This window comes from Taudactylus pleione, unplaced genomic scaffold, assembly GCF_031769625.1.
Source record: "Taudactylus pleione unplaced genomic scaffold, aTauple2 ptg000055l, whole genome shotgun sequence".
NCBI classification, from domain to species: Eukaryota; Metazoa; Chordata; class Amphibia; order Anura; family Myobatrachidae; genus Taudactylus; species Taudactylus pleione.
Window position 1 is genome coordinate 13,050,321 of NW_028284457.1, and position 144,179 is coordinate 13,194,499.

At 43.5% G+C, this 144,179-nt stretch overlaps 1 protein-coding gene and 2 pseudogenes across 2 annotated transcripts; 1 reads left to right on the top strand and 2 right to left on the bottom strand.

The window, feature by feature from the left end:
* Window positions 1-15,720: 15,720 nt before the first annotated feature.
* On the bottom strand, window positions 15,721-113,353 carry LOC148535178 (putative E3 ubiquitin-protein ligase HERC3). 2 transcript variants are annotated; one of them, XM_088464442.1, is made up of 26 exons: window positions 113,210-113,353; window positions 108,229-108,327; window positions 97,661-97,936; window positions 96,458-96,617; window positions 89,836-89,912; window positions 87,198-87,419; window positions 86,507-86,598; window positions 86,276-86,406; window positions 81,419-81,579; window positions 78,348-78,424; window positions 75,933-76,057; window positions 65,718-65,777; window positions 65,097-65,208; window positions 64,296-64,485; window positions 62,497-62,660; window positions 62,049-62,162; window positions 49,411-49,434; window positions 41,812-41,901; window positions 40,418-40,588; window positions 33,146-33,289; window positions 30,105-30,271; window positions 28,706-28,772; window positions 24,971-25,053; window positions 22,484-22,667; window positions 21,492-21,594; window positions 15,721-19,050 (listed from the first exon to the last, which is right to left on the bottom strand). In XM_088464442.1, exons 3-26 carry the CDS (start codon window positions 97,884-97,886, stop codon window positions 18,842-18,844), a joined length of 3,153 nt encoding a protein of 1,050 aa, XP_088320568.1. In that variant the 5' UTR covers window positions 97,887-97,936; window positions 108,229-108,327; window positions 113,210-113,353; the 3' UTR covers window positions 15,721-18,841. The 2 variants fall into 2 exon arrangements, with proteins under 2 accessions (XP_088320568.1, XP_088320567.1); XM_088464441.1 differs by lacking the exon at window positions 108,229-108,327.
* An 8,464-nt stretch (window positions 113,354-121,817) lies between these two features.
* On the bottom strand, window positions 121,818-121,936 carry LOC148535179 (5S ribosomal RNA; annotated as a pseudogene).
* A 4,409-nt stretch (window positions 121,937-126,345) lies between these two features.
* LOC148535180 (5S ribosomal RNA) lies at window positions 126,346-126,464 on the top strand (annotated as a pseudogene).
* The last annotated feature ends 17,715 nt before the right edge of the window (window positions 126,465-144,179 follow it).

A 144,179-nucleotide genomic window follows, 5' to 3' on the forward strand; every position in this document is an offset into this window, starting at 1 on the left:
TTGAAGGCTGTGTTTAGCATTTTGGAACAATGATTTGGGCAATTTTATGCTTAGTTCAAAACTTAATACTTAAATTACTTGTTTCTACCATGGCCAGATTAACAATGGGGCGGATGGAGCTGTAGCTCCAGGCCCTCCAGTGTAAATAGGCCCACAGGTTCTCAAACTGACTGGCCGAAGTTCCATCCACCCTACTTTTTGTATGAAATAAAACACTGTCTGCCGGCTCCGCCCCCTGGCCTGTCCAGACTAGTTATTGCTCATCTCAGTCAGACGACTGAGCTGTCAGGTCAATTTCTGATGGCCTCTGCTCTGTAACTCTGCCCACTGACAGCTGCTGAGCTGCGCCCAGTGGGTTGCCCTGCTGTAATGCTGAGGAGATTCCTGATTAGCCAATAGGAGCACACCCTGCTGAGGAGTTCCTGCACTGAGTGACACATCACACACAGTCACTCAGAGCACATACACTCCCATCCACACACACTGACTGTCCGGACAGGAGACTGCTGGATTCAATTTCAGGCAGAAGTTCAACATGAACACAAGAAAAATTGTAAGTCTAATGTCAGTGTGTCACATATAGGGACACACTGACTGTACAGGGAATAAATCACTTTTATAAGTGTGACACCCCTCTCTCCCCTTGAAACCTCCATGTTCCTTATATCTCTACATGTAGCAGCCCCTCCTGTAACCCCTTTCCTGCCAGCTGATGCTGAATATCCCGACAGGGGTTCGGTTCGTATACTTTTTGCAGAACTTGTGAAGTCATTGATGCCAGCCACAAGAGTCCTATAAATTGGTGAAAAAGACATTCCACATAATGATGAGATCTGGAAAAATGCAACAAGTATTCCAGGAATATCCAAGTTACATGGAATTGAATGCACACCAAGTACAGAAGTAGTACAGGTTTATGCAAATGCAAGTTCATCCAATAATGAATTTCAGTTTCAAGTCAATTAAATTGAAAAAGGAAACTGGTTGTTGGTAATTTACAATGGACAGCAGTATCCTGGGGAAGTGACACAGGTTATTGGGTCTGAAGATGAAGGCCCTCATTCAGAGCCGTACGCTCTGAGCAGAGCGCACGCTCTGAATGAGGGCCGTCCTCCATAACTATGGAGCGTCCTCCTGGATGCTCGTATAGCTGTGGGTCACCACCCACAGCCTATACGAGCGTGCAGTTTGATGGCCGCGATGGTCTTGACCATCGCGACCATCGAAACTGCGAGCCGGAGCCTGCGGTTGAGGTTTTCTATATCAGAGCCAAAATCACTCCCACTGACATCACTAGTGATGTCAGTGGGCCGGCTTCTGACGGTAGGCGTTCCCTTAGGAACGCCCCCGTCAGGGAGGCACGCCCACCAAAGGGGGCGTGCTGTCAATCAACATCGACAGCACGCCCCCTTTGATCAGATACAACGAGCGAAGGAAAGTCCTTCGCTCGTCGCGTCTGGCGCATGCGCACGACGGAGCTCCCTCCGTCATGCGCATGCTCAGTGCAGAACATCGACCCACTTGCGAGCGGACAGCCGCTCGCGAGTGGGTCTGAATCAGGCCCGAAGTTTCAGTAATGATTCAGCATGGTAGATCTAAACAGTGGAAATGACCAACACAGGAGGATAAAGTGTGTTACACATAGGACAACATTGTAAGAAAGATACAGCCTCCAGAAGTTGCAAATGCAAGAGGATATTACTACTTCCCAGATTTAGTTTGATTTGTGTGATGCACGGGACCCTTTTGTTTTTCTCTATTTTAGAGCAAATATAAACAATTATCTTAATTTGTTCATGGATTTTAGTTACATATTCAGACTAGGGAGACTAGGGACCTCATTCAGAGTCGGTCGTTGCGGCCGCTAGGGTCGTAAGGGAAAAGGGGCCGGATATGCAAATGAAGCGCTCGCAAGTTGCGTTGTTAAGATGGGATTGTTAGCTGGACGAGCGAGGGGAGGATGTAGCCGTAAGACTAAAAACACTCCCCCTTCTCGTTCGCAATACACGTCATCTCCGGGCATATAAGGATTAATCGAGACCATCGGAGCTGGTCGTAGAGCTTAAGGTTGACCATACCCTCTCTTAAGCACTACGATCAAGTCAGTGTAAAAACCTCCCATGTCACATATGCCATGACGCTACTTAGTTAATTATGCACTCCCATAAAACGCAGGGCTGGGGAAGAGGTTGGAGCTGACGACACAGGGCTGGGGAGGAGGTTGGAGCTGACAACACAGGGCTGGGGGGGGAGGTTGGAGCTGACGAAACAGGGCTGGGGGGGAAGTTGGAGCTGACGACACAGAGATAGGGGAATGAGGTAGAAGCTGATGACACAGGGCTGGGGGGTTGAAGCTGATGACATAGGGATGGGGGGAGGTTGGATCTGACGACACAGGGCTGGGGGTGACACGGGCTGGAGAATGAGGCTGAGACACTGGGGGTGGGGAATGTGGCAGAGAGTCGCACTGGGTCTGGGGAATGGAGGGAAGCACACTGGGTCTGGGGGAATGGACCTGAGAGACGCAGTCTGGGGCAATGGGGCTGAGAGATGCACACTGGGGCAATGGGGCTGAGAGATGCACACTGGGTCTGGGGCAATGGGGCTGAGAGATGCACACTGGGTCTGGGGCAATGGGGCTGAGAGACACACACTGGGTCTGGGGGAATGGGGCTGAGACTCACACTGAGTCTGGCAGAATGTGGCTGAGAGATGCACTGGGGCTGGGGGATGTGGCTGAGAGATGCACTGGGACTGAGAGACGGGCACTGGGTCTGGGGGAATGGGGCTGAGAGTTACACACTGGGTCTGGGGGAGTTGTGCTGACAGATGCACACTGGGTCTGGGGGTGTGGAGCTGAGAGACACACACTGGGTTTTGGGGAGTGAGACTGAGACACACTGGGGCTGGAGAGACACAGGGGGGCCTAGAGAGGCGCAGGGGGTCCTGGAGATGGAGAGATGCAGGGGGTCCTGAAGAGAGACAAGGGGACCTGGAGAACTACAGGGAGTCTGGAGTAACAAGGGGGCCTGGAGAGACACAGAAATTGTTTGATCAGGGAAATTCACATTTTACCCTGCACAAAAACTTCTGTTACTATATATTATTTGGTTATGATGATGACATTGGTTATATTTCGACTTAAACAGGCATCTTCCAGACAATATGATCTCCTATATGAATAGTGAATACTGGCTAAAGACGCTGCGCAGTGAGGCTCAAATTCTTCAGAGGTTCCCCGTTGCAGAGAAACCACCATATAGGTAAGAAAAGACTTTCAAACTGACTGGCCTGTACCTAGGGCAGAGGGTTGGGGGGCCCCAAAAAGAGTGCATCATTCACCAAGATTTATGTTGCCAAACCTGCTTTCCTCAGTGGCTTACATCCCCCATCTGGACTTCAGACTGCTACCCTCCAGCTCCACACACCTGGACTGCAGACTGCTACCCTCCAGCCCCACACACCTGGACTGCAGACTGCTACCCTCCGGCCCCACACACCTGGACTGCAGACTGCTACCCTCCAGCCCCCCCCCCCCCACACACCTGGACTGCAGACTGCTACCCTCCAGCCCCCCACACACACATACACACACCTGGACTGCAGACTGCTACCCTCCAGCCCCACCCCCACCCCCACACACACCTGGACTGCAGGCTGCTACCCTTCAGCCCCCCCCACACACACCTGGACTGCAGACTGCTACCCTCCAGCCCCCCACACACACATACACACACCTGGACTGCAGACTGCTAACATCCAGCCCCCCCCCACACACATACACCTGGGTGCAGACTGCTACCCTCCAGCCCTCACACACATGTGGACTACAGACTGCTGCCCCCCACCCCACCCCCACACACACCTGGACTGCAGACTGCTGCCATCCAGCTCCCGCACACACATACTTGACTGACAGTGACGGGCTGCTGTGTTATGTGTGACGGTCAGTCTGCACATGTGCATTACACTCTCACCTGCCCGGGGTACAGCAGAGCCTGCAAGGCTTAACTAAAGCTGGAAAGACTGTTGCTGGGTCCTTAATGCCTGCTATGGGGACACATCACTATTGCCATGTATAGATGGTGCAAGTGGTACTATGATAAACAGAGATAAGCTAAGCTTACCGCTGTTTGTTAAATACTGAAAAGAGACCACAACCTCTTTAGTGCTAAAGGTATTATGTTTCGTTATTAAATGGGACCCTATATTGTCTCTCTTTCTGAAAAATATCCACCATTTTATTTTCCTCTTATACAGGCTTTCCTACCCTACTGATTTGGCCGGGAGCCTCCCAAATATCGGGTGCTGCTCTCGGTCCCCCCGGAAAGGCAGGCAAGCCTCCCAGCGGCCACCAACCCATCCACCCGTCCACCCCCCCTGAGCAGCGTGAAGGGGGTGCAGTGACGCAATTTGTGTCATCGTGGCACCGCCCCCTGCTTCACACTTGCCGGCGTTCAGCTCCCGGAAGGAGGGAGCTGAATGTCGGCCAGTCTACTCTGTTATGTTTTATTTATGTAAGCGTATGTATTGAAAGTAACATCCCTATTTGAGTCATTGATTAGGACACTCATTGTTCAAATGTGCCGGTCGGTCTGCGCGCGAGATCTCACAATCTCTATTTCAGGATGAGCCGTTGTTTATGGGCCAGTGCTCTGGACTTGCCCCCAGGCTAAAAGTTGCCTGCCAGCCCCTGGGTGTGGGCTTGTTTTTCTAAAACAAAAATGCCATTAGGAGGTTAGAGAGAGTTGGTAGTAGGTATATGGGGAGTAAATGGGAAGGGTGACTGGCTGCAGGCATCGTTCTCACTATGGGCTCTATTTACTACAATCCGCATATTGAATGCGGATTGTAGTGTGATATTACCGAGTGAATTCGCATTGCGAATTCAGGCAATATCACAGGGATTTACTATAAATCCCTTGCAGGGACAGAGCTTGCGATAAAGCTCTGTCCCTGCGGATCCCATCCGCACTGTAGTCGCGGTATTTTCGGAAAAAATACCGCGACTAAGAGCCCGCGCATGCGCCGACCCACCGCCGCTACTACCCCCCACCGGTGCTAAGCCCCGCCCCCCGGCGTTTACTAATTCTACTCCAATTGCCCTGTAATAACTACAGGTGAAACTAAAATAATGTGAAAAGGGTGTGAAAACACCCTTTTTCACTTTATTTTAGTAAAAATAATGTTAATAAATAGAGCCCTATGAGTGTTTATGTGTGTTTGTCAGACATACTAGCTACAGTAGCAACAACTGCAATCCAGTGCACACAGACATAGGGCTGGATTCATTTAGCTGCGCTAAAACTTAACGCTGGAGAAGTTTTCGCACTGTTTGCCAGTTTTGGTGCGACATTTTCACGTCTTTTCGCAATACATGCTCCCTTATTTCGTGCTATCCAATTACAAAAGACGCGAAAACGCATATGTGCGGTAATTGCGCCTGGCGAATCTAGCAAAAAGTACAGCACAATTTGAGGAAATCAGTCTGTATCCCATAATAAAACCTAACTGACACTATAGAAGTGTATTAATAGCCCTAATAAAAGTATTTGGGGTTCTTAAATTGTGTGAAATGGCTGTTATATGCATATTTGCATACATGTGGAAAATTGAGAAAAAGCAATATTTTTTGGAGAAAATAATTGCTGTAGTTAAATTGGGGGTACATAAAAATGGGTACTAGTATATTATTGTGTCTATAAAGTGCACTTTTAAAAAATTTTAAAAATACACATGCTGCAGCCACCTGCAATCCTAACAACACCTGTCCCATCCATACAGCCCCCAAAATACCTGTCCCATCCATACAGCACCCCAAACACCTGTCCTATCCATACAGCCCCCAAACACCTGTCCTATCCATACAGCCCCCAAACACCTGTCCCATACATACAGCCCCCAAATTACCTGTTCCATCCATACAGCACCCCAAATTACCTGTCTTATCCATACAGCCCCCAAATTACCTGTCCTATCCATACAGCACCCCAAATTACCTGTCCTATCCATACAGCACCCCAAATTACCTGACCCGGAAGTTTATACCCATTTTCCAACACTTTTTAAATTTTCACCCCAAAAATTTCACGTCACTATTAAGGGGAATTAAGCTATTGTCCAAAGGGTTCTGAATCGTCTCCAAATTTTTAGCAAAAAATACGGATTTTGCACATTTTTTCACCTGCTCTGAGATTGTGAAAACTTTTCATCGATTTTTGTCTATGGAGTTTTCGTACGTAACTCTGGGAATAGGATTGCACGATTCGTGTCTAATTGAATTCCCCCCATAGTTGCACCTGCAATATAGTGCTGCAAAGCAAACAGGCTGTTGTGTTTGTTTTTTGTATGTCTGATAAAGCGAGCTTGAACTTGATTTTCACAAGGATATATCAGTATCTCAGATCTACACACATGCAGTATTTTATACATATATACAGATGTGTCCACAATTCCACATACATCTATCCTCTGTGCACTAGAAGTCGTGATACACATAACGCAGGTTCTCCGTGACTTTTAGTAGCGTTGAGCGTATTTTCATGCAAGTTTTTACCTTCAAATCCATCTTATTCGCACAGCGATGAAAATATGTCACACAAGCCGCTTCTGTTGATTAAAATGATATGCGGCATGCCTATATTCTGTGGCTCTGTCTGCATGCGAAACGCTATATCACAGTGTCAGCGGCTGTAACACCGTAACGTAGTGTTTACCATGCAGATGCACTCGCACACAGAATATAAGCATGCTGCATATCATTATTATTATTATTATTATTATTATTTTATTTTTTATTACCAGTTATTTATATAGCTCACACATATTCCGCAGCGCTTTACAGAGAGAGTATTTGGCCATTCACATCAGTCCTTGCCCCAGTGGAGCAACCAATCTATATTCCCTACCACATGCGCACACACATGGGTTAATTTTTGTGGGGAACCAATTAACCTACCAGTATATTTTTGGAGTTTTAATAAGCAGGAGCTGATTGTGCATTCCATTCACATTGCTGTGCTAATAAGATGCATTTGAAGGTAAAGAGTTACACAAAAAAAGCGTTCAGCGCTACCGAGTCACACCACGGCATGGCGCGACTAGAAGAGCTGTTTAAAGGGCAAGGATATATGAGGAGGACACATGTATCAGTCACTTATTTGTCCAAAAATGACTGTGCTGTGTCACTCTGAGTGAGCTGCACCCCAAAGAAAGATACTAAAATATAAATGCAGACATTTTTTTTTGCTAGTGTTTAAAAAAATATTTCATCTTTCATAAGTCAATAAAAATGGTATCTGTTCAAGAGTGTGTGTTTCCTAAAGGCACACATGTCCGCCGCCACTCCCTCCCTGTTTCCTGTCTGTAGACCAGCACACGCTGCTGTGGGCTGGGCTGCAGTGGGAGCAGGGAGACTGCTGGCGCTGAGCAGCAGCAGTCTCCTCTGCCTGTGGGGTGGAACGATTACACTGATCGCCCCTCCCCCCTGGATTTGCGCTGCAAATAGTTTTTTTTTTGTCTGAGGGGCGTGGTCACACACCCTCAATAGTACTTGGGCCTGCACAGCAGGGGTGTATCTAGGGATCCCAGCGCCCCTGGTGATGTAATGGACTGATGCCCCTCTACGCTGTGCTCCCAGTAGTAATCCCCCTTATACTGCATTTCCCCCAGTAGTAGTCCCCCCTATGCTGCATTGACCCCAGTAGTAGTCCCCCCTATACAGTGCCCCCAGTAGTAGTCCCCAATATACAGTGCCCCCAGTAGAAATCCTCCCCTATACTGCATTTCCCCCAGTAGTAGTCCCCCCTATACAGTGCCCCCAGTAGTAGTCCCCAATATACAGTGCCCCCTGTAGAAATCCCCCCCTATGCTGCATTGACCCCAGTAGTAGTCCCCCCTATACAGTGCCCCCAGTAGTAGTCCCCAATATACAGTGCCCCCAGTAGAAATCCCCCCTATACTGCATTTCCCCCAGTAGTAGTCCCCCCTATGCTGCATTGACCCCTGTAGTAGTCCCCCCTATACAGTGCTCCCAGTAGTAGTCCCCACTATACAGTGCCCCCAGTAGTAATCCCCCCCTATACTGCATTGCCCCCAGTAGTAGTCCCCCCTATACAGTGCCCCCATTAGTAGTCCCCACTATACAGTACCCCCTGCAGTAATCCCCCTATATACTGCATTGCCCCCAGTAGTAGTCCCCCCCCCTATGCTGCATTGACCCCAGTAGAAGTCCCCACTATACAGTGCCCCCAGTAGTGGCCACCCTCCCTAAATTGCCCCCAGTAGTGGCCACCCCTATACAGTGCCCCCAGTAGTGGCCACCCCCCTAAATTGCTCCCAGTATTGGCCACCCCTGTGCAGTGCCCCCAGTTGTGGGCACCCCCCCTAAATTGCCCCCAGTAGTGGCCACCCCTGTACAGTGCCCCCAGTCACGGGCACTGCCCATAAAGTGCCCCCAGTAGCGTCCACCCACTATTTCATTGCCGCCCCCGAAGTGCCAGGCTTACACATACACAGAAAAAAAATACAACTTACCTGATCCCCGCTCCTGACGCGATCGCCGCTGTCCACTCTGAGTCCCGGGCCGCTCTTCTCCTGCATGACGTCTCTCCCATCACATGCTGCGGGGGGAACCGGAAGACGGAGCTGGCGGCTGTCTGTGTGTAAACTGTGTAGGGCAGACCACACTCACTGCGATCTGCCCTACACTTGTGGGGCCGGGGGACTTGTCCACCCCTTGGCGGCTGGTGGCACTGCCGGACAGCAGGGCCCCTTTGGTCGGCGCCCCTGGCGAGTGCCATCCTGGCCAATGGGTAGATACACCCCTGCTGGGCAGACTCACTACGGCCCTGATTGCGGAAGCCGGGGCTAAACACAGTCAGGCATCTTCCGTAATCTCACATGCAACACCTTTTCGCTCTGAGTCTAGATGTGTCACATACAAACAGGCAAATCTGCATATAACCAGAACACTGAGGCTTAAGAACAAACTGTGTGTTCACAAACTTTACAGATCCTTCAGGAAAGTGCTGTGTGCGAGTCTGACATTTCTGACACTGTAATCAGGGCCAGATTTACAATGGGGTGGATGGAGCTACAGCTCCAGGCCTCTACATAAAGAAAAGTTCATCATCATGGCGATGACCAGCCACAAAGTTGGCCATAAATCATAAGTATTAAAATTGTATTTCTATTTTCCTCACAAAATGATGCACTTTTATATATCTAGGAAGATTTTGGGCCTGATAGTGTAGGGGGGTGTACACGCCTACAGGGCACTTGCGACACTCACACAGCACTGGGCACACCTACGCAGCACTGGTCATAGCTTTTCTGCTTCCCAAAATAGGCTCTTGATCATTTTCAGCCCCAGGCCCATGTGGCCCTTAATCCGGCCCTGACTTTAATTCTAGAGAAGTCTGCAAGTGGAGATACAACTGAGATGTGTACAACTCAGGACTGCCCATAGAGCTGTCCGCTCAGGTCCGGCACTTATGTGGTGCTCAAAATCGCAAGATCTGTCCTTAGATATGAGATGAGAGATTCTGAATATGTTTTAAGGCAAAACATTTTCACCTTCTTATCTAAAGGGGATTCCTTTAAGTTTATATACTTCACAATTTGTAACTATCCCATGTTTAAAATTCAAATAAAAAAAAAAAATCACTGAAAAATCTGCAATTTCAATAAATTGCACTTTAAAACAGGAGTTTGTGAAGACCGAATCATGGCCGTTTCCCATGGGTAAAGCTACTTTATGGCAATACAGTTTTTATTTCTTGTCTTGTGTTTGTGCAAGTAAAGATATTTTCGGGAGGGCACAGTCCCCTGGCATACAACCACTGCAGATCACAAGGGTTCTAAGTCATATGAAAGTTGTTTGGAACATTGAGATAAGATGATTACATGTTTTAGTTCTCAAGAATGTTCCTGTTTCAGACCCTCTTATTAATCAGCACAAATCCTTGTAGTTTATTGAGATAATAAAGTAGAAAAATAACATAACAAGCATTTGGTACACTGTATTGTTTTTGTATGTTTTGCTGTGACAAGTCATTGAGCTTGCTGTAAACAGCGAGGAAATGTGGTAATGGGATATTAGCTTTAGTTGGCTTTCCCAGAATTGCTAAACAGCCTCCTGGAAATGAGAAGTAAGGAGGGAATATTACAAAAGAAAAAAACAATCCAGTAAAAGAAATACACCCACCAATTCACCTGTACAAAAATCCTACAACATAATAAGGGTCTGTATTGTAATCACACAATTACCTCTTTATTTTATTAGAAATGAATAATGGCATTTTTTTTTTATCTTTTTGTAATTTATTTTTCAATGTTTACAACAGACAACTCAAGATCCTTATTAATAAGTAATTAACGAAGGTACAATAAAGAATTGACAGAGATAACCACAACCCTTAAATTGTAATAAAGTGTGTGTAAATGTATATGGCAGTGGTTCCCAAACTAGGTGCTGGGACTGGTTGATGCTCCGGGACCAAAAACAATTATTTGTGGTTAATGTAATTGGCAAAACCAGTGCTGGTAGCTGCCAAACATAAAATATGTGGCTATACAGAAGCGCAACCCTGTCTATCACCATATAACCGACCCTAAGAATGACTCGTAAGTTATATTTTATATTTTGTATGTTGCAATTATGAATGATTTTATTAAATGAAATATATGACTAGTGCAGTGCTTCAAATTTGAATACTGTAAATTGCACAATCAGAAATTAAGGAATAACCAATAGTTGTCATGTGTTTGTTACACTGGATAATAAGAAAGGGGCTTTCTATTGTCACGGGTGACTTTCCATTGGATTCCAATGACTGTCATATAAAGGAGCGCTATGCTTATAAAAATAGTGTGACTAGTATGCTACACCTGATGAACACGGACTTCACACTCCTGAGATTTGGTATAAAAATGATTAGAATAATGCAAAGAAGATATTTATAATTTATAAACAGCTTCTTTGTTTATTGTAATCATTTTTATAGTTAACACGCACCAGCTTTGTGGAGCTCCCTGGGACTGCAGAGAAGAGATGGGGCAGCAACAGCTCAGCCTCACTTCTGTATAGTCAGACACTGCTTGCAGAACTGGCACAACAGGCAGTAAGCTGCACAGAAAGAGAGCTAGTAGAGGCATGCCTTGAGCACTGATGGGCACCTTGGATGTGTCATGTGACCAGGAAGTGCACTGCAGTGTTTAGCGATCGGAGCTCAAGGCCTGATTCAGCTAGGATCGCTATTCTGCTTATACGCTTTCAACGCAGTTGCTAATATCAGCGGCGATAAGTAAATAATTGCATCTGCATTGCGATCGCAGCCTAACATAAGGACGCCCACTTCCCCTTACTCACATCCGTATACTTGGGCAATATAGTGAAATAATCAGTAACATCGGACACATACGCACAGTTAAGGGAGATCAGACGTCACTCAGGAATTGCTTACTTCTGCACACGCTATGAGGCCACAGGCTGCGTTTGGTATCACAGTGGCTAATTTATGCACGCCCATGCCACGCCGTCCCAATGCACTGGCACTCCTGCGTTTGCCTGACCACCCCCCCCATCACCACCCACAAATGGCACTTCCTGTCCATCACTGGACAGGAAGCATGGGTCTGCGTATCCTCTGCGAATGCGGTAGCCAGCTCGCACATGCGTACTGCAATGCATATGTAGTATGCAACAGTCGGTCGATTGCGTGCGTATAAGCAGCTACGATCCTTGCTGAATCAGTCAGCAGAAGCAAGAGAAGACACAGGGAGGAGAATCAATGGATACTGATGCTTAGTGTAGTGAGGGGAGAGTTACAGTGAGTAGGGGGTGAGACAAGATCCCAGCACTCAGACCCATTGTGTGCCTCCCCAGCCATTGACCTAACCGCACGTCAGTGCTGATGAATAATTATTTATTTCACCCATTTGTATATTAAATAGACAAAAGTGCAAAAGAAGTATATCCTGGTGCGCAAATCAATGCTGCCTATACACTCTGAAACAAATGAGTTTCACCAATCCTCATAAAATTACAACATATATATTCCAAATAGTAACAGGTGTAATGGCACTTTGAAATGACAAAATAAGACAAGAAAATAATACTCTCCTATTTAGTGGAGACCTTTTGATTCAGTGGAGATTCTCAAAACATATAAGAGAGGGAAACAAAAAATATAATAGTGTAACCCTGTTTTAAACATAAAATAACCTCCAATATTTTATCCACAGTTCTGCTTAGTCTAAAATGAGATTATATATTGGGGATGCCCCCCACTCATTTCACTCACAACTTTAAACTTGTATTTAGATTTCTTAATAAGTATCTTTATCTGGATCACCCTCTTGATTAATTCATGGTTGCCCCCTATATATCACACTCACGAATTTCTCCTTGAATACTGGGCATGTCTCATTCTGTTTCCCTCTCTTATATGCTTTTAGAATCTCTACTGAATCAAAAGGTCTCCACGAAATAGGGGAGAATTATTTTCTTGTCTTATTTTGTCATTTCAAAGCGCCATTACACCTGTTACTATTTGGAATATATATACTGTATGTATATTACATAGGTCTACAAACTTTCAGTAGCTTCTGTTTATTATTTTTTGCTTTCAGTTACGAGTTGTGTGGATTCATCTAAACATGGAAATGAAAGTACTCAACTGCAACCCGTTGCTAATTATGGTTTTATTTTCCTTATTAAATTACGCAGAATGTTTTATTTTGTAGTTTCATTTAGGTGCATGGTAAAAACTTAAATGGTATTTGAAAGATCCCTTTGTACCTACCACTGTGTCCATATACTTTATATCAAGTGGTGACTAGAGCCTAGTGAAGTATGGGGCTTTTAAAGCTATGCAGAGCAGTGGGGGCTTTTACCTAGGGATTGCAGAGATGCAGCCCCCCCAGTAAAATCCGCCACTTGCAGGGACTGCCTAGCAAAGGTGGTGGCTTCTCATTGGAAGCACTCCCTGCTAATCACAGCTGGACAGGCAGTCCCAGAGGGAGGTGTTTTATCCCCCTGGGAGATCGTGATCTCTCGCATGTGAACAAGTCGCCTGCACAGAGGCCGGCAGATAGCCCAGTGCAGTGACCAGTTGGTGCAGACCCACTGGAAATAACAGGTAGGAGCCACCGCTGGTGCAGAGCCAGATTAAACAAAACGGGTGCAGGTAATTACATAGGTACTAATAGCAGACCTATTGGTCTGTGCAATAATGGCAGTAAAGGTGCCAAATAAACGACCAAACTCTCTCTTCATGGCCCTGAAAACAAAAGGATCCTTGAATCAGCCATCTCAAAACACATTCACTATGAGAGGTCTTTTATGGTGTCAGAGTGGTAAAGGAGAGTTGCGTTCCCAATCACAAATACACAGCTTCATAGGCCATGTTTAGTTGGAATTGAGGAGAGTAATTAGACTAGACCCTAGGCTACTGCCAATGTCAAAGCGACTGATGTTATGTGCATATGGGATTATGTCAAATATAGGGGAGGGTGTAGAAGATGTGACGATCAGTAGGGTGAGTGGGTGGTGTCTGACCAAAGGCAAAGTGAACAAATAAAGAGGCTAATGAATGTATGTATGGAACCAGACCTATTTTTGTTGGGGGAGACACAGTGCTCCCCTAGGTATGGTGATGACGATGGAGGCTAGTGAAATCCTGGCTCGTTGGATTGGTATGTTGTAGTTCAATACTTTTTGTGAACAGTAGTCAGGTCCAATCCTCGGTTGGGAAGTGGGTAGACCCGCACGTAAAGGAGCCCCCTGAAAGGACCTTACTCCTGCACGTTCCCCTGACCACACTACTGCCATAAATTTTATTAAGATCTAAATAATCTGAAAAAACTATCCTTGTTATCTACTGTACTATTAGGATCTGATTTTCTGTATAAGGGCAGGTTATATAAAGTACATGTCAGCACTGTACTATCATAAAAGCTGTCTACCAGTCTCATTTCTCTTATTCATGAAATTTGATTTAACTTTGTATGATAGATACACTGCTCACTTCACCCCAATATAACATTAAGCTACTGGTAATAAGGCAGCACTTTACGTGCAATGCGAGAAGGCATTTTATTAAAACTTCTTTTGATGACGAGCTTTTGATTACATCGTAACTGAAAGAGGTGCGTCTCGTTTAAAAAACAGGAACAATTTTGATAATTTAACTTTTTACCTTTCTGGCATGAGAGGAAAGGTTACCTTTATAAATAGGTTTTACTTAACTAGAAAAAAAAATATTTGTTACTAGTTGAGCACAGATTTCGTCATCATTTATTTGTAAGGTGCAGCAAAATCCAGAAATTCCAGACAGAATTGTTTGAATAAATGTTTAAAGTGTATCAATGTTTTTTATTTTACAGCAGTGTTGTAAACATGTGTGCAAAACACAAAATGTTTGTTACAATGTTATTGATACTGTAACTACAAAATATTTTGTGTGTGGCTCTTGACTTTACTAAAATGTCAACTTAATTTCCCACCCCTATCCTAGATGTTTGTTTTACTTTGAAGTCCCCTTGTGATACCAAATGTTGTGTGGAATGTACAGAGTTCACTGTAATGACCGGTTTATTGTATACACTCACTAGAATGCTGTCTATATTGTATAGAGGTCACCAGAATGCTGCCTGAATAGAGGCCACTAGAACAGGGATGTACTTATATGACCGCCGGTCACAATCCCAACGCCGGAATGCTGGCTAAGGAGTTATGACAGGCATCAAGATACCGACGCCTGTCATAATCCCGACGCCGGAAAGTAGAACGATGTGGGCCCGATCGAGGTAAGTACGGGCGCCAGTTCTACTTAGCCGCGGGGGAAGCGGGTTAGGTTTAGGGCACCCTGGGGGGACTTAGGGTTAGGCACCCCCCTGGGAAGGTTAGGGATAGGCTAGAGGAAGGGGGATTAGGCACTCCTGGGGGGAGATTAGGGTTAGGCCCTAAGGTGGGAGGTTAGAGTTAGGCACCCCTAAAGGCGGGTTAGGGTTAAGGGGGGGGGGGGGGAGAGGAGAGGGTTAGACTGACTTACCTGCGCTGTCTGCATTCTGTCCTGTCGGGACTTGAACCGGCGGGAAACAGCCGGCGGTAAAACAATCCCATTCCTTAGAACGTGTGTGGTATATGTCGACATTCATCATGTAGATAGTGGTGAAATGTCAATATGTTAGAATGATTACATTACATCCCTGGTAGCCCAGCGGTGACTTACCTTCTTCTGACAGCCGCATCTTCCAGGTCCCAGCGATCATGTGATTGTCACTTCTGGATCAGACCTCCGATCCTCCATCGTTTAGGTAAGTATTTTTCGTCCATCCCTAATCCCTACCCCCACCCTGTAGTGCCTAACTCTAACCTCCCCCACCCCCCACAGCCTAACCCTAATAAGCTCAGATAACTGCGGCCCATCTTGCTACAGGCAAGGACTGTTGTCTGTGACATCTGCCACCACTATCATCATGGTACATTGCCCTGGACTGTGACCTCCCTAGTATTCTCATATGTGCACTTGTACTTTTATAGAAGCAAGACATGATGGTTGTTGCGGATAAGGGCTGCCATAGTATTTAACACAAAGGCATGTCATCTGATTCAAATCTCAGTTTCTGTATTAAAAGAAATAAAAAAGATAAGTTTAGGACTTCTAAAAGCTATTCTAAAGGGGGCACACATAAATGAATACCATTACAAGGAAATAGGGGTAAATCATCTTTATTAACATCACTTTCTCAACCAAAGTCCTCCATTAAGACAATAGCAACCTTGCCAGTGATACAGATTTCAATATCAAGCAACCTTGGCATATACTTTAAAACCTTAGTGCATTTCAGTTTGTTTTTCGGTATTTATAGGGAGACTCTTCGCCTTTTATCTTACAGTTAAAATACCTTTAAAGAACATAATTAGAATATAGCCCGAAATTACTACTTTTTATGAGAAGCTAATAATTACTTAAGAGATAGTAATTTAAGCAACAGCTTATTTATAATCTGGTAAAATTTATACCAAGTATACTTGTACGTTACAGTTGAGCCACATCTAAATTGAAATTTTGTGCTATTTTCACTTAATAAAAAGAAATTCACAGCATGCAGAATACTGTATTGGTTTATTTTGTAGCATGGCACAAATAACGCAATGTGTTGTACTCTGCAGCAACCAAACAGAAGTGTGCTCTAATCAGTCCAAGGCAGAGGTTCCCAAACGCCACCATTACAGTCCAGGTTTTAAGGATATCCATGCTTGAGCACAGGTGACTTATTTAGTACCACAGTCAATTTAATTTAACCAGCTGAGCTCAAGCATGGACAACCTTAAAGCCTGGACTGTAATGGCGCAGTTTAAGGCAAATATTTTCTGATTGCTGTAGGTATATTTGCACAATATGTACCATGTTTTAAACACGACTTCAAGCGTATTCAATCCCCATTCTCAGACAGTGATGTTACACATATTGTAGTACTTAAAAAATTAACCATCCACAAAATCTTGTATAGGAAGAATGCATGTATTAAACATAATGCATATGTAGGTTATTACTTGTTATGGCCATGTCTTACTTATTACACCTTGCATATTTTATGTATATATGTGTATATATAAATATATAACCTGAAGAGATATATTTTTCTTGGCTTTTAAAAATCTAAACAAAGAGCTATGAAAGATAATTAGTGAGATATGATAATGTTTGAGGGCATGTTAGAACCTATCTCTTGGAACATATATAAATGCATATATGATTGGAAGGCAGTGGTGATTATGTTGTAGACCTGCATTTCAGAGGTTCTCCCGAGAACTATTGAGAAACAATGGTCTGTAACGTGACCAATTACAATTAGCAAATATTTCTCCAAGAAGAGAGAGAATATCAAATATAAACATTTTGTTTCCCTGCAACTGTCACCATCTTGACTAAGTAACCCATACGTATATCTAATACAGGCAAAAATGAGTAAGAAACAGCACGCACTGTGACACTATTGTCTAGGCATTGACGCTCATTTGTGATCACAGAAAATAAAGGTGATGTGTTCTCAATGCAAACGCCATGTATACCTATTTGTGCAATGATTATAGATTCTGCGTGTGAAAACGGCAGTCTATGCGGTGCAATATTGGGCACCTTTTGATAGAGGGTGCTGGGTGAATCAAGAAGTTCATTGCCCAGTGTGGGCCAGGCACATGAAAATCCCTACTTCTGTAACTAGTTTTCAGGACATTATGAAAATAAGGGAAGATGATGTATTCATAGGGGAATTTACTTTTTCCTTGCAGAAGGACATGTTTTTTTTTTTACCCCGTATGTCCTCGGACCTGGTGGAAACTAATCAGTACCCTATATTTTAATTAAGTGGTTTTGGCACCTTTTAAGGAGCCCTTTATATGGGAAAGCGCATGTCTTGATGTAATTTCCAATTCCATTATCACCACTGTTAAAGAAAAAAAAAGACATTAAAACGTGGTTCATTTAACTAGGAAAGTCCAAATGTCCCCATACTCTAGATTTTATGACATAAATGGGGCTAAACTAAGCAATGTGTGGAAATGAATATAGTAACTATAGACTGGACTTGATATTGACACTCCTTACTATTGGATCTACAATACTGCAAATATAGGCAGAGATTAATTTCCCCATGGTTAGTTATTAATATGGGGAAGTCATCATGCACCTATATCCAGATGTGTCCACATATATCTATTAAACAGCCCTTCTAGTCGCGCCCTGCCGCGGCGTGACTCTGTAGCAATAAGTATCGCTTTGTGTGACTTTTCACCTTCCAGTGCATCTTATTTGCACAGCAATGTGAATAGGACGTACAAGAAGCTTCTGCTGATTAAAATGATATGCAGCATGACTATATTCTGTGTGCAACTGCGGGAGTATCTGCATGCAAAATGCTACGATAGTGTCACAGCTGCGTAGACGCTTGGCGCTACAGTCACAGGGCGCTCATGTGTGTACTGCGACTTGTAGCACACAGAGGATAGATGCAGGATAGATGTACTGTATGCAAGCACACAAATAGTTACTATGAATAGTGCAAATGTGCCTACGTACACCTGCATGCTTTGCTCTAATTGCAAATGCAGAATAATTGTATGCAGCAGGAGTCTTAAAGAGTAGCCATTTGATTAGATGCACATAATATAACAAAGCTTTAGGTTTCCCTGAAAATTCTTTATACATAGATCATTAATTTGTGATATGGGTTTTAATGTTTGGGTCACATGAATGATCATTTCCAGATATAAAAGTAAGCAGACCATAAAAAAAGAAGAAAGCAATCTGGGTTTGAATCATCTGTTATTCTCCTTTATACAAACTAGGTTGTGTGCGTTTTTTATTAAGTCAACTACGTATATGCCTTTGGACCAGATGAGATGAAAAAACAAACAGGACATCACTGATCCAAAACCTTTAATGTTCTGAAAGAAACTTGGTGCCAGGAAAAAGCCTTTGAGAGAACCTGTCCTGCTGGATATTGTTTGCTTGCTCTCACCACACCAAGATATAACACTAACCATAATACAATGAGATAAAAGGGAACACATGTAAAAGAGTAAAACCAAATGGTAAAAACATTAGCGAACTGAACAAATATCAAATACTTTGAGATGCCCATAGCCCACACAGGATTATTATTATTTTTTTTTTTTTACATTTTTTTTAATTTACAAAAATAGAAACTGATGCATTTCTTGTTTTTCTATGTATACAACATTGAGTGTATTTTACATTAATATTAAATAAGCCCAATAGAGATAAAGTGCATGTAGATAGAGGGAAGTATGGAAACACAAGACTATTTCTCATACTAAGCTGAAGCCCTCATAATGGTCTATGGCTTGGTTGAGCCGTGTCCTGAGGATTTCTTTGTTGCTGTACTTGGGCAGGTCCAGAAGGTTGTAGCATGTGTGCGCTACAGGCAGGTGATCTTCCCCAGAGGCGATTGGCTGGATGATGACGTGTAAGCTGGACATTCCGTAGATGGGAATACGGTCACTGCCGGTGAGAAACACTGAAAGGAAAGCAGACTTCTTAGTGTTTTGACAGAAAACCATCTTCACAAATAGTCAGATTGCATCACTCCTACATTACAGATTGATTGACACAAAGATGCTTTCCACTACTGTCCCTGGATATTGCTGCCGGTAAAACACTTTCCATAGAGAACCATTGCAAAGGTGATATAGGCATTAAAAAAACAGGAGCCTGGAGAGTTAACATAAGGGCTGATGTTTCCTCTAGACTCCAGCAGTAATAACAGCAGTGTAACCTGGATCTAACACATGTTGGCCTACTTCGCAGAACAGCTACTAATACTTTCAGTTGGCACACTGACTGATAGCAAAATCCATGACAATCTCCTGCTACTCATTAGGAATTCTGGATTCAAAATAATACCCATACTTGATTACTTTTTACCCCGGCCACTTGGGAGATGCTAGAAGGGGAGGTGCTGATGTTGGCGCGCCATGAATTGTGTCATTGCAGCCTGACCCCCAGTGTACAGTGCTGCCTTTTGGAGCAGTGGACGTCACCACGATGATATGATAATATTTCACCAAGTGTCCAAGAGCGCTCCATGGAATTCGTCAGGCTCAAGGACCATGTATACAGATTTGGCATCTTTATACTCAGGAGAATTAGCCAATTAACTATGGTATATAATTTTGGGGTAAGGAATGTGTATGTATAACTTGCTGCTGGGCAGCCCTCTCCATTGCCAGTTTATCATCCATTGATGGATTGGAGGTGCTTTAGTATATGGCGTTGAGTTGTCCAAGGCTTCAATTCCTCCTGCATGTCTAAATTTCCATTGACTCTCAGGGGTAAATTTACTAAGGTGGGAGTTCTATTTAAGAAGTGATATTGTTCATAGCAACCAATCAGATTCTACTTCTCATTTATCTAGCACCTTCTAGAAGAGAATACCTGGAATCTGATTGGTTGCTATGGCAAACGTCACTTCTTAATAGTACTCCCATCTTAGTAAATTTACCCCTCACTGTTCTGTAGAGCACCGACTGAGAAGAGAGAGTTACTGACTGTTGTGAGACAAATCACTACATGGACTGTCACATACTGGGTACAAAGTAACTTCAAATAACTAAAGCATTATCTTTAAATAAATTAACATGGTTTACATTTTAATAACACAGTACAACTGATGTGGTAATGCAGACTAAAAGTAAGCTAAAAAGAACTGGTAAAACCAAATCGCATGATATGTGCATGGAAAACCTTTTTAAAAATGCATGACATAAACGCAACTAAAACGCGCGTTTAATTATGCAGTAGCACCAATCTTCCCAATGTATAACTGTGGGACTTTTTGAAATCTCTTCCTCTAACATGTAACACCACAATTCTTGCAGTTAACAGAGGAACCAAGCCAAACTTTCTAGTAGAGAAAAATACATGTCTAATTAGTTGCTAAGGGAAACTCCACCATTTCTACTCCATTGTCTTTTATTTTTACTTACTTTTGTAGCTGAAGACGCACACATTCAAAATTAGACTTCAGGCTCATCCATAGTAATGATTCCTCTCACTGTGCTCCAAATGGAACATTTTTAGACTAAACTTTTTGCCATACTTTTTCTGCCACCCACACAAAGTTATGCAATAAAAATGAGGTCTTCCATCAAGCAAATTGGTGGCTTCCTACAATCTAACGTAATTTTTTTTTTTTTTTACCCCTACAGGGGACGAAACTTGTTGGGGACACTTTGGGACTTCCATTCCATCCCATTGACTTTTTTTTATAACCTGTTCATTGTTGTTGAATATTTGAATTTTTTCTTGTCAATACCTTTATGAGCTATACCTGTACCACAAGGACCAGCCAGGTGTGTGGACAGGCAATAAAGCCCTTTTGTTTTTATCCCATACTCTCCATGTGATAGTGTATTATTCAGGTCTAGCCGGATCTATATTAACCCCTCACACTCACACACACTAACCCTGTGGAGCAAGGATGCCAGGTGGACAAGCTGACAAGTGGCAAGATCTGGGTAAGTCTGCATATCTTACCTATTGCACTGCACTTTAGTGCTCACCAGCACCTGATGCCCCGGTTTTCTGTTTCTTCCTTCTATGTTTGACATCTGAGGTGGAGACGCAACCAGGCTAGACCCATACCAGTGGAGAAGGGGAAAGACGTTCTAATAGTGACTTTCACCATACTAACTCAATTTGGGACTTTATAAAGAACACACCGCCCAAAGCTTTTGCATACCAGTCCTTTTAAGCAATTACTGATCAACAGACTCTTTAAGAACACCCATCCCACAGAACTACGAGGTGGATCACACCATAAGTTCACGCACATAGTAATTCTAAGCTATTTGCAGTAAATATACTAACTAAACCTCAAAGCGCTAACGCTAACCCTTGTTATATCACAATCTAACATAATTACTATATCAAGATAGGCAAAAAACCATAGCTACTTACACAAAAACTTCTTTTTCTTCTCCAGTGGGAATTCATGGAAGGTTTCCCAAAACATCCTGACGGTAGGGTGCACAGCTGAGTATTCACCTTTGTAGATCGCATTCTGTAACAGAGCCCAGTAAGCCTTATTGTTAGCACTGCATATCAGCTGTAACTCTGCTTTAAAATTAAAACTGCGGATACCCATAGCCCTTTCCCCCATGCTGCATAATTAAAGGACAACTATGTATAATTTAAGATTAAATATAGAATCAGTAAGAGTGAAATATAGATTTAGTAGATCCTAGCTGTTATCTATTTGGTATAAATAAAATATTGCACCAAGATCTAGATTTTGCTTTGTATTTTATTGTTGGCATAAATTACCCTAATATTGTGGTGCTGCAATGGTTATCAACATATTGAATTATGAACAAAAGGTCACTTTGGTGTAAACACTATGAAGATGTATTATTACTTCTTAGCCGATAGTATTGTTGGAGCAACATTGTGGCACAGTGGTTAGCATTGCTTCCTCACAGTAACGGAGTCTTGGTTCTAGTTAGGACCAGGGTACTATCTGGTACAACGATGTTTGCATGGGTTTCCTTCGGGGGCTCTGGCTTTCTCCCACAATTCAAAGACACAATTCAAAAATTAACTGTAGTAAGTGTGTCCATGTGACTGATTAAACATTTTATGTAATGTGTTGCATAATGTGTTATATAAAAACTGTTATTAGATAATAAATATATATGGTCTGCAATCTAGGAAACCTCAGCCCAGATAATGTATACAGCAAGTTTTAGGACCAGAAAGGGAAGCTAATGCGGAGAATCAGTGACCTGCACACAGTGATCCCAAGTGATTAAAACAGTCAGAAACATTAAAATGTGAAACACAAAAAAATAATACAAAACTCGGTAATAGCTTTCCAAATTTCAAAGAACGTTTTATAGAAACCGGGTCTGAGTATAGTAGTCACTATGCATATGCTTCTCTGTGGTACTCACCTCTTCCAGCTCTTGCCAGTTATAGTTGCTGCTGCCAACCACCATGGCCTTCAGTTCAGACGGCTGAAAAAGTTCAAGGACTTTCCCACCACAAACTTTGAGGAATCCTGTAGAGAAGGCCTCATACCATTCCTGTACTGACTTGTTGAAAACATAGTTTACATAAGCATCGACAAATTCTTGTCTGGAAAGAATCAGAGAAAAATTATTAGTAGTAATATTGGGCACATGTCCCTATTCATATAGAAATTGCAACATATAATTAACTACCATTTCCAGATTTGTAAGAATCCCACTGAGGTCCAGGCATCTAGAGAGGTTTCCGAAGCCCCTGTCTCTGCCTTCTGCCCTGCAGGTGTTCTAGCTCATTGTCCTTGCTTCCTCTGTGCAGTATATCCTTACTATTTGATGGATGCCCTTATAAAGGACTTCTGGTCTGGCTTTATAAACAGTAGTGGCTTTAACAGCACATGCAGCATCAACATCTGAGAATTTCTCACTATTCTCGGGTTAGGGTTCATTGCCTGCTATGTCTGCCCAGCCTACAGGGTTTCATCTCTGTGCTCCTGTACATGAAGAAATCTAGGCTAGTACAGTAATGTGACTTTTGCTTTTCAAATTACCAGGTGTAGCTTGACCCAGTCCCTGACAGACTGTAATTGTGCTTTAATGCTGGGTACACACTAGATGATATGTCGTCCGATCCTCCGGATCGGAGTGACATATCGGGCACATCATCTAGTGTGTACATGGCTTTTACAGAGAGTCCCATAGCTATAGTGCCTTAAGTAAAGAAAAAACAGCCTTATTGTTTTGCTTATCTGTGTCTGATTTATCCATGAAAGCAACAGATAAGAGGCTGTATCTGTCTGACTATAGTAAGATACACTAAAACGGTTCAATAGACATCACTTCAGTTAAAGCAGAACACTGTAGTGTAGACATCCTTCCAGTAGATCTACAACTGGTAGTTACGCAGGTCTCTTTGAATCAATTTATAGATGCAGCCATCTGAAGAAGTGATTCCAACAGGCTCCCCAAGTCCCCGGGCTACCTGCTGTCTTCCACTGAGAAATTTATTTTTAGCACCAATGAAAACTTCACCAACATCTCTATAGTCCAGTCCAGAACAGTCCTCAAGATTATTTAATAAACAAAGTGCCAGATCCAAATATGTAAATGATTATCACAATCAACTGGGACTGTACTACTTGACCAAAGAGTTTCTTTTCATGGTATTTTTTTAGAAACAACGCTCTATTATATCTTATTACATCAAAACTTTTGGACATTGACTAAAGCATTATAAATACTCATTTTGCAATTTAAAGAACCACCATAACCAAAAATTTAGTTTGGATACAGGGCCTGATTCAGACCCGCTCGCAAGCGGGTCGATGGTGCCCTAGTGCGCATGACGGAGGGAGCTCTGTCGTGCGCATGCGCGAGACCCGAACAACGACGGGGTAGCCGTCGTTATGGGTCTCGCACCAAAGGGGCCGTGCTGTCGATGGTGAGTGACAGCTCGCCCCCTTTGGCGGGCGTGCCAGGGGCGTGGCTGCCAGACGGAGGCGCCTACCGTCTGGGTCCGGCCCCACTGACATCACTAGTGGTGACCATCGCGACCAGCATCATGGACGCTCGCATAAGCTGTGGGTGGTAAACCACAGCTATGTGAGCGTCCAAAAGGCCGGATGGAAAAAGAAAAAAAAAAAAAACCCGCCCTGATTCAGAGCGTCCGGCTCTGAATCAGGCCCACATTTCACAACAAATGCAAAGTTAGATTTACCAGTTGTGTGGTGATCCAGTGATTCAGCAAAGGTTCTTGTGCTGCTCTCTGCTGAAGTGACATACATTTACAATTACAGGGCGGGGCAATCATCACCCGTCCATTGGTGTCAGTAACACAATTTTGGTGTATGGAAAGGCTCAACTTCAGAGTGCTAGCCCACTATAGCATTGGTGAGAAATGGGGTGGGGGAGTGACATGCTGGATCACATGACCACCAAAGCACATGTAATTCTAATATTTTTCATACTGTAGTGAACATTTCAGGCTTTGGGTGGACTTCTTTAATGTCAACTAAAGAACCATCACCAATCAGAAAATGTATACCTTTGAATCACCACAGAGTCCTCTCTCTTTTAGTGCAAACACATCTGTACCCAGGACACACAGGTCACTAGAAATAATTTAAAATGCTTTGGCCTGCCTGCCCTCTACACTGTATAGCAACATCCTGTCCTGATAGATGACCAGAGCACTCAGCATTTTGTACAATCCAAAAGGTCGCCACAACACAAGGGCCTATTTATTGAGTTTGGAATATGATTGCACATACAGGTTAAGAATGGTCACCTTCCTACCAGTTTTACTACTGTGTACAATATTGGCATCATCAAGTTCATAGGAATTGGGCACAGACCAATTACCCTATATTGCTGCTAAGAATAGGGGCATCCATATAAATGTCACATGTAACATACCGGTTTTCTTTATTCACAGTTATCTTCTCTCCTCCAGGCACTAAGGGTTTTATTTCAGTGAGCCCATAACTTTCCCTACAGATCTAAAATAAAAAAAACACAAAATATTTCAGTCACAGTAATATAGTTTCATATATTATTTATGTTTTCATTTACTAGGACGACTTTAAGGACAAATATTACAAATCAGTGTGTTCGGTGGCTTCAGTATCTGTTTTGCCAACGTGATAGGACATAAATTATGCCATTCTTTTCTAATGTAAGTTTAGAATAAAAATGACAGGTTCGCCTTCCTATTGCTTTAGGAAGACTAAAGATAAATCCCCCTTGTCAGGCTTCTTTCTAAATTTACTGCCAAAGTATTTTCCAGTATCCCTGTTCCAAAGTGTAGTGCCCTCTCCAACCTGAAGTTGGATCATACCACACGATAGCCACATCCCAAGGAAACGGTGTTCCTGCTGCCACTTTGATCTTCTCAGAGAAACAGTGTGGTCATTTTGCCTGACGGGACTACCAGGATTCAATGTCTCCTGGATTCATTTCATTTCTGGCGGGGCAATCAGAAGTCTCTCCGTACCCCAACTCTGTGCCTACTGGCTGGGGCTCAAGTAAGGTAGAAAACAACCATGAATCTGCCCATGGGACTTGCCAGAAATATACCAGCATTCTGGTTGCCGTTTGCATAACAACAACGGATGAACACCGATTACCACTAGACAACCAGGGCAAGTTATTTGTTTATTTAAATGTATCTTTTCTTTTTTAACATTGGGAAAACATATACATTAATATTCGTTCACTTTTATATTATTATATAGGTCGAGTCTCCCATATCCAAAATGCTTGGGACCAGGGGTGTTTTGGATATTGGAATATTTCGTATTTTGGAATATATGTATACCATACAGAGATATCTTGGGAATAGGACCCAAATCTAAACACAGAATGCATTTATGTATTCTATACACACAGCCTGCATGTCATTTTATACAATATTTTCAATAATTTTGTGGCTCAAACCGTTTGTGCACATACATGAAATGCATTTATGTTTCATATACACCTTATACACAGAGGCTGAAGGTCCTTTTATACAATATTTTTAATAATTTTGTGTCAAAGTTTGTGTACATTGAACCATCAAAACGCAAAGGTTTTACTATCTCAGTCATGCTAACACACAGGGGCACATACTGCAAAACATTTCACACAGCTCAAGCAAGGGGTCATAGACAGCTATCTGTCCTGAAGCTCCCGCCATCTGTAGGGGTTGTCCATAGTGATCCCCACTCAGGACACAGATGCCGTAAACTTCAGGACAGGTAAGCACTATATTTATTGTACTAGAGAATGTATGTAGAAAGCCAGTAAATGACATTAGACAACCATGGAAGTAACAAGACAGTGCTTTTCTGATCAAACCAATACTTGTGACATCCAATATTATCACAGGGATGTATCAGAATAAAGGTGCCAGGACAGAGCTTGAGAGAAAGCCCCTATCCTGGTGATGTGTACGCATCTGGCTTTCACAATGGTGAAAACCTTTACTTCCCGGGGCACACTCTGCCCATACACAGTAACGAAGTGCAGAGTGTGAAAAATGAGCATGCAACCTGTGTCTGATAGGACACAGGCTGTATGCAGAAAGAAGAAAAAGGTTTGGAATAGAAAATAAATAAAAGAAAAAAAAAAAAATGTAACTGCACCCAGGGATCTCTGGGCCTGATTCAGAGCCGAACGCTCTGACCAGAGCGCTCGCTCTGAATCAGGGCCCTCCTCCCTGAAAATGGAGTGGCCTTATGGACGCTCGCATAGCTATAGCGAGCGTCCATGATGATGGTCGCGATGGTCAAGACCATCCCGACCATCGGGCTTGCGATGGAGACCCTGCGGTAGGGTCTCGCTGCCGCAAGCCCTGGAGTGATTTTGGCTCTATCAGAGCCAAAATCACTCCCACTGATATCACTAGTGATGTCAGTGGGGCCGGCTTCAGACGGTAGGCGTTCCCATGGGAACGCCTCCGTCTGGCAGTCACGCCCCCGGCACGCCCACCAAAGGGGGCGTGCTGTCAATCAACATCAACAGCACGCCCCCTTCGGTGCGAGACCCGGAGCGACGGAGAGCCCGTCTCCATCCGGGTTTCGCGCATGCGCACGACGGAGCTCCCTCCGTCGTGCGCATGCGCAGTGGGGCAACATCGGCCCGCTTGCGAGCGGGTCTGAATGACCCCCTCTGACCGGTGGCCTGCTTCTGTAACCCGGTCATCTGACATGCAGTGAATGTCCCAACCAGCATCTCAATTGACCACACAGCACAGCTGACCTGGGTTACAGAGCAGCTCACAGACCAGAGCTCCCTGTGTGCAGGGATAAACATTTATCTTCTTCCTGCATGCTGCCTGTTTCCTATCAGACACAGGCTGATCACAGACCTCGGCTCTGGGCTCAGTGTCCCAATCTGTTGTGTGAGGGATGGGTGAGTTGCTGGACGGATATCAGTGCCGCTCACTCATCGCTCATTGTCAGTGTTATCAGCTCTGCTGTGCCTGCGATTACTGCACGGCAGAGCAGAAGAAAAGGGGAAGGATCTCCAAATATCCCTCTCTCAGCAGAAGTACAGCGGAAAGCCTGTGCCAATACTATCTGAAGATGGCGTCAGTTTAGAAGGGCTGCCTCCGAAAAAAATTAGAGCTTGGTAAATTCGGACTGATCGCATTTTCCATTAGAGGTATAGATAGTGCGATCAGCATTCGGAAGGGATATGCGAATCTTAGGGCATGGAGGAGATTTTTGCAAAATGTCCTTCACAAGCCTTTGATATATTTAAGTGAAACTAAAATAATGTGAAGAGTGAAAACATCAATTTTCACATTATTTTTGTAAAAATAAATAAATAAATAAATATATATATATATATGCTCCTATACCACATCAGTTAATTACCTTTTTGAGCATGCATTTGAGCTGCATTACCTTTTGAGCATGCATTTGAGCTGCATTACCTTTTTGAGCTGCATTACCATGCAAGGATGCTAGCACTGTGTGTAAGGGATTTGTACAATGTAAATGTTTGCATTAATTCAAGTCTAGTGAGAATAGAACATTAAAAGTGGTTATTTTTTGTTTTGTAGGATATTTTGCAACTACTCAAATACAATTCAGTATGACACTGATTGGCAATAACCAGGTGTAGCATTTACAACCTGCTTTATGGCATAGAAACCATTTGCACAGGTAAAAAAGCAGTAAGATGATAAATATCTTATTTACTGACTGCAAAATCTGCTGATATGCCACACACTGACTGCTGTGCATCTATGCAGATTTGTTCCGCAAGCACATAAGTTGCATACCTGCAGTTTGGGAAATACACCATACAATAAGAATACACCAACATGTGCCAGTGCATAACATGAGTATGTTTTGTTTACACTTCCCAGCATGCAGAGAGTCTGGTGTATTTTGACTGTAGGATCACCCCATTCATAACTGTAAACATTTAATTTTCTCTCTCCTAAAATACTGCTAATTTCAGATTCATTTAGGTATTCCATAAACCAAAGAGAGTGAAGACACTATTATGTGTCTCATATGTATTTGAATTTTTTTTATGGCATAGATATTTCACCATATACATGATCTTTTCAACATAAAATGTGCCTCCAGCCATTGTGCTTCTAACATGAACCCAACAATTTACAGAGGTCTAGTACTGTGCAATCCATCTCCTTACTGTGAAATTAAGGCAAAAAGTGTCCTCAACGTCTTCTTCGCTATAGTCTAAGAGCTGCTGTAGGCTCCTATAGGAACAATAGTAAACAAAAGAGCAAAAAAACAGACAATATGAATATGCATCTGGTAATTATCAAAACCTTTTTTTAGGCTCACATAAATCAGCAATCAATTGAGGCAATTCTGCGTTTTGCAGATGATTGTGTAAAAAAAATCAATAAAAAAAAAATCATCAATGTATGATGTTTACAGATCGCAGATTCCGACCAAAACGCGATTGGAATTGGTAAATCAGGTTATTCAACATGTTGGATATCACCGACCAATCTGGGCTGTAGATTGCTAGTGTGTGGTAACAATCAGCAGGTGTGCAGACCGTTACTAGTAAAATGATGACCCTTTCAAAATTGACAGATCTGTCTTTGCAGATATTTTTCAGTGATTTACAGATCATATTCAGTAAAGTATGTGCACAGATTGGTGGTTTGGGGTATCTTTAAATTGAGGGAAAAAAAAAAAATAAAAAAAAATCACAGGATCTGTCAATCGCTGGATTGTGATGGATGATGTATGGGACCCTTAAGTCAATTTCATTTAAATTCAATTAATCCCTGACAGTCACAGGATAAAACACACCGTGGAGTATTATGGGTTAGTTTGTATTTGTGTGTAGCTTTTAAAAGAACTGATTTTTGTAATCGTATTGAGCTACCTGATACTATTCCATCAGTCTAGGGTCCCCACCTTCAAATACTGTGCACACAAACGATTTAGTGATTTTAAATAAGGAACTATTATTGAAAAAAAACAAAGATTTCTGGGATATCAGGATTAAAATTAGAACATGTTGGAAACATAAGAGAAGGCTGGTGGGATTCAAGTTTCAGATGTCCACAGATGAAACAGAAAGATAGTCACAAGGTGCCAGTCAAAAAGAGGTGCATTTCAGCAATACCATAATAATATATTATATATTACACACACCATACTTTTACATTGTATTGTGGGGGTGCTAATCCATTATGTTGTCTGAGCTGGCAAGTAAAATGTTTTACTTATGCCATTATGTAATGTAGCAACAGGACAGAGCTCACATTTTAGCTTTTGGAGCAATATTGGCATTTTTAAACAAATACTTGAAATTGCCCTCAAACCTGTGGCAAGAGAGAGGGGTCTCATCTCGTCTCAGGTTAGGTATATTTCTGCATCAGTGTTAATATGATTGGAGAACAATGAAACCTATATAATCACAACCTGGGCATATATACTGTCAATAAAATTTTTAACTGTTCCATGAAAATAATAAGGCTCCGTTTCTCCTGGCTCTTTGATTGTAATGTTTAGTGTGGGTTATATGAAACAAACAACAGCAAATTCTTGTTTTGCACTGTTGGATATACCTTCCTTCTGTGGGTGACAGCTCCTTCAGATCGTCTAAATTGGCTGGAACATTCAGTAGTTTCTTATATAGCACCAATGGAAAGTGGAGATCAACCACTGTGAAGTTATAAATGGCTAAACCACACATGATGCCAATTAGATGGAACCAGTTGTGCTCTACAAAACACTAGAGGTTAAAGCATAAAGTAAATATACAAGTTTACAAGTGTAGGAGTAATAAATACTAATAAATGTACTTAATCAGAATGTTTCATAATAGTAATCCTATAACATGAAGTCAATGATTCGCCTACTGTACATCATACAAGACACTAAAGAAAAAAATATATTGATTTGAGAGTCCTATTTCCAGATTATAACCTGTTGTCCCTGTCGCAAGGCTGGGCTGGTCTTACAAAATAAACCCAGGGGTAGACATTGCCTTTATTGTAATTATCAAACATCAGTTTTAGCGATAGTATTGTTATTTATTCCTGGTGTTGTTCTGCAAAAACACATCAACTTCAAAGAGACTGCTCTATAAATTGTCCTAAACAGCCTTTAAAAGACCAGTAGCCCTAGTGGCCTGGTTTCTCGTTCCCGTCTCAGGAATGTATAGTCATGGCCATGGCTATTCTCCAAACAGGTGTGTTTCTGCTAAGGTCCAGGATTGCATATCACTCATTTGCGTCAGTCAACACATCCTCACTGAACATTGCCTACGTGATAACATCTCATTATAGAAAGTTTGCTTGTAAGTGTAGATGAGATCAAAATTCACCACTTTTAGAGCATGCACAGTACAAATTCTTACAAAATAAAGCTCCCACAAAAGGGTTGTGTCTGTATTAGCTCCATAGCTAGAACCCATGCAGTATACACTGGCTGTCCTTGGGATTTATACTTCGTAAACAATAAAATGGAGGGGATGGGTTTAATAGTTTTAAACCAGTGGTTCCAAAACTGGGTGCCTCAGGATGGTAGTCCAGCACCAAATAAAATTATTTTTATTCAGTGTGATTGGCAATCATTAGCACTGGGTTTGCCTATCAAAAAATGTGGACCAAAAGTACTGAACCTAAGGGTGACATATATGCACATTTTACTTAACTGAATTTTTGCTGAATTTCTCAGTAAAAAACTTTTTGGCCTAGAGGTGTGTGGAAAAAATGCTGATACTCTAGGGCGCCATGATTCAAAAAAGTTTGGGAACCACTGGTGTAAACTATTAAACTTGAGCCATTCGGAATCAATATGACGTACCGCCGGACGTGAGCCCGGCGGATGCAATACCGACGCCAGAAGACAGAACAGTGAAGATCCCGACAAAGTAAGTAACTAACTATCCCTAACCTTTCCCCCCCTAACCTCCCCACAGGGGTGCTCAACTCTAACCCCCCCCTCCCCGCACCCTAAACCTAACCCTCCCGGTTGTCTGACCCTGACCCCCCTGGGGGGTGCCTAACGCCCCATTCCCCTAGCCTAAACCTAACCCTCCAGGGGGGTGCCTAACCCTAAGTCCCCCCGGGAGCCCCTACACCTAAAAGCCCCCCCCTCCCCCGCGGCTGTCCGCTCCAGATGCCTGGCTCACCTTCGTTCGGTATGCCAGGTGCTGGGATTTCGGCGGGTGGATAATGATAGGCGTCAGGATTTCAACGCCCATCATTAGTCCCATGTCGGGATTTGACAGCTGGGAAGCCGGCGGTGGGCATTTCGACCGACGGCTTCCTGACTGCATACCGAGCCAGTCCTGTGCGCTTCTTACAGTGTTTGATTGTAATGGCACAGAGTAGCACCACATCTCTAGACTGTCACCGATGTGTTGTAGCAAGATTGGCAGCAGCATGGAGACTGACCTCTACCTCGTCTGCCTGCCAGTCAATGATTAGTGTCTGTTTGTCTGCAAGTTAAGTGAGGCAGGTCTGATTCAGAGATGTCAGTGATGTCCCCTGACCATTCAATCTTCATTGCCGAGAGTTCTCAGTCCTGTGTGGAAATGGAGGCATCACATTCCCTTGCTGCTTTGAGATACCGGATTATAGACCACATCCTCATACCAAACAGAGTACGTGATTGGGCACTTCTGCTACTATGATCAGAGTGTATGTAGACTCAACACGTAGCAACACAAAGCAACACTTGGACTTTCCGGTCACATTGAATTACAGTTGTTTTTCTGTGGGATGCTTTATTCTTTAATTTTTGTTTATCGTATCTTTTGAATTTTTTATGTCTTACTTTTTCAATTGTTCTGAGTTTTTTTTACTTGTCTTGGTTTTCCTAGTCATATATGTACCATAATATATTCAGTGCATATTGTTTCTTATAGCATCTATATATATTATATCATTCATTGCTATTGATATATTATTGTTTTTCCAGGTTCAATTAGCCTGCCCTTATTACTAATTTGACTGTCATGATATGAATTTGTAGGTGACAGTATTATCAGGTCTTATGTACCGTTTATTTGCTGATCTTAACTACTGATCCTTATGTCTATTTGCCATTGTAATGGTTTACGTTCATGCACTTTTTATTACTGTATATTTTAGTACTTCTGTGTTTTCCCTCTCTACCCTGTGCTTCCTTATGCTACGGAACTTTGCCTGGTCTCCGCCCAGTTTACTGTATGTGGGTGACTGTGCATCCTATCACCATGGTGATCTCTTGCTTTTCTCCCATACACTGCTCTGGCCACGATGCCACACGTCTAACGAGACCTGTGACGTCAGTTGGTGCGCAGGGTCTGGGAAGCGGTGAGCCGGTGTGAGAGCTCTGGTGAATGGCATTTAAATCGGGTTAAGTTTTGCTTTGTTTTGCACCCTGACGAAAATGTATGCCTAACATGGAAACGTCGTTCCCCACCTTGGACTGGTTTGAGTTATTTCTGCACTGAGTGCTGCCATGTAATGGTATGCACAGTCATCCTTCACAACAGATCAGGTTGGAGGGCACCTGCCTTCTATTTTAATTTTCTATCTTTCACTCAAATACAAGTTTCATGGTTTTCATTGCAGATTGTGCATTTAAGTGTAACAGTTTGTACTCAGCGACTTACTATGTCAGAAAACCAGAGCAGGTTGGAGTCTGGAAAGACCGTGAACATTCCATAGATAGGGTTTAAAAGTTCTTTGAGAAGCAGCAGAAAGAATTCTTTAGTAACACCTCCATCATCCACAGCATCTTCACCATCAAATATCACCTGTAAGGCAAAGTGTGAGTACTGTAAATTATGCTAGAGGGCCAATATTTTTACCTAAAATGTCCCCGAATACGTAGATTTACAAAAATGCAAAATCAAGTTTAAATATTTGTGATATTTAAAAAAACAAAATCTTGGGGATTTTTTTTATTTGAAATTATTTTATAGTTTAAAAAAACAAATAACAACTGTACTGTATTAACTTTAATATATTTACACACTATAATATATATATATATATATATATATATATATATATATATATATATATATATATATATTACACACACACACTCTCTCTATCTACATTATAATTGTGTAAGTAAGGCTGTCCCATCTCTTCAATGCGCAATCTGGGAGACAGAACAGCCTTAGGAGAGGAGGGCCAGCCACCAGGGTAAATAAATATCGAAAGGGAGATGGGGGGTTGGAATGGAACTGAAGGGGCGACAGTAGAGTAGAGTGGTGGGGAGCCGAGCATAAGTGGGGCGGACTAAGGTGACCAGGCATATGCAGGGTGGGTTCAATCAGAATTTACATTCCAATCAGCCATAACATTACAACTAGTAAATAAAAGAAATATGTCTGCATTTAGCTAAGTGGTGTCCCCAATGATGTTCAGTAAGACTATTATGACTAATGGTGAACCTGCGCTTACTTTTTGTGGAGATCGCTAGCTGCAGGTACTAGGAGGTAATACAAATCTCCTAATTTTGATGCTAAAATATAGCGGGTATGTGCCTAGTCTTGGCTATAGACTAGTTGTGCATGTTTGCTGTTTAGAACTGGGTGTTCAATCTAAAGTCCTTTTTATAACCCCCTATTGTAAGAGAAGTGTACACATGTCTTATAGGATGAGAAAAGTGATGTTTATTTAAAAGTATTTAGGGACACAGTTCTTCTCTCTATAAACCATTGTGTATGTAAATGAAAAATAGAAATAACAATATAATATGTTCCAAAAATAAGAGTTATGGTAAAACTTATCTTTGTTAACTCTCTTTCTTCGAAGTCCATATGGTCCACAGGGAGACCTTGGGGGGTGTAGGTGGTAGTTGAGAACAGGGCACCACACAATTAAAGCTATCAGCTCTAAGGATGCACTGGTCCAACCCCCTATACCCCACCCCCGAGCCAGAGGCACCTCAGTTCGTGACAAGCCAAAGGCCGGAAAAGAGAGAAATAGGGCTGGTACACACAAGAATCACACTCTCACGTAGAAGGAGATGGGAAACCGGTAACCAGAAACATAGCCCATATGAAGCCAGGTGCGTCAGGGCAGGTGCCCTGTGGACCCTATGGGCTTCGAAGAAAGAGAGCTAACAAAAGGTAAGTTTTACCATAACTTATTTTCTTCTTCAGGGTCCATAGGGCTCCACAAGGAGACCTTGGGGATGTTCCAAAGTAGTCATTTATGGGAGTGGACGCTCCTGTGCTGAGAGGAGAATCCAGCGCCCAAATGAAGCATCTTGAGAGGCAAATGTATCAAAAGCATAAAACCTCAGAAATGTATGGACAGAGGATCACGTGGCCGCCTTACAAAGCTGTTCAGCTGAGGCCCCATGGTGAGCTGCCCATGAATGACCCAAAGAGTGAGTAGAGTGAGCAGTAACAGTAGCCAGTACAGGAAGGCCTACCTGCGTGTAAGCCTGTGAGATAGTCATGCGAAGCCATCTAGCCAATGTCTGTTTGTTGGCTGGCTATCCCTTCTTGTGAAATCCATAGAGCACAAATAAGGAGTCTGATCTCCGAAGGGAACTGGTACAGTCCACGTATATCCTGAAGGCACGGACCACATCCAAGGAGGCCTCCCCTGGCAATAGGTCTGGTGATTTAAAGGCCGGGACTACAATTTCCTCATTGTGGAAGCTAGTAACTACTTTAGGAAGGAAACCAGGGAGAGTCCGAAGCACAGCCCTGTCCTGATGGAATATCAGAAATGGGTAGAGATAGGAGAGTGCCCCTAAATCTGACATCCTTGTGTCGGAACGCCATAGCCAGAAGAAAAGAGTCTTCACTGTGAGCCACTTGACTTCCACAGAATCCCGGGGTTCAAATGGAGGACCCTGGAGGGCATGAAGCACTACTGTCAAATCCCATGGAGCCATTGGAGGGCCAAAGGGAGGTTGTATACGAAGGACACCCTGGAGGAAGGTGTGGACATCCGGAAGTGGAGCTAGTTTACGCTGGAACCAAATGGATAGAGCAGAGACATGCACTTTCAGCGAGGCCAGGCAGAGTCCAAGGTCCAATCAAGCTTGAAGGAAGGCCAGGACTCTAGAAATCCTAAACACTTGGGGGTCATAGCTTCTGGTACGACACCATTGGAAATATGTTTTGGTAAACACCCGTGGAGCTGTGGATAGTCCGAAGGGCAGAGACTGAAATTGGAAATGCTGTAGTATAGCAAACCAGAGATATCGCTGATGTGAGGGAGCTATAGGTGGTACATGTAGGTACGCGCCCTGAATATCCAGAGACACCATAAAGTCCCCAGGCTCCATAGCTAAGATGATAGAGGGTAGGGTTTCCATCCTGAACCTGGGAACCCTGAGGAATTTGTTCAGGGATTTGAAGTTGAGGATAGGCCGATGAGACCCATTTGGCTTTTGAACCAGAAAAAGTAGAATAGTAACTGGTCCCCCGCTGAGATAGTGGGACCGCTGTATGGCTTTCTGGATGTGTAAGGCCTTGCTTGGGTCTGAAGGAGGGCCTGTGTAGAAAAATTGGTGGGGTGGCCATCAAAGAAATGAGAGGGCGTACCAGTGAGAGACCACTTCTCTTACCCAAGCATCCGTGGTGGTTTCACACCAGCACTGGGCAAACTGAAGAAGTCGGCCTCCCACTTTGGGATCCCCACGAGGGAGGACCATCCCATCAGGTTGAGGGCTTATCCTCGGATTTTGAAGCAGGGCATCTGGTGGTCCAGGCCTGCTTGGTCCTGGGCTTGGCGGCCGTAGTGGAAGCCGACTGCCTAGGAAAGGCCTGACCTTTAGGTTTTCCTTGAGGACGAAAGGACCAAAAAGATGTAGTCCGAGGATTTGTAGTAGTAGTTGAAGGCAGAAATGCAGTTTTTGATGCCGCCAATGTGGTTACAATCTTGTCAAGGTTTTGGCCAAACAAGATCTCCCCATTGTAGGGTAACACTTCTAGGCCTTTCTTGGAGTCCGCCTTCCATGAGCATAGCCACAGGGTAAGGCTGGCAGACACTACCGTGACTGAGACTCTGAAGGTTAGGAGACTGGCATCCAATGTCGCTTCTCCAATATAAGAAGCTGCATTTTGTATGTGAGCAATGAAAGACATCTGATCCCTAAAAGCATCTGAGAGAAAAGAGTCTTCAAGTGCATCAGCCCAGCTCTCTATAGCTTTAGCCACCCACGCAATAGCCATGGTCGGATGGGCAACAGCCCCTGAAAGAGAGTATATTGATTTAAGGGGAGATTCAACCTTTCTATCCGTAGGGTCCTTCAAAGAGGATACTGTAGGGATAGGCAACGAAGCGCTATAATTAAACGCATAACATGCGAATCCACGGCAGGGGGAGTCTCCCATTTTGAACAGTGAGCCGCAGGAAATGGATAACAGCAGTCAGACGTTTTTGGGGCTGAAACCTCTTACCAGGCGACTGCCAGGCTGCCGCCATGTGTTCAGCTAAGTGATCCGGGCCGCTGGATTCCCGCTCCATATGTACCCTGGTGGTCTAGTGGATCACTGTGGACAAAACCTGTGTTCACTCTCAGATCCTCCGGCCTGTCCCAAGACTGGAGGTATGACTGCCAATCCGCAGGTCACCGCGAGCGATGACCCGCCTTACCTGTCCTCTTGTGTCCGGGTTGCAGCCTGAGGCCGTCCGCAGGCAGGCTAGCGAGGACCCCAGGATGCCCGCCGAAATCCCCAGCAGACACTGGCGTTGCGGCACCCGGAACGGGTGACGGAGTGGCAGCGCAGAAAACCTGTGGACGGTCTGCTGCTGCTCACTCAAGAGGAAAAGTATAAAAAAAAAATTGAAAAGAATCATAAAATAAAAGCTTCTTCGGCTGCCTAAGCAGCCCACTTCATAACGGTGACTCAACTCCGGCTGGGCAGCGATGAAACGGAGGTTACTCGGGGGCAAGATATAGGGGATTGGACCTTTGCATCCTGGAAGCTGAAAGCTTTAACTATGTGATGCCCGGTCCTCAACCACCACCTACACCCCCCCAGTAGAGCCCTATGGACCCTGGAGAAGAAATGTCCTTAGTACTGAAGATTATTGATTGAGGGCAAGTCATTTTAAACTGGATATAGTGTGTAATTTATCAAATGGCTGTCTTACGAGAGTTGCGCCCTGGAGGGGCTGTGTTCCGTGCCCTTCGGTCCGTCAACTAACCCTGTATCCCAGTTGTATAGCTCCTCTCACTGTCCTCCGTTGTCCTGGTCCTTAGGTGCTGGTGCCTCTGTTGAAGTGTTTGCCCAGTTACACACTCACTATGATGTCCTCCTTAATTACCAGCCACGGCAAGTAAACAGTGTCCCACGATCCCATCCGGTCACATGGTCCCCGGGCGTCTGCTGACGTGGCCAACCGTTCGACTCCCTTGGCGGTGAGGAGACTAGGGGTGGTTACAGCAAGCAGGTGGAGTGTGTGGCGATGCGTAGCACCTGCACATCCTTCCTCAGGGACACAATGGACTCATAGGGGTCTGTTTACTAAGCAGTGTTAGGAGATAGAGTGAAAACTGATAAGGTACCAGCCAATCAGCTCCCAACTGTCATTTTTCAAACACAGCCTGTGAGATGGCAGTTGGGAGCTGATTGGCTGGCACCTTATCACTTTTCACTCTGCCTCCTAACACTGCTTAGTAAATAGACCCCATATTCTTTTTATCTTCAAGAGGTACTGACATTGGCTCTCCCACCGAGCATCCTGACAATAGGACTACCAACACCTTATCTCACTGGTTCTCGCAAAACTGTACCTGACTAAAGTCAGCAAGAGTGTGTAACCCGGCACTCACTCCACCTGCCTGCTCCGCAAAAGTAAGGGCAGGTTCACCATTAGTCATAATAATAGTTTTACTGAACATCATTGGAGACACCACTTAGCTAAGCGCAGACACATTTCTTTTATTTACGATTTTATAAAGAGATTTGGATAGTCTCAATGTCCGCAGCTAAAGAAACACATCAACAGGAGTAAGCACAGGTTCTACTCCAGACTCTAACAGCATTACAACTACCGGCCTAATATTGTGTAGGTCCCCCTCGTGCCACTACAATAGCGCTGATCCCTCGAGGCATGGACTCCAAAAGATCTCTGAAGGTGACCTGTGGTATGTGGCACTAAGACATTAGCAGCAGATCCTCAAAATCCTGTAAATTGCAAGGTGGGGCTCTTGTTATTCCAGAATTTCCAATAGATGCTCAATTGGATCTGGGGGAATTGGAGGCCAAGTCAACCATGTTTAGGTAGGTGGTCAAAGTAACATCCACATGAATGGCAGGACTCAAGGTTTCCCAGCAGAACCTTGCCCAGATCACCAAACTGCCTCTGCCAGCTTGCCTTCTTCCCATAGTACATCCTCGTGCCAACTCTTCCCCAGGCAAACGACGCACACAAACCCAGCATCTACAATATGTAAAAGAAAACGTGATTCATCATACTAGACCACCTTCCATGGCTCCAGTTTTGACGTTCATGTGCCCATTGTAGGCTCTTTTGGCGGTGGACTGGGGTAAGCATGGGCCCTCTAACCGGTCCTGCAGCCATGTAGAAAGCTGTGATGTACTGTGTGTTATGACACCTTTGTATCAAAGCCAGCATTAACTTTTTCAGCAATTTTTAGCACTTAAGTGGGATACGAGCAGACAAGCTAGCCTTCGCTCCCCACATACATCAATGAGCCTGGGACACCCATGACCCTGTCACCAGTTCACCATTTGTTCTTCATTGACCCACTTTTAGTAGGTACAACACTAACCACTGCATACCGGAAAGACCCCACAAGACCCGCTGTTTTGGAGATGGTCTGACCCACTCATGTAGCCATCACAATTTGGGCCTTGTCAGTCCCTTACACTTGGCCAATTTTCCTGCTTCCAACACATCAACTTTAAGAATTAAGTAATCACTTGGTGCCTATTATATCCTACCCCTTGACAGATGCCATTGTAACGGGATATTCAATGTTATTCACGTCAAATGTCAGTGAGGAGCAGCGAGAAGACGGGTGTGGGACCAGACAGAGCGGGGAGCAGGGTGAACTGAGGTGACAATCTATCTAGAGCCATGGTTGCTTTGTTTATAGTGGAGACTCAACTGCACTGATTCACCAGGAAGGGTTGCTGCTGGGCTGCCCGGTCACTGCTGGCCACAGTGATCGGCACACACCGAGTGTAGAGCCATGGGTGCAGGGGGGACGGGACCTCGATCTGAGATTGGCAGCTGCTGAAAGATTATCTTCCTGCAGAAATCCAGTGGGCGTTTCAGTCCAGGAAAGCCCAACCTGGCGTGGTCGAAACAGGCAAATGGTTAAAGCAAAAGTTATCTTGTATGCATATTTATCTATCCAATTCCTGTGCACTACAATACATGCATATGCTTGCACAGGTAGCGTTCCCGCTAGGCTGTTTTAGCGGAGCACGGCGCCCTGCCCTCCTTCTGGAGGGCAAAAAGCGCCCTGCCCTCCTTCAGAAGGGCAAAAATCGCCCTGCCCTCCTTCAGAAGGGTAAAAAGCGCCCTGCCCTCACAGCCTGCTGGTGCCGTCTTCACCCGCAGGTCGCAGTGTCCCGCGGGTGGGGAAATGTGCGGTGACCAGGTCACCGCCGGTGAATAGATGCCGGGCGCATGTGCCCGGCATCTATTCTCCCTGTCAGCAGCGCTTGAGGGCTACCCGGCGTGTCCGTAAGTGCCGGCCAAGCCCCCAAGAGTGACGAAAGGGGCGACGCATCTTATAGACACGCCTTCTCTAGCTCCGGTGCCCTGCCTGCCTCTGGAGCTAGAGTGAACACTACACAGGAGCTAATGTGTTGAACAAATATGGCTCAAAAAGTAAAAAAAGATGCTATTGTTGTGTACAGAAAAACTAACAGCATCATTAAAATACCACCCCAACAAAAATATACCAATTAGAAAGCCTCTCCTACCTTCAAAGGTTTCTTCAAGTCTATGTCAGAGTAAATACTGAGTTCCCTCAAAGCATCAGCCACCAGGCTTGTCCTCCTCACGTGCAGCACCAAGAAAGGGTTCTTGGCCAGCATGGGCTCCAGAGAGAGGAGCATAAAGACATTTTGCAGATTGGCTCCATTTATCGCCACCTACCAAAAAAAAGAAAAAAAAGAAAAAAACATAATACATGCAGTAATTACATTTTATGTTACCACGTATCGATATTCTGTGTCATTTCAACAGTAAAGCATCCTGAGACCATTTGTGTGTGGAGTTGCTTCTCAGCCAAGGAAGTGTGCTCACTCACAATTTTGCCTAAGAACACAGCCATAAATAAATAATGGTACCAAAACATCCTCCAAGAGCAACTTCTCCCAACCATCCAAGAACAGTTTGGTGACAAACAATGCCTTTTTCAGCATGATGGAGCACCTTGACATAAGGCAAATGTGATAACTGAGTGACTCGGGGACCAAAAAATCTACATTTTGGGTCCATGGCCAGGAAACTACCCAGACCTTAATCCTATTGAGAACTTGTGGTCAATCCTCAAGAGGCGGGTGGACAAACAAAAACCCACAAATTCTGACAAACTCCAAGCATTGATTAGGCAAGAATGGGCAGCCAGTCAGTCAGTATGTGGCCCAGAAGTTGATTGACAGCATGCCAGGGCAAATTGCAGAGGTCTTGAAAAAGAAGGTTCAACACTGCAAATATTGACTCTGCATAAACTTAATGTAGTTGTCAATAAAAGTCTTTGACACTTATGAAATTTTACTTCAGTATACCATAGGAACACATACCTCCCAACATTTCCAAATGGGAAAGAGGGACAGGGCGCTCGCCCGAAAAGGAGGTGTGGCTTCTGGATAAGGGGACGGAGCCAACGGAAACCTGAGCATAGTCTCACGGCTTCTCCCGTCTTCGTCACTTTGGGGGCGTGCCCAGCACTCTCCGAGATGCTGGGCAGCCCCCAGGCTCTCCGTACAGAAGAGAACAGATATCTGTTCTCCTCCTGCACACCCGCTGCAGAGCAGCGGTTTGTGCTCTCCCGACTTCCCCCCCCAACGCGGGACACTGCGGCCCGCGGGCGGGACAGTCCCAGAAAAACGGGAAGGTATGGGAACATCTGACAAAAAGGTCTAAAACCACTGAAACAGCAAACTTTGTGAAAACCAAAACTTTTGGCCATGGCTGCAGTTATAAATCGAGAACCACTATGTAAAAATTCAAAACGCTTCCATGAAACAAAAAAGTGATAGGCAGAAAATCTGATTGGATGACGTCTAAATTGTGAATGTGTGGCTATCATCCACCTGCATCAAATGACCTGGCTGTTTAAGTTCACAATAACCAATCACCTATCAAATACCTGCATCTGTAGCTCAGCATCTGTCTGCAACATTTTGGTCTTGGCTTGAGCATCAAATACAAATGGGTAAGAGCAAAGCGTCACAGAGTCCTGGAGAGAGAATGAGAGGGAAAGAGATAACATACTACTATTGAATTTAAGTGAAAATTCTGAATAAGAGGTGAAACGAAAATAATTAAAATTCATCTGTAAAACTCATGTATATTTAACCCTATAACAAAATCTGTATCATGTTGTGATCAATTCGATTACTGTAACGGTCTGACGGACCAAAATGATACAGAAAATAACCATCTGGGGGAGCTTTTGCCACTGCAAACCACATAGGAGATGATCCTTGGTACTCATTCATGACGACAAGTGGTGACAGATTATAGATTGTGTCAGAGATGCTATTTCTTGCCTATTATGTGACACATTAAATATACTATAATCCTCTTAGTCACTTTAAAATGGGTCTGCCTGACGGCTCTTCCTGCCCAAAATGTGGTTCTCCTGATTGTGATTTTTGGCATATGTTCTGCACTGTGGTCCACAGCTTCTGGTTATGGGAACGTATTAAGCTTACTGCTCCAATGGTCCCTCCTTTGGATACTAAGGGGTAAATTTACTAAAGTGAGAGTTTTTAGGAGTGAGTTTTAGAACAGATGTTGCCCATAGCAACCAATCAAATTCTACTTAACATTTAACTAGCACCGTCTAGAAGATAATAGCTAAAATCTGATTGGTTGCTATGGGCAACATCTCTTTTAAAACTCACTTCTAAAAACTCTCACTTTAGTAAATTTACCCCTAAGACTTGTTTATATGATATTTAGTTGGAGAAAAATATTAATAAATGTTTCTATTAATAAGTGCTTTTTCTATCAACCTTGGTGAAGGTTATAATTGCTAGAACACAGCTGGCACCTGAAAATCCCTCTCCCCACAAATGGAAGGCTCTGCTACACGATACAATTGATCATTATAGCTATTTATATACTAGCAGAAATCATGGGATCTCTGGTGGTGTTCTGGATTTGGCCTAGTCCATGCAGATGACAGTCCCTACCTTCTTCTTGGGGACCCTCTGGGTTGCTCTGTTTTGCACACCTTATTTAGGTGTTACAGAACCATCTGTTGCTTGCAATGTGAGGGACTAACTCCTTCATTGACAGAGTATGCTGTGATACTGCTGAATTTTCTGCCCGTTATATAATCTGTCAAGCTTTACAAGTGTAATACAGAAGCTCTAAACACAGGTCTAAGAGATGTGTTGTATAAATGTAAAAGCATGCAACATTTTGCTCTTTATGATCTAACAAATAAAAGATGGACAGAGTTATTTGTGGAAAAGATTTCATAACTGTCCCCCTATCAGGGCCGAATGAACGATGGGGCGGGTGTAGCTCCAGCTCCAGGCCCACAATGAAAATAGGCCCACGGCATCCAATGCAGACAGTTCTGACAGAAATTTTTTTTTTTTCCCTGTCAGCACCAGCGGAGTGCGGACATCAGGAGAACCCCAGCCTATTCAACCCTGGACAATTCAAAAGCTCTGCCCATCCCGACGGGTGCCCGTAACAACGAACATTTTACCAGTAACCTGAGGCACTCCAACAGAAGCTCTGCCCAATAGCTTTGCCTGCTCAAATCTCCCCCACACCCACCAGAAGCCCACCCATTCCCCTTGGACAGCTGAAGCCATGATCATCAATGTCCCCGCCACCCGAAGATCATCACGCCAGGTGCGCAAAGCTCCGCCCCCACCACCTGAAGCTCCGCCCATTCACCCTCAGCAACTTAGCAAAGTGAGGGGTCTATTTACTAAGCAGTGTAAGGAGACAGAGTGAAAAGTGATAAGGTGCCAGCCAATCAGCTCCTAACTGCCATGTCACAGACTATTTGAAAAATGTCAGTCGGGAGCTGATTGGCTGGCACCTTATCACTTTTCACTCTGCCTCCTAACACTGCTTAGTAAATAGACCCCTGAGAGTGCTTCCTGTAGAGATGCAGAGGCAGCAGGAGGAGGGAACATGCATTACAAAAGAACCTTCGACAGATCAGTGCATACTTACTGACTACTGGGGGCAGCCAGGTCAGCGAGGCAGGGGTCGGTGGGGTGGCAGAAGTGGACAGTGTGGGGGCATGGTGGAGTGATCATGTCTTTATGTCCACACCCCCAGATTTATCAACAGCTCTGTCGGGGCTCAGTACTGGGAGGGAGCATGGGCAACTCTGGGAGGTGTGGCCAGACCCCCTCCCTACGAAAAAATGTCTAATATATTTGAGGCAGCGCGCATCACACATAGGGGCGCCAGTGTAGCAGGCGGGTATATTTATATATCACCCAAAAACAATGCCTTTCTCTTGCACTAAATCTTAATGCTGCACCTCACAGTAGACTCCCTGTTAGTAGGAGCCAAATATTGACACCAATATAGGGTTGTTGTTTTTTTAGAATATTCTGGATTTTCCAGCGACACCTCTGGATAAATAACAGCCACAAGAGTGTCTCCACTACAGATAAATGGTCTTCACAACGGATAAAACTTCCTATCTATGTAGAGGGATATATGCAATTTCTCCTCTTTTATGGACATTTGAGTATTCTATCAATCTTATATTTTATCTAAAAGTTTGATAAATTTTAATAGCATTTTTGGTAACATTCTGCCCTCTGGTATTTTTATATTGGAATAAAAAGAGTTATGGTATAACATACCTTGGTTAACTTTTTTTTTGAGGTCCATAGGATCCACAGGAACTACCTTGGGGTATGTAGTTGGAGTGATCCATTGCACTAAACAACTTACAGCTTTGAAGCGCCCAGCATACATAGGGCCTCCTCCCTATATACCCAACCCTCCCTATATACCCCGCCCCCAGCCACAGGCATTCAGTTTGTAACCAAGCCTTAAGGTGCATACACACTAGACGATATGCTCCCTGAGCGATATCGTCTAGTGTGTCCCCGGCAGGCTGTGCTCAATGTCGTTTATGACATTGAGCACAGCCGCTGAACGATATCATTAACGATATCGGTCAGCGCCGGGCTCTCTCCCCCATTCCCTGACATGCAGCAACCTGACGAGATCGTCAGGTTGGCCTGCATGTCAGCCCGACGAACGATGATGACGAACGGCCCGCGGGAACGCGCGTCGTCGTTATCGTTCATCTTTTTGGGCTTAAAAATGGAGGATAAAGTGGACGACTGAACGATAACGATATCGTTATCGTACAGTCGTCCACTTTATCGCCCAGTGTGTACGCACCTTAACAGCAAGAGATGGGACAGTGGAGAAGGAAGTACAATGTACACAAGAAACACTCTCAAACCGCGAAGAGGGAATCAGTGATACAAAAATAAAGGAACAGATCCCAACTGAGGCCAGGTGTATCAGGGTGGGTGCCCTGTGCACCTTGAAGAAAAAGAGTTAACTGAGGTATGTTCTACCATAACTCTCATTTTCTTCTTCAGGGTCCACAGGAACTACCTTGGGGATGTCTTAAAGCAATTCCCTTAAGGGCGCGGACACTCCTGAGCAGAGAAGAGAATCCGTCGCCCAAAGGAAGCATCCTGGGAGGCAAAAGTAACAAATGCATAGAATTTGATAAAGGTATGGAAGGAAGACCAAGTGGCTGCCTTGTACAGCCGCCATGTCTAACTGCCCACGATGGTCCCACAGACTGAGTAGAATGTGCTGTCACCTTGTTCGGGACAGAGAGATCAGCCTGTTTATAAACCTGAGAAATAGTCATAAGCAACCAGCGAGCCAGTGTCTGTTTGTTAGCTGGCCACCTCGTATGTGAAACCCATAAAACACAAAGAGCGCATCTGATTTCCTGATGGAGTTGGTACGATCCACGTAGATACGAAGGGCTCGAACCACATCCAGGGAAGCTTCACCCTTAGAAAAGTCTGAAGACTGAAGGCTGGGACTACAATGTCCTCATTCATATCAAAACGGGATACCACCTTTGGAAGGTAACCCGCTCTAGTACGGAGGACAGCTCTATTTTGATGAAAAATCAAATATGGGGAGCGACATGACAGTGCTGCCAAATCAGAAACTTTGTAAGCTGTGGAAATAGCGAGGAGAAAAAGTGTCTTCGCTGTCAACCATATAAGGTCCACCTTATCCAAGGGTTCAAAATAGGAATCTTGCAGTGCCCTGAGAATCAAAGATAAATCCCACAGTGCCACCAGAGGGAAAAACGGCAGTTGCAGGCAGAGAACCCCCTGCAAAAATGTTCTAACATCCAGCAGGGAAGCAATTCTGCGCTGGAATTACCCTGACAATGCAGAAACCTGAAGGTAGCCAGGCAAAGACCTAAGTCTAATCCAGCCTGAATTAAAAGCAAGCACTCAGGAGCCCCTGAAAACCTTAGGGTCATATTTTCTGTTGGAACACCAAAAAAAAAAAAAACAAGAAGCCAAATCCTGTGATAGATGCGGGCCGAAGCAGGCTTCCTTGCCCTCAGCATTGCATGATCACAGAAGTAGAGGAAACTTTGGCCTTTAAGACGGAAGCCACAAGAGCCATGCCTTCAAAGTAGGGGTGAGCGGGTTCGGTTTTACCCGGATCTTTTTATTGGCTATCGCCGAACATGTGTTTTGGATAGCGAATAAAATCGAGCCAAATTTGCGGTAAAGTGGCGATAAGAACCGAGTAAAACCAAACCCGCTCACCCCTACTTCAAAGCCAGCCGAGGTAAATCCAGATAAAGGCAGGGACCCTGAACTAGCAAACCCGGTCGTAGAGGCAGTGGAAGTGGACTGTCTATGGATAGACATGTCAGATCGGTGAACCAATGTCTCCTGGGCCAGGCAGGAGCTATCAGCTATTTTATCCTGCTGCCTTCTTGCTTGAACTTTCTGATGACCCTTGGGAGGAAGGAGATTGGAAGAAACAGGTATGCCAACCTGAAGACCGACCTCACTGACAGAGCATCCACAAAGGCTGCTGAGGGGTCCCTTGTTCTGGACCCGTACCTGGGGACCTTGTGGTTGTGGCGTGATGCCATGAGTTCTAAGTCTGGTAGACCCCACTTGTCCACCAGGCGTTGAAAGATGTCCGGATGAAGAGCCCATTCTCCGGCATGTATGTTCTGACGACTTAGGAAGTTCGCTTCCCAGTTGAGGACTCCTGAGATGAATATTGCAGAGATTGCTGGAAGATGGCATTCTGCCCACAGCAGAATGTTCGCCACTTCCTTCATGGCTGTCGGACTTCGTGTGCCTCCCTGATGGTTGACATAGGCCATTGTGGTCGCGTTGTCGGACTGAACTTGGACAGGCCTGCCGTGGTGGAGGTCCTGCGCCAGAATGAGCACTCTGTGCACTGCACAAAGCTCCAAAATATTTATCGGTAGGTGACCTTTCTGAGCAGTTCACTTTCCCTGAAAGGTGTGACGACCTGTCACTGCTCCCCATCCCCGCAGACTTGCATCCGTGGTGAGGAGTACCCAATCTGGGAACCATAACAGATGACCCTTGTTTAAATGAGTCGTTGGCAGCCACCCTGTGAGGGAGAGCCAAACCACTGCCGAGATGATTTGAGACTTTATCAGCTGATATTAATCATCCCAATGAGACAGAATCCATCGTTGCAGGGATGTGGAATGGAACTAGGTATAAGCCACCCTGTCGAAAGTGGATACCATGGGCCCCAGCACCTGCACTGCTAAGTGAACTGACACTCTCTGATTGCTGCTCTACAAATATGGATGCATAGACTGCTCTGCAATCTTGTCCACTGGCAGAAGAATCCTCTGCCCCTGGGAATCCAACAACACCCCCAAATGTACCATCGGCTGAGATGGAGAAAGAAAATACTTTTTCCAATTGATTATCCAGCTGCACTTGTAGACAGGCAATGGTCATTTGGAGATGGTGTTGTAAAACCTCTGGAGGGTGCCAATCTCAGGAGGTCGTCCAAGTATGGTAGTGTCCCGATTCCTTGTCGTCTGAGACGAACCGCCGTGATTGCCATTATCTTAGTCACCGCGCCACTCTGCCCAAACCAACCCGACGGGCTGTGGACAGACTAAAGGGCAAAGGTAATGTTGCTGACTAACAGCAAAACTCAGAAACCCCTGGTGGAACAGTGCCATAGGTACATGCAGATGTGCATCCTGTATGTCCAGGTGCACATATTGCAGCAAGCTTTTATACTTGTATCCTCCACAGTGGCGTAACTAGTGTATTTGTAGCACAGGGCAAATGTAAAAATGGAGCCCTTCACCCCCTATATGCGCGAGCCTTCGGCGCGCACGGTGAAAAATGAGCGTGGTCACAAGGGGCATGGTCACTTAAAAATGGGGCGTGTCAACATGACACCCCCCCTTTCTCGTCACTCTGAACATTCCTTTCCATATGCACCTTAACCCCAGTAGTGCCCCTTATACAGTACCCCCAGTAGTGGTCCCTCTTATTCAGGCCCCTAGTAGTGCCCCTTATACAGTACCCCCAGTAGTGGTCCCCCTTATGCAGCCCCCCATTAGTTCCCCTTATACAGTGCCTCCAGTAGTGGTCCCCCTTAAGCAGTGCCCCTTATATAGTGCCCCCAGTAGTGGTGCCCCTTATGCAGTGCCCTTTATATAGTGCCCCCAGTAGTAGTCCCCTCCTATGCAGTGCCCTTAATATAGTGCCCCCAGTAGTAGTCCCCCCTATGCAGGCCCCCAGTAGTGATCCCCCCTATCCAGTGCCCCCTGTAGTGGTCCCCCCAGTGCAGTGCCCCTAGTAGTAAGCCCCTCATATAGTGCCCCCAGTAGTAGTCCCCCCCCAGTAGTAGTCCCCCCTCCCGATGCAGTGCCCCCAGTAGTAGTTCACCACCACCCCCCCCCCCAGTAGCTCCAGTCCGGCTCTTGCAGTAAATGTGTAGTGCTGATCGCTCTCACTGCGGTCAGCACTGCAATGGCTAACTAGGACGGGCCGGTACCATGGCCGGCAGCAACAAAAAAAAGAAAAAAAACCCTGTGCCGCCAGTCCTACGTCGCCCTGGGCACGGGCCCCGACGGCCCTGCCCTAGTTACGCCACTGATTCTCCACCATCCACTCTCCCCACACAAACTCACTCCGCTGTCAGTGGCTGGTGTGTGTCACATGCTGGCAATCCGACTAATGCCCTGCACAAATGTTGCTATGCAGTTCCACAACAGCTGTGTGTGCAGATGGGGTTTCTAACTTGGACTGATACAGCAAATCCCCTAATAAAGTGACTCCTCTTTTGCAATGTAGCATAATGTGTATCTGGGACTACGTTGTGGCATAATGTGTGTCTCAGACACTACGATGTTGCACAAGGTGTATCAGGAGCACTATGATCTTGCACAATGTGTATCGGGGGCACTATGATGTGACAGCAAGACCACTGTTCCAAATGTGTGCATGTGTTTATTTGTATAGGTCTGTTTTACCATGGCTGACCTGATCAATGTGGCAAGTCAAGTTCACAGAAACACATATAAAGCTGAAACAAGGCTCTCTGTGCAGGGCGGCATTTCGCTAGAGATTTTACGGAATATTTAGAAAATATAGAAAACAAAGTGAAAATACAAGTAAATTATATATTTTGTCTGCAAGTAAAAAAAGAAAGAGAAAATACAATATATTACCTGCATAATTGAAGGTCGAACTTTCTATTAAAAACAAGAAAGAAAAAAGAAAAATGAGAAGGAAAACCCTTGGGTTATTTTTCCTGTAAAACATCGGATTTCATGTGTATCATACATGTGTCACATTTAGCCCAGTTCTTGGCAGTACATGACTAAATTCTGTGAGATGAAAATATTGGGAAACTGGGTATATCCATCATTATGAATAGAAAACCGATATGTCTGTGCTCCAGTCATTGTCAGAAGCCCCATTCCACAATTAAACAAAAAGATGGATAAATTAAGAACTCAAAGTAAAATCGTATGCTATTTAATGTGCAACAGTCCTGCTCTATCTAACCTGAATTTTTATGAAGTGCTTGTGGAAAAGGGAGGAAAGTTGACATATATTAATTAAAATTTTGTCTTTATGTTGATCACTTTAATCTTTTTGAGGTCTTGTTTACAGCCAGTTAGTCTACAGCAGGGGTGGGGATCCTTTTTTCTGCCAAGGGTCATTTTGAGATTATATATATTTTGTCGAAGCTGGATTAGTGGCGGAGACGGAATCAGCGTAAAAATTAGCGTGCGCGACGCCATCTTGCGAATGGCAGCTAGACTCCATTTTAGAAACAACAATCTGCAAGACGCCATTTTGCGAATGGCCGCCCAGCGCCATTTTAGCTAAACTCACACTTAAGTACATATGGCGATGCTACTATTAGCATCATGGGACCGCATATTTTACCATACCTCATACGCACATTAATACACACAGTTGCGCTGTTAATATGTCGCACATTAGTGAATACATAATAGCCTACTTGCGAACACTCTTTAGTAACTGCATGCGTGCGCAATCACATAGCAAACTAGCGCCTTTTCTCATATCCCTAATTCTTACATAATGCACACTTACACAAAAGGTTCCATAGCTATAAAGTAAAAGATCCAAGTTTTATTCATTTATTACAAATGCTGTGAAATAAAGACTATTTGGTATCTAAGGTTTAATACGTGATAAGTAAGCCGTGTTTGTTATTACACTGATCCGCACTTTATCCACAGCTTTCCGGTATCATCGGTGTGAAGATCGCAACATGCGTTCGCAACTTATGGACCATAAAGAACCAAAATGTACTTTGTAACACCAACAGTCTAGATTTGCATGAGGCGGGAAAACGAAGGCAACCAGCTGTTAGAGGCTGGACTGTGGCCATTTGAATCAACCTGTTAAGTGCCTTGTAACAAACGCACCGTCAAAGAGAGCCAATGGAATCGCAACAAGACCTCTCTTTTGTCCAGCTTATTTCTGGAGGGGTATAAATATGTGTGCTCTGACCCTGGGTTTCTAGTCTATTCTGCCGATTGCTGATTGACGGAGATCTCTTGCTGATCCTGGAATCTGGTCCCAGAGCGCTTGCGTAGGTATAACTGTATCTTGGGTCTGTATAATTTCTTTGCACTAAATTGTACTTAGATCACAGCGTGTATTATCTGTACTTTGGTTGAATAATACTTTGTGCTTTGGAAACACATGTTCAAGGTCTAAAGTCTTTATTTTACTGTATGACTGCGTACGCAAATAGCGTACATCTTTGAGGTTATAGGCAGGTTTAGAAGGTATAGGTAGGAAGGTACCTCATCAGTATCCTTAGTTGGGGGCTCGTAGTGAAGTCACGTACCTAATCACACGATATATACATGGATATCTATATCTCAGCAAAGGGTGGATAGTGGCCACAAGCAGTCTTACCTGCACCCATTCGATGCTGAGAGATCGCTACCCGTTATCGTGTGACCAAGAGACGCTGACTAGAATCCAGGGACAAGAAAGGAAGAAGTTTGTTTTCCTTTGTTGATAGTATTTTGCGTTTAAAAGGGGTGTCGCAGTATTGCGCACGCGGCTAGGTCGCATTTTTTCGCGCAATAGGGACGCACTTTTGCATACGCAGCGAAGGGTACGTCATACGGTTGTGTGGTGGTCGCATCATTGTGTATGCGACTAGTCGCACAATAGCGTATACGCATTTCCGGTTGTGCTGTCACGTGTCACGTCAAAGCCATTGAGTTTACATTATCAATTGTTGCTAATATCTGGGTTAACGTGTATTTTTCTGCACAGGAAAAAAGTGTGTATCAATGAGTATTTATTTAGGGTGTAACACGGGACCTAAATGTTAATGGTATCGTAGGACCCTTAAGTGCTAGGTGCAGGAGTTGGCCTAGTGACTCGGTAGCAGCTTACCGTTTACTTTACACAAAGCAGGTGTATGGGTTGTTATTTTTGTTAGGGTTCAGCCCCCAGCGTGATTCTAGCATTCAGTAATCAATGTGTGTGATCTGTTAGGCTTATTTGAACACTATAATTGAACCGCATAATTTTGGTTAGATTATGATTGTGAGCTGAGGGGAGGGTGGACGAAATCAACTGGAACACAAAAGGGTACTTTGCTGCCCCCTAGCAGTTGAAAGGTAGTCAAAAAGGGATTGCTGAGCAGAAGCGGCCTTTACTTCCGTAGGTGAGTGGAAGTGTCTAAAAGTCCACCATAGGGTTTGCGGATACACCCTTTTTCCAAGGCGTCCGCAGGTAAGTGAAAGTATCTTAATTGTCTTTCACCAGTTTAAATTTTTATTGAAAAACGTAGGAGTTGTCCCTAGATAGGAGCCACGCAAACAGAAGAAATGTTAGACAATGATATGCTGCTAATGGAAGCGCCGCTTGGGTCGGCTCGTCGTATTATGCATACTAAGTACGGTACTTATGCAAAAAGGTATTGTGATGTATGGTTTAAAATAATGATGAAGAGTGTTAGACCGTTTCCCAGAATTGGTAGTTTTGATAAAGATGTATTGGATAATGTCCGGGATCACTTCAGTCTGATGAGCTCTCGAGAGAAAAAGGTAAAGTACTATGAATGTTTAAAATTGTGGCAGCATGAAGGGGATGCGTGGCTTAAAAATGTGCAAGAAACACAAACTAGCGTTTTGAGCGCATTGCCAGTAAATACACACACGGCGCAATGCATGCGAGCCGCAAAATGGCGTGCACGTGCGGCAAGGTATCGTTGCGGAAGGCATTGCCAGTAGTTCACGCGCACCACCGCCACCTTATGTGGATGGAGGTGCAGATACAGTTATTAAAAAAACTCATAAAAATGTAACAAGCAACTTGTACCCTCTCTTAAGTAACCATAAAGAAAATGTTTATGATGTGAATGATGAGCCTATTGTTATGTCTGCCGTTTCCCATGCTGTGCACATGTTAGATGCGACACCGCGACAAGCTCAAGAGGTGCCACCATCTTTATCTGTAACAGCACGGGAAGTGTTAAACTACTCTGCGCCCGTGGAGGAAGTTGTTAATACTATACGTTGCAGCAACAGACTAAACCCCCAGCCAGGTAATAAGGTCAAAGGTAGCACTGCGGCCGGTCTGCATCCCATTCGGACAATCACTGTTCCGAATGGGAATGCGGACGCAAACGGAGTTGTACCTACAAGGGATGTGGTAATGCATTGTCCTTGGACAAGAGCAGAACTAAATTTCATTATAAATGATTTCCCCGATCCAAAAAAGGAATTAACCAAATGTCAAAGATTTTTGAGAAATTTGGGTAGTTCTCATGAGCCCACCAATAAAGATTGGCGGGTGGTGTTAAGGGCCTGTCTACCACGCAATATCGACGAGACAAATTTTATCACGGATTGTGTATTGGATGGTGACGTTCCCTTAACAGACCAAGTAAACCAAGGTAACATTACCCGTATTATAACTCAATTGGGTGTATATTTTCCAGTAGTAGTTAACTGGAACAAAATTTTCACCATAAAGCAAAAGGAGAGTGAATCTGCAGAAGATTATTGCGACCGGGCTCTGTAGGCTATCACCCAGTACACTGGGTTAGAGGATATTAAAGATAGCATTCACCACAGGGGAATGATTGTCACCATACTCATGGATGGCCTTAAAGAGAACCTAAAAACCCGGGTTCAGACCTCACAGCCTGGCTGTAGGGGAGTCACAATAGATACCCTCATAGAATCCGCCATAGAACATGATAAAAACATCTCAAAGAAGAGAGAGACCCAGAGCGAAAAACTAATGGCTGTCAGTATTCAAGCTCTGGAAGGAATGACGGTAACATCACAGCCAGCAGACACACCTGCACCCACACACACCTGCACAGTTACACTCCCTCACTAGTCCCACAACACTGCAAACACAACCCTATCCCACTTACCCTGCACAACCACAAGTCCCATACTATCCACAAACTACATATCCCCCACCATATCCTTTCCATCAATATTCTTACCATGCCCATCACCTCTCCCTCCAGCACAACTCGCACAACAACCCTTTCTTCATACAATCCGTGAACATGTTTTAGTTGTAACCAGCCAGGACATGTAAGTAGAAACTGTACGGCAAAAAGGGTAGGACCCCCCAAGAAAGGGAAAACCTGGATATCCCCATAAGGGATATGCACAGAGACCAGCAACTGTCCAACAGGCACCAGCTCCAATCGTAGCCATTAATGCTTTATTGGAGAGTGGGAGCCAACGCTAGGGGTCAGGTCATACGTAGTCTACAGATAGTCAGGTTAACGGGAGGTACTAGGGAAGAGCCAGTCATGGTGGTTAATGTAGCTGGTACTAAATACCCTTTTCTTGTAGACACAGGGGCGACCAGGTCAGTGATAAAATCTCCCGTTAATTTACAGGTAACCAACGAGACAGTACCAGCAATGGGCGTAACGGGTAAAGTGCAACATTATCCTTTAACAAAATCCACAGAGGTTACTATCGGGCCGTTGCTGCGGCTCCTACTAACCTCCTGGGAAGAGATTTGTTATGTAAAATGGGATGTGTCATATACTGCACCCCTGATGGTGTATTTCTAGATATTCCAGAGAGAGTTGCGCACGAGGTGAGGGATATGTTGGACACTCCCCAAAGGATAATGTATCACTCTACCAGTGTAAATGGAAATCCATCTCAGGTAGATCAAATGTTGTCCCAAATTCCAGATTCATTTTGGACCAAGGACGGACAGGACACTGGATTAATGGCAAACGTAAGCCCCGTAATGGTAAACTTAAAAAGTGGTAGGCAAGCTCCAAAAATTCCTCAATACCCACTAAAACAGGAGGTAGAATTAGGAGTTTATCCAATAATTGAACGATTATTACAACAGGGAATTTTAGTTCGTACAGCTAGTGTAGCCAACAGTCCCATCTTCCCGGTGAAAAAGAGTGGTGGGAGGGGTTACAGGCTGGTACAAGACCTTAGAGGTGTTAATAAGGTAGTAGAAAACCAGTTTCCCGTAGTGCCAAATCCATTTGTCATTCTTATGCAGATCCCACCAAATGCAACCCATTTCACTTTCATTGACCTCTGTTCTGCTTTCTTCTCTGTACCTCTTCATCCTGACTGTCAGTACCTTTTCGCTTTTACATATAGGGGTGTACAATCTTTTCAACCTGCCAATGGGTCTGTTCTAATCCAATATGTGGACGATTTATTACTATGTTCTGATTCGTTTATGTCATGTTTAAATGCTACTAAACTTTGTTGCTTCACCTCTCGCACACAGGACATAAGGTTGCTAAGGACAAACTACAGCCGTGCCAATCCAGAGTAAAGTATTTGGAACACTGCCTAACCCAGAGGTTACGACATCTCACAAATGACAGTATCCAGGCCATACAGAACATGACACTGCCGCAGATCAACAGCAAATTTGTACCTTCTTGGGAATGTTTGGATATTGTAGAATGTGGATCCCAGGTTTTTCTATTCTGGCCTTGCCTTTACAGGACTTAGGACCTCATTCAGAGTCGATCGTTGCGGCCGCACGATCGTAAGGGAAAAGGGGACAGATATGCAAATGATGCACTCGCAAGTTGCTTCCTTAAGATCGGATCGTTAGCTGGCCGACCAAGGGGAGGATGCGGCCGTAAGACAAAAAATACGCCCCCTTCTCGTACGCATTACACGTCATCTCCGGCCATATCAGGATTAATCGAGACCATCGGTAACCATCGGAACTGGTCGTAGAGCTTAAGGTTGACCATACCCTCTCTTAAGCACTACGTCAGTGTACAAACCACCCATGTCACATGTGCCATGACACTACTTTGTTAATTATGCACTCCCATAAAACGCCATTCGCATAATTAGGCACGCCTGCGTTCGGATCTCCACTCCCCCGTTTTCAAGCACCTTCCCGTTACCACCCACAAAGGCCTCATTCTGTCCCTCAAACTACCGACCTGGCTGTGTTCAAGGAGAGAGAAATTTCTGATCGTAGCAGCTAGTTTGCGCACGCGCATTGCGAACTTTACGCATGCGCAGTTTAGCAAACATCGGTGGCGTACGACCACAACGACCGACTCTGAATGAGGTCCTTAGTCTCTTCCTCAAAGCCCGACCATGTCATACACACGGAGGAATCAGAGCAGGCTTTCCTTAATCTTAAGGATAGTCTGACAAAAGCACCTGCATTGGGAATACCTGATTATGAAAAACCCTTTGATTTGTATTGTACGGAAGCCGATGGTTGTGTTGCAGGTGTCCTCACACAAAAACATGGTGATGCCAGTAGGCCCGTAGCATACTACAGTGCCCAATAGGACACTGTAGCAAGATCACTCCCAACATATTTAAGAAGTGTAGCAGCAACAGCTCTATTGGTGAGTAAAAGTGAGGACGTAGTATTGGGCCATGATATGATTGTCTACACTCCCCACGCTGTATCTGCTCTGCTGACCTCTGCCCAAACTAGACATGTCTCTTCAGCTAGGTTTACCAAATGGGAACTAGCTCTAATTGCACCTGCAAACATCACTGTTAAACGATGCAGTACGCTGAATCCAGCAACGTATTTACCATATATACAACATGATGTACAAAGGGTGGAAGGAGACGGGTTGCTGGCGGGAAGTGAGTTCAGCGGACATAATGATACACACGATTGTATGGAATATCTGAATCAGACCTTTACTGCTAGACCTGACATACGTGACACCTTTAGAGAATGTGGATGTGACATTTTACACGGACGGGAATTGTCATAGACAAACAAACAGACACAGGTGAGTTATGTACAGGTTGTAAATGACACAGACATCATAGAAGCTGAACCTCTTGGTCCTCCTCACTCAGCCCAGGTGGCAGAGTTAGTGGCACTATGAAGAGCGTGTGAATTGGCAGCAGGCAAATCTGCTAACATTTACACTGACTCTAGGTACGCGTTCGGAGTCATGCACGATTTTGGAGCTCTATGGCGTTTGAGAAATTTTATGATAGCAGCAGGCACACCAGTGGCACATTCCAGACACATAAAACATCTTTTAAAAGCAATCCAACTGCTCAAAACGGTGGCAGTAATTAAGTGCAAAGCCCATACATATGAGAGTGACCCGGTGTCACTAGGCAACAACAGAGCCGATGAAGCTGCAAAATGGGCAGCAGGGTTAAAAATGGTTTTACCAACAGAACAAATTATGTCTTTCCAAACAATTGATATGCTGAAACTAATTGAGATGCAAAATTTTTGTGTTCAATCCAGGAAAAGTCCATCTGGAAGTCCAAGGGATATGGACAAGAGTCCTCCGGGCTCTGGAGGGACGGACAAGGTAAGCCAGTACCCCCCAAAGCATATTAGCCCAGCCTGGCTGAGGCAGCACACGGTCTGACTCATCTGGGAAAGCAAGGTATGTGCAACTTGGTGAGAGCATACTGGTGCGCACCGGGTTTTTCTTCACAAGCAGAAAAGAGAGCAATGTCCTGTCTGACCTGCTTGAGGAAGAACATAGGGAAAGCGATCCCTACCGAACCATCCCACATTCCACCGACTGACGGACCTTTCCAGGTGATACAAATTGATTTCATCCAATTACCACCCTGCAGGAATCTCAAGTATGTGTTAGTGTGCACTGACGTGTTCTCCAATTGGATTGAGGCCTACCCAGTGGCCACTAATACTGCTGTGTTTACTGCCAAGAAAATAGTACAGGAGTTTGTATGCAGATACGGTATCCCTAAAATTATTGAGAGTGACAGGGGTACCCATTTCACAGGTGATGTTTTTCAAAATATGTGTAAACTGATGGGTATTAATAGTTGACTTCACACCCCCTACCGACCGCAGGCCAGCGCCAAGGTAGAGAGGATGAACGGGACTATTAAAAATAAGTTAAGTAAAATCATGGCAGAGACTGGACTAGGATGGCCAGAAGGATTACCGTTGGTCCTACATAGTATAAGAACCACTCCTAGACCCCGTCTAAATCTGTCCCCCTTTGAAACACTGTTTGGTAGACAATCTCATTTGATTATAAGTCCACAGGAAGACTTGAAGGGTAACAACGAGGTAACTGTAAGGTATCTTATATCAATGAGTAAACAGTTAAAACAGCAACAGCAGAAACTGAAATTGTTGTCCCATGATATGCCTGAAACTAACTGTCATGATGTTGAACCTGGAGAATATGTTATGATCAGAAATTTCTTGCGTTCAGGTTGTTTGACTGATCGGTTGGAGGGCCCGTACCAGGTATTACTGACAAGTACCACATCCTTGAAGGTGGCTGAGAGAGATACCTGGGTCCATTCCACTCACTGCAAAAAGTTCAACCAACCGGTGGAGAAACAAGGCGGAGACAAGGCTGATAACGTGGACCTGTCGATCGTGAGCTTGTTTCCGGGAGGATTGAAAGGTTGTAGTGAGATACCTGAACTAAAAGAAATTTGCAGGTCTTTGTTGTGGCAATGGACTTGCCTGCTATGTTCATTTTCAAATTCTTTTCCAGAGTTTTCACCATTCTGGTTGGTTCGGGAATGTCCGGTTTCTGTGACAGGGGACCGATAGAGGAGATGGTAGCTGATGGCAGTGCTGATGGAGTAGAGTCAGAAGGAGGAGTGCTATGCCAATCAGGGGAGTGTCTGACTAATCTTAGTACTGTAATTGTTAAAAGAGCTGTTATTTCGGATACTCGGGTACGGTGTGAAGGTTTATCGTCTGAAGATTCCTGTGTTTGTGAGTTTTGTGGTCCTTAGTTGATGAGAACTGTATCCAAAAGATGCCAACCTAAATATAACCTGTACTGGGGCGGGTATCCTTTAGAGGATTATCATAGCATGGTAGGCAAAGTTTTAAATCAAACTGATTGTTGGGTGTGCTCACATGTGCCACAGGGTCAACATAATGTAGAGTTGGTGCCATTTCCGCTGAATATCACGGAAATTTTAGGATTGCAAAAAGGGAAAACCTTGGATGGAACATTCCTCTCATCCAAACCAACTCAATTCAAACTATATCAATTCCAAGCAGAAAGATCACTTTTGTGTTTAAACATAACCAACCCCAATAAACCAGGGAATTGGGAAGTGACGGGGAATAATCAGACGATGACCTTCTGAGAGCTGATAATGAATCTATGAATCATGATCTGTTACGCTCAATTAAATCTAATGGGAGAAGCTTTAGGTATCGTTACACATTGAGTTCCACCAAAGAAATTATTGGTAAGGTACCAGATGGATACGGTGCTAAGATAATACAACCAGAAACTTGCATGTACCAGATGGAAGAGCCTGAAATAGGACTGTTTGCAAGGGAAATGTGTTTAATGATAATGATGCATTCTATCCCTTATGTTCTCCCCGATAATGTATATTTTATATGTGGAAGAAAAGCATATAAATGGCTCTCCCAGAGTTCCGAAGGTTTGTGTTACTTGGGAAGAGTAGTCCCAGAAGTTATGACCCTCAGACATGTTGAAATGCTTGGTATCCATAAAAACACACCATCACCATATCTTCACACACAGTATGAACACAGAGGCAAAATAAATATGATACCTGGTGACTTGCATAAAGCCACTCAGTTAAGTAGTGAGACAACTGGCTTTCAAGTTGTAGTAGCATTGGATCCCACCAGGATCGCTCGGGGTACACTAAATTTTAGATATATTCAGGATCTTGCTAAATTGATAGATAATATCACCGAGATGTATGAAGACACTTTCAGGTAATACAGGTAGAGAATTGCAAGCGTACAAGAAAGAACTGGTGCAACACAGGCTAGTGTTAAATTATTTAACCGCTGTCACTGGAGGATATTGCGTAACTTTGGCCACCCAATTTGGAGTGAAGTGTTGCACCTATGTCACCAATGATACCAGCGATCCCAAAGAGGTAATAGATCAAAAGATGGATGAAATTCTGCAGCTGAAATGGGAATTTTGGAAAAACCATAATGCTTCAGTGACTGAAGTAGAGGAAAAGGTAGAGGAATGGGTGTCATGGTTGAACCCTGTAAAATGGTTCTCAGGCCTAGGGAAATGGGCCCAGGAAATGATCGCAAGCGTAGGCAACTTCCTGATCCTTATACTGGTCATCATCATAGTAATTGGCATATGTGTCTGGTGTGCTCCTATTGTGTCGAAGTGTAAATGTAAGAATAAGGTAAAACGAAGGAACGAAATCATGATGGTGGTCAGTAATGACAATATGAATACTGAGGTAAATATAGAACTGCATTACAACCCTGAACTTGGGAATACCATCATATAATGTATTATGTTTAGACGTGCATGAAATGTATAATTATTAAAATATTATTTTCAAACATCTCAAATAATGTAAGTCCTTATTCCTCCTCAAGACTGCCTTTATAGGATTGATGCATCCCCACATCATTCCCATGATCTTCCAAGATCCGCGGTGTGTGTATAATGGTAGTTTGATGTCCCCTCCCAGAGACACATTATTGATGGATTAAGAACCACCTTATGCCATCCCATAATAACATTAAATAATATGTGTATTTATGCCTAAAATGAATTTTAACATTAGAATGTGATAGCATGTTGTTCGCTATCAAAGGGTGGACTGTCGAAGCTGGATTAGTGGCTGAGACGGAATCAGCGTAAAAATTAGCGTGCGCAACGCCATCTTGCGAATGGCAGCTAGACTCCATTTTAGAGACAAGAATCTGCAAGACGCCATTTTGCGAATGACCGCACAGCGCCATTTTAGCTAAAATCACACTTAAGTACATATTAGCATTATGCGATCGCATATTTTACCATACCTCATACGCACATTAATACACACAGTTGCGCTGTTAATATGCCACACATTAGTGAATACATAATAGCCTACATGCGAACTGTTTAGTAGCTGCATGCGTGCGCAATCACATAGCAAACTAGCGTCTTTTCTCATATCCCTAATTGTTACATAATGTACACTTACACAAAAGGTTCCATAGCTATCAAGTAAAAGATCCAAGTTTTATTAATTTGTTACAAATGCTGTGAAATAAAGACTATTTGGTATCTAAGGTTTAATACGTAATAAGTAAGCAGTGTTTGATATTATACTGATCCGCACTTTATCCACAGCTTTCTGGTATCATCGGTGTGAAGAACGGAACATGCGTTCGCAACTTATGGACCGTAAAGACATAAAGAACCAAAATGTACTTTGTAACACCAACAGTCTAGATTTGCATGAGGCGGGGAAATGAAGGCAACCAGCTGTTAGAGGCTGGACTGTGGCCATTTGAATCAACCTGTTAAGTGCCTTGTAACAAACGCACCGTGAAGGAGAGCCAATGGAATTGCAACAAGACTTCTCTTTTGTCCAGCTTATTTCTGGGGGGGTATAAATATGTGTGCTCTGACCCTGGGTTTCTAGTCTATTCTGCCGATTGCTGATTGACGGAGATCTCTTGCTGATGCCTTGGTATAACTGTATCTTGGGTCTGTATAATTTCTTTGCACTAAATTGTACTTAGATCACAGCGTGTATTATCTGTACTTTGGTTGAATAATACTTTGTGCTTCGGAAACACATGTTCAAGGTCTAAAGTCTTTATTTTACTGTATGACTGCGTACGCAAATAGCTTAAATCTTAGAGGTTATAGGAAAGTACCTCAGCAGTATCTATATCTATCTATATATATCTATATATATATCTATATATATATATATATATAATAACATTATTTTCGGGCCCGGTGCAGGCCACGCCCCCTCCATGTGATGTCACATGGGGACGGGGCCACAAACGCCAGGGATTACAGCAATGCCTGGAGCATCCTAACGATGCTCCGGGGAGCTGTAAGGGCAGCGGTGTGACACTCCAGGCGGCACTGCTACATAGATTCTGGCTGCAGGGTGCCATTATAGGTACCCTGCTATCCAGATGAGGCTACCAGTAAAAAGCTCTGAGGGCCAGACCAAATTATTTCAGGTGCCTTATATGGCTCCCGGGCTTGAGGTTCCCCATACCTGGTCTACAGCTTTACCAGGTAAAGTTGCGTAGTTTAATTAACAGGAATACTGTACATATCTGTTCACATGCCGCAATCACAAAAATAACCACCACTGTGAGTTGCACTGAACACACTATTTCTATGTACAGCTATGGCAATGGGCACCATCATAGAAGGAAACACATGTCATTTACCAACAATCACAATTGCTGAGTGTGGAAAGGTTTGTTTTATAACTAAATGGCCCTGAATATTATGTGACTAAGGAAAATAAATTTTGCATCAAATTCCAATACATTGATAACACCATGGAATGCATGAAGAGCGGTGATGTATGCAGACTGTTACTGAAGGCCACACACATACCAGTCCTGCCTGGTTCAGGAACCACGTGAGATAATCTTCTTGAATGTCCACCAAGCTGGATATCTCAGGGATGTAGAATTTATCGTGCTCTACATGTTGTACCTTTACATTTACCTAGGTTATAAATCATTACAACGTTAACATGTTGGACAAGTAACAAATAATATAAAAAAAACAAGTACAAATGAGAAAAAGTGGATTCAAATATTACTAGATTGTTAGGTTCTGTAAAGACTCTGCCAGACAGTAAGTATCTTCAAAATAACAGGAAGCTTAATGTGCACATAAAAAGGACTTCCCCAGTTAAACAAGTGGCTAACACTTATACATGATGCTGAGGGGGAATACTAATAGCTCTGTGCACTGTACTCCATAATCTATAAATCACAGAACCATTTAGTTGTTGGTCTAAACCCGGATTCCCGTAAATTAAGCTTTTTATAATCACCTTGTGCAGCTTTTCAAGGAGTCTGAGAGCAGCGGTGATGTAGCTGGTAAACAGTACGGGGATCAGCAAGGTTTTGTGTCCAGTCAGCAGATAAACCACTGCTCCTTTATACAGGTCAATCAGCTTGAAGAAGTAGTTTGGGCAAACTTGAGACCACCAGTTATCTGCAGGGACAAAAACTTTATTGAAATGTTTGGTTTGTACTGATCTGCTCAAGGTGTCATTAACTTCAAATAGTCATTCTGATAAGATTTAAAAAGTGTCAAATTCTATTTTTGAAATCATAATTAAAGTGGCTTTATGTCCTTCACTAAAGGCCTAGCAATCTGTAATTCCAATTTTGCCCAAAATTTTAAAAGCATATCCTAAGCACAATTTAGCTCTGAACTTTAAGGATGAGTGCCAGTGCCAGAGATATAGATAACATTGAAAACAGAATGGATTTTATATCACTACTGAAAAAACGAGAGCGCTGCCACCGTTGTTCAAAAGTTATCACCTAGTAGGCTGCCATTTACAAAATAGTCTAGCCATAGATGCAACAGTCATTTGCAGTTGATTGGAAGGAATATCAGCTACTTACTAATAAAAATAAAAATGTGGATCTTAACCTCTTATAGTCTAGTTTTAGTGCAAAAAGCATAAACTCAAAGCCTGTTTAGTTTGGGCTGTGGGGTCGGTGACAATTTTGGTTGGAGTCCGACTCCAGCTTTAAAATAAAAACTTATATTATTATATAAATATCAGTGATAACATTAAAGTATGTACAATCATTTAGGACTCATAATTCCAATTTTGCAGGCACTCCTCCAGATCAGTATCATAAGTTTCTGAACACATGAGCCGGATCATCATCTTGCAGAAATGAACCGCTAAATAGCAGGAAGAAAAAGCTAATAAAGTGTTGTTGCCCAAGAAAGGGGAAAAAACAGCACAGCAGTGTTTGTTCTTTGCTCTGAAAACAAAGTTTTGTTCAAAACAGGAAAAAAACTAGCTGCAAAGTGAAGTGACGTTGAAGTGTATCTTGTCCAGACTGATCTGTGTGAGTTTAAGTAGGAAACATGTTCGTAGTGGTACAATACATGTCAGGGATAGGCGAGGAGTACTAAACAAATGTTGGTACAGCAGGGGCAGTGGTGTAGCCATAATGGGCACAGGGTGTGCCTTGCCCATGGAAACTTTGTGCTGCACACCGCGAAATCCCTCACCCATTCTAGCTCATAGCGCTGTGACCATCTTTCCGTCTATGTACTTGGAATGATGAAGTTACACAACACTTTGCTCTCATCATCGCATGCACCATCTTTCCAAATACATAGCAGGAAGTACGACCACGCCGTCGTGAGTTACAATAAGGTAGGTGTAGCTGCATGGACACACCCACCCCCTGCCACCACCAATGCAGGTATGAGGAGGGGGGCCTTGTTCCATGTAAGGGGGCCTGCTGCAAATGGACCCTCCTCTTATCTTAAAATACATTTGAGCAGGGGTGAAGATTAGCAGCATTGTGAATTAATTACAGTAACCAATAAGTAAGTAATCAATAAACTTTTTGGTACAAGTGGCCACTAAATTTTTTTAAAGAATTCAACTATTCATCTATTTTTAAGGACAATTTTTCTTTTAGCATGTTACCAATGATAGCTGTATTAAATTGGAGAATTTTGGCACTACACTTCAGGACTTTTACTGATTTTATTCATTCAGCTGGTAAGAAGAGTCAAATTGGTAAACCCAGACATAAAATAATGAGCTACCACATTTCTCATGTCAGGATCATCTGGTAAAGTTAAGCTCACCCAGCACTTTGCTTGGGTTGGTATCCAGTCTTAAGATAGCCATGGCTAATGGTAGAGTCAATGTTATGTAATACTTGGAGTCCTGGAGCAGAGGGAATTCTGGGAGGATGAGGTAAATCCGCATTGCCTCTACATCCGGTGGAGAGCTTGACAGCTGTGGTATCAAAAAACTTTCAAAGCCCTTAAGGATCTAACAAAAACAAAGTGTACTTGAGTCAGGATCTATTTTGTACAACACAGGCAAAGTGTTTTTTCCAACAATAAAAGGGTAAATTTACTAAAGTGAGTTTTTAGAAATTAGTTTTAAAAGTGATGTGGCCTATAGCAACCAATCAGATTCTAGCTATTATCTTCTAGAAGGTGCTAATTAAATGTTAAGTGGAATCTGATTGGTTGCTATGGGCAAAATCACTTTTAAAACTAATTTCTAAAAACGTTCACTTTAGTAAATTTACCTCACAAGGTGCATACACACACAACGATTTTTTGAACGATTATCGTTAACGATATTCAATCGTTGAAAAAAATCGCTCACTTTCTGAGTTAAAACGATGAACGATTATCGTTCATGCGCGTTCACGTTTGTAGTTTAGTTAGACTGACCAACTCAACGATTTTCAGTAAGGGAATATGCAAAAATCGTTTGTAGTTCAAAAAAATCGTTCATTACATTTAGTAAATGAACGATTTTCGTTCAGGTTTCCCTTGAATATTTTGTGAAATAAAAACTCTAAAACATACAGATGCTCAAAACTTTGTGTTCTTCAAATCTAAATGTGCACACCAGGAATCGGATTTTACCTGCTCTAGTAACCTGGAATGATGTGCATTCATTAGCGTCTCAAACAGAACTTTGATGGAGAACATGTCAATTCCTGGGATCTTGGGACTTGTCTTAAAATGCTCGTCATTTCTGTAAGTATTGAACAGCACACGTTGCTCCACAAAGCAGAGATGAGGACATTTCTTAAGTAAAGACATTTTCATGACATACACAGACAAGAGAATAATTGCACAGTATTACTATAGGCAGAGTACAGAAATGCTAGAAACATAAAATAAGCTTGAAAACCAACTGTTGCTTCATACATACACCTTACAAAAATTGAGGATGTCAGGTGCTCCATTCTTTATGTGTATGAATATACATTATATATTTGAAGGGACATTGCTTCAAAGTCCTTGCTAATATAAGGACATATGTGCAGATGGAGAAAGACTTAATGGATGTTATAGCACCCGCTACCCCTGACCAGTCACTCTCACATGAAAGGTTTATTTAATTAGCAAGATTAGTATTTTAAAAATGTTGTGTACTATCCAAGCTGCATTATTACTGTAACATGTGTCTGTACCACAGCAATTATTTCTGATAAAATCTACGTCATAACAGGTGATAAGTGAAGTGATTTTAATACTTACTTCTCCTCCAGGAAACTCCCATTCCAGCATGCTGATGAGGACAGTGTTTGCACAATGCCACTATCACATAAAATACAGAGGAGAAACACACAATGCATAAATAACAGTAACATACACTTCCACACCTTTATGTTTGCTTTTATCATGCACATTTCAGTATCGTATTGTGGAGCAAAATGTACATCGTTATGACACTTCTGATACAGTTAACACTAGGTTTAGGATGTTGCAATGTCAGCTTTATACTATGAGGACTACGTATAGCACGCTAGGAAGTGCTACACACTAATAAACTTGAGCACCATTAATGCTCATCTTACACTGTACTATTTTTAGTCACTCTGTATGTTTCCATGTAAACTCCTTTACAATTAAAAAGTCAGATGCGAAATTTTGTATAATGGGCCTGATTTATTACCGATCGCAACTGGCTAAACGCAGGCGTGCCAGTGTGTTTGAACGCCGTTGCAGGGGCATGCAAAAATTAGCCACTGCGATGCCATACGTAGCTTGGGCTTTCATTGCGTGCGATGAGGTTAGCAATTTCTGAGCAAGGTCAGATCAAGTGTGCGTGAGGCTCTGATGGTACTCGATGTTACCGATGGCTTTGCAGACTTGCTAAGTATTATGGATGTGTGTAAGGTGAAGTGGGCGTCCTTATATTACGCTGCGATGGCATTGTGATAGCAATCATTAGCATATTTTCACAGTGGGACTGCGTGCATAATCGCAGCTGCGATTGCAAGAGCAATCCGTAATGAATCAGGCCCAATGTCAATAAATAATTTTATTATACTAGGGGAGATGTATCAAACCTTGGAGAGAGATAAAGTGAAAAAAGATAAAGTACCAACCAATCAGCTCCTGTCATTTTTCAACCACAGCCTGTAAAATGACAGGAGCAGATTGGTTGATACTTTGTCTCTCTCTCAGGCTTGATACATCTCCCCTTAAAACAGTAGTATTTTCTGTAGCAGAGATATATAACTATTATATTCATGCTGATTTGCATGAATTAAAACTCCAAATATGCTATTTTCAACAAATATTACAAATTAATGTTTGCTTCATTTGTTCAATTTAGCGAGTCACAATTAACCTCAACAGTGTAGGTCTGAGGCATAAAGGGCCCACCGGGGAGTCCAGTGATAGGGGCCCATGCCTAAAGGGTGTGGTCATCCACCAGAGGGGGTGTGGCCAGCCACCACAGTGGCTTGGGTAACTATTAGGCAAATCTTGGTGTAGTTTCTATAGCAACAGACCAAGAAACAATGTTTATCAGTGGTCCTGCTCCACAAGGTAACTGACCCTCTAACACAGTGACAACGTGCAATTCAGTGCTGAAACCTAGAGGAGTGGGTGGGGCCCACCGGGGATTTCCCCCTGTACCCCTGTGGGCACTTCTGCCTAAGTGATCGCTGAGCGATTGCAATGCTAACTCACGCACACATGCGCAGTAAGCACCATCGACCGATCTGCGTATGCTGTTGCAGTTGCGATCCATGATGAATCAGGCCCAGAGAATGTCTAACAGACATTTTCCCCATGGAGAATGCAGGAAGGAGGAGTCCCTGATGGGCTGTAAAATCCTCCTATTATCCTGTAGACAAGGGTTAATGCTTGGTGTTTGGCTATATTACATTTCATACAGCATAGTTGCCAACCCAGGTCGGCAGAGCAGGAGGGAGTGGCGCTGTCAGATGGGTTTTGTGGTGGTGGGTGAATGACTCCACTACCTATTACAAAATGAGGTAATTACAGTCATTGTGAAGCGGGGGTTGGGCAAACAATGACACCATTCAGTGCAAATCACATAAGCAAGCTGTCCGTACTACCCACTTCACTCGGGAAGTGGACGGCTGTGCAGCCGACTGGTGTACACGGGCAGAGTTGCCCAACTTTATGGTTGTCCAGGATAGCCACCCAAGATTCGTGAGTCTCCTGGACACTCTGGGGGAGTAGACAAGTATGATGCATGGTAACTGACCAGATTCTCTAAAAGACAATTATTAAGTGAACTTGAACACACATCACTAATGGGTCACAACTTAATTTCTAGACCGAATATTTACTCTAATTTACCAATTTTTTCACCATTCTAAATAGCAATGCAATAAAGCCAACAGTGGAATCAGTTACAATACAAAACAATATGGCAGTACAGCCCATTCTTTAATGCCTACATGCAGGTATATTATGAAGAACGGTCTACTTTTTTCACATTTCCATTATCCATGACATAGTAAGGAATGGTTGTCGACTTTTTTTTTTGCAGTAACCGAAATATACAGTCAGGTGCATAAATATTGGGACATTGACAGAATTTTCATATTTTGGCCTCTATTCACCACCACAATGGCTTTGAAATGAAACAAACAAGATGTGCTTTAACTGCAGACTTTCAGAATTAATTTGAGGGTAATTACATCCAAATCAGGTGAACTGTGTAGGAATTACAACAGTTTCTATATGTGCCTCCCACTTTTTAAGGGGCCAAAAGTAATGGGACAAACTAAACAATCCTAAATCTAACTTTCACTTTTTAATACTTTGTTGCAAATTCTTTGCAGGCAATTACAGCCTGAAGTCTGGAACGCATAGACATCACCAGACGCTGGGTTTCATCCCTGGTGATGCTCTGCCAGGCATCTACTGCAAATGTCGTCAGTTCCTGCTTGTTCTTGGGGCATTTTCCCTTCAGTTTTCTCTTCATCAAGTGAAATGCATGCTCAATAGGATTCAGGTCAGTGGATTGACTTGGCCATTGCATAAACATTCCACTTTTTAGCCTTAAAAAAAACTCTTTGGTTGCTTTTGCAGTATGCTTCGGGTCATTGTCCATCTGCACTGTGAAGCGCCGTCCAATGAGTTCTGAAGCATTTGACTGAATATGAGCATATAATATTGCCCGAAACACTTCAGAATTCATTCTGCTACTTTTGTCAGCAGTCACATCATCAATAAATACAAGGGAATCAGTTCCATTGGCAGCCATACATGCCCACGCCATGACACTACCACCACCATGCTTCACTGATGAGGTGGTATGTTTTGGATCATGAGCAGTTCCTTTCCTTCTCCATACTCTTCTCTTCCCATCACTCTGGTACAAGTTGATCTTTGTCTCATCTGTCCATAGGATGTTGTTCCAGAACTGTAATGGCTTTTTTAGATGTTGTTTGGCAAACTCTAATCTGGTCTTCCTGTTTTTGTGGCTCACCAATGGTTTACATCTTGTGGTGAACCATCTATATTCACTCTTGTGAAGTCTTCTCTTGATTGTTGACTTTGACACATATACACCTACCTCCTGGAGAATATTCTTGATTTGGTCAACTGTTTCTTCACCAGGGAAATAATTCTTCTGTCATCCACCACAGTTGTTTTCCGTGGTCTTCCGAGTCTTTTGGTGTTGCTGAGCTCTCCGGTGCGTTCTTTCTTTTTAAGAATGTTCCAAACAGTTGATTTGGCCACACCTAATGTTTTTGCTATCTCTCTGATGGGTTTGTTTTGATTTTTCAGCCTAATGATGGCTTGCTTCACTGATAGTGACAGCTCTTTGGATCTCATATTGAGAGTCGACAACTGATTCCAAATGCAAATGTCACACCTAGAATCAACTCCAGACCTTTTACCTGCTTAATTGATTATGAAATAATGAGGGAATAGCCCACACCTGTCCATGAAATAGCTTTTGAGTTGATAGTCCCATTACTTTTGGCCCCTTAAAAAGTGGGAGTCACATATAGAAACCGTTGTAATTCCTACACCGTTCACCTGATTTGGATGTAATTACCCTCAAATTAAATCTGAAAGTCTGCAGTTAAAGCACATCTTGTTTGTTTCATTTCAAAGCTATTGTGGTGGTGAATAGAGGCCAAAATATGAAAATTCTGTAAATGTCCCAATATTTATGCACCTGACTGTATGTTTATAATAAGCATAAATATAATTCACTTCACGCTGGGGGTGAGCACATCGCTTCCCCAGCTGTTGCGCTGCCCCTACCATCACGCACACAGGTGGGAGTGTTCCATCCCTACCTTTCCTCCAGCCCACATGTGGGACAGCACCCAAAAAACAGGGCTGTCCCAACATGATTATGATGGTTGGAGGGATAAGCATGCATACACAGACACACACAAACATACAGTCACACTTACATACACACACCAGTGTTCTCCCCAGAAAATATTGGTAGCCGGGTGGCATCAAGTAGCAGCTGGGTGGCAGCCTTCATGCAAAAAGGGGCGTAGCTTTACATGGAGGGGGCGTGGCCACACAATAGTACCAATTCACATTGCACCCACACAATATGGCCCCTTTTTTGCTCATTATGTACACAGCATGTCCCCTTCTTGCACATTATGCCAACACAGTATTGCCCATTATTGCACGCTATGCCTGGCCTGGCTGTTGGGAGGGGGCAAGGGTAGATAGCTAGGGCAGTATTGGGGGCAAGAAGGAGGTTAGGGACAGGCAGTGCTACGGGTAAGGAGGGGGGTGCACACAGCAGTCAGGGTAAATGGGAATTAATACCAGGCGAAGGGGCCACACAGCTGGGGAGTGACAGGGGCCACAAAGCCAGCCAGTAACACCAAGGACAGGGGTCCTCACCTTTCAGGGGGCTCCTCTACCAGAACAGTTTACACCTGAGCAGCTGTGGCACCAGATTCTGGAACTGTTTCTGCAGCATCAACGGGTCTGCACACCTCCCTAGCCCAGGTCCGACATCCCCACTGAGGTACAGTGAATGGAGAGTGGCTGTGGCGGGAGCAGTGTGTGATGCAGAGGGACCGGAGTGTGGCTATGTGGGCCGGGAACATGGGGCACAGAAAGAGTAATGGAGTCTGTGTCTGAGCGACGAGCGGGCAGCAGCTGCAGAAGACAGACACAGAGGGAGGAGGAGCCGCAAGCGCCAGGGTAATTCTGGGAGCTGTAGTGAAGAGAATCTGCCGGCGGCGATTGGTCGAGAAGACGCTGCCAGCTGTGACTGGTTTCTACGGCACAGTACACAGGACAAACAGCGCTTCCAGCAGGTCCCGGGTGGCAAGATAATTTTGCCGAGCGGACCGCCCTTTAAATAAAGCCTGGGGAGAACACTGCACACATGCATATGTACAGTCACACACGTCACACTTTCATACACATATACATATACATATAAAGGGCCTGATTCAGAGCCGGACGGAATCAGGGCGTTTTTCTTATTTATTTGTGCGGCCTCCTGGCCGCTCGCATAGCTGTGGGTGACCACCCACTGCTATTGCGAGCAGCCAGATGATGGTCGTGATGGTCTCGACGATCGGGGCTTGCAACGAGACCCTTGTAGTAGAGTCTTGTTCCCGCAGTGAGCTTCAGGTTCTTAATAGAGTAGGAAGCTCACCACTGACATCCCCCGTGACGTCAGTGGGGCCACCCCCAAACGGCAGGCGTTAAGCCTCCGTTTGACCAGCCATCCCCCCTGCCCGCCTCCAAAACGGTGCGAGTAGTCGATCAAAAATAGACAGCCGCCCCCTATTGGTGCGAGACCCGGAGCGAACGCCCATCGCTAGCATGCACACGTCGTAGCCGGCTCCGGCGTGCGCAGTAGCCAAACATCGACCCGCTCGAGAGCGCATAGCGCTTGCGAGCGGGTCTGAATCAGGCCCACAGTCAAAGATGTATACACATATACATAGTGTCCCCCCTTCTCCCTCTTACCTTAAAATCATCACTTGGCACACTGTCTGCAGCTGCTCCTGCCTCCTCTCTCCCATGCAGACCTAACACTGTCTGGCTGTACACAGTGCCGGGTTTCCCTGCCCCCTGATCGATCTCCACTCTCCCTCTCCTCTTCAATTTCTACAGCTTGCGGTGCACTTTTGCACAGCAGCTGCAGACATAACTGGGTGGCCCATAAGAGACAGGGGCCTGGGGAAACTTGCCCCCTGTGCCCCACCCTTAATCTGGCTCTGCTGCTATGGTTGTATCTAGATCCCCTTCAGCTAATGAACCTGGACGTGATGTTGAGTGAGGCCGGAAGTACGGTTCCATGCCCTTAAAGCACTGTTATTTTGTCCCAAATGTAGTATCTGACCACCAACAGTAGAAACATGTACGCTCACCACGCTTCGGCCATGGTGGCTTGCTCCGCTTCGCACGCCACGGGATTCTATTCTCAATAGATGTCCATGTGAATAGTAAATTACAACATCAGGGTCCATTAAATGTAGGGATCTAGCAGCAACCCTGTTGCTACATCATGTGCGAATGTCATCCTGCCGCTTGCTAGGAAATCCTGTTCTCCAAAATATTATAATTTTGTTGTGTGCGCACATACTGTAGTTAGGGAAATGATGGCAGATAACTCCAGTTCCATATGGAGTGTTGCAATTGTTTTCTGTAACTCAATTTAATGTATATCTTTCAAATACCACATCCTCCTGCTGATCTAAAACAACCTAATATACACCCTTACTAGCTACTGTATGTGTTTTAATTGTTGTGCCTCCCCACTGTCATTAGCTGCTATAATTATGTGCACTTAATTTCCTATCCTATTTTATTATTACTTCAGTAAAAACTCATTGTAAAATTCATGAGCCTTGTATAAATTGCTGTGTCAATATATTCAAGATTTTTTTTAGATTATATACATTATATAATAATTACACATTCATACATACACACACAATACAGTGCAAACATTTTTTTAAGTTTTAGGCAGGTGTGGGAAAAAAGCTGCAAAATAAGAATGCTTTAAAAAAAATAGAAGTGTTAATAATTTATTTTCATCAACTAAGAAAATGTTGAGCAAGCCTACAACTCCCTACGGAGTTCCTTCAAGTGTACCTAGAAGAATTGATGCTGTTTTGAGGGCAAAGGGTGGTTACACCAAATATTTATTTGATTAAGATTTCTCTTCTCTTCATTCACTTTGCATTTTGTTAATAAAAATAAACTATTAACACTTCTACTTTTGAAAGCATTCTTACAGCATTTTTTCCCACACCTGCCTAAAACTTCTGCAGCGTACTGTATTTATTCACAGTAACGAGTACTGTAAAAGACATTTGTCAAGTAGGTATTGTTACGGGCATACATTCAGTCCTTATCATATTGTGAGTTATTTTCTTTAGATAATCTTAGCTATATAGCTATCGTGTTTCAACTGTTGGCTTCTAACAGCCCGGTTAGAGCAGTTTCAAAACGACTGTATGTCTCCAAGTGTCTAAAATAACTGCGGGTGTACAAAACACCCCTTATTAAGCAGTAATTAAATAGTTACGTTTGCTTAGACATGTATCATTTTAAAGGTTGCTGTGGGTATGTATATCATCCTAGCTGATTAAATAGTGATACCTGCTAATGTAGATGTGTGCCCCTTTAAACCATATTGCAAGGGTTACATATATTCAGCTATATACCTGACAATATCTAAACAAACTCATAATATAATAAGGACTGAATGTATGCCCATAACAATACCTACTTGACAAATGTCTTCTCCAGTACATCTCTAATGTTTCCCAAGGAATATGAGTTTACAGACATAATAATAATAAAACAGCATAAGAAATAAAGTGCATACAAATATAGAGGCTAATGACAGTGGGGAGAAACAAAAATGAAAACACAGACAGTAGCTAATAAGGGTGTATAGCAGGGGTTCCCAACCACGGTCCTCAAGGCACACTAAAGGTGCATACACACGTAAAGATTACCTGTCCAACCAGCCAACTAGTTGATTGATTAGAATGAAAATCTGGTAATGTATGGGAGTAAATGATGATCAGCAATTTGCTCCTAAATGCCAGAAAACAGATGGAAATGGTCGTCAGGCAAGTTTGTTAAATGTTTGACCTAAACAGTTATTGTCAATTTTCCGGTGTTTGGGAGCAAATTGTTGATTGTCATTTGCTTTCATACCTTAGCAGATTTTTATTCCAACCAATCAACTAGTTGGACAGATAATCTTTACATGTGTATGCAGCTTAACAGTCCAGGTTTTAAGGAGAACCATACTTGAGCACAGGTGACTTAATTATACCTCAGTTATTTTGATTTAACCATCTGTGCTCAACCATGGATATCACTACAATCAGGACTGTTAAGTGTGCCTTGAGGACAGAGGTTGGGAATCACTGGTGTATAGTTTTGTGTTTGGGATGCTGATGCTCAGGATCCCGGCATTCAGTATACCAAAGCCGGTATCCGACAGGGTCACAATTCTGGCAGAAAAAGGTAATTATACTCCCCTTCCCCTACTCCTCCCTCCCCGCAGCCTAACCCTTACCCTCCCCCTAATGACTAATGCTGGGTACACACTGACAGATACATTGGCCGATCAATTGATCGGCCAATATATCTGTTACCTGTCGGCCAGTGTGTACCCGCGATATGTCGGTGACCGTTGTTGTTCACTGACATATCGCATTGGCTGTGCTGCACAGCCGATGGAGATATGTCTGCAGACATATCTCCATCGGCAGGTGTGTACAGGTGGTCGGCACACCACCCGTACACACACAGCGGCAGCCGCGAGGAGGGGGCGGACACGCCCCTTGACCCGCCCACCGTCCATCGGGTCTCGACCCCGGCTGCCGGGACCCGAGGGCACAAGCGGATGATGGCCGTTCAGTGTCTATGAATGACCATCATCTGCAGATATATCTGTCAGGTGTGTACCCACCTTAAGACTAACCCTCATGCTTACTGTCGGGATTCCAGCACCAGCATTCTGAGCGCCGGATTCCCGACAGCCGGGATACTAACATCCCGGGTGTATTTAATGTTGTTTTAGATCAGCAGGAGGATGTGGTGTTTGAAAGAGATACAGTGAATCCATTCGGTTACAGAAAACAATTGCAATACTGCAGAATTTTGACACATTATCCTGGTACAGCTGCCATCAGTGCAGCTAATGTTTTGAGATTTTACTAAAATTATTGGTATCACGTAATATAAACTTTTGTGTATATACACCCTAATGAATAATAATATTGTTTAACCTCCCCCTTTTCTGTCTGTATAGACATTTCCCGTGAAATGTCTGAAATAATTTATTAATTTTTGCATTTTTTTTGTTGTAATTTTGTAATTAAGGTTATGTGTGACCAGTGCTCCGTATCACTATCCTTGCCTTTCAACATCTGATATTCTTCCATAGTGGGTAGCACATCTTCAGTAAATATCAGATAAATTAAATCAAAAGCAATATTTGAAGAAGTCATAGACTGGTGCGGTTGTTTCCTTTTGCTATTGCATGATACTCCCAGTTTGCAATAATTATCCAACGTTTTATAGATGGGGACACTGCTAAATAGCATCTGCATGTCCACACTGGCTCCATTCCCAAACTTCAAATATTAGGAGACATGGAATGCACATTTTAGAAGGACTCCTTTGTAGGATAATCATGCCCACAAGATGGGCTGTTGACATACACATTTACGAGTATCGAGACCAGACGGAACTCTCAGGACCCTGCGGTCATAATGGGTACGGGATCAGCATATTATATAACAGTGTATACTGTACGTAGCATCAAGCAAGAAAGGGCAACATGTCTATGATTTTATAACCTAAAAAGCATATTCCCCTTAGGCAGGTTGATTCTGCAGTAGCTGCATGTCCTTATTACATTGTAGCAATGCATTAGTCATACAAGCACATACTATATGGCTACAGTGGCTACATGAACAGTGGGTCTAATTCCGAGGAATTCACAATTGCAATCTCTCCCGGATTGCAAATGCAAAAATATGCTAATGTCTTCCAAAGCTTACCGGAGCATAGGAGCGCCCACTGCTGCCTTCTCATATCTGTCTGACGACATGCATCACGTAAACATTGGGAACACTGACTTAGAACGGACAGCCATGCAGCTTCTGAGTGAAGTCTGACCTGTCTCAAACACTGCGCCTCTACTGAGCGCTCATGCTGCGAAGGAGATCGTAATGGCTAATTTATGAAACAGCATTTTAGCGCCCCCACCCGGTTACCTCCCCCAAAAGCATATTCCCTGTCACTCACTTTGCGAGTAAATCCCCCTGTACGAGTGAAATCGCAAACCAGTCACTGCGCGAGCACAGTACGTTTACACGCTTGCGCAATGGCTAAAACTCGCTCAATCGCCATAAATATCAGCATCGTGTAAATCTCGGAATCAGGCCCAGTGTCCATTTATTTATTATACTATGTAGAAGAAAGAAACTTTGCTTGGATACATACTTGATTGTATTAGAATTACTATTGTCCAACACCTTCTGCCTCCACACATCAATGGTCTCATTGTTTATCAGGCTGGTGTAATTGCTGTTTTTGCAGAAGCGGAAATCATCAGTTGGTTTGGGGTTCTAAAAAAGGACAAAGGTCATCAATGGAAGCGGAAAGAAGACTACCTATAGAAAAATCTAAAACTTGGGTAGGATGTAATGTAAATCCACCAATAATGCTAAAAAGATATACAAAATAGCTATGGCTTACCTTCACACATTATAGTTATATACATTTATATTTTAGGAACTTACCACAGGTAAAGATACTTGTGGTAAGGTGATGAGACTGTGGAGAAGTATGGAAGGAGATATTTTACCTTGCAACTACTTCAGACTTTCAATGCATAGGTCTAATAAAAGAACAATGCAGTCAGGTAGCTAAACAAATATAGAAGATATATTTAAAATACTCTTCTTGCATGGCGAACATTAATATTTTGTACATTATATATGTGACAGGAGGTCTTTTCCTGTGTGGTCTGTTTTTTAGGTTTATTGCTCTTTAAAAAAAAAAAAAAGAAGAAGAGAATACATTACTCCTAAATAACAACTCTATTTAACCATATAGAATAGCAATATAATCAAGAATACGACACCTGGGAAGTAGGGAATTTTCTATTAGTGTGGTCATGTGAGGACTGCACAACATGCAAGCACTGACACAGAATTCCAGGCATGACTCACACTAGGTAACGGGAGCACAGGCAGATTAGTGTCTTATTCAATCACTTCATCATTTCACAGTTCCTGCAATCAGAGCCTTATTTAGCAGTGCTCTGTACTTGGACAATATAAGGAAAAATAACCTGAATGACTAATCATGGCAAGTGCTTATTCTGCACTGATCAGCACATAGAGACAAGTAGTTAACCAAGCCCACTATTTCTACTTTTAAAAAGTACGTACTTTTAAAGTTTATAACATTGACAAAGTAATTTCCATTGCTGCTGTAGGCTTGTCCCTGCCAGAAGTAAACATCCCATGCTGTTACCTTGAAATTTTTCCTTGCTCTCAACGTCTACTACAAAATCCTGGATGTTCTAATAATCATCCTTGTACGAGCCTCCGGTCAGAAAAAAAACAGATGATTTTACAAACTGCGCTGGATGAGCAGGTCAATAAGCCTTGGTTTTGGACTGGTGCACCTAGATGGTCTGCCCCGCACAAATCAAACCAAACGCTGACTCTCTGCAAAACTAGACGTGTGCTAGTCCCACTTCCTACTCTTTTGGAACCAAGTTTTTTATTAAATAAAACATTTCAGCTTTCTCTTAAAATATTGCTCAATTCAGTCTCATTTAGAGCTTCAATTAATTTGAATATTTGAAATTTTTGTTTAAAAATGGGTAAACTGCGCTTAGAAATTAATGTCACTGCTGAAATGGAATGCGCAATATGTGCCCCTTTAGTATGGGATGAGTCACGACTTGTCTGATAAGAGCTGATGCAAAAAAATACATCAATATGTGGAGTGGTATTAAAAAAACAAAGAGAACAATCTACCCTCAACAGAAGTCACACACACCTTGATAGATTGTATATACATATATATATATACACACATACACGCACACATAGACACACCCATACTGTATACAGTTCTTTTACACACTTTAATACTTACATTTTTATAGATTTTTTGTGACGTTCTACAACACATTTATAAATATGTGTTTATATGGCATTCCTCTGTATTGGATTTATAAATGTCATACTAAAGAAGGTGGATACAGAGAGGCACGTGTGTGTCTTCTCTCACAGATCCCCGCTCTCCATAAGTGGTTCCCCAACCTCTCTTTGCTGCATAAACTGTTTGAATCTTAATGCAAATCTTTTGCATGTGTAATAGCCAAGCTCCTTCCCATTTGTAAGGGTCAGTCCCATCACTAAAGGGCAACCTAGGTGACCATTGGATTCCTTACTGGCAGGTAGGCCCATGCATAGTTATGAGAGAGCTCAGTTAGGTCTATTATTATGAAAGGTATTATGTACATGCTAAACTATATTTGATAGTTGCGGCTATATAGATCTATATTGCTTTCATTATAAACACAAATTATGCAATGATTTGCTCAGTTTTGAAAACAAAAAACAAAGTACAGGGATTTCCGCCATGGAACATATACACACACAAAAATAAAGTCACTGATAAACACCTGCCACTGAGTCATTGCTCTGGCTGGAAAATGACAAAAAGCCCCAGACTTACTTAAAATACATCCTAGTAATTATAAAATACATGGTTATTTCAAGGTTACACGTAAAAGAATGGTCTCTCTGAATACATGATCACTGAAGTTCTCACGCAAAGGTCTCAGGTTGAAGATAGAAATCGGATTAAAGAATAAATAAAAATCTTGACTCTCACCTCTGGCTTTGAACACAGCACAATTGTTTTATCCCATCCAGAGAAGACGTGTCTGATAATGTTGTATGACGACGTATCTGTGTAGCGAGGGGGAAGCATCACACAAGTAATATAAGTTAGGATAATGGCAATTACGGGAAGAAATAAATAAATATAAACAAGTACATTGTTAAACTATAAAGTGAAATGTACTGAAAGGGCAGGGAGCAGTAAGCTGCAGCTGGCACTGTAGTACTATAGTTTTAGTGGAAAGATGGCACTTTAGGATTTTGAATATGAATAAAATTACTTTTTTTAATTTAACATATGTCAAGCAAGAAACGCTTAAGTATTTGAACAGTGGGAGGATAATGAGAACTATTGAGCGCTACTGAAATCTGCTGAGACTTATTGGAAATATATTGAGAGATATCTGAATGTTCAGACAACATGAGACATACCATGTTTGAGAGAGAGGATGCCGTTTTGTGAGAGAATCATTGACACTGTTAAGAGCTAAAGATAATTGCGTATTAAAAGTGGAACTGTGTTTATTGTGCCTTATCGGAAAACCAAAGCTATTGTTTCTCTGGAATCAGGAAACACCAGCATTAAATGCTAATCCTACTACTTGTGCTGTTGTGGATTATAAATAAAAGCATGATACGGGACAGTGACCATCCAAAAGAGTACTCCAACGACATAGCTTTGTGTGCACCTTTAAAATAAATAACTGAACAGTTTGAGGTTTTGTCAAAATCTGCTGAGTAATACTCTGTGTTGTATTACCTCATATCTGTGTTTTGTCAAGGTTATTTTGTGTTTTGAGTATAGTATATTTAGACAATAGAGAAACTGTATTTTCACTATTTACAGCTAAAAGGAGGTACTGCAGCAGGTAAGATACAGCAGGCAGTTTCACTATTAGAAAGAGTTATTGCCCATTGCTTATTAACTACCATATTGCAAACTATTGTGTTCAATTTCCTAAATTTCTTTTGTGCTGTAATATGGTGATTGTTATTTTTGTCATACTGTGACCCTCACTGTACCTGTATCCTTACTCAGATTTAATAATCTACGTGATTATTCTATTTATCAAGACTGTCACGTTAAGTCATGTTACTGTGCGTATGGTGCTAGTCTCTCTGCTACAGCCTAAGGTGGATGAAGATTGTGGAGTCATTGTCAGATAAGAAAGAAGATCTGCTGGAGCTGCCGTCTCAGCTAAAAGGTACCATCTACACCTAACTTATCTGTGCCCATACCAGCAGCCCAGTGTATAGAGTACCACGCATATATACATTTGACTTACTCAACACAACATGGAATTAACAAGGTGTAAAACTGCAACTTTGACTGTATTTAATGTAATGCAATGATACACACACTGCGTGATCTGGTGTACAATGACGTGATGTGTTGTTACAAGCTACATGTAAACAGCACTACATTGTTCATTGCATTGTCCTATTTGCCGTGCAGGGGCGTAGAGAGCGCCACCGGGCCCTGGTATAGAGGGGACGTGGCCACACCCCCTTGAAAATAAAATTTAAAATAAAATATACTTTTACAGCGCCTCTCCGTGCCGGGGAGGGAGCGCTGAGACCCTCAGCCCGGCACAAAGCCAGGGAAGGGGGGTGTGATCAGTGTGATCGCTCCCCCCCTCAGGCATAGGAGATTGCTGTGGCTGCTGCTTAGCAGCCGAGAGCAATCTCACACTGCAGCTCAGCACACGCTGTGTGCTGGGCTGCTACGAGGGAGGGAGGAGGTAGGGAGGAAGGGTGGGGGCGGGGGGTGTTGGCGCTGTACCCGGGCCCCCGCCGGGCCCCTCTGGAAGCCCGGGTAAATAGTACCCGCTCCCCTCCCCTCTCGGCACCCCTGTTGCCGTGCAAAACAGCAGATGTGGCAATAGAATGAACGATGGATCGGGCATACACACTATACGATGTATATGATCCACGTTGGACCAATATATTGTGCGATACATTATGTAGTGTGTACCCAGCTTAACTGATGTTCGATATACTGTGTCCGTTTAACAGAATCCATTTATGGTCACTACAGTCTCCATAGCTAATACTGGCTCTTTTACTCAAATGTCTACTATGGTCAGTTTTTGTTATAAGTACATTAGATGATCAATGTAACAGAGGGCCTGATTCAGACCCGGTCGCAAGCGCTGAGTGCTCGCAACAGAGTCGATAGTGTCCCAGAGCGCATGCGCACGACAGAGCCGGCTCAGTTGTGCGCATGCGCGAGACCCAGATAGCAACGTCCAAACCGTCGCTCCGGGCCTCGCACCAAAGGGGGCGTGTTGTCGATGTTGAGTGACAGCACGCCCCCTTTGGTGGGCGGGCTGGGGGGGTGGCTGCCCAAACGGAGGCGTTCCCATGAGAACGCCTACAGTTTGGGGCCGGCCCCACTGACATCACAAGTGATGTCAGTGGAGAGATTCCGGCTCTGTTAGAGCCGAAATCTCTCTGGGGCTTGCGGTAACGAGACCCTACCACAAGGGTCTCGTCGCAAGCCCAATGGTCGCAATGGTCTTGACCATCGCGACCATCTTCCTGGCCGCTCGCTATAGCTGTGGGTGGTCACCCACAGCTATGCGAGCGGCCAGGAGGCCGTTCTACATAAAAAAAAAAAAAAAAAAACTGGCCCTGATTCAGAGCGAGCGCTCTGTCAGAGTGACCGGATCTGAATCAGGGCCAGAGTCACCAAGGCATACCTCCCCAATGACCTGATTTCAGCAGGACAGCAGCAATTTACGGAGTTCGTCTCTTGTTTCTACAGTCGTCGCATTTCACCTGACTTGCAGAAAGATTGGGAGGTATTTCCTGCACCAGTTGCAAATCAGGGGTGGTTTTAGCACTTTGGAAGCTCTAGACATGCCCCGTTAAAATGGCAACACCCACAAGGAAATGAACATGACCCCTAGTGGACGCAGCAAGGCCCACTTTGGTCATGCCCATGATTTGGAGATATCCATTGCTGGGAAGTGTGCCAAGGTGTAATCTTTGACAGGATAGATTAAAGAATTAATAATTCAGAACATACAAAGGCGATACCGCTAAATAAAATATACTAACCAACTGTAGGTGGGATCTCTAGGTGGTGCGTGGCCCACCTCCCTTCCACTACTGTCGGACAGATCACATTATCTGTGTGTCCAGTGCCAAGCTGGCCTTGTGCACCACATCCGAATGCATAGAGGACACTTGAAGCAGGCACAAAAGCGATGGTGTGCAGTCTGGAGGAGTGAGATATGCATGTTAATGTGCTGAAGACAGAAATAATATTACTAATTTCTAATGTAACTGAGCTATGGAACAATTTATCATCTATCTCAGGGAAGGTGCTGCCCCACGGGAAAGGGGGATGGAGGCTGCCCATGGAGTCAAGAGGGCATGTGCCAGGCCTGCATATGACAGCAGGCATACAGAGTCCAGCAGGTAAGTTCAATAGCCTTGCTACTAGCTTTATTGATAGATCAATTCTCCTGCAGAGATAATAAGCAGAAAACAAAATCCTTGTTTGTCAAGATCATATGAAGCAAACAGTTGTCCAACAATGAGTGGACCTAGCTCACAAAACAGTGACCTCTGCAAGTAAATTAGTCTTTAATTCAAGTTTTTTTTTTAGTAGCAAAGTGTTTTCTGACAGACACAACCATAGCAGACCTGAACACCGCTGCAGCAATGTGTTGGCTTGGTAGGTCAAAAACCTGGAATGCCCTACTGTGCATCTGTTCCACCCATCAAACAGCCACTCACTCCTAGGTGTACTGTATAGTTACTAAAGTGTGGGTTTTCAGAAGTGGAGATGTTGCCAATAGCAACCAATCAGAATCTACTTAACATTTATCTAGCACATTCTAGAAGATATTAGCTAGAATCTGATTGGTTGCTATGGCCAATGTCTCCACTTCTAAAAACCCGCACTTTAGTAAATATACCCCAGGACTAATTTTTCAGCTACTGTGATAGTCAAAAGTAACAAAGACAACATATCCATCACAAAATAGGTCTACTGAAGCTCTATAAACAAAAAGGAGTTTGGGAGTAATGTTTACTTTGACCACTTTTCCAGTATTCCAAAGCCCCTTTTGTTAGTTTTTTTTAAATACAAATCTTTATAAAACTCAGTTTCAGTTACCTTTATATAAATGTCATACTTGGTTACAAAAATTGTTAAATTGACAAATTTATGAAATGAAGTTCTCAGAACAGTGCACAAGGAATACATAACCTTCACATCACATCAGAAGTTGTTTATATGACTTAGGCCAGAGGTTCCCAAACTTTTTTGAACCACGGCACCCTAGAGTATCAGTATTGTTTTCACGGCACCCCTAAGCCAAACGTCTGTTATTGAGAAATTCATAAAAAATTTAGTAAAGTAGTAAAGTGAAGTAAATTGTGCTTACCTGTCATCCTTAGGGTCAGTTATGTGGGGATGGACAGGTTTGAGCTTCTGTTTGTCCACATATTTACATTACATTGACCATAAATAATTTGATTTGGTGCTGGACCACCAACCTGAGGCACCCCTGCAAGTGTCCTGAGGAACCCCAGTTTGGGAACCACTGTCTTATGTTGGGTACACACTGGCCGATCAATTGATCGGCCAATATATCGTGCCCCCGTCGGCCCGTGTGTACAGACGATATATGTCTGTGAACAACATCGTTCACAGACATATCGCTTTGGCTGTGCACTAGACATATCTGTCCATCGGCAAGTGGGTATGGGTGATCAGCCGATCGACCGTACACAGGGGTGCAGAGAGGATGGGGGGGGGTAGCCTACTTACCCAGGTCCGGCACAGCTCCCCATAGACAGCAGCCCAGCACACGCTGCTGTGTGCTGGGCTGCACTGGGAGGCTGTCGGAGGCTGCTAAGGCAGCAGCCTGAGCAGTCTCCTATGCCAAAGGGGGGGAGCGATCAGCGTGATCGCTCCCCGCATTGGCTGCGCGCCGGACTGAGGGGCACACAGTGCCCCCCCTCCTCAGCACCGCGACCCGAATGTTTCGAGGTTTTTTTTCGGAAGAGGCATGGCCACGCATTCCGCAATTAGGCCACGCCCCCTACCCGCTGCAGCTTGCTGAAGATGGTCGTTCAGTGTGTATGAACGACCATCATCTGCAGATATATCTGTCAGGTGTGTACACACCTTTAGACACTTCCAGCCATTATGTTTTTCAGCCACCAATGCCATATGAAAGATGCAACCTGGGTGAAGTACCAATAGAATGCATATGTGTCCCGTGGCTCTAGCAGGACAGGAGTACTAGCTAGTCACATGTAAATTCCTATATGTCTCAGATATATAATAGGTTCACATGGACATTTCTGGTCATTGGGCGGAATTCAATTGTTTACGCGGTCCGGATTTCTCGTCTAAAGTGACAGGAGATCGCGGGGCGCTATTCAATTGCTGCCGTTTTTCGCGCCCAAAGTGGTCGGGTTTAGCCGCGTAAAGTAGCTACCCCCAACCAAAGTGGTGGGCGGGACCGCGAAAAGTGATGTTTGGGGCGCCCAAACAGGTCACTTTTCGCACATTTCAGCTCACACCCCGCTGGGGCTGCGAGATGAAATGGAGCGCTGGCAGCTGATCGCGCCCGACAGGAGCAACAATTGAATAGCTCCGTCGGGTGCGAAGGGGGGTAGAAACAATTTAATTCCGCCCATTATGTTGAGTTGCAGGACTTACTGTATGTTTAATTTTGTTACATTGGGGACCCAATTAGTGCACTTATATGATGATCACGCACACACACACAGACAGTGATTGTATAACCAATTCATCCACATCGATCAAAACTGATGTTCCATTGGCCCCATTACAAGGAGTGATTTGCTAAATTTGGACATTAGAGCTGGTGCAAATATGAGAACATTTAATGTACAATACATTTCATAGTAATATCAAAAGTTTAAAAATGTCCCTCTGCACAATTATTTCTACTTAAAAGTAACAAAGCTATAAATTATAGCAGTGGTTTCCAAACTGGGTCGCTGTGGCACCCTGGGGTATCGCATGGCACCTGCAAGGGTGCCACGATTTGGTTGTAAAGTACCTATTCAAATTTTTTATGGTCCTTGTGACAGTGCTGACGGCTGTCGACCATAACATTTGTGCACATACATTAGCGCAACCCTGTCCATCACCAAATAACTGAACCTAAAGGAATACGGGCAAGCACAATTTACTTAATTTGAGAATTTCAGTAAAATATATTAACTTTTAGCTGATGGCACCCATGACTCAAGTAAGTTTGGGAATCACTGAATTATAGTTTTCTTCTGCATGCAATAAGCAGGGATTGCCTTACTGATCAAAAAGAAAGAAAGAAATATTGATAGGATGGAAGATCTCTCCTCCCGCTAAAATGTCAGGTGACAGCTCAACAGCTAAAGAGAAAAGTATACAGAGCTTGCTCACTGCATGCTGCCACTGCTCTGTGACAGTCTGTCAAGATCCCTTACTTAAGTGAATAACTAAATTAGCAGCAATATATAAAACTATACAGCTACAGTCTCATCAGGGTGAGCCTGCATGTAAGACTAGTCTGTGTGTGCTAAATAAATCGTGATATCACTCAAGCGGAGGTGCTGAGAGGAGGAAGCGGGTACAAATTACATGGGCCCAGGCTTGTTGGAGGGGCCCGGTGGGGGCTTGGGTCTGACGCCGCCCTTCCTTCCTCTTATCTATCAGCAGCCCAGCACACGCTGCTGTGTGCTGGGCTGCATTGGAAGACCAGGGAGGTAAGCAGCAGCAGTATCATCGCCCCTGCCTGTGAAGGGTAGCAATCACACTGATTGCACATCGGGCTGAGGGGCTCACGGCGCCCCCCTCCTTAGTGAAGCCGCGCTGCAAATAGTGCTTTTTCTAAGGGGGCAAGGTCATGCCTCCCGCGATTAGGCCACCCCCCCCAGATAGTAATGGGGCTCCGTGCTGGCTGTCTACAGCCCTGCACTAAAGTTTTCACACAACACCACTGCAACCTTTTCATGCAAAGAAAATGTCAAATATTTAGCATTTTTAATTATTGTTCTTTAAAAAAAACTGGGCATACTTGCTGGATTCACTCTGATGCCTGCATGTAGCAGCCAGGCTATTACACTTTCCTCCTAATGTTTCCCAAAGTAGCATTTACACAACTCGGCTTGATATAAGAAAACTTTAAAATGTTCCCATTGTGCCTGCTACAGTATAATTTCAACAACAATTTAATCATCCTTAACCTTGAGAATCGTTAACAAAATGAAGACAGTATAAAACAGTAGGCCTGTCTAACAGTAATCACATTTAAGCTTTGTAACTTTATGTAGTCAGCAGTCTGCTGTCTTATAAGAAATGGGGGCCCTTCACTGTCATGTAGAGGCGATTTTATGGAGTAGCAGCAATTCTGAAATATTAGGTAAATGTACTGTAAAAACGAGTGACCAAATCATTCTGACCAGTAATTTACCTCACAAGTTTACAAAGTTGAACACTACCATATAACAAATCCAATTTAACATTATGGCAAAATTAATGTAGATATTTTGCAAATGCGTAAATGTAATAACTGCTAGAACGGCAGCCGCAATAAAATTCAACAAAATAATCCTATCATGTGCTTTCCTGGGATGTACAGCTTTCCATGGCTCGCCGCAAAATGTACCCAAACCATAAAATGGCTGGTGTTTGAGTGCATGTGGATAGGCCAAACTGAAAAATAAGTTTTATGCATTTGCCAAAACAAGCCAAAAAAACAACAACCTGTATTTCACACAAAGGTACATACTATGATTCAGAGCTATATCAATCACTCTAATACATTACTCTGTTAAATACTGCATTAAGTGAGCAAGTAATGCGTATTTACCTAGATCTAATTATATTTATCATTGCTAAAGACTTTCCTGTCAAAGGATTGTGATTGAATTTTGTAATCTCACCTTCCACACGCAATCTGAGAGACTTCACTGCCCATTAGTTCCAGTACCCGCCTAGGATTTATCTCATTATGAAGTGAATCATGTCCCAGCTGCCCGCAGGCCCCAGCTCCAAATGTAAAAAGTCCTCCATTCTGTAAGAAGCAACTGGGGCATTAAAATGTTATTCAGAACAACTGGTCAGCCAGGTTAGATTGGATTCTGCAGAGTAGATGGTCGGCTTCCATTAATTACCTTTGTCAGGACAGCTGTATGCTCTTCCCCACAGCTGATGTACACAACTTTCTGGCTGCGTAATGGTTTCACATGACATGGAGAAACTCGGACTGCGAAAGTAATAGAGTAAGGTATTTAGTGCACATGATGTACCTGCGTCACTCCATACTTAGGGCATCGCTTACAATGGGTAAGGGTGTAAACTGTCTCCTGGGACACCAGTTTTTAGATAGATCAGGTAATTAATAAAAGGATGTTGGGCAATTAGTGTCGTCAGCAGTGCACAATCACTGTGTACATGTTATCCAGTGGCTTACTGCATCACAACCCATAGCAGCAGTCACATATCAAATCTAAGTTTTATAGGAAGAAATGGTCAAGTACAAATATCCTATTGTGGGTTGCTATAACCACGCATTCCTTCCCATAATTGCCTGTTAATGTAAGCAAATGGAGCAACAAAGAAGTGCTTACCGCCAGCCTACACTATCCACAATCTGCCCTGTGGAATGCAATGTCAAACCCAGCATTTATGACACAGGGTAAGGATTTCTAAGTTACTAACTTTGCGTGTATGTATGTATGTAAACTAGATAATAAACAAATGCTCAGAAGTGATCTATTTATTAATATATACTGAGGAGTTACAAGCATGGCCTATAACAAGAATCTAGTTCTTCCCAGTAACAGCCATCACACTATACTCTACCTTGTTCGTCATTCAAGCCAAGCTGTCCCGAGCTGTTCTTTCCCCAGCCAAATACAGCCCCTGAGAGGGACAAGACAAAGCTGTGGTAACCTCCTGCAGTGACCTGAGCCAGTGGTATCCCCTCCAAGGCTTTCACCCGCTGGGGGCCAGACTGACAGGGTAATCCTTGGCCAAGACCCAACTGTCCATGACTATTCTGTCCCCATGTAAACAACTGGCCATCTGAAATTAGGACAATGAAATAAAGTGGTCAGACACGAACAGTCATCAAATCCAATATAACCAAATTGTCAAAGAGACCATTTCTCTAGCAGGAATATAAAGTGAAAGAATTCATCATTCCTTGAATAACGATTGTAAAGGTCACCTAAAGGTAACACCAGCCCTGGAACTAGCAGCAAGACATCAGAAGTGTTTTGATTGCTTAGCAAACGGTGAATTCAGCTACCAATCTCACCTTCTTTAAACAATCTGAGACCTCATAATATGTAGCACATATTGGTTAATTGCACCTTTAAGTCAATAGTCACATAAAATTCTCTCTCTTTAAGGGCCTATCCACTAGGCGACCTGAAAAACTGAACATCTAGCGTTCAGACCTTCAGGTCGTCGAGGTTGCGGTGCCCGCATTGAACGGCGTTCACTGAACGTCATTCACTGCATGAGCCCGACCTCCTATCTCGGAACAGGAGTCAGCATAATTCCACATGAAGTAAATGTGGAATATCCAGAACTCCAAAGGCATTAGGATTGTGTTATGTCCAGTTCAGGTGTTGCCTCAATCAGTGCCTGGTAAGGCAGCTGATTACAGACACCTGTGGGAAGCTGGTTTAAGAACTGCAGAGACACTGGGGAAACTGAGCCGGACGGTGAAATAGTCGCCCAGCTTATAGGCCCAGGGCTGACTAGTGTTAGGATTCCTGGGCCGAGTCCACTGAAGAAATATTGCTGTATTGGAATAGTTTATTTTTAACAATTAACAAAATGCAAAGTGAATGAACAGAAGAGAAATCTAAATCAAATCAATATTTGGTGTAACCACCCTTTGCCTTCAAAAACAGCATCAATTCTAGGTACACTTGCACACAGTTTTTGAAGGAACTCAGCAGGGAGGTTGTTCCAAATATCTTGGGAGAACTAACCACAGAATGCTCAAATCCTTCTGTCTCTTCATGTAATCCCAGATAGACACGATGATGTTGAGATCAGGGCTCTAAGGGGGCCATATCATCACTTCCAAGACTCCTTGTTCTTCTTTACATTGATAGTTCTTAATGACATTGGCTGTATGTTTGGGGTCGTTATCCTGCTGCAGAATAAATTTGGAGCTAATCCGATGCCTCCCTGATTGTATTGCATGATGGATAAGTACCTGGTGGAATTTCTCAGCATTGAGGACACCATTAATCCTGACCAATTCACCAACTCCATTTGCTGAAATTCAGCCCCAAACTTGCAAGGAACCTCCATCAAATTCACTGTTGCCTGCAGACACTCATTATTGTACCACTCTCCAGCCCTTCGGCGAACAAGCTGCCTTCCATTACAGCCAAATATTTAAAAGTTCCTATGTTTTCGTGCATTGTCGAGTCGAGTTTCCACGTCGAAGGTAATGCTTTTTGGCCACAATTCTTCCATGAATACCACTTCTGGCCAAACTTCTCCGAACAGTAGGGATGTGCATTTCATCTGAAGTTTCCTTTGGGCGACCACTGCGTCTACGGTCTTCAACACTGCCCGTTTCTTTGTGCATCTTCAAGAGAGCTTGAACAGCACATCTTGAAATCCCAGTCTGCTTTGAAATCTTTGCCTCGGAGAGACCTTGTTGATGCAGTATAACCACCTTGTGTATTGTTGCTGTGCTCAGTCTTGCCATGGTGTTTGACCTATGGCATGAAACCTCAACTCTGTAGCAGAGTTTGGCTGTTCCTCACCCAGTTTTAAGGCCTACACAGCTTTCTCAGTTGCAGTTAATGACTGTTTCAACCTACATATGAAAATGATGATCTTTATCACCTGTTTGGCATGATTGTCTATAATCTTACAAAATCAATGACTTTGTGCAAGTGTACCTAGAAGAATAGATGCTGTTTAGAAAGCAAAGGGTGGTCACACCAAATATTGATTCGATTTAGATTTCTCTTCTGTTCATTCACTTTGCATTTTGCTATTTGATAAAAATAAACTATTAGAAATATTTCTATTTTTGAAAACATTCTTACTTTATAAAAGTTTCCGCTCCAGCCTAATACTTTTGCACAGATATATATATATATATACATATATATACATATATATACACATACATACATACACACACACAATGCAGGTGAGCAGCACTCCCTTCCAAATATAATACCAATAGCCGGTGCCCTCCTAGGTATCCATAGTCCGGATCCAACATATAGTAAAGGGTCGCAGGCGGCACTCGGAAATAAATGCCAGTACACAGCTGGTTACTTGATGTTTAAGTAACCAGCTGTGTACTGGCATTTATTTCCGAGTGCGGCCTGCGACCCTTTACTATATATATATATATATATATATATATATATATATATATATATATATATATATATATATATATATATATATATTTTACACATACATACACACACAATATTGCTTGTATTCCTACCATCTGAAAGAGCCAAACAGTGTTGGTTGCCACAGGCAATCTGCAATATTTTCTGTTGATTTAACTTCTTAATTAACCTGTGAAAAGAATAATGGTATTATACTGTAGCACAAACATTAAGCTACAACATTCTAGAACAGCTAAAAGTGACATGTAAGAATTTCACAGACCAAATTACCCTGTGGATAAATTTTGAAAGGGATTTATCAACAGGAATTTACAGAAAGTAGATCAAAATTGTAGATGCCAGCCATTAAGAAACGGAATGAGCTTTGTCCCAATTTCAGCATGAACACCAAATGAAATGGTGTCAGTCAGTGTTCTGTGTCCATGCTCGCTCTCAGTCCCCCCTTAGCCCAGCATTGGGGGCAGCGACCAGGAACGTTGTACAAAACCGGTATGCCAAGCCCGCAGACTTCCCGGACCTGGCAGAGGGGTTTCAACTGCCAGGCGGAGTAAGCTTCAGCTTACACAGACTGGCCAAGGGCAACATCCATCCATCCTGAGCAGCATCTATGGACGCTGCACTAGGATCACAGATGCATGCAGGAGTTGTCTATTTCCTACAGGCACCTCCTGCTGCATTTGCATTTTACTTGGACAGGATTACACAGCCGCTTCCCTGTGGCTGTGCAATAACATCGGAATCAGGCCCAACATTTTTTCCTACATTAACATTGATTTAGTCTTTTCCTCCAACTAAAGTAACGACAGCTTCATTACCACTGTCACATTTAACCATTGGTCACTATGCTCATAATCTGGTTTTCAGACATAGGTTTTTCCTTTAGTTGTGACTTCTGCATCCCACTGTGTCCCCCTCTTCTGTACCTGTGTCACTGAGAACATAGGCCCTCATTCAGAGCCGTCCGCTCTGAGCAGAGCGCACGCTCTGAATGAGGGCCGCCCTCCATAAAAATGGAGCGTCCTCCTGGACGCTCGTATAGCTGTGGGTCACCACCCACAGCCTATACGAGCGTGCAGTTTGATGGCCGCGATGGTCGTGACCATCGCGACCATCGAAACTGCGAGCCGAAGCCTGCGGTTGAGGTTTTCAACCGCAAGCCCCGGAGTGATTTTGGCTCTATCAGAGCCAAAATCACTCCCACTGACATCACTAGTGATGTCAGTGGGCCGGCTTCTGACGGGAGGCGTTCCCGTGGGAACGCCCCCGTCAGGGAGGCACGCCCCCGGCACGCCCACCAAACGGGGCGTGCTGTCAATCAACATCGACAGCACGCCCCCTTTGATCAGACACAACGAGCGAAGGAAAGTCCTTCGCTCGTCGCGTCTGGCGCATGCGCACGACGGAGCTCCCGCCGTCGTGCGCATGCGCAGAGCACAACATCGACCCACTTGCGAGCGGACAGCCGCTTGCGAGTGGGTCTGAATCAGGCCCATAGACAGCATTTTCTCTCCCCATTACGGATTAACAGCCTGCAGTAATTATAGGCCCATGTTTATCTCTTCTACTCACTTCTAGCATTTCTTATTCTTCAGCGCTCAGACTTATCCCCCCCCCCCCAAAGTATATCCCCTCAGGCCACAGTGGCTCACCCTAAAATAGCCACTTTTAACGCATTCTCTTTAAACACTATGTAAACATGAGAAAAATGAAGCACTCTACTTACAGCCCTGCAGAGACAGAGCCCAGAACGCTCTTCTTTTTTTTTTTTTAAACAGTAGAACAACATCAGGGCAGATGCCAAAAAAATGAACTTCCACAGTTTCCAACTATTCACACCAGTCGCTCACTGAAGGACTAGGGAACAGATAGACTATACTATAAGCCAGCTCTTATCCTTTCATGCTAACGTGGTTTTTTTGAGGGTGTGGAAGGAATGGTAAAAATAGGATTTTGGTATTTACCAGTAAAATCCCTTTCTCCCATTCCACAGGGGACACTGCAGAACAAGACACTGGTGTATAGACGGGTGGAGCTGGCACTTTACATCTTTAAGTGTGAGTGACTCCTCCCCCTCCATCCCCCAGAAGCCCCAGTTCCCCTGTGGAATCGGAGAAAGGGATTTTACTGGTAATTACTAAAATCCTATTTTTACCACTCCTTTCACACCCTCCCAAAACCACATTAGCATGAAGTGTTAGTACAAGATTAAAGCATGGCATTAGGAGAGCATGCTGGTTCTTGTAGTGCCATTAGGAGGACTTAGGGGTGACTCCAAGATAAGCTGGCTCTCAATTCAGGTATATTTGTATGTGCCATTATCATGTGGCCTTATATTGGGCAATTATTACCCAAATTGGATATAGTTATCAGTTTTGGGGATGAGTTTGGTGTGCGGTGCCCCTTGGGGTTGGTGTGGCTGGGCTGCTCTGGTGAGGCAAACATTAACACCTTATTTAGCACTTTCACACTTTCTAATATATTTTTTTCTATTTTATTGTGTATATATATTTTTCTTAGCATTTTAATTACACCTTTCACTTATTAACACATAGTTTTTGCTTTAATCTTGTACTAACACTTTAGTCTCTCACTGGTGTGCTTCGCTGGGGTGGCTGGCTATCGCCGGCTTTTTTGGGGTTCTGCACCCCAGATTCTGACCATGTGATAGGGACCTCCGGTATCAGAGACGCCGTGACGCGGCCCGGAGGCTTAGCCATATATTTGCAAATATAAGCAACTGAGATCTCTGAATTATCTACCACTATGTAGTTTTTCAAATCTTATTGTTGATTTCAATCAGTGTGCTGGGGGATTACTTTTTGTTGTTTCCTGTGTTCAACATTGCCCATATCCTCATGCAGGTAGAGTACCAATAGGTTCCGTAGGTCGACTGAGACCGTACGTCTTACAACCTGTAGACTGGAGCAGCATCAGTAAAACCCTCGCCCTTTGTTAAAAACTAGGAGAGTTGTTAGTGGAGACATATCAAGGTACCGCAGTCTGAAGCGTAAAGCTAGAATTCTTCATGTGCTCTCATGGGAGGCGGAGAAGATCTTAGTCTAAAGCAACTGGCTCAGGGGGGAGACCAGACCATACAGCGTGGTATTGGGATGGATACACACATACTCCACACTGCATAATGGAGACCCTCCCCGAAGGATGGACAGAGATATACTATAATAAATGTGTGGAGAGGACAGAGCAAGCTATCACAATGTGGAAAACTTCATTTAACACATGGCCCCCCCGACAGGGGCTGTGCGGTCACTCTAAGAGACCACAATCTTAAAAACACAAAGAATTCTCCCAATACTCACGAGGGAAGAGAAGGAAACCATAGGAAAAACTGAACTGGGTCAGGGGAGTGACCTGACTAGATACATCAAGTAACTGAAGTGTGCTCCAGTGGAGATGTACATATCTATATATATATATATATATATATATATATATATATATATATATATATATATATATATAATTATATATATATAATACACATATACCAAACAACATCGAACAATCTATGTGTTAGGGGAAAGAGTCCAATCATTCCAGTAGAAACATAATGCTGTATTTTACTCACTAAAGGTATAAGCATTGTTATACCAACAGTAAATATAGTCAAACCTTTGGAATAACATGTAGAGTACTAGTCTGCGACTAGGCATGGGGTAGCACAGACGCAGCTTCTATAGTAAGCTGTGGCGTGTTCCTCTCTGAGCTACTGCCAGGGTGCCTGGGACCCGGGCACCCACTCTAGAACAGCGGAGGCAGGTCTCTCCTGATGCCTCCGTGAAAAAGACTAACAGATGAAGCACTCTGTCAGCCTGTCCTCAATGCTGTGGGAAGCTATGAAAATAAAGTTAAAATAAAAATGACTAAGAGTGGGCTGAGCTCAGCCCCAAGTGACCGACTCTCTCAGGCACAATTCTAAAACTGGAGCTGCTGGGGAAGGAGTCACTCACACTTAAAGATCTCAAGTGCCAGCTCCACTCGTCCACCAGTCTATACCCCTGTATCTCATTCTCCAGTGTTCCCTGGTGGATGAAGGAGAAATTTGCACCATCTACTCACATATTTATGCTTTCTACCATCTATTTCCCCAATACTGATCACATGAGCTCCTAGAAAACTTCCTGTTTTTCTGGGGAGATCAGGGAAAGCATCCTGATAGAGGGAAAAGACTAAGGCCCTCATTCAGAGCCGTACGCTCTGAGCAGAGCGCACGCTCTGAATGAGGGCCGCCCTCCATAAAAATGGAGCGTCCTCCTGGACGCTCGTATAGCTGTGGGTCACCACCCACAGCCTATACGAGCGTGCAGTTTGAAAGGAAAGTCCTTTGCTCAGCCGCTTGCGAGTGGGTCTGAATCAGGCCCAAACTTGGCAAACAGATTATTGGACACCAATAGTGGTCCTCTTAGCTTTCCTACATAGTACTGTGGCTCAAGTGCACCTTGTATGAATGGCAAACAATGGACATTTTGTGTGTTCAACATCCAGTTTAAAAAAAAAAAAAAAAAAATTGTACTGCTTTCTATGACCTAATACACCCTCCTCAGTCATTTCAATGCTGCTCTTGTAAGGAAGGACCTTCTGGAAAGGGAACTACTTATTCGGGCCATACCATCTTCTAATTGACACTGGAACTGCAAAGAGTATCCACTAAATTATGGACAGTGACCACATGGGAAGCACATACAGATAGAACAGTGGGTGACATCACATAGCCAGGCAGCACAATTTCTCCATGCACAATGCTTACATTACAACACTGAACCATTGATATGTTTTATTTGCAATATCATGATTGTGATTATTATGCCATGTGCAATATCCAACTGCAATTATATGTTCTCATATCTTTGTGCTCAACCTTGTTTAAAATACAAAATCTAAAATAAAATGTTAAAGGAGTATATAAATAACACAATTATACACAGGTTGGTTGTTGTGGATTTATGAATCCCATTTGCTCCAAATTTTCAAAGACAGCTTTTGTAACATTGGAAAACCTTAGGCTACACCAGGCATGTCAAACTCAAAATACCAGCCGGGCCGAATATTCAAGGTCAAATGGAGCGTACACACGGTCAGATTTGTCAGACTTGTCAGATTTGTCAGATGAACGATTAAACGATCTGAACGATTTGAACGATTTTACCAAAGTTTTGAACGATTTGAACGATTTGAACGATTGAACGATTTTTGACTGCATTAAAATGAATGGAATCGTCCAAGTCTGACTGCAAACCCATCAGATGTCAGATATCGTTATCTGACAAACGGGAACGCGCATCGTTGATCGTCCATCGTTCAGGCATGTCAGATATGAACGATTTTCCTTCAGATATGAACGACTGAACGATTTTTAAATCGTTATCGTCCATATCTGAAGAAAAAATCTGATCGTGTGTATGCACCATTAATGGTGCATACACACGATCAGATTTTTTCTTCAGATATGGACGATAACGATTTAAAAATCGTTCAGTCGTTCATATCTGATGAAAAATCGTTCATATCTGACATGCCTGAACGATGGACGATCAACGATGCGCGTTCCCGTTTGTCAGATAACGATATCTGACATCTGATGGGTTTGCAGTCAGACTTGGACGATTCCATTCATTTTAATGCAGGTAAAAATCGTTCAATCGTTCAAATCGTCCAAATCGTTCAAAACTTTGGTCAAATCGTCCAAATCGTTTAGTCGTTCATCTGACAAATCTGACAAGTCTGACAAATCTGACCGTGTGTACGCTCCATAAGAGTGCGTGAGTCGCAACAAAAAAAAAAAAAAAAGAAAAAAAAAGTCTTATATGCAATTTTGAAAGGTTTGTTGTTAATAAAAACCATTTCAGTGCCCCCTTTAGTAGTGCCCCTTATGCAATTCCCCCCTGTATTAGAGCCCCTTATGCAATGTCCCCTGAATTTGTGCCCATTATGCAGTGCTCCAGCAATGCCCCTTATGTTATGCCCCCAGTAATGTCCCTAGTAGTGTCCCTTATGCAGTGCCCCCAGTAATGCCCTTTATGCAGAGCCTGTAGTAATGCCCCTAGAAATGCCCCTTATGCAGTGCCCCCAGTAATGCCCCTGATGTAGAGCCCCCAGTAATGCCCCTAATGCAGAGCCCCCAGTAATGCCCCTAATGCAGAGCCCGTTATGTTGTGCCCCCTCCCAGTATAGAACTGACCCCACTCACCTGTGCACTACTTACACTTCTTCACAATGGCTGCTGGGCACTGCTCCAGCCCACGCAGTCATCGCTCCCACCATCCTTTGTAGACGATGCCGCTGACTGGATCAGCGGCAGGCTACTCTCATCGCAGGAGACGTGAGTGATGTCACAACGTCACCTGCATCACTGGAAACACTGGCCTCTGAAGCGATCAGTGTTGCCAGCTTTAAGAGAGGTAAACACTGCCCGAACAGAGCGGAGCTCTGATCTTGGCATGGGTGTGGGACGCATAATATATATAAGTGGGCCCACACTGTCGGGCCTCAAAAAAAAATGTTTATGCAGGCCGCATGTTTGACATGCCTGGGCTAGAAGGTTTATTTTCCCAGAATTCACGCTATTAAGAGACATGCATATACAGAATTAGGCATTATATGGTATTGGTAACTATGGATCCAGAGTTTCCCCTTAGGAACCTTTGTTATAAATTGCTAATTAATATGTTTTATAACCCTTCTTTCTTCTGTTCATACCTTGGTACTGGAATGGACTGTTCGGTGGTGGACAGGCCCAGCTGTCCTTCACTCCCAGCGCCCCATGAGAAGAGCTGACCTTGGTTATTGAGTGCCACACTATGGGACTGTCCACATGCCACATGAATGATGTGTTGATCAGACAAAGCATTTACAGGACCTGAAAAAATACAATGGCTATTTCAGTCTGTGCAGAACAGAGAGTCTTCATCTTTTTTCTCCATCCTGCATTTAACATCTTAAGTAATGTCAATAAAAGCAAAATACTGCTATGAGAACAATCATTATTAGGTGCTGCCTGCAACAATTCATAAACCTGGTAGTAGAAATACAGAAGTTTGTATCTCTGCACTCTATTCATATGTAATATTTACAACCCTGTATCACAAACTTGTTAGTAAACTGACACATATGGCATGATGAAGAGATAGAGGCTAATGCATGTGCGACTGCAATTCTTTTGTATTCGGAGCTATGATAATACGCAAATGCTAGTCTCAGCCTTCTACTTTAGTGAGCACTGGACAGTGCAAGCCCCGAGATGACCACTTTCAATGTCTGAACAGTGCAAATCAGTCAGTGGACTCAAAGATTCCATGATCAGTGCACCAATGCTATGACCAGCGACATTGATAACACCCTATGGCTGACGCAGGGTCTCCTTCTGAACTTCCTATAACCATGGCCTTTGTGGCTGCGGCTATGCACACCCGTGATACTCGCAACTGACATACCCATAGGTGCCCTTTTTTGTGAGCACTTCAAGCCGTTTCCCAGTCACCTCCCAGGAACAACCATGGTTTTGTGCCAGCAGCTCAAATGGAAGCGATCGTGTACGCAACAGCGATCTCTGCATACACTCCGTTGTATGCGTGCTCCGTAGGGATTTCCAGAACTTCTTGCACATGCGCAGTAGCAGATAATCGCTCAACTGCACAAACATCGACAATGGGTCTACCTCTGAATCAGTCACCTGGTTAACAGAGGACCAGGACCTGTAATATGTAACTAAATGGTAAGCAACTAGGTCCATTACCTACCCACACGATTTGTAAAATTTAATCCAGATAGAGTTTTAATCCCCTATTTATCACCCAAACTACTCTTACAATGACTATAGAAATGATAATTATACTATACATACATGTGGGCAAAGTGAAACTATTAACATCTTGAGAGCATAAACGGAATAACTGAGAATACCTGGCGCCCCATTCTCACGTTCATGGCCGAGTTGTCCTGCACTGTTGTAGCCACAGCTATAAACCTGGCCGTCTTCCAGCAGGAACACAGAATGGTTCTCCCCGCAGGCCACCTCCTTGATACACTTAGCCAGGCAGAATGTAGATGTGCTGGGTTTGGGGATAATGGTTATGGATCCATGATTGAAGCCAAGTTGTCCAAAAGCAGAGTATCCCCAGCATAACATGGCTTAGCCCCTCAGCAAGTCATATAGCTCCAGTATACCTGAAATATACACTAAACAGAATGGAGGGTTATCATTATTTCATGTTATCAATGACTGTACATAGTCACACCACACAACTGAAAGGACAGATATAACATGAGAAACAAAGAAAACATTATCTGGCTGATAAGTAGCATATAGGAGGTTTACAGTAAGTAGTAGTAGTGTCAAAACATCAACACAAATGGTTCTGAAGAGCAATAGGCTAATTGAAAAAAATGTTTATTGTTAGTAAATTATTCACTGGAAGAAAAATGTGTAAACAAAAAAAAAAAAAGTAATGTGAACAAACTGAAGGTATCGATCTGCATTTTGTGTGCATGGATAAAGAGGTACAGGGGTGGAAGCTCTACAGTGTCTAGATAGATAGCAAATAAGTGGACTCCAGATGGTCGACATGCAAATGGTCGACAGGGTCTAAAGGTCAAAGCGTAGTTATTCATAATTTTTCATTATTTTTAGGGTTAAGGTTGGATATAGACATGCTGCAAATAATTTTAATCAACTGAAGCTGCTTGTGCATCTATTCGCATTTCTTAGCAAATAATACGCATTTGAAGGTAAAAAGTTGCATGAAAAGACGCTCAGCGCTATGGTGTGACCAGAAGGACTGTTTAACGCAGAAGGAAGTAAGATGTATGTGGACACATCTGTACTGCATCTAAATACTGTAGATCTTTTAATCAACACCTGAATAAAGCACATACAGGATTTAACATTGTATGAACAAATATGGACAACCCTAGTTAAATTGCAAGTTTCACTGAATTTGTCAGCTAACAAACCCTCTGCAGGGTACATAGTCAGATATGACCTAGTTCTGCATATCTTAATGCACCTAGATGTGTCCTCATACACTACTACCACAGTCACGCCAAACAGCCCTTCTCAGCGCTCCAGGTCCCGTGCGACTCGTCTCGCGTCGAGCATCTTTTTCGCTAGCATGCGCATCTTAGCTATAAACTAATGCCAGAAAACCGCTTTAATGAATGCACTAATTGATTTCATATCCTCCACTTGTATATCTGTGTGTGACTGAGTCTGAATCTGTACAACGGAACTTGGCAGGGATGGACTGAGGCTGCTAAGCAGCCCTTGCAGGCCACCTGCATTGCCTCTGCACATGCGCTAAATGGAGCGTGGACATGCCTCACGGGACATGACGTGGGTCACGGAGGTGTGGCCCCACTGCACGCCCCCAGCGAGCAGAGTGCCGGTAGGTGGAACTGCTCGGCCGGGGTTTGCAGCCGCACCGGCCCATCTGGCTATTGGCATTTGCCAGAAGTGCAGTCCGGCCCTGGAACTTGGTGTGGAACAAAGCGGGCAATGCATCGTAGCACTTCGTGCACTGCCACAATAAGCGTTTCTCATCTGCCGAGAGATATATAGTATGTCATAATACACAGAGACACTCCTTCCATTTGTCATAATACAGAGACATTGCTTTTACACTGTATATTTATGTTTATTGCAGTTCCTCATTTAAACAAGACTTTAAGCAAAATTATCTAGAAAGACAGATTTGCAGAAAGCATCATAGTTGGCATTAGCACATAGCAGATGCAGTAGGCACAGGGAGTTATTGGGAGAGCAGCTTAGGAATGTATTATTACCATGAATGGCATACCTACTGTACTGGGTAAAAACATTTTACTCTTTTTTTTTTTACCAAAATCCATGATGAACCTAATGGAATCACTTTGATATCCTTAGGACAAATTTACAGAAAAAGAATCTCTCACTATTACAATCTACAGGAAGGACTACACAAAAGTGCTGTCTGCTCAGGGCACCTGAGAACAGAAGGTAGCCGTCACTGCAAGGGAAATCCCAACTAGGAACTTGCTGTTTGGCAGATGCATGTGGGTGTTTCTAATGGGTAGAGCTCACCATATATGGTGACAAATGATGCAGCCACTTGTGTTCTCTAGGTAGTTAGTTATCTACAGATACAGGGAAAGATGCAGATACTGTAACTAAGGTTGTCATTTTAGAATGATTTATATGAACACTAAAACCTTTTAAATCACAGGCGAATAGTTCTAAAGGGCCACTTCAATTAGTGTTGCTCTACGGCTGAACATCTTGCAATATTTTCTATTACTGTAGGCAGAACGTCGCTAGTTTTCCTGCAAACCTCTATGGAGTGTAAGGAAAAAACTAGCGATGTTGCTGGCCACTGTGTAGTCCTGGAACGGCGCATCACGCCCAAGCCGCTAACCGAATCTTACGTTTTTGTAAGTCAGTTAAAAATTGGATTTAGAAACCATAATTAGATGCATTTATAAACAGGGAAAAAGTTTGAGATATGTATACTTTTTATATTTGGTCACCAGCATTAACACATAACAGTAGTAAGATTCACATCATGTGCATAACGGCAGAGATCCTTAATGCTCCGAGCTACATACCTGTATGTATATTTATATATGAAGAAACATACATGTTTATGAGAAAGAGTGCACCACAAAAGCACATTATATACACTCAGGCACTGAAAAGAAAAGGGAGTATTTCCATGTTATGTTTTTGCAGGACTGTTTGTTTATGGGTAGAAAAAAATAATAATAATGAAAGTAAAAGCACCTGAAGTAAGGACTATAATTTAGCCCTTCCAAACAGAATGCATTGTGTACATCTCCTACGTGATTACAGTATATATATATAGCTTTCTATGCAGTTATACACTTGACTGTCCGAAAGAACTGGCATGATTTAATTACCATGTTACTTTACAAAGAGAAACGAAAAAAAATCAATGCGTAAATTTGCATTACTGCACTGATTACCTTCTAGCCATTAACCTTCATTATGATGTGATTGCTATGATATTCTTAAAAGCACAATATAAATAAAAACAGGTAAAAGTAAAAAAAAAAAATGTCCATTCACTATTGGACTATAAATATATCCAATCCCCTTTCCCAATGTAGTTATTAGGGGAAAGTCGCCCTAAGGGTCCACTGCCGTCACCTGCATTATATTCACAAACAAGGTGCCTTGTCAGCATGGCTAGGCAAGAGAATCAAATTCCATAATCTATAGTGGCCAGCTGACTGGACAGGAAACAAGGTCTATCCAATCAGTTGCCACATACACGCACAGCTCATTTCCGCTACTTGAATAACAGACGCACAAACACACGGGGGATGCAGTTTATAGACCGTCGGACTAAATGCCGCTGGTCTATATCCCGACACAAGGAGCCTGATGGGGGACTTCAGATAGGCGTCAAAATACCGACACTTATCTGAATCCCAACGCCGTCACGCTGAAGGACGACATCCCGAACAAGGTAAGTCCGGGGCATCTTTAGCGTTAGCCGCGGGGGTAGGGTTAGGTTTAGGTTAGGGGGGGGGGGGGAAGCTAGGGTTAGGCACCCATAGGGGGGTTGGGTTAAGGCATCCCCCCCTGGGAGGGTTAAGGTGCCTACATGCTTAGAAATATTTTACATGATTTGTCCAATCCGACGCATCGTGACGACAAATCGTGTAAAATATGCCCAAACCGTGAGTGTCCACTCATGATGCAAGTCAGGATCTGACAATCTCAGTCACGATGCACTGGAATAGTTAGGAGGCACTATAGATTGTTTGTCACATTGGACAGTTTTTAACACCAAATCGTGCCCACGACTGCCGGGGAGAGTTCAAGGGGAAATCGGACACAATGTCAGGTCGTGACCACATCACCAAGTGTGTAAGCACCTTCAGGCTAAACAGCCGACGTTATTACACACACACACACACTTCCTGAACAGCCCCAATTAAAAAAAGGTTCAGAATGGAGAAATTAAAAGGTGGAGAGAATTAAAAGGCCCCCCATACCGAACACGTTCTGTCTAGAAAAAGGCCATAGTAGCAACGAGGTGTAATGTCCAGCACTACGGCGCCATGTACAGATGTGTCCTCACTTGTCTTTGCTGCAGTCGCATCAAACATCCCCTCTTGAAAAAGCCTGGTCCAGTAAGACTCTGCTAGCACCGGGTGTCTCTTTTACATCTTTTTAGCAGAAAATGGGTCTAAGTCACAATGTGATGCAACTAAGACGCACCAGGAGAACGTGCTGATTAATTTGATATGTGTCACGTGTATATCCATGCGAAACGCTACGGTGCAGCGGCCACAGATTTTTTTCCACGCCAAATTCAGTTTACAGTCTCGGTAGCACACAGATACATAAGTGTCACATATAAAATTAATCATCACAGTCAACTGGTGCGTCCTAGTCACAACGCTTTTGGGTCGTTCCATGCCAAATCATCACAAAAAAAGTAACTTTTCAACCCGACCATCTCAGATTTTCATGAAATTTGGTGGGATGGTAAATGGTATAAAGTAACTTTCACATGTAAAATTTTATCCCTCAGTAATACACGGTGTTCATGCAACAGTGTTGCAAACATGACAAAAGTGTAAAATTTATGCTTGCAAGGTCAACTAAAACAAATCATAACTTTGGCCCTCATTCAGAGCCGTATGCTCTGAGCAGAGCGCACACTCTGAATGAGGGCCGGCCTCCATGAAAATGGAGCGTCCTTCTCTATCAGAGCCAAAATCACTCCCACTGACATCACTAGTGATGTCAGTGGGCCGGCTTCTGACGGGAGGCGTTCCCGTGGGAACTCCCCCGTCAGGGAGGCACGCCCCCGGCACGCCTACCAAAGGGGGCGTGCTGTCAATCAACATTGACAGCACGCCCCCTTTGATCGGACACAACGAGCGAAGGACTTTCCTTCGCTCGTCGCGTCTGGTGCATGCGCACGACGGAGCTCCCTCCGTCGTGCGCATGCTCAGTCCAGAACATCGACCCACTTGCGAGCGGACAGCCGCTCGCGAGTGGGTCTGAATCAGGCCCTTTGTTTCTAATTGTGGTAGAACTTTCTTGTTTTGAAGCTAAGGGACCATAGTTTTCATAAAAAAATAGTTTTATATTTAAATATTGACTTCTACATTTCAATGTCACATGTGACATTTGACATTGAATAGCTAAAACATTTTTTGTACATAGAGTATGTTATACACTTAAATACAATCTCTCTTTGGGATAAGTTTAATTTTGGGAAGCCTTTGGAAACTGGAGTAAAAAAAAATATATATTAATTACAGATGTTGAACCCTTCTTGCACTAACCATGCAACTGGCAAGTTCAGACTTGTCTTGTAATGACTCTCTCTAGGGATGGCCATCGGTGGTTTTCCATCAATGGTCACCATCGATAGTGCAATACCAATCTATGGTGAACCATCTATGGTTTGCACCACTCGTTGGCCACTGCTGCTGGGCGCCTAGCAAGCTGCAGGCTAATAAAAAAAACAGGGGGCAAGGCTTTGGGGTGGGGATTAGTGTCCAGCTAAGCTCTGTGTCGTGATCAGAAAAAAAAACCATCGGGTTCCACTTTGCCATCGATGGCAGAAAACAATTGGCTCTCTGCCATCGATGGCAAAACCATTGACAATCGGTACTAAACCATTGATATTTGTAAACTATTGATGGTCGATGGCCATCCCTACTGTGTTCTTCTCAGTCTGGCTGCAGCTTCTGCATCGAGAATTAGTGATACATGGGACTAATGCTGCATACATCCTGGGTGATTTTTCGGAACGATATATACGATAACGATATCCTTCAACGATAAATAGTTCATTTTTAAGCAGTGAACGACCAACGATGCGTGTTCCCACATGAACGATAACTATATCTATGGTCGACCGTACATGCAGGCCAATGGACGATTTTGTCAAGATTTGCCTGTAAAGAGATGACTTCACTGAAATATCTATCATAGATATCTATCAGTGTGTACACCCAAAATCGTTTGACCTGCACAACAGAAAGTTGGAGAGAAATCTATCAGCGATATCTTTGGTTGTGCAGGTTGTACCGTGTGGTTGCATCGTAAGCGTTTATCTAATACAGTTTATCAGTGAATAGTGGTAGTTTGGTCAAGAGCATGACAAATGGATAAAAGGGGGTATCCACTTAGCGATTTTTTTGAACGATCAAATGATCATTATCGTTCGATTGTTTGCAAAAGTGTCTAAAAGGACCAGCGATGCGTGTGCCCACTGGTCGTTTAGACATCTATGATGTCTCCAACATGCTGGTCAACCTGACGATATCGTCAGGTTCAGCATGTTTCCAGATGATTGATGACCCTGCACTGAACGTCTGCTCGTTCGGTGCAGGCTCATCACACAACTGACAAACGACTGCACAATTACAATGTCGTAATCGTACAGTCGTTTTCAGATCTGGTAGTGGATACCCCCCTTAAGAAGTACATTAGGACTCAGTGCTGCAACCCATTTGATATTAAAGGACACAGCAGCAGTAGAAAACAATTATCAGGCACAGGTTAGAACATATCCTTTTTTTTTTAGAACTTCTGCAATTTTACAGCTTTTCTTTTGCAATAGTTTTCTTCTTTCATTATTTTCCTCTTGATAGGTGATGCTCCCACACTGCTTAAACTTTCATTTAATGACTACAAAGGCGATTTAGTCCTGTATGTTGCCACTTCTGTGTCACTTTCCTCATCAATTCATATGATCACTATTGACATGTGGCAGTATTTTAATCATCCATGGTAGCACTTTCCTTAATTGTTTTCTACTGCTATGTCTTTTAATATCAAATGGCTTGCAGCACTGTCCTAATGTACTTCTTATCCATTTGTCATGCTCCTTGTCAAACTACCACTATTCACTGATAAACTGTATTAGATAAACCAGAGGTTCCCAAATGCGGTCCCCAAGGCACCCCAACAGATCAGGTTTTAGAGATATCCATGGATGAGCACAAGTGGTTAAATCAAACTGACTGAGGTACTATTTAAGTCACCTATGGACTGAGGCCCTGATTCAGAGCCGGACACTCTGACAGAGCGCTCGCTCTGAATCAGGGCCGTCCCTCCTCCTTTTTGGAGCGGCCTCCTGACCGCTCACATAGCTGTGGGTGACCACCCACAGCAATAGCGAGCGGCCAAAATGATGGTCGCGATGGTCAAGACCATTGCGACCATCGGGCTTGCGACGAGACCCTTGCGGTAGGGTCTCACTGCCGCAAGCCCTGGAGTACTTTTGGCTCTATCAGAGCCAAAAGCACTCCCACTGACATCACTAGTGATGTCAGTGGGGCCGGCCCCAGACGGTAGGCGTTCCCATGGGAACGCCTCCGTCTGGGCAGCCACGCCCACCAAAGGGGGCGTGCTGTCAATCACCATCGACAGCACGCCCCCTTTGGTGCAAGACCCATAACGACAGCTTGGCCGTCGTTATTCGGGTCTCGCGCATGCACACGACGGAGCCGCCTCCGTCGTGCGCATGCGCACTTGGGCAACATCGACCCGCTTGCGAGCGCTCAGCGCTCGCGAGCGGGTCTGAATCAGGCCCTGAGTTTGGGAACCTCTGAGATAAAAACTGTCTTAAGACACACTGCACGATACCCATGAACAATATTAACAATATCGTTGAACGATATATCGCTCATATCGTCCAGTGTGTATGTACTCACCGATGAATGATAAACGCTCCCGCAGGTCGTTAACGGTATCCCCAGCCGGCTGTACATGCAGCTCAATCTGGGGATATCATTTGCGATGCCATGCTGCCGAATGCAGCATGGCCCCGCTCCCCTCGCCGTCATTTCCAGCACACTTACTGATACTGGCACCCCCACCGGGACCGCCGCTGCCAATGGCACACACTGCACACATCGTAGAGTGTGTATGCTGCTCCAGTCCCTTGTATCATACATACCCACTCTCCCGAAACAGCCTGGAGCCTCCCGAAAATCAGATGGCATTCCCGGCCCTTTGGAAAAGCAAAAAAATTTCCCGGCTAGCTGCCTATCCCCACGGAACACCCCCCCCCCCCCCACAAACCCCCACAGCGGGGAGAGCGATGACGCGACTTGCGCTGTATTGTGCCATGCGCCCCTCCCGCGCTATGCCGACCTGGCTGCCATCTCCCGGATGCAAGCAAGTGTCTTGTATCAATAGTTCTCAATGCAGAAGCTGCAGCCACACTGAGCATTGCAAACCATCAACGGTTCACCATAGATCATTCTTGCCGACATTCTGGCTGCCTATTCCAGGAGGGAGCAGCCAGGTCGACATAGCAGGGGGGCGTCCCCCATCCCTGGTGATCGAGTGGAGAAGGTGCAGGAGCTGCCCTTGGAACAAGGTGTGGAATGCTTAAAAGCCTTAAAATATGAATCTAGGAGATATAGTGCTTCCTGGGAATTGCAATAGGAAAAGGGCCACAGTACCTACACCACTGACACTACCCACAAGCATACACTATGGTACATTTAGTCTACCAGTCTGTCTTTGGAGTGTGGGAGTAAACCCACACAAACAAAGGAAAACACACAAACTCCACATAGATAAGGCCCTGGTAGAGAATCAAATTTATGACCCCAGTGCTGTGAAGCAGCACTGCTAACTATGGTGTAATAAACAACATTCTGCTTACAAGGTACTGCATGACGCATATTACTATCTGTAATCCTGTGATCTACAGACAAGAGCTAAAACTCTAATCCACTTCTTAGCTGTCCTGTGTTGAACCTTGTGTCCTAAATTAATGTTCTACCTACTATCTTACAGTCCTGATCTAAAGGAAGTGGTCAGGAGGGACCAGTCACAAGTCACCAACAAAGAGGTGCTGCAGAAGCTATATACAACACCCAGAATTAAGCAGTTCCAGGTACCGGTGTAGGAGCCTGGTGGTGGCACTGGTTTCAACTCTTACAACTGGTGTACAGATGGGACTTAAGGTGCATACACACACACAACAATTTTTTTACAATTATCGATAACGATATTGTTCAAAGAATCGTTCACTTTCTGAGTTAAAACGATGAACGATTATCGTTCATGCGCATTCACATTTGTAGTTTGTAGTTCAGTCAGACTGACCAACTGAACGATTTTCATTAAGGGAATATGCAAAAATCGTTTGTAGTTCAAAAAAATCGTTCATTACACTTTAAAATATCTGACAGAAAATCGTTCATAAAATCGTTAGTAACAAAATCGTTGTGTGTGTGTGTGTATGCAGCTTTATAGATAGATTGTCTGTAGTAACATCAGTAGGGGTGGTCAGTAACAGCAGCTTACCATCAGTAAAAGGGAACCCCAAGATAAATCTGTAAAATAACAGATAAATTGGAGAGAAAGACGGGGAGGGAGATTAAGCCGATCCTGCCACAGTGTCAAATAACCACTGGCACTCTAGGCCAGAGGTTCCCAAACGCAGGCCGCAAGGCTCCCCAACAGTTCAGGTTTAGAGCTGCATACACACACAACGATTGTTACCAACGATTTTATGAACGATTTTCTGTCAGATTATCTGTCAGATTTTTTAAAGTGTAATGAACGATTTTTTTGAACTACAAAGGATTTTTGCATATTCCCTTAATGAAAATCGTTCAGTTGACAAGTCTGACTGAACTACAAACGTGAACACGCATGAACGATAATCGTTCGTTTGACTCAGAAAGTGAACGATTTTTTCAAACGATTATCGTTAAACGATATTGTTTAACGATAATCGTTCAAAAAATCGTTGTGTGTGTATGCAGCTTTAGAGATATCCATGGTTTAGCACAGGTGACTTAATTAGTACCTCAGTCAATTGGATTTAACCGCCTGTGCACATCTCCAAAACCTGAACTGTTGGGTTGCCTTGAGGACTGCGTTTGGGAACCTCTGCTCTAGGCAACTGTTTAGGTTCACCTGAAGTCGGGGAGGTGTCCAGGACTGTTAGGGTAGGGGGGTTAAAAGTAGTGATATCCACATCATTTGAGATGTCAATTATCAATATGCACAAAGGGCATCTAATGGAACATGAATAGCAACCAATCAGAAAATAGCAGCATAGCCTGCAGAGATTACTGGTAATTTAGGAGAAGGATGAGAAGCAAGTGGGCATCAACAATGGATTGTGAGCACTGATTATTGCTGGTGCTATTGCCCATAATTGCTACTGTTGACCCTATTACCCATTGCTGATACTAGTGACATAATTGGGTATTACTGGTGCCCCTATTGGCCATCAATGCTATTAGTGACATTATTGGGCAATACTGCAACAGCCATCTTAATACTGGGTATTATTATTTTTATACAGCAGAGATTGATACTAGTAGTGAAAGTGGCTTCTATTAGTGACTATGGCAGAATCTGTAGACACCAAATCAACTTATGGTGTGTACACGGTACGACTTTTATGAGTGATTTGAACGAGATCGTTCATATTGTTATCGTTCATATCATTCACTTTTTTGCAGTCACCAACCTGACAAAGACCAACGGTGCACATTCCCGCATAAACGATAACGATATCTATGGTCATTCATGCATGCAGGCCAACTTGTACGATTTTGTAAAGATTTGCCTGTAAAAAGATAGATATCTATGATAGATATTTCAGTGAAGATATCAGTGTATACAACCAAAATCGTTTGCCCTGCACTACAGAAAGTTGGAGGGAAAGCTATCAATGATATCTATGGTTGTTCAAGTTGTTCCGTGTGTATGCAGCCCATCCACTAGGAGATTTTGGCAGGTGATTTCACGATAACGACAACGTTATCGTGCAATCGCTTGCAAATCGTCCGCAAATCGGGCACTTGACAATCGAAAAACGACCAGCGATGCGCATGCCCGCTGATTGTTTCCGACATCAATCATCGGGCAAACATGCTGGTCAATCTGACGATAACGTCAGGTTCAGCATTTTGCCAGATGATTGGTGAGTGTAGGCTTATCACAGACATAGAAACGACAGCAAGATTACAATGTCGTGATCGTGCTGTCGTTTCTATGGTCTGCTAGTGGATGGGCAGCATAAGAAAACACCAGTGTTGGCTAACCTTGACACTCCAGCTGTTATGGAACTACATAACCCAGCATGCACTGGTACAGTTTTGCTATTAGGGCATGCTAAAACTGTGGCAGGGCATGCTGGGATATATAGTTCCACAACAGCTGGAGTGTCAAGGTTAGCCAACACTGGAATACACACTTGTGGGAAGTAAGAGTACATGCGCCCTAGAATCTTATCCTGTGTATATAGGTCCTGGTTTGTCACAGTGCCTGTACACTCCGTATGACAAGATTCTATATGCAACCAAATACAGATATTGTCATTTGCGACCTTATGCAGGAGTTGTGGGCTGCTTGTGGAGCCCCAAAATGTTGCAGGTTGCTTATCACTGTAAAATATTGTTGGTATGCTGGCGCAGATATCAAATAAAAAACCTCTTAAGTGTAAACACAGGATACTACCCCGAAACACTGAATATGATCAGAATACAATAATACTTTGGTTTGTGCGTATATATATATATATTTTATATATATATATATACACACACACACACACACATATATATATATACACACCAATATATATATATATATATATACACACCAATATATATATATATATATATATATATATATATATATACACACACACACACACCAATATATATATATATATATATATATATATATATATATATATATATTCTGCATAGGGCTGTTACGTCTGTGATATTCATGTGTCATTTGTCTCTTGTTGTTCTACCTGACCCAAGAAATTAAGAACTGGTTATGCTGCATGACGTGTAAACGCCACCATCACCAACAACTGTGTTATATACTTACCACCTACATCTTGGCCAAACACATTGTACCCTGGTTTAACTATTGTCTGGAGGACTACTGCTCCCAGCACATTATAGTGACAAACTTCTCTGCGATCAGGTCATACCCAGCCTGCTGTCACCCCAATACTATGCTAATATGTTAAAACAAACACATTGTAATATGTTCATTCGATTTGTCATGGGTAAAAACAGGAACATTAATGGGTGGTATTTACCAACACCTCTCAGAGGTATGAATGTAAACTTAAAGTGTATCCGGAAAGTATTCACAACGCTTCACTTTTTCATGTTACAACCTTATTCCAAAATGGAATCATTTTATTTTTGTCCTCAAAATTCTACACACAATACCCCATAAATGACAACGTGTAAAAAAATTAGCAAAAAATCTCCAAAACACTTTTTTTTTTTTATTACCACTAAGACATCACATGTACATAAGTATTCACAGCTTTTGCCATGAAGCTCAAAATTTAGCTCAAGTGCATCCTGTTTCCACTGATCATCCTTGAGATGTTCCTACAGCTTAATTGGAGTCCACCTGTGGTAAATTCAGTTGATTGGACATGATTTTGAAAGGCATACACCTGTCTATATAAGGTCCCACACTTGACAGTGCATGTTAGAGCACAAACCAAGCAATTGTCTGTAGATCTCCGAGACAGGATTGTCTCGAGGCACAAATCTGGGGAAGGGTTCAGAAAAATATCTGCTGCTTTGAAGGTCCCAATGAGCACAGTGACCTCCATCATCCATAAATGGAAGAAGTTCGGAACCACCAGGACTCTTCCTAGAGTTGGCTGGCCATCTAAACTGAGCGATCGGGGGAGAAGGGCCCTAGTCAGGGAGGTGACCAAGAACCCAATGGTCACTCTGTCAGAGCTACAGAATTCCTCTGTGGAGAGAAGAGAAACTTCCAGAAGGATAACCATCTCTGCAGCAATCCACCAATCAGGCCTGTATGGTAAAGTGGCCAGACGGAAGCCACTCCTTAGTAAAAAGCACATGGCAGCCAGCCTGGAGTTTGCCAAAATGCACCTGAAGGACTCTCATACCATGAGAGACAAAAGATTGAACTATTTGGCGTGAAGGCCAGGCGTTATGTTTGTAGGAAACCAGGCACCGCTCATCGCCAGGCCAATACCATCCCTACAGTGAAGCATGGTGGTGGCAGCATCATGCTGTGGGAATGTTTTTCAGCGGCAGGAACTGGGAGACTAGTCAGGATAGAGGGAAAGCAATGTACAGAGAATGCAGCAATGTACAGAGACATCCTGGACGAAAACCTGCTCCAGAGCGCTCTTGACCTCAGACTGGGACGACTGTTCATCTTGCAGCAGCACAACGACCCTAAGCACACAGCCAAGATATCAAAAGGAGTGGCTTCAGGAAAACTCTGTGAATGTCCTTGAGTGGCCCAGCCAGAGTCCTGAATTGAATCCAATTGAACATCTCAGGAGAGATCTGAAAATGGCTGTGCACTGACGCTTCCCATCCAACCTGATGGAGCTTGAGAGGTGCTGCAAAGAGGAATGGGCGAAACTGCCCAAAGATAGGTGTGCCAAGCTTGTGGCATCATATTCAAAAAGACTTGAGGCTGTAATTGCTGCCAAAGGTGCATCAACAGAGTATTGAGCAAAGGTTGTGAATACTTATGTACATGTGATTTCTTCTTCTTTTTTTTTTGTTTTTTTTATTAAATTTGCAAAAATCGTAAAAAAAAACAACTTTTTATATGTTGTCATGATGGGGTATTGTGTGTAGAATTTTGAGGACAAAAATGAATTTATTCCATTTTGGAATAAGGCAGTAACATAACAAAATGTGGAAAAAGTGAAGCGTTATGAATACTTTCCGGATGCACTGTATATACAAAACAATCAGACATTTGCTTTCATTGTCTGAATTGCAGCAACAAGAATTGCTATTGTTTGCATCTTGAAAAATAGAAGGCATTGGGGCAGATGTATTAGCCGCTTAAGCGGCATCAGCGCACGTTATGTGCGCTAATACTGCTTCTCCACCATGTATGAGATTGGGGGGCTGGGCAGTCAATGACAGGGGTGCTATGCGCCCCTGTCATTATCGGCGCTGCGATCTACAAGATAGCAGTGCCGATCGGCAGGGAAATCTATGAACGGTCAATTCGCCTGACCGGTCCACCAGCTGCAGATATATATCGACAATGCAGCTTGGCGATGCCCTATCCCCACAGCAGGGACAGCGCTGTCCCTGCTGAGGCGGCTGCCGGCTCCAGGTCTGCACGCGGGATCTCTCAAAGCTTGCAAGATCTCGCACATGCTCAGTGGAGCCAGCCGGGAGTGAGAGACAGCGCATCAGCCGCTCTAGCAGGGATCGCTGGAGGGGGAGTTTTCACTCCCCTGCTTCGGCCAATGAGATGTAAATGCATCTCATTGTTAGTGCTTCCTGCTTCGCCTCAGTAAAGAGGAGAAGCAGGAAGCATTATAGTGGCAAGATAACTGCTGCTATAATACATCACCCCTTCTATTACTATCATTACTGTAGGTATGTAAGGCTAAGCAGCCCTAGATAGTACATGAAACAGGGCAGACAAAGTAAATGCACACATAAAAACAAATGAGCTTTAAAACATGTTTTACTAGATCACTATTAAAAGTGAAGAAAATGTTCCCTCATCAGTAAAAATAAACTTTCTTCCTGACACTATAAATTACACACAGGAGAATCACATCAATGATTCTAGTTTTATTTATGGATGTGAACATGTCGCTTGGAATATCTGTGACCCATTTGCTGTATTTTGATATACCACAATAATATTATATTATTAAATTATATATTCTAGATGTCTGTTTTTTTGGGGGGGGTTTGGGGAGGGGGGGTTTATAAGATGTTCATGTGATAGGGAACATAGATTGTAAGCTCCACTGGGGCAGGGACTGATGTGAATGGCCAACTATTCTCTCTGTAAAGCGCTGCGGAATATGTGTGCGCTATATAAATAACTGGTAATAATAATAATAATAATGTTCAGTAAAATACCTTTGTCAGGTTGACACATGAATTTAGGATGTACACTATGCTATACAGCCATGGTGTTGTCATGACTACAAATGAGCAGCTGTTTACCAGATTTATAGCAACTCAAGAGTCCTGGTCACAGCTTAAAACAAATAAATCCCTGTTAACAACAGCCTGCCACTTCGCTAAAGCTCTGCCCATTGCAAACTTCCCTGATCTGGGCAATCCTGCCTGCACGTTGCCACCTAGACCCTACCCAGGCACACATGTCAGCTATCACTACCACATATTTCCTGAACTCTTCTTTTGAGAGAACAGATTTAGCCAAGAAGAAACCATGAAGGCCTGGTAAGTGTATTCCCCCTGAGCACACTAGATGAGATGGGAAAGCAGAACATACAGTACATTGTGGTCTCCTGTGAGGATAGGGCACAGTGCTAATTCCAAGATAATCAGCCATTACTACCCTGCTAGTAAGAGGGATCTACCGCCCGTGCAGCTATGACAGGCATTGCCAAGCGACCGGCGGCTCAGTGCTAAGCGGTCCAGTAGAACACTGAGGACAATGGGCTGCTATTGCTGTATGGAACGCTGTCTTACCTGCGTTCTGGTCACACAGATCTCCCCCAGCCCTTCTTCTCTGCTGCTGGTCACATAATAACAAGGAAGTTTAGGAAACGACTCCCACACAGGCACCTCCCTCCTGTGACAGACAGCGCGCATACACCAATGACAGGAGGCTGACACATACGCTATGTGCATTGTAGATGTCTCTCTCTCTGCTCCCTTCATAATATTAATTGAGTTGCACTTTGTGACCTGGGGTTCAGAAAACATTCTTGCAGTGTTTCTACTTCTAATTCCCTGGTAAAACCTGTATGTTCATAGTTTTCCTGGTTATAATTTTAAAATTCAGGTTTTATTCCTATACATTCCTTTTGGTTAAATAAAACACTGCAATAAATGCTTTAAACGCCAGAGTTTACAAAATGAAAGTCCCTGTATGAGTTGCTTTGTTTGTGCAGTCTGCAAAAAAAATAAAATACTAGTGACTAGATTAATGCTGCTGCTTCTTGCACCGTTCAACTACTCCACCCCTCCCCTCTCCATTCCCTTCCCCTTTCATCACTCTCCACCAATCTCTGCTAAATGTCCATATAATATAGATAAGCGAAGATTCCAACCCTCTTAAAATACCAGAATACATGAAATTAAAATCAAATACAGATTCTGATGTACAACTGAGTTTCATTTTTTTATATAGACCTGCAATTGCAAATCTATGCCTAATCAAGAAAACTGGGGCAGTAAATCGTCACTGTCAGTACAATTCTGTTACCGGTTTATCATCTAATTGCATGGTAAACTGAATTGCTTTAGCATAAAAGTTTATAGTTTAAGTACTTGAAAATACAGTTAAAACAGTTTACTATTACGGGCATAGAAAGCAACTTACAGGGGCGTAACCAGAGGTATGGGGGCCCCATAGCAATATTTCCTTGGGCCCCCATAGGTCTACCTATACAGTGCCTCTATAGTTGTGCTCATTATGCAATATCCGCTGTAGTTGTGCCCCTTATGCAGTGCCCATTATACAATGTCCCCTATTGTTGTGCCCATTATGCAATGCCTCCTGTAGTTGGGCCCATTATGCAATGCCCCCTGTATTAGGTCCCCTTATGCAGTGCCCCCTGTATTAAAGGCCCTTATGCAGTGTCCCCAGTAGTGCCCATTATGCAGTGCCCCCATTAGTGCCCCTTATGTTGTGCCCACAGTAATGCCCCTAATGCAGTGCCCCAGTAATGCCCCTAGTACTGCCCCTTATGCTGTGGCCCCCCTCCCCCGTGCAGTACTTCTCTTCACGCTCCAGTCCACGGCATCAGCTCCCCGAGTAGATGCTGCAGCTGACTGGATCTGACTAGATTCAGCAGCAGACGCAGGCTCCTCTCATCGCGGGTGACGTCACCCGCTCCCTGCATCACTGGGAATGCTGTCCTCTGAAGCGATCAGAGGTGTCTTTAGTCTCTGGTCACTTTAGAGACCAGCGATCCCAGTTGCACCAGCAAATTGGCCGGCCATGCTACAAAAGGTGCAGGGGGACGCTTACCGGGCCCTACAGCAAGCGCACCCCCTGCACACTCTATAGTTACGCCTCTGTCAACTTAACATACTGTAGCATTATGTAGGGGTCTATAATCAGGGCCGGATTAAGGTCTGTGGGGGCCCCTGGGCAACAAACGTGTGGGGGCCTACATATATATACAGCTAAATTCCTTACCCAGGAATTTCCCAGAATTGCTTTACTATACATACTGCCCAAGATCCACAAACGACTGACCTATCTGCCAGGGAGACCCATAATTTCCTCAATGGGGTCTCTTAGCCGTTATCCCAATTTGTGGACTACTATCTGCAGCCAATAGTTCAAAATACGCCATATTTTATCAAAGATACTGCTGATTTCTTGAACAAACTTATGAAAATTGGTTCTCCTCCTAAGGGATGCATACTGGTGACACCAGATGTCACCAGTTTATATACCAGCATTGTCCATGAAGAGGGACTACAGGCTGTTATGAATGCTTTAACAGCCAGTACATAGTATGCAGGTCCCCCCATTGAATTTTTGTTATTATTAATGAATATTATTTTACACAAAAATTTACAGCTGATCGGCACTGCGATGGGGTCGAACATGGCCCCACCGTATGCTAATTTCTACATGTATGAGTTTGAAAAAGTTCATATTATGGCAGATTATGATATTTCTAAGTTTATAATTTTTTTATGTTTGTTTCATTGACGATTTATTTTTCTTGTGAACTGGTGGAGAGATGGCATTATTAGAGTTTGTTGAAAGGCTTAATGGTCTCTCAGGGTCAATTAAGTTTAGTAGCAATCACAGCACTACCAAAATTGAGTTTCTTGATGTGTCAATTGAGCTTGACAATGATGCTTTCACTACTAATTTATATAAAAAACCTACGGATAAATATACATTGCTTTTGGCATCCATTCAAGACCCTTGAAGAAGGAGCTACTCTACTCACAATTGATAAGGGTGGCATGAATAGCCTCTGTCGCTGACAAACTTCCAGGGGCTCTTGAGAAAATGGACCAGTGTTTCATTGAACGTGGTTATGATCCAGGTGAGGTTCAAGTGGTCATTAATCGATGTCTTAGCTGTAAACGGGACGAGTTATTAAATCCAAGTGTTCGAGAAGATGAAGTTGAACGTTTAGTATTTGCCAGCACTTTCTCCATTACTTCTGGTATAGTGAGAAAAGCCTTCTTACCGTACCGGCACATTATCCAGATCGATCCAACCATGAGCAAATTTTGCGAACAAACACCTGTTTTGCTACAAACGAAGTCGAAACTTGAAAGAAAAAATTACGTACTCTGATATTAGTCCAAGAGTGACCTCAAGTTCTAATTGGTTGATGCTACAGTCTGGAGCTTACAAATATGGCAATTGCATTAATTGCAAATACATGAACACTGGAAAAATCTTCGAGCATCCAACTCTTGGAATAAAACACCAGCTAAAACACAGATTGACCTGTGAGACGAAATTTGTGACCTATATTATTATTTGCCCATGCAAAAAACTTTATGTGGGCAAAACCATCCGTATGGTCAAAGAGAGGATCGCATTACATCATTCCTCCATTAAGAAAGCCAGCATGGTATTAGAGGCCAGCACTACTCCAGTGGCAAGACACTTTGCCCAAATGGGCCATTCTATAAAGGATTTTAGGTTTATGCCACTTGACCATGTACCCCCATTGAGACGGGGAGGGGACAGAAATAAAACACTACTCAAACAAGAAAGTAGTTGGATTTACCAATTGAAAACATTGGCACCTGGTGGATTGAATGAGAATTTTCCTTATCTCCTTGTTTGTAATAATTACTAGCTGTGATCAGGGGTGTCAAGAGGGGGGGGAACGGGTACAAATTACTAGGCCCGGGCTTCCTGAGGGGCCCAGCGGGGGCCCGGGTCCAACGCTGCCCCCCCCCGTCCCTCACAGCAGCCCAGCACACAACGTGTGCTGAGCTGCAGTGGGAGACTGCTCGTGGTTGCTGAGCAGCAGCCACAGCAGTCTCCTATGCCTGTGGGGGGGAGCGATCACACTGATCACACCCCCCAGGCTTTGCGCCGGGCTGAGGGGGCTCGGAGCACCCCCTCGACAGCACGCAGCAACGCTTTGCGGCGCTGAAAAACTTTTTTTTTCCCCTGAAGGGTGCGTGGCCATGCCTCCCACAATTAGACCACGCCCCCTGTTACCCGGGCCCGCCGCGGCTCTTCGCGGGCCTGGCTGTGATTGCCATTGGATGACCCTCGTTCGTTCATTTATTATATTTTTCAGAATGTCTTCTTCATTAACCTTTAGTGTTTTTCTATTTAAGTTTCTATATATATTTTTTTATATATTATGTTTCCGATGAGAATTTCCATCTGTACATTGTGTGCACACAAAAATTCTATATGACAGGTTTTTTATGATGTTTCATATGCTCTACCTTGATTGGTTCTGTATTTAGAACGGGATTCCACAGATTGTGAGCTATGGGCCTGATTCAGACCCGCTTGTGAGCGCATAGCGCTCGCAAGTGAGCCGATGGTGGGGTACTGCGGGGCTCCGGGGCTCACTACAAACGGGCCGACAGCTGTTGATTGTTTTGTAAGCGAGGAGGGAGGGTGGCTACACAAACGGAGGATTTCCCGAAGGAATGCCTGCCATTTGTGGGAGGCACCACTGACATCACCAGTGATGTCAGTGGAGAGCTTCCTGCACTGTTAGAGCAGGAAGCTCTCTGGGGCTTGCGACGGACGAGACCCGACCACAAGGGTCTCGTCGCAAACCCCGATGGTCGCGACCATCGCAACCATCAACTGGCCGCTCGCAAAAGCTATGGGTGGTCACCCACAGCTTAGCGAGCGGCCAGGAGGCCGCAACAAAAAAAAAAAAAGGCCCTGATTCAGAGCGAGCGCTCTTCAAGAGCACCCGGCTCTGAATCAGGCCCTATGTTTCATGTAATTATAGTTATGGGCTTCACTCCGTTTATTTATAATAAGTTGGTGCCTTGTATTAGCGGAGTGATTAGTGCCTATGTGACCATTGTTATATTGTTGTTTGTGGGCAACGATATTGGATCAGAACCTCTATACACTCCTTCCTATACTTCTGATAACCTGCCTATACCTTCTGAGGATGATGCTAATTTGCGTACGCAGTCATACAGTAAATAAAGACTTAGACCTGGAATCTGTGGTTCCAAAGCACAAGTATTATTCAAGTAAAAGTTCAGACAGTTACATGCAATAGATCCAGACACAATTTAGGCGCAAAAGGAATTATACAGACCCAAGTACAGTATACATACGCAACGCTTCCGGACCCGAAGATAGGCATCAGCAAGAGACCCCTCGTCATTCAGCATTCAGCACGAAGACTAAAAACCCAGCGTTTGAGCACACGTATTTATACCCCCCCAGAATAGACAGGACAATAGAGAAGTTTGTTGCTGATGTCATTGGTTCCCAGGGGAGAAGCATCTGTTACAGAGCATTTAACAGGCTGGTTCAAATAGACTCTCCCTGCCTCTAACAGCCGGGGGTCTTTCCCTTCCCGCCCCCTGTAATATCCTAACAGTTGTTCATGAAATATACATTTTGTTGCTTGTAGTCTCTGCGATCCATAACTCGAGAATGCATGATACGATCTCCCCACCGATAACACCGGAATACTGTGGAAAGAGTACGCATTAGTACGAAGCCAAACACGACTTGTTTAGCATGTATAAAACCTTAGTTATCAAATATCTTTATTTCTCAGCATTTAAACTAACTGAACCAACTTAAATCATATACTTTAAAGCTTATTAAACCTTATGTGTGAATATGTAATGTGTGAGTATTCGGGGTTTGATATAAGGACGGTAGTTAACTTGGGGCAGATGCGTGCGCATAAAGCTAATAAAACAGCGGTTTCATACAAAGTCCCATGCATTCGCTAATATGCGACTAGTTAACAGCGCAATTGTGCGTATTAATGTGTGTATGAGAAATTGTGAAAGATGCAATCGTTTAATAGTATTATCGCCACATGTACTAAAATGTGAGTTTATCTAAAATGGCGCTTAGGCGGCCATTCACAAAATGGCATCTTGCGATCTCAATTTCAAGATGGCGTCTTGCGGCCAGTCTCAAGATGGCGTCGCCGCGATTAAATTTTAAACTGAACTTGTCTCGGACAATTATTCAGCTTCGACAGTGGTGTCATGTTGTGCACTTTGTGCATGTGACGGCAGACGTGTGCGCGACCACTATCGCCGTGATTGTTGTGGTGACCGCCCAGTTGCTTGGCAGCGCGGGTGCTATGGACACACTGCCGATGTTACTTCCGGCGGATGCAGTTCCTTGCACCCTGCGCGGTCTGCGGCTGGCGTGGTCTGCATGACATTCTGGCGGTAGATGGAGGCTTACAGGTCGCGTCACGGGTGGGTATCATTAGATTGATTTGATTATGTATTTAGGGCTGCACTTGCACTTTACCACTGTTTTCCCCTGAAGACGGTTGATACCGAAACGGCCGTTGGGAATAGGTGATGGGTATGAATGCTGAGCCCCAGCCATGACGGGATAAGCTATATATAAGATACAATATGCTGCTGGTACATGTTCTGCTTTAAAAGATGTTTTGCACTATGGATATTAAATATTTATGATATCTATACCTGAGCCCCTGATTGGATCTCTTGGATGGATGATTAATTTATGTAATAAGAGGACCTTGCACCAATTATATTGACTACATCAAGTGTAGTGCGTTTTTTTCATTGTGAACTTATATATATATATATATATATATATATATATATATATATATATATATATATATATATAGATAGATAGATAGATATATAGGAGATTGTAGCGCCACAGAGAGTCAAAGTCCCTTCACAATTTAAAATGTTATTCTGATAATTCTGATAATTAATATTTCAGAAGAAAAACAAACAATATGTTGAAACACAGCACTCCCCAATTTGATGGGTGTCAGCTTATCAATAAAAATATTAACAATGGTAATTTGTTAAAGGTAAATGTGTAAATAGCAAAACTAATATAAAGCGCACAATGTGCTGTGTGGGTGCAAAAAATTTGCAGAAATACAGATATGTATATATATATATATACGTATATATACACTTATATATATACAAGTAACACCAATGTGCAAAAATACAATATAAAGTGTGAACCGTGCATATGCAATAATGCAAATAAATATCAAATATAAAAATCACAATAACTTAATAGATAGTGATATCATAAAAATATATAGTTTTAATTACAAGTAATGCCTCAGACACATGGGGCAACAAACATACAATAGTAACTATGCCACTGACATATGTTTAAAACAGTTTAGCTTAAAAACAGGGTAATAATAAATATATAAAAAAGGGGAAGGGGATAAAACGGGAATGGCTTATCAGGAAATGGAAAGGTAAGTTCATGGAAGGCGGAGTCAGGAGTTTCCAACGCGTTCGTCCGGTTACTGGACTTCTTCACGGGATGTGTTTCTCCTGTGGGGTATCTGGTATAAATACCCACTTACTGGGACAAACTAGGCAGGAAGTGACATCACTTCCAGTTTCGTGGATGAAATATTTGTTCTATTACATGAAAATGAGTTATTCAATGTCCATGTGTTATTTTAGATGTTAAATAGCGGAACCGCTGTTAGTTAGATCGAATCTCAGTCATAAGTTTTAATGTTATTTTATCGATCTAGGTTGTCATGAAGTATTCCCGGAAGTCACGTGATTACAGTGTCTTCCGCTGCTTCCGCCCATTCGGGCGCTGTTTAGAAAGTCTAGTGAGTAGCTTCCGCCCTGAGTTGGTGATCATGTGACTGATGTCGGCCATCTTGGTACTCCTGTTTTGGAGCTGCGGTAGTTGTCTTATTTCTCCCAGCCGGGATCGGCGGTGGCCATCTTTGTTGTCACATAGTCATCAGTGTCCATCTTGGTACTCCCGATCTGAGGGTCCATCTTGGTGCTCCCGATCTGAGGGTTGACGGAGGCCATTTTAAGCAATTGATAAGGAATGATTTTAGTGCGGTGGCCATCTTGGTGCTCTCTTTTTAGTTAGCAATTGTAGCCATCTTGGTATACCTTGATTAGAGTAAATCATCATAGGATGAGTGATGGATGTCTCGATATAAAGGGAATCTGTTTATTTCTCACAGGAATAATTCCTATAAATAAAAGATAATATTAATAATCATAGATAACAGGTTATAGGTACCCTTTGTTATATGTATATTATTGACATAAATATAACGAGGAACAAGGCCAAATCTAAAAAATGTGGGCCAATTATGTTTAGTAACCAATATAGTTATTTGCCAACAGAGGGTCTCATTCAGACCCGCTCGCGAGCGCAAGACGCTCGCAAGCGGGTCGATGGTACCCAAATGCGCATGTGCACGACGGAGGGAGCTCCGTCGTGCGAATGCGCGAGACCCGAATAACGACGGCCAAGCTGTCGTTATGGGTCTCGCACCAAAGGGGGCGTGCTGTCGATGGTGACTGACAGCACGCCCCCTTTGGTGGGCGTGCCGGGGGCGTGGCTGCCAGATGGAGGCGTTCCCATGGGAACGCCTACCGTCTGGGTCCGGCCCCACTGACATCACTAGTGATGTCAGTGGGAGTGATTTTGGCTCTGATAGAGCCAAAATCACTCCAGTGCTTGCGGCAGCGAGACCCTACAGCAGGGTCTCGTCGCAAGCCCGATGGTCGCGATGGTCAAGACCATCGCGACCATCATCATGGTCACGACCATCATCATGGTCACCCACAGCTGTGCGAGCGTCCAAGAGGCCGCTCCATTTTCAGGTAGGAGGGCCCTGATTCAGAGCGAGCCCTCTGGTCAGAGCATCCGGCTCTGAATCAGGCCCAGAGGCAGTTAGAACAACCAGAAAAAATGGAAAAAATCTAAATTGGAAAAAATCTCTTCATATAATTTGTCTTTTAAGGTCAGGGGCGGAGTGTGCATTCCAATCTTGATAGGTGTAATCGAGAGAGACTGATGTTTCTTCTCACGGTGTATTCATAACTCAGTATTTTTGTTTGATGGTGTTTCCTGCTCAGTAGCTGCAGGCTGATGATATAAAAAGGTGAATCTCATATATTACTACAGTTCCTAGTCTTCCCTGGTGGTCTCTCATCCAAGTACTAGCCAGGCCCATCTCTGCTTAGCTTCCAAGATCTGCTGGGATTGGGCACTTATAGTGAGGTATGACTGTAGAAATGAGATTCACAAAAATATCATCTAATAATGTCTACAGGAACGGGCTATCTCGTAGCTGTCATTGAATCCTCGCATTGTCATGGTGTTGAGTTCAAAGATCCAGTACATCTCTCTTTTCGATAACTTGTTTGCCAGATCTCCGCCCCTTTCTCCAAGTTGTACATGTTCAATAGATTTGAAGGTCAGGTCTTCTGGATTGGAGTTGTGGTACTGGGTGAAATGTTGGGATACCAAATGTCCTTCTACTTTATTCTTTATGTTCCGCATATGTTCTTGTATTCTCAATTTGATTGGACGTTTAGTTTTGCCCACAGAGAATAAAAAATCGGAATGATGGGTTTAGTGATTAAAAGGTATTGGAATTCTTCCTTGGTGATGATGTTGTTGCGAAGTCCATACACCAGGAGAGTTCTCAGTTCATCAATGTAGTTAACTGTAGGGTCATTTTCTAGTAGAGTGTAGGAGTTCAAATCTGCCAGAAATCTATATGATTTTTTGACATAGTATGACCGATCCATAACCACTAACCCCCCTCCTTTGTCAGCCTGTTTGATGACAATATAATTTTTTTTTTTAAGGTTTTTGAGTGCTTCTTTTTCTCTATTCTTTAAATTGTACTTGGTAATTGGTTTCATTTCTCCTTCACATAAATCCTTTTTAACCAATTCATAGAAGACATTTAAATGACTCCCCATAGATTCCACTGGATAGTACTTGGATTTCCCTTTAAGTCCTGATTTTGATTCATTTGCATTAAAATTTCTTATCACAGCATCTTCTTTTCTCAGAAAATGTCTTTTTAGGGTAAGATTCCTTATAAATTTATTGAGATCGATGAAAGTCTCAAATTTATTCATATTATTCAAGGGTGCAAATGTTAATCCCTTATATAATAAAGAAATTTCTGGTTCTGTTAGCACATGTTTAGAGATGTTGAATATTCCTTTCTCTTTGGGGTCAGCTAAAGGTTTCTTCTCTTATAGATTCTTCCTCCTGCCTCCTCGTGTTTCTCGTCTTCTCTAAAGCTGGCCACACACTAGACCAACTTACATCCAATCATCCAACTAGTTGATTGGTTGGAATGAAAATCTGGTAAGGGATGAAAGCAAATGACAATCAACAATTTGCTCCCTAATGCCGGAAAATGGACAAAAACTGTTGTTTGAACAAATTGTTTTGATCAAACATTTAACAAACTTGTCTGACGACCATTTTCATCCGTTTTATGGCATTTAGGAGCAAATTGCTGATCATCAGTTACTCCCATACGTTACCAGATTTTCATTCCAAACCAATCAACTAGTTGGCTGGTTGGATGAAAGTTGGTCTAGTGTGTGGCCAGCTTTAGTCTTCATTTCATTGGAGACACCAGTCTCGTGGCTTCTTTGAAGAATGACTTTCTCGTGCTTGTTGGCATATGTTCTGGACCCGGGGATAAAAAGTGATCCGTGTCACTGTTGGAATCATATCATTGTAATGTCAAGAATCTATTTTTCGTTTGGTATGTTCTATAGTGTTGAGGTTCAGTAATATTTTCATCTCTTCTAAAATTGTGTTTCCTTTTATATGATACTGGCGTCCAAGTTTTTTCTTTGTTGGGGTTATTCCACTGTTGTTTAGTAGGATTCTAAGGGAATCTACTCCAATTCTTAATCCTATTAAGGTCGTAGTCTTGTTTGTCCCTAGTGAATTTCTTTTCCTTTCCTTTCATGACATCCTCCTCTATACGATCCAATTTGCGAGTAAGTACTGCATCATTTGCTCTATAGTCCTCTTTATCTTTTAAGCCTTCCATATGTACCTCTTTCTCCTTTATATCTGATTCAAGTTCTGTGAGTATAGGTTTTTTTCTCACTAATAATAAGTTTCAGCAGGTTTAGGGAGCATTTGTGTAATATGTTATCCCATTTGTCCATAAAACCTGTTTTTTCTGTGCCAAAGGTCAGATTTTTCACTAGTCTTAAACCTGTTGGGATTCACAGAGATATAATGTTCCAACCCTTTGCTGTCCCACCAGGTTTTAATTTCCTTAGTGATCAATGAAACGAAGACTAAGAGAAGACGAGGAATACGAGGAGGCAGGAGGAAGAATCTACAAGAGAAGAAACCTCTAGCTGACCCCAAAGAGAAAGGAATATTCAACATCTCTAAACAGAACCTAAAATTTCTTTATTAAAAAAGGGATTAATATTTGCACCCTCGAATAATATGAATAAATTTGATACTTTCATCGACCTCAATAAATTTGTAAGGAATCTTACCCTAAAAAGACATTTTCTGAGAAAAGAAGATGCTGTGATCAGAAATTTTAATACGAATGAATCAAAATCAGGACTTAAAGGGAAATCCAAGTACTATCCAGTGGAATCTAAGGGGAGCCATTTAAATGTCTTCTATGAATTGGTTAAAAAGGATTTATGTGAAGGAGAGATGAAACCAATTACCAAGTACAATTTAAAGAATAGAGAAGAAGAAGCACTTGATAACTTTCAAAAAAACAATGATATTGTCATCAAACAGGCTGACAAAGGAGGGGGGTTAGTGGTTATGGATCGGTCATACTATGTCAAAGAATCATATAGACTTCTGGGAGATTTGAACTCCTACACTCTACTAGAAAATGACCCTATGGTTAACTACATTGACGAACTGAGAACTCTCCTGGTTTATGGACTTCGCAACAACATCATCACCAAGGAAGAATTCCAATACCTTTTAATCACTAGCCCCATCATTCCTATTTTTTATTTTCTCCCCAAAATTCATAAATCCATACAAGACCCACCAGGAAGACCTATCATCGCAGGTATAGATTCATTGACCTCACATTTATCCAAATACGTGGATTTCTTTTTGCATAAACATGTTATTAAGTTGCAATCTTACCTCAAAGACACCACTAGTGTACTACAAACCGTAGATAATTTGGAATGGAAGGATTCGTATTTGTGGGTAACAGTGGATGTACAATCTTTATACACGTGTATTGAACATCAGAAAGGGATCGACGAATGCAGGGACTTTCTTGAAGGAGATCTAACAATAACTGATACACATCAGGATTTTATATGTGATATAATGACTTTTATATTAAATCATAATTATTTTACATTTTTAGACAAGTTTTATAAACAGATCTGTGGAACGGCAATGGGGACTATTTTTGCGTCGAGTTTCGCGAACCTCTTTATGGGATAATGGGAAAAGAAGTATATTTACAACAACAACCCATTTGAAAAGAATATAATTCTGTACAAACGTTATATAGATGATATTTTAATTATATGGGACGGTTCGAAAGAGGATTTTAACTTGTTTTTAGATTACCTGACAAGCAACAGTTTGAATTTGAAATTCACATCTAATACTAATGAAACTGCCATCGAGTTTTTGGATTTAATCCCAATTAGGGAAGGAAATAAGATCTCTACAAAAAATTATATCAAAACGGTAGATACCAACAGTTACCTTCACTACAAAAGTTGCCACCTGAAAAGGTGGAAAGAAAATATACCATACTCAACCTTCCACAGAATAAAAAGGAATTGCAGTGAGGCCACCGTTTGTGAAGAACAAATACAGTTATATTGCAACAGATTCCTCGAAAAAGAATATCCAGAAAAAGTTTTGATCGAAGCAGCAGAAATAACCAAATCCATAAATAGATGTGAACTACTTAAGTACAAGGATCCACCCAAAAAGGACGATACTACCATTATCCCATTCATCACTACTTTTAATGCACAAGAAAGAAAAATTATGTATGTTTTTAATAAACATTGGAATATTTTATTAATGGACTCAGTTTTAAAAGAGGTTCTCCCCAAAAAAGCTCCAATAGTTTTTAGGAAAGCAAAAAATCTCAAAGATACACTAGCACCCAGCATGCTAAGAAATCCCAGCATCCTAAAACCAACGGCCTTTCATAACTGCCCTGGCTGCTACAAATGTGGCAAATGTAATATTTGCAAATTTGTACACAGAGAAAGAAGGACTTTTCATAACTCCACACACAGTAAGCAATATAAAATCAAAACCCACTTGAATTGTAACTCCACATCAGTCATATACCTGCTAGAATGTACCTGTGGGACAAAATATGTGGGCAAAACTAAACGTCCAATCAAATTGAAAATACAAGAACATATCCGGAACATAAAGAATAAAGTAGAAGGACATTTGGTATCCCAACATTTCACCCAGTACCACAACTCCAATCCAGAAGACCTGACCTTCAAATCTATTGAACATGTACAACCCGAAAGGGGCGGATATCTGGCAAACAAGTTATCGAAAAGAGAGATGTACTGGATCTTTGAACTCGACACCATGACACCGCGGGATTCAATGACAGACTACGAGCCCCGTTCCTGTAGACATTATCTGATGATATTTTTGTGAATCTCATTTCTACAGTCATACCTCACTATAAGCGCCCAATCCCATCAGATCTTGGAAGCTAAGCAGTAATGGGCCTGACTAGTACTTGGATTAGAGACCACCAGGGAAGACTAGGAACTGTAGTAATATATGAGATTCATCTTTTTATATCATCAGCCTGCAGCTACTTGAGAGCAGGAAACACCATCAAAGAAAAATACTGAGTTATGAATATACAGTGAGAAGAAACATCAGTCTCTTTGGATTACACCTATCAAGATTGGAATGCACACTCCACCCCTGATCTTAAAAGACAAATTATATGAAGAGATTTTTTCCCATTTAGATTTTTTCCATTTTTCTGGTTGTTCTAACTGCCTCTGTTGGCAAATAACTATATTGGTTACTAAACATAATTGTCCCACATTTTTTAGATTTGGCCCTATTCCTCGTTATATTTATGTCAATAATATACATATAATAAAGGGTACCTATAACCTGTTATCTATGATTATTAATATTATCTTTTATTTATAGGAATTATTCCTGTGAGAAATAAACAGATTCCCTTTATATTGAGACATCCATCACTCATCCTATGATGATTTACTCTAATCAAGGTGTACCAAGATGGCTACAATTGCTAACTAAAAAGAGAGCACCAAGATATCCACCGCACTAAAATCATTCCTTAACAATTGCTTAAAAAGGCCGCCGTCAACCCTCAGATCAGGAGTACCAAGATGGACCCTCAGATTGGGAGTACCAAGATGGACACTGATGACTCTATACAGTATATATGACAACAAAGATGGCCACCGCCGATCCCGGCTGGGAAAAATAAGACAACTACCGCAGCTCCAAAACAGGAGTGCCAAGATGGCCGACATCAGTCACATGATCACCAACTCAGGGCGGAAGCTACTCACTAGACTTTCTAAACAGCGCCTGAATGGACGGAAGCAGCGGAAGACACTGTAATCACGTGACTTCCGGGAATACTTCATGACAACCTAGATCGATAAAATAACATTAAAACTTATGACTGAGATTCGACCTAACTAACAGCGGTTCCGCTATTTAACATCTAAAATAACACATGGACAATGAATAACCCATTTTCATATAATAGAACTAATATTTAATCCGTGAAACCGGAAGTGACAGTGGCGGAACTCCTGGAGACAATGGAGTTATTTGCCGCCGGGCGCCAGCCCTGAAGGGGGCACCTGGCTCCATTGTCCCCGGGAGCTGCATGGAGAAGGAGCACCGCTGATTGGCGCTCCACCTCCATTGGCGTAACTACGGAGAGTGCAAGGGGTAAGGTCGCACCCCTGCACTCTCCATTTGCCGGGCGCCCGCTGAGTGTGTTACCAGCGGGCGCCCGGCTCCTATTCAACCCCCCGGTGGTAGCCGGAGGACGGAGCTCCTTCCGTCTTCCGGGTCCCGCAGTGTACTATGGGAGTGACGTCATAACGTCACTCCCATAGTGCCGAGGAGCGGACGCCGGGGACGGAGCTCAGGAGTGAGCTCCGTCTTCCGGGTCCTGCAGTGCACTATGGGAGTGACATAATGATGTCACTCCCATAGTGCCGAGGAGCGGATGCCGGGGATGGACGGCAGCAGCACTGGAGCGGGGATAAAGGTAAGTGTTTGTTTGTTTTTTTGTGTGTGTGCGCGCGCGGTGGGGGCCATCACTACTGGGGGCAACTACAGGGGCCTCACTACTGGGGGTAACTACAGGGGCCTCACTACTGGGGGCAACTACAGGGGCTCACTACTGTGGGCAACTACAGGGTGCTCGCTACTGGGGCAACTACAGGGGCCTCACTACTGGGGGCAACTACAGGGGCCTCACTACTGGGGGTAACTACAAGGGCCTCACTACTGAGGGTAACTAAAGGGGCCTACTACTGGGGGTAACTACAGGGGCTCACTACTGGGGGGCAACTACAGGGTGCTCACTACTGGGGGCAACTACAGGGGCCTCACTACTGGGGGTAACTACAGGGGCCTCACTACTGGGGGCAACTACAGGGGCTCACTACTGGGGGCAACTACAGGGGCCTCACTACTGGGGGCAACTACAGGGGGCAACTACAGGTGTCTCACTAATGGGGGCAACTACAGGGGTCTCACTACTGGGGGCAACTACTGGGGGCTCACTACTGGGGGCAACTACAGGGGCCTCACTACTGGGGGCAACTACAGGGGCCTCACTACTGGGGGCAACTACAGGGGGCTCACTACTGGGGCAACTACAAGGGGCTCACTACTGGGGCAACTACCAGGGGCTCACTACTGGGTGTACTGCATAGGGGGACCATTACTGGGGAGCACTACATAGGCGGACCACTACTGGGGGCATTATATAAAAGGAACTGCATGGCGGTGGCAGCTGGGGCTGGCATAGGTGCTTGGGGGTGGTACATTTTAGTTTGGGGGGTGGCACCAACATTTATCTTGCCTCCGGGCACCTGGGATGAAGTTACGCCACTGGGAAGTGATGTCACTTCCTGCCTAGTTTGTCCCAGTAAGTGGGTATTTATACCAGATACCCCACAGGAGAAACACATCCCGTGAAGAAGTCCAGTAACCTGACGAACGCGTTGGAAACTCCTGACTCCGCCTTCCATGAACTTACCTTTCCATCTCCTGATAAGCCATTCCCGTTTTATCCCCTTCCCCTTTTTTATATATTTATTATTACCCTGTTTTTATGCTAAAGTGTTTTAAACATCTGTCAGTGGCATAGTTACTATTGTATGTTGGTTGCCCCATGAGTCTGAGGCATTACTTGTAATTAAAACTATATATTTTTATGATATCACTATCTATTAAGTTATCGTGATTTTTATATTTGATATTTATTTGCATTATTGCACATGTATGGTTCACACTTTATATTGTATTTTTACACATTGGTGTTACTTGTATATATATTTATATACGTGTATATATACGTATATATATACATATACATATCTGTATTTCTGCAAATTTTTAGCACTCACACAGCACATTGTGCACTTTATATTAGTTTTGCTATTTACATATACCGTATATATAGTCCAATTGGTCCGGCATTCAAGCTCTTCTTTGAATAATATGACCTGGGTGCTCACTCAATAAGATGCATAAAATAGCAAGGTGAATAGCCACAAATTGTGGCAACGCACAGGAATATACAACAAATATATTCCTGATGACGGGGCTGCAATAGCCTTGAAATGTTGAAGTAAAAATTTACCTTTTGCAAAACCCTGGAGTGACACTCTGTGCCTTGCCACAATTTGTGGCTATTCACCTTGCTATTTTATATATATATGTGATACTTGGGGTAATTAGCTTGGTAAACTAGTGTCAGTGGTGCAGTGACTAGGTGCAGAATCAGACTCCACACATGGCATTCCAGTAAAACATGAAACACAAGGAAGGGGAAAATGGAATGACGGGTCGCACCAAGGCTATTATATTTGCAGAATTACCCTGTTAATGGTCTGTCTATCTCTCAATTATTTATTATCATCAGGGGTGCAACTCTGGGATATGACCATATTACATAAACCACGACAGAAAAAAGAATCCCCATATGAGTGCACTGATTCTTGCCATTAATCAACATAAAATATAACCTTTATTAGAATAATTAATAACCACTTGGTGGTAAGAGTAAAAACACAACAAAATATACAACAAAAAACAGATTTTAAAATAGTATGTAAAATACTAATAGGTGCTCAGTCATGTGTGCTCTAATTGTAGGTACTCAATGGTATGCTAAATATGTTGACTATAATCAGTATGTATTGGTGCCTAATAATAAGTATAAAAGTAAATAATAATAATGAATAAATAGGTCACCAAATACTTATATGTCCCTCAATATCGCATATATATTAGCTACCTGTATGGAGTGCAAAATACATGAGCTGACAAGCTCTCTTATTATATTTGTTAGAGTCTAATATACAGATCTCCACCGGACATAGAATATAATAGGTATAATATATACCACGATCTTCCCACAGTATCAATATATTATATCAATCCATAGTATGGAAATGCATAAAATACTGCACGGCTACCTATTATTAAATATCCGGGACTCATGTAATGAGTCTGTTATAATAAAGGGCTGCCGCGTGTACTGGCAGCACGAGCGGCTTTACAGCTGGATCCCGCACTCCCTCTGCCGCGTATACTGGCAGGGTGAGCGGCTAGTCAGCTAGAGCCCTTGTTCCCTCTGCCACGTGTACTGGCAGGGAAAGCGGCTTGTCAGCTGGAGCCCGCACTGACTCTGCAGCGTAGTGCGGCTTACAGCTCCACTGCTGACCAACTAGTATAGTGCACAACGTGGGACATATAATAACAATATTTAACTACGGATCCAGCTGTAAAGCCGCTCGTGCTGCCAGTACACGCGGCAGCCCTTTATTATAACAGACTCGTTACATGAGTCCCGGATATTTAATAATAGGTAACCGTGCAGTATTTTATGCATTTCCATACTATGGATTGATATAATATATTGATACTGTGGGAAGATCGTGGTATATATTTATACCTATTATATTCTATGTCCGGTGGAGATCTGTATATTAGACTCTAACAAATATAATAAGAGAGCTTGTCAGCTCATGTATTTTGCACTCCATACAGGTAGCTAATATATATGCGATATTGAGGGACATATAAGTATTTGGTGACCTATTTATTCATTATTATTATTTACTTTTATACTTATTATTAGGCACCAATACATACTGATTATAGTCAACATATTTAGCATACCATTGAGTATCTATAATTAGAGCACACATGACTGAGCACCTATTAGTATTTTACATACTATTTTAAAATCTGTTTTTTGTTGTATATTTTGTTGTGTTTTTACTCTTACCACCAAGTGGTTATTAATTATTCTAATAAAGGTTATATTTTAAGTTGATTAATGGCAAGAATCAGTGCACTCATATGGGGATTCTTTTTTCTCTCGTGGTTTATGTAGTATTCCAGTAAAACAAATGAACGTGGTGCTTTACTTCCAGCATAGTCAAGAACAAACAGAAAATAATAAACGCCTAGCCCTTTCTTAGGGCACTAGCTCACTTCTTGAACCCTCTCTACAGAAGCAGCTACTCTGCATGAAAGTCTCTCACAGTCTCTGAGATTGGTGGTCCTTCCTGCCACATGCAGGACTGGACACTGGCCTCCTGGCCTGGTATAGCTTCCTTAGCTTGTTGGTTGCCGCCTCTCACAGTCTGGCCTGCTTCCTTGCAGGTGCCATAGCTCAGTCCCAGAGTTAGATAGCCTTCCCTGTATCTCACAGGTCTAGGCTCAGGCCTCCTGGCCCTCACTGGCTTGCTAGCACAGTGAGCTCTGTCTGACTGGTCTGCCTCAGTCCTCCCTGGACTGAGTTCACTTTGCAGCCCTTACACCTCCTCCCAGAAACCTTTTCTTCTCTTTGTGGGCAGAACTCTCCTGCCCCACACAGAATCTGCTGCTCACCAGTGCCATCTCTGGTGATACTGCCACAATATATATATATATATATATATATATATATATATATATATACACACACACACACACATATATATATATATATTTATATATATATATATATATATATATATATACACACCGAGACATAGACACACACACAGAGACATAGGGCTCTATTTATAAATAGGGCTCTATTTATTAACATTATTTTTACTAAAATAAAGTGAAAAGGGGGTTTTTCACACCCTTTTCACATTATTTTAGTATCACCTATAGTTATTATTGTAATGGGAAATGTGATCCGACCAAAGTTACTAAAAATAAATTGTAAAAAAATACTGGGGAAAGCCCTGTGATAATAACGCCACCTGGAGGTGGCGTTATCCAGGGTCGCCCCCGGTTACCGGACTCCTACTCTGCTCTAAAAGCCCAGAGCCGGTCCCAGTGATCAGCTGTGCGGTCTAAACAGACAGCAAGCTGATACACCGCAAAAAAAAAATGGTCAAAAAAAGAATTCACTTACCTGACTCCAGGGACGGGTGGTCGGGGCTCCGGTGATGACTCCCCTCCGGTCAGTTGGTCTCCCATGCTGCACTGCGGCCCGGTCATCAGGTGATCGGGTCCCAGGGCAGTATGGGATATCAGCTGACCGGAGACATGGAAGACACCACCGGAGCACCGATGACTATAGATAAGTGGTATTAAGGGAGGGGGGGTTGTGGGGGGGGGTCACAGGGGGAGTCGCAGGGGGAAGGGCTTAGTGATGGGGTGGGGCTTAGTGCCAGGGGGTGGCAGCAGTGACCGGTCAGCGCATGCGCGAGGCACTAGTCACGGTATTTTCTCACAAGCTCTGTCCCTGCAAGGGATTTGTAGTAAATCCCTGTGATATTGCCTGAATTCGCAATGCGAATTCAGTCGATAATATCACACTACAATCTGCATTACTAATGCGGATTGTAGTAAATAGAGCCCGTAGACACAGTACACATATACATTACTTACTGCTTCAGAGTCAGGGAAAGGCATATTGGCCAGCAGCAGCAGCAGAAGTAGGTGCAGCCAAATATCAAGGGCGGGGCTTAATAGCGGACCGTGGCAGGCAGCTCCGAATGAAGAAAAAAAAAAAAACAGTTCATCTTGGGGTTTGGGGCCGGGGACATTGTGTGGGGACCCTGTCGCCCTCCATATAATCCGACCCTATCTATAATGTTTGTGTGTCCCTGTGCCGACCACACCCCCTGAGCACATGACGTCTTACAGAGGGGGCAGGGTCATCTTCGTCGGGATTGACAGCAATGCCTGGAGCTTTCTGAGGCTGTAAGGGCAGCGGTATACACCAGTGACATGCGGTGAGGTCAATGGCTGGGGAAGCACACATGGAGATAAGACTGAGTGCTGGGAGCCTGTCTCACCCCCTACTCACTGTAACTCTCCCCTCACTACACTAAGCTTCAGTGTCTATTGATTCACCTACCTACATCACTGTGTCTACTTTTTCTGCTGAGCTCCGATCTTTAAACACTGCAGTTCACTTCCTGGTCACATGACACTCTCCTACCTGCATTACTGTGTCTTCTCTTGCTGCTGAGCTCTGATCTCTAAACACTGCAGTGCACTTCCTGGTCAAATGACACATCCAAGGTGTCCATCAGTGCTCAAAGCATGCCCCCATACTCAGAGTCATGGCTCTATTAGCTCTCTTTCTGTGCAATTTACTGAACGTGGTGTGGCCCCACCCCCAGCTCTTCAAGCAGTGTCTGACTATACAGAAGCGAGGCCGAGCTGTTGCTGCCTCATCACTCTGCAGTCACAGGGAGCTCCAGAAAGCTGGTGAGTGTTAACTATAAAAAATAATTACAATAAACAAAGAAGATGTTTCTAAGTTATAAATATCTTCTTTGTATTATTCTAATTTCTAATCATTTTGATGTCAAATCTCACAAGTATGACAGGGAAGGCTCTTCTGACTACACATCCATGGTATACACATCTGAAGCATCCTAAGCACTGTCTGCAGCAGAGATTCTGACTGCAGGATGTCATTCCAGGCATCCTGCTAGCCAGATGCAGGGATCGTGGGGCAGTGGTTGTGCTCTGGGCCTTATTCACGTGCACTGCTGATTGCAGATTCCCGATGTTTGGGAATCTGCACAGACGCATGACCCGTTCGGAGCATGTGCAGAATGGGTATGCGATCCTGCCTGCAGACCGTCAGTGACTGACAGTCTGCTGCTGTTTGTGGGTGGGGAGGGGGCGGCGATGGCCTCCATTTCCAGAAGGGAAAGAAGAAGCCAGGATCTCCGTTGGCTGACAGAGATTTCCTGGCTTCTTCCTCTCCTCTGCGGCGTCTGGTTTGTGTGACCCCATGGGTCACCTTAGCCGGCCGTTGGTCTGCAGAGTATCCGATACTGCGTTGGACATCGCAGCTCGGTTACGCAATGCAGCACAGATGTCAGCACAGACGGAATTGCAAAGCTGCTTGCTGAATTAGGCCCTCTGTACGGCAGCACCAATTGCACACCCATAGTTATGGCCCTGAATATACTTTACCTATATATAGTTCATACCTCCTGACCATCCCGATCAGGGCTGGGCTGCCATCATAAATTGTGTGGCCCAGGGCTCAGAAAATAGGCAGGGGCGCCCTCCCCCCTCTCTCCTACCCTTAGATTGTCTTGAAGGCTTGTCATGAAGGCTCCTTCTGGCTTCTTTTCCTGGTCTGGCTGGCTGGTGCTGCTCCTCACGTGCCGGGGCTCCTCTGACCTTTACCTTCCAGTGGTGTAGCGTATCATGACGGAAACAGTGGGCACCCCTTCCACTCAAGGGGGTAGTGAGGCAGGCAGTAGGAGTGGGCAGTAGGAGCAGGCAGTACCCCCCCCCTATCTACCGAGTGTCTTGGCTCGGGACTCCAGCCTCTGCAGTCCCCCCCTGATGGCGGTCCTATTCCCAATTACAGCGGGACAGTCCCACAGTCACACCCCCATGTAATACAAGGGGCATGGCCTATCGGGCACTAGGCGATGCCCCCTTTTGCGTGCATATCCCACTTCAGGATATTCCTATGTTGGGAGGTATGATATAGCAGATTTTAGTGTTCTTTATGGCCTGTCATACACACGCACACAGAAAGACAGACAGACAGACAGGAGCACACAAACAATATGTTCCCATGTAGTCCCTCCTCACTCTTCCCTATGACCTTAAAGCAAATAAAGTGTTTAGTTTAAATCATCCAGACAATTTCTGTTATGTGTGTGTGGTACCCTAGGACTTGGGAGTACCACTTATGCTAGTATGCCCTTGTGTCTAAATATAATGTAATGTATGTGCATGCGGCTCTGCACTGTTTGGCATTGGTGACAGTGGACATTGAGGACAACTGCAGAAGTGGGCGTGTGGGCAGAACTGACAGTTGACTGAAAATGACAGTTGGCTGCTCCAGCTCACGGTCCTGGCAGAAAGCGTCCAGGACACGCATAGAGACTCACCGGCCATTGAACAGTGCTGAGGCAGCGTTTGGCCTGGTGAGAGCTGCGCTGGGTGACTTAGTGGAACGGCGGTTTTCGGCTCTGAATTGCCTTTAACAGAGCAGGGAGAAGGTGCCCAGTGAGACCTGCTGCCTTCTGGACAAGAGTCAGGAGGAGGCGGAGACGGACCAGAGGAACCAGCCTTCCTGAGATAACCTGCTGGGAAGGAGCTGGTATAATATATGGAGGAGCTAATTGGAAAGGGTGGTGATTCCCCTGGGAAGAGATTTTCATCTCTGGATAACCAGCTTCAGGAGAGGTCTGTAAATACACCAAGCACTACCCTGCATTACAGCCTCACTACCCAGCTGTCAGATCTTAATGTGACACATAGCTGCCTATTCAAGTGATCCTGCATTTCCTCGCCTTACAGTGCCCCTTATTGCCAGTGTAGCTGTACCCCTCTTTAGAGAAACTAAAAGACTTGGAGCAGCTACAGTAATTATTCATTAATAATTGATTGTCTTCAGCCTGCTTGTTGCCATAATCAGCTGATAACTGCCAGACCCAGCAGACAGAGTCACATAGTAAAATCAGGCAGTCACAACTATTGCTAAGGATAACTTTCTTCTTTGGTTGCTCCAAATATATGGATACTTCAAGCCTTTCCAAAACTATTTATTTGTATCTGATCATATCCAAGGAGCATTGGATTACAAATTCATCAACTGTGCATCACCTTTACAGAGCTAGCTTGTACTGAATTGACTGAAACACTTAAGGTTATAGTTTAGGTTAAAGAAATAACCGTAGTGTGAGGTTATATAATTGCTTGTTATCTTTTGCAAATTGGTAGTACAGTTATTTAAAGTGTTAAAGTGATTAACTATTGTCTTATTTAACCCACTTAATATGCATATGAACAGCCGCAGATCCTGCGCAGTTCCCGCGCAGTTCCAGTAAAATAAATCTAAAATTGTCATGTGTATGTCATCTGTACAAAATTGTTTCTGCATGTATTTTCTGTTATAATACATTAATGGTATATTTTTGCCATAATTTTAAATAGTTAGAGAGATTGCTATTGTTAATAAATAGTGAGACGTTACCTCTGATGCTAAGTGTGACCATCTATTCCTTCTGGTTAGATACCTGAATATCACTAAACCACCCTACACTACCTGTCGGGGTATTACATATGTGGTGAAGGAAACTTCAAATCTCAGAGATGAAATTTCACATCACTTGTAAAAAAGTGTTATGAACTTTACTTCAGGTGTAACGTTGGTGATCTGGTTAAGAACTGGGCCCCGCATATATGCTCAGAGGAGTAGCGTGGAACCATGGTGCCTGGAGAATATGTCATGTCGTAGCGTCTTCCCTCCCTATACTCAGCTGTGCCAGTGGGGTATGGCCAGCCTGCGGGGGAATACTGAAATGAAAAGAAAAACAGCACACAGTGGTAGTATCACGCTGGGCATTGAGGTCCCATTGGGGGAATAGAATGCTTTGGTGATACACTATCTGACATTAAGGGGTAGCTCCTTGGGCACTGCTTTATTTATGTATAGCACCTAGGATCTGACTTTTATCTCCTTTGAAACCTTAAATTGACAGAATATAAGTGCTAGAGTGAGATTCCACAGGGTGCACAGCTTATTACTGCAATCACTGGCCCAAGCAGCTATCACTGGAGTGGGAACATCTATGGGAAGCTCCATTCTCAGCTATGCTCCTACGTCACAAATATACATTGCACCTATATAATACCGCTTTTATACCGAAATTCCCGGTCTGACCTGGAGGAAATTCCCCAGGATATTCCCGAGTCGGCGCCATTCACACTGGAGCCAGGTCTGCAGAGACCCGGCTTTTACCGCATTGAAGTGAATGCTTGGAGATGACGTCATCTCCAAGCGCCACTGAAGCCGGCCAATCGGCAGGCATACAATACAATCCAGGTCATCCTGACCCGGATCGCGCCGTTTACACTGCAGGGTTTTACAGGTCATTCCCGTGTTAAACCCTGCAATCTACCTGGGTTGGCATGACGGGTCACTCGGTCACTCGACCCGGCAATCCAACCCTTTCCCCTTTTACACCAAGGAGCTAACCGGGTTAACCCTGCAATAACCTGGGTTTTAGCTCTGGTGTAAAAGGGGTATTAATGTGAGTACTACTAATCATGTTCTGTCTACCACCGTTAATTGTCTCCTAATATGGTATTTTTTAAAATACCTTTTAAATAGGGATGTGCAGGCTCGGTTCTACTCGGTTACGTTCGTTTTTTTTTACCGAATCTTATTGGCTATCCAAAACTCATGACAGCTGATACCCAATAAGATTTGGTAAAACAAAACGAACGGAACCGAGTAGAACCGAGCCTGCACATCCCTACTTTTAAATAACACTTTGTGGTCATGCCTAGGAGCACCTCATTACTTTAAATAGCAAAGCAGTGACTTTTTTTTTAACTCATACTTGCCAATAAGAAAAGGAGAGGAGAGGGACAAAGAGTTGATGAGAGAGGGGTGGTGACAGAAAACTCGAAGAAAGGAGTGGACAGGGGCAAAAAGCCGTCCATGATAGATAGGGGAGGGAATTAAAGAGGTGAGAAGTGAATGGAATCAATCTGACAGGAAAGGGGAGGTGATAGAAGATGATCACAGAGGAGAGAGGGCCGGCAATATGGGCAGCTTGAGGGTGCATGAAATGTAGAAACGGATTTCGGATCCATAACTTAATTAGGATATAGAGCAAACAAACTGCTGTAAAACTAACAGGCGGCCATCATACTGTGCAGCGCCCAATGAATTCCGGAAAACTTAATGGCGCCCAGAGCTCATGCTCCACTGGAACCATCCTCGCTACTCCCCAGTATAATATGCTGTGTATCATGCGTTAGACTTCTCACTGGCTCAGTGCCAGATAAAGGTCCATGTGGGGCTGGAGCTGAAATTTATGAAGGGCCTATTGTGTGCCACTGCACGGGGTGTGACCAGCACCATGGGGAAGTTACTAGTGATGTGCGAGGTGTGATCAGTGTTGTATAGGTGTGGTCTGCACAAGGGGTATATTGATGTAAAAATCTTTAAACAAAGGGAAAACTTGTGACAGTGAACATACTATGCAAAAAAAGAAAAATGGAACTTGGGGCCTGAGTGAGAGGTGGACGGAATGCCAATGTTTGCGGAACAGTGCGTTTTGTCTTGGACTAAGCACCAACTTAGATTACTGATGGCGGTCACAGTGAGGACACTGTGATTGACAGATAGGAAGCATTTGTGGGAGGTAAAGGGGAATGGCAAGTGAAATATAGATGATTTTGCAATCATTTTGGGGGCTAGTCTAAGGCCCGTATTCGATTAGAAGCGAAAAGCTGAGATCCGCAAAAAAGTACAGGTTGAGTCTCCCATATCCAAAATGCTTGGGACCAGGGGTATTTTGGGGATCGAAATATTCCGTATTTTGGAATATTCCGTATTTTGGAACATTTGAATAAAATATTTAAATATCTTGGGATTGGGACCCAAATCTAAACACAGAATGCAATTATGTTTTATATACACCTTATACACATTGCCTGAAGGTCATTTATACTATATTTTTAATAATTTTGTGCATCAAAAAAAGTTTGTGTACATACATACATGAAATTCATTTATGTTTCATATATACCTTATACACACAGCCTGAAGTTTGTTTTATACTATATTTTTAATTATTTGTGTTTTAAACAAAGTTTGTGTACATTGAACCATCAGAAAGCAAAGGTTTCACTTTCTCAGTCATGTTAAAAATATTCCATATTTCGGAATATTACGTATTTCGGAATATTTGATATGGGAGACTCAACCTGTATTGCCGATTGCGACTTTTTGCCAGGCAGAAGCTTATCTCCGTATTCAGGGCCTGATTCAGAGCCGCTCGTAAGCGGCCGCTCGTTCGGTCCGAGCGATGTTCGCACAACTGCGCATGCATATGGGTCGTAATGCGCATGCGCCAACCAGTAATTGCGGTCGTAAATCGAGCGCTCGCAAAATAGCGAGTGCCTGCTAATTTGAGTGACAGGATGAGGCGTTTGTGGGTGGTAACAGGGGAAGTTGCTTGAAAACGGGGAGTGGAGATCCAAACGCAGGCGTGCCAAACGGTCAAAACGGGCGTTTTAAGGGTGTGCATAATTAACAAAGCAGCGTCATCGACCCCGTCACTTGGTTGTTTCTTAGCCTGAACTGTTCGCATGATTGCGGTAGGAAAATCCAACCACAAGCATGGCGAGCAGTTCAGACGCCATTCGATGTACTCGATTAATCTAATAAATAGCGGAGATGACGTAGGATGCGAGCGGCCAGGGGCGTCTTTACAAAATAGCGTCCGGCTCTGAATCAGGCCCTCAATTCCAAATGCCTTTCGCATATGCAGAAAGTCATGTAATACGTGAAAATACGCCTCTGAATAGGTGGAGAAAAAAAGTGCAAAATCGCTATTTTGGGGTGCATAGATGGGGAAACCACTCAGAGCCCCCCAAAGGATAACTGCGTCAAAAAATCCCTAAAAAAAAGTGAGGAACACTCCAATAAAGCACTTTGAATTTGGGGGTGAAAAACTGCAAAGTGGGGGTACAACTTGAAAACTAGTGAAATAGACTTTTTGGGGCTCTGCAAGTATGGGGAAGGTGTTTTTTTGATTGCAGGTGCTTACTTCAGGTGCGTTTTTTTAAACTTCATTTTAGCGATTTTAAACCATGCTTGAACTCATTTTCAATTACCCCAAATGTGTCAGGACTACTTATTTTCACAAAAAAACTGCTTAATGCTATTCTTACACAACTTAAGTACACCAAATAGCTTTATTAGGGCTATCCGGGGGCATCTACATTGATCCCCAATGTTAGTGCATGTTTTTGGGTCTGTCAGGCTGATTTCCCCAATTCTGACACCACGCCTGATTCCCATTCACTGGGACACGTTTTCGTGTCTTTTGGAATTGAATGCGGCGAATAGTGGGGTCGCACGCAAAAAGTTTTCACGGCCAAAACACGCGATGCCGGTAAACAGTATGGCATGCGATAAGTTTTGTGGGTGTGAAACTAATTGAATACCGCCCTAAGCCTGTGACTGTGTTTGTGTATGCACTTACAATGGCTATGGTGGCTAGCTTCTGACAGACATTCAATGCAATAGAAAAAAGGGCATGACAAAAATCCCCGCAGTTACCCCTATAAAATACAGGGACCATTCTAGTGACCAATATGGAATGCAGGCACCATTCTAATGACCAACATGCATTGCATGGACCATTGTAATGAACATGACATGTCATAAAAAGTATGCTTAATACATGTACTTCGTAATGTTCTACTCTATATGTAAAATATCTATAACTGTAATAACCCCAAATCTTAGCTCCCCACTTATTTAAACTGAGAGCCCAAATCTACCCCCCTCACTCAATAATCAAACCCACTATCTATGTCCCCATGCTTTAAAATTACACCCCATATTTGAGACCCACATCATTTATTGGAAACGAGAGCCCAAATCTTAGTTTCCCTTTATTACAAATTAGTCTCCAGATCTGCAGCAGTAAAACACATCAATGTTTGCAGTAAAAAAAGGCCAGGTAAATTTAAATATAAGCAGAATGACCTACCCAAGGTCCTGCTCCTGGGCTGTTATTCAAACCGGCTCTCCTGACATATAGCGGTGGGGAGGAGGTGCCTGCCTGAGACACTACAGAGTACATATTAGTGCAGGGAGAACTAGTGAGGCCATCCATTGTGGCCGCTGTGTGAGTCACAACAGACAATACGCCAGCAGGCAGGGGGTGCTAGTGGGCGGCACTTGGTCAGATGGTTGCTGGCAGACTGCTGTAGAAGGAATTTTTTTTCCTGTCTGCAGTAGGACAGCAGATCCTGTGGGCCTATTTTGATGGGGCGGCCTGGAGCTATAGCTCCATCCGCCCCATTGTTAATTCGGCCCTACACTGGCTGGAAAAATGGTTCAAGTCATATAACATTTGCAATTCCTATGATTTGGAGGGAACCGAAGGAACTTTCAACTGATTGCCATTTCTGCTTATTTAACATTAGAGGAATTACATCTAAAACAAAATATATAGTTAACTATACAGTTAACTAAACTAACTTGCTATCTGCAATGAGGTCTGTCTTACATACTGAAGATTTTCCTGTACCAAAGAGGTACCAAGGCAAATGGAGAGACATCCTAAAGGCAAAATATGCCCGAAAATAATCATCTACAACTTTTTAGGTCAGTCAGAATGAGATGTATATTTATCATTTAGACTTACGTAAGTGCTAATTTTATAAAACTTTAAACATATGTCACAAAAATAACCCTGCCTGAATGCATATTCAAATTCACGAAAAACACATTTGGATTACGGGTTATTTAGTTTTTGTGAAAGAAAAAAAGTGTATTTTTATAGACCAGTGAATTAAATGTTAAAGCAATCCACAATATGGCATATCATATATCATTATAGTGCCCCAGATTAGTGGTTCTCAAACTCTGGGGGCGATTCAGACCTGGGCGCAAAGCAGCGCACTTTCTCAGCCATCAGGGGCAGGGTATGCAAATTCCGCGATCGCAAGGCAAGGCTTAAGGACGCCCTCTATGTCTTAGAGAGAGATGGCAGAGCGAATGCACGCCGGTCTAAAGATGCCCCCTTTTCCTTCGCAGCACCTGTCATCTCCACGAAGTGTATGTAATATCAGTAACATCGAGAGACATCGGAGCTGCTCGTAGCCCTTGAGGTAGACCCTACCCTGCCGCAAACACTGCGATCACTGCAGGCTGAAATACAACCAGGTGACGTGCCTCCATGCTAATTATACACGCCCATGAAACACCGTTAGAACACACAGGCACGCCTGCGTTCACAAATCCACACCCCCATTTACATAGACTTTCCCCTGACACCACCCACAAATGGCACTATCTGTCACTCAAAGTAGCGCTCAGTCTTTGTGCTACGAGAGCACGATTCACGATCGCAGTGACTGGCTCGTGCACGCGCTCTACGAAGCAAGCGCAGACGGGTGACTATCGGCCATAGGGTGTGATCGTGGTTTAGCGACCGGGTCTGAATCAGGCCCTCTGTCCTCAAGGTACTTTAAAATAACAATCCATGTGTTAAGGAAATCCATGCTTGCACAGATGGTGTATTATCATACAAAACTGAAGTTTTTGCAAAAAAATTTGGTAATTGTAAAATTGCCTCTGAGGGGGTGACTAAATTGTTTTTAAGGCAGATATTTGTTTGGGGGCCTGATGGAGCAATTCAATTGCTGCTCTGTTCAGGCACAATAGCCGCCGGCATTTCTACTCAGGAGCAAAAATGTGCGATAAACCCGTGGTTAGGGCACCAAAACAGCAGTTTGGACACCCTAGCGAGGACTTTAGATGAGTTTAGCTATTTTACATGACTAAACCCGGTCTAATTAGGCACGATGACCGCGATATTAATGGATGCCCAGAACAATTGAACTGCAACACTGGGTGCCCATTAATTATCACCGCCCACAAAACAGTGAAATCTTCTCCTGACTGTCCTGCCCATTGCTCAGCATGACTCTAAAATCTGTACTTAGGCTAACAGACCAGATTTTAGCGATAGCCATACTTAAGATTACATAAGTAACTCAGTCAGTTTGATTATACCACCTGTGCACAAGTATTGACAGTTACGGTACCAGAGGACAGAGTGTGAGAATCACACAAGTCGACTCCTGGGGGGCAATTCAATTGTTTAGTCGGTGGCTATTTTTTTAAGGCATCTGACGGAACAATTCAATTTAATTGCTCAGTCTAAGCATGATAGCTGCCAGCGCTGGCATTTTGGCTCGCTTCCTCAGGATGGTGCGAGCAAATATGTGTGAGAAACCCAGGGATAGGGTGTCCTAACTAGGACTTTAGATGAGTTTAGCCATTTTACGTGGCTAAACCTGGTCTAATAGAGCGTGAACAGGGCGAGAATTAATGACCGCCCAATACAATTGAATTGCAAAACTGGGCGCTCATTAATTTTCGCCGCCCACGCAACAATTGAATTGCCCCCCCTAGAGAATATATACAAAGTGCTTCATAGTCAGTTGTTCCCAGCAAATTTAAGATATATAATAAAACAAGATATATAAATATCTCTAATTAATTTCTAGAACTCAGCACAAATTATTTATCCCCTTTCAATCCCACCAGCAAAAAAACAGTGCTTAGGATGCATAAATAACAGATAATATACATAGAAGTTGAAGGTGAACATGAAATACTAACATGGTATAGAAATTGGGAAGTAGTCAAAAGGTCGACAACACAACGTCGATAGTTATGATGTCGACATTGTAAAACAATGTTGATAGGTGAAATGTCTATTTTGTCAGAATGTTGATATTAGGCTGTGGGCGGGAGGGTTAAGGTTACGCTGCGGGGAGATTACAGTTAGGCTGCAGTAGGGGAGGTTAGGGATAGTTAGGTTGCGGGGGGGAGGTTAGGGTTAGGCTGCAGGTGGATGTTAGGGTTAGGCTGCGGGGGGAGGTTAGGGTTAGGCTGCGGGGGGGTACGTTAAGGTTATGCTGCGGGGGGGAGTTCAGGGTTAGTTAGGCTGCAGGGGAGAGGTTAAGGTTAGGTTGCAGGGAGAGGTTAAGGTTAGGCTACAGGGGGGAGGTCAGGGTTAGTTAGGCTGCAGAGGGGAGGTTAGGGTTAGGCTGCAGAGGGAATTAGGGTTAGGCTGCAGGGGGTAGGTTAAGGTTAGGCTGTGGGGCGGGGTCAGGGTTAGTTAGGCTGTCGGGGAGGTTAGGTTGCAGGGGGAGGTTATGGTTAGGCTGCAGGTGGAGGTTAGGGTTAAGGCCCCCATACATGGAACA

What these genes read in the sequence shown, in the direction of transcription:
- LOC148535178 (XM_088464441.1), bottom strand. Translation starts at nt 97,886, where the DNA reads ATGTTATGCTGGGGATACTCTGCTTTTGGACAACTTGGCTTCAATCAT. An exon ending in GGGAGTTTCCTGGAGGAGAA is followed by an intron (nt 65,209 to 65,717) that starts GTAAGTATTAAA and finishes CAATACTTACAG; the next exon opens with AAATGACGAGCATTTTAAGA. An exon ending in ATGCTGAGCTACAGATGCAG is followed by an intron (nt 40,589 to 41,811) that starts GTATTTGATAGG and finishes TTTTTTTGGTAG; the next exon opens with GTGGCGATAAATGGAGCCAA.